The 102,414-nt window shown below is 37.3% G+C and overlaps 4 protein-coding genes across 6 annotated transcripts; 2 read left to right on the top strand and 2 right to left on the bottom strand.

Annotated features, from left to right (window-relative positions):
• Window positions 1-3,483: 3,483 nt before the first annotated feature.
• On the bottom strand, window positions 3,484-43,114 carry samd4a (sterile alpha motif domain containing 4A). Of its 2 annotated transcripts, none has more exons than XM_084096059.1 (13): window positions 42,502-43,114; window positions 40,059-40,649; window positions 20,356-20,880; window positions 17,354-17,608; window positions 17,029-17,138; window positions 16,149-16,235; window positions 15,237-15,468; window positions 14,840-14,925; window positions 13,351-13,463; window positions 10,492-10,690; window positions 9,504-9,630; window positions 7,421-7,504; window positions 3,484-4,243 (listed from the first exon to the last, which is right to left on the bottom strand). In XM_084096059.1, exons 2-13 carry the CDS (start codon window positions 40,252-40,254, stop codon window positions 4,215-4,217), a joined length of 2,043 nt encoding a protein of 680 aa, XP_083952185.1. In that variant the 5' UTR covers window positions 40,255-40,649; window positions 42,502-43,114; the 3' UTR covers window positions 3,484-4,214. The 2 variants fall into 2 exon arrangements, 1 of the variants encoding a protein (XP_083952185.1); XR_014603903.1 differs by having other exon boundaries at window positions 4,167-4,243; window positions 7,421-8,377; window positions 42,502-42,655.
• A 118-nt stretch (window positions 43,115-43,232) lies between these two features.
• On the top strand, window positions 43,233-53,229 carry ero1a (endoplasmic reticulum oxidoreductase 1 alpha). The gene is made up of 15 exons (XM_084096063.1): window positions 43,233-43,977; window positions 44,739-44,858; window positions 44,935-45,018; window positions 45,102-45,140; window positions 45,211-45,287; window positions 45,393-45,466; window positions 45,615-45,735; window positions 48,027-48,102; window positions 48,315-48,336; window positions 49,781-49,873; window positions 49,955-50,201; window positions 51,143-51,212; window positions 51,310-51,396; window positions 51,478-51,614; window positions 51,706-53,229. Exons 1-15 carry the CDS (start codon window positions 43,891-43,893, stop codon window positions 51,767-51,769), a joined length of 1,398 nt encoding a protein of 465 aa, XP_083952189.1. The 5' UTR covers window positions 43,233-43,890; the 3' UTR covers window positions 51,770-53,229.
• On the bottom strand, window positions 53,188-81,615 carry gpr137c (G protein-coupled receptor 137c). Of its 2 annotated transcripts, none has more exons than XM_084096061.1 (7): window positions 80,844-81,615; window positions 65,169-65,218; window positions 62,216-62,444; window positions 61,825-61,974; window positions 57,996-58,121; window positions 57,631-57,755; window positions 53,188-55,140 (listed from the first exon to the last, which is right to left on the bottom strand). In XM_084096061.1, exons 1-7 carry the CDS (start codon window positions 81,315-81,317, stop codon window positions 54,912-54,914), a joined length of 1,383 nt encoding a protein of 460 aa, XP_083952187.1. In that variant the 5' UTR covers window positions 81,318-81,615; the 3' UTR covers window positions 53,188-54,911. The 2 variants fall into 2 exon arrangements, with proteins under 2 accessions (XP_083952187.1, XP_083952186.1); XM_084096060.1 differs by having other exon boundaries at window positions 53,188-55,137; window positions 80,844-81,568.
• Window positions 81,616-82,448: 833 nt separating this feature from the next.
• Window positions 82,449-98,990, top strand: txndc16 (thioredoxin domain containing 16). Its single transcript, XM_084096876.1, has 19 exons — window positions 82,449-82,894; window positions 83,021-83,103; window positions 83,257-83,330; window positions 84,045-84,119; window positions 84,230-84,351; window positions 84,435-84,525; window positions 85,192-85,348; window positions 85,479-85,645; window positions 87,999-88,059; window positions 88,131-88,251; window positions 88,343-88,489; window positions 88,570-88,629; window positions 89,542-89,710; window positions 90,088-90,224; window positions 91,142-91,226; window positions 91,378-91,516; window positions 91,860-92,029; window positions 92,125-92,315; window positions 98,397-98,990. Exons 1-19 carry the CDS (start codon window positions 82,753-82,755, stop codon window positions 98,606-98,608), a joined length of 2,403 nt encoding a protein of 800 aa, XP_083953002.1. The 5' UTR covers window positions 82,449-82,752; the 3' UTR covers window positions 98,609-98,990.
• The last annotated feature ends 3,424 nt before the right edge of the window (window positions 98,991-102,414 follow it).

Raw genomic sequence — 102,414 nt, 5'->3', positions numbered from 1 at the left:
CTAAAACAGCCAATTTCACTTTCTAATCGATGTTTTGCATGACCACCTATGTGACACTTTCATTTGCATATCATAAAGCTGAGAGTGACTCAGTCTTTTTCACAGAAAGCCCCGCCTCTTGGCAATATAAATCCGTCTCGAGGTCTCTGATTGGTTGAGATCGAGGAGGCAGTAAATTCCTCACAGAGTAGACTCGTGGTTAGAGCTGCCCTTAATATGAGCAAACAAGCTCAAAGCATAACATAAAGCTTGTTTGAAATCAGAGAAACACGTGAAAGTCCTTTTCAAAAGTTACTCTTTAATACTTTTCGTCTGTGGTTATTACAAAAATGTCAAGCATTTAACACAGACCCAAATGATACACATTCAGTTGGCGGACAGAACATCACGGACACATACACACAGTATAGTCTCCCATTAACACACACAAGGCCACGAACCAAAGAGGGAAAGATATTACCGAAATCCCTCTTTTTTTCTTGACTGAAGTCGTTAATTTCAGTAAAGATGTTTAAAATCTGTGCAGCGCTGTGACGCCTCACAGGTAAGCGGTGGAGCAAACACCTTCCGATGATGTCATCCACGTAATGACACAACATTTTCTAAGAGGGTATGTACAAAAAAAATTACAAGACAATCCGGTTTCTCACCTGGATACACAGTGTCACACTCGCACAAGTACAGACAAAAATATATACACATCTGCGTGTTGTACAGACAGATATAATTCATAACTTCATAACAGCACTGAAGTACCTAAAGCATACAGATTCCCATGAACTTCCAGCACGCGCCTTCTGAGCCTCATGGAAACGAGAATCAGCTCGTATGGACTTTGTATGATTTGAAGTTTCCATCATCAATGCGTCTGGCTTATCTCTATATTTTAGAGCCATATAAAATCATTTACATTTGGGGGTAAATGTCTGAATACAAAAAAAAAAAAAAAAAAGGCACTGCCATTTGTTATTCTAGATATGACTTCCCAGCCTCTTGCATGCATCTCTAAAATATAAATTACATTTTTTTTGTTCGTTTTTTTGTTTGTTTTCGCACTTTTTTTTTAAATTTGGTTTTACCTTTTCATAAACATAACAATCTTTTAAAATATATATTTTTTATATATACGCATGTGTACGTCAGCCTGCAGTCAATACAGGACATCGGCTCTTGAAAATAACGAAAACAGAATAAACAACGGAAAAAAGAGCGTAGTAAAAGCAAAAAAAAAAAAAAAAAACTCTTGTTTCAGAATAAATGCAACAAAATAATAATAAAAAATAAAATAAAATCAGCATTAGATACGTTCTGATTTGCTAACGCGCCCAAAACAAACAATGAAGGCTTCGTCAACGTAATAAGGTAGCATGTAAATGTTTTAACACCGTTACAGCATCTGCAATTCTGCGGCATCATCGCACTGATGAAGAAACGAATTTTCTTCCAGCTCGTCGCGTGATTAACATTTCAACAAATCAAAGTAGAATTCGCGTCATACTCCGCTATCCAATCGCGAGCGAGCAGCGTTCTTCGTAAACAACTACGCAATGACGCTACGCATTTAAACACTGTAACAGCCGAGGTGAAAATCAGAAACAGAATAACGGTGAAAAATTGCAAAACAGCGAAAACCAAAAAACGATTCTTATATAAAAAAAAAAATATTTAACCACATTTTAAAGAAAGAAAAACTGGCTCTTTGTTTACGACGTGACAATAACACTTTCCTTAAAATACACCATCTGGGGAGGGTTAGCAAAATAGAAGCATTTAGAGATACTCACAAGAAAGGAAAAAGAAAAGAAACCAGCAATATTTAAAAAGATAAATCACGTAGCCTATGTTTTTTTAGATAAAGAATGCAAATTGGGAAAACAAAACGTCAAAAAAATAACTAGGTTGTTATTTGAGATGTACTTATGGTTACCAGCCATAGCAAAAGTTAATACACAAGGTATCTTAAATAATACATCTAATGAATACAATAACCTCTGCATCAATAATAGAAAAGAATAAATAATCATTTGAATCTGCTAATTGTTTTCAAATGGCAGTGATGAGTGGCTTAATACACACAAACAAATGCACCTCTATAAACAAGATGCACAAGACGCCACATGATGGTTTGCTAACATGCTTTGTAAAACACTGGCTACCATTTTGTTTAAGGCATTTCATGCACTTTAAAAGCTCTAGTTTGGAGGCACCAAGTCTCTTATGAAGCTGAAACACTGCATAGTCAACATTCTCTCTTTTAGGCAGCTTTATAACCGTGTCGGTCGCCACTCGATGGATGTGAAAGTGCCTCTTTACTGTCTGTTTACTGTCATGATCTGTTTCTTTGGATGAGCCGAAAAGCATAAAACACTTGAGGTGTGGGTAGGTGCATCAAGTTGCAGGCCGGCAACACGCGGACAACAGGGTACAACAGTCCTGTGGTGTGGGAATTGGGGGGGGGATTTGGCGGGAGGGCGATGCTAATCCAGTTCTTTCCCCCCCGCTGCCCTTGATTCACACCGTGTTGCTGATGAGAGTCTATTGCACATTTTTGCAAATTCACTTTTGACGGTTTCAGCAAGGATTCACAGCACCAACGGCACGAAGAGCAAAGTTATTATAGCAAAAACTCTAAATAATATACATTAACAATCACTGAACACCCTCATAAAGGGACTTTAATGTCCTGGATTACAACAGTTAAAGCAACAACAACAAAAAAGACCCTTCCCATGCAGAAAATCAGATCTTCACTTGTAAGAGTCCAAAACTAAAAGCTCATTTCTTATTGTAAACTTTCTACTTTTTATACCTGGCATGATTAACTAATAGCTGATATTAAGACAATGCTGAAAAAAAAAAAGAAAAAAAAAAAGACTAGCCTCATTTATTGGTAACTATTGCACAGTTTCACCACAAGGCGGCGCTCTGTACTAATAACTGGTGCATTAGTGTTATTTCCTTATACATATCTCTCCCTGTTGCTCCAACAGTCTTATGTCCTGCTGACCAAGTGTACCACGCATGTGATATCCCAAATACACAGACACAATATCAAAACGTCCATATGGCCCAAAAATCACTCCACGGCTGTGCGTTTACAGCAAAGAATTCAATGCGTAAAACTGATCTGTAAAAATTTGAATATATCTCTAGGCCCAGACAGAATCTGTAGAAATCTCTGCAGATTCCCACAGTATCTGAACAAACATCATTCATGAAGTACACATCTCCCAAGTCTAGTGTTTTAAACCACCAATAAAAGGTATATATATTTATATTATGTCAAATATTTCTGCATATTCTGCCCGGACCTGTGCACCTCTGACCTACATGTTCACCTGCTCCGCTTCAACCTTTCCATCTACTTGCATTTGCTGGCATTTCTCCCATATTCCCCTCCTCTGACCTCCTGATCTCCCTCGACCTCTGTTCCTCATGTCAGAATCACAGACCCTTCCACTCACATCACTTCCTGTTTCCTTTCCCATCGCACGTTCCCTCTCTTTCTTCCGAGTACCATCCGTGAGCTCTGACTGTCTTTGTAGTGCTGTAAATCAGCTTTCCTGCTGGCACAAAAGAAAACTAAAACAACAAAACAGTAAATACAAACACAATTGTAAACTATGAAGCCGTTTAGGAACCTAAAGCTGTACACCCGTCCTCGGATTTGAACAATTACTGTTTTGATATCCTTGACAGTATTATGTGTAAACATACTGTGACATAATATTTTTAGTCTAAGCTGTTAGTACGTCATCTGGTTTCATCTGCTGGTTGGTTTTGGATTTTGTGACGTCCCAGACAGCCACCTGAACGCTTCCAGTTGTCTCCGTTGCTTTACGGACCCCCTCTGATGGCCTGCCTTCACGTAGACCCTTTGCTGCGTTCTTCTATGGAAGTGTTGAAGATGTGATTTTCTCCCAGAATCGAATGTAAACACGCTGAAGTAGTCATGATGACAGGACTTGCTTGTGTTGAGCCTTTCAGTAAACGGTGAATGGCACTGCGTAGGCCACGCCCCACCTCTCCTATTGGCTATTGAGTTGGTAGGTGAGCAGGTGGTTTATAGACAGAGGGGCTCGTGACCTCTTGATGACCTTTCCCCTGCTGCCAGGCATGCCGTCTCCCCGCGCGCCCCCTTCTCTTCTCTTCTCTTCTCTTCTCTTCTCTTCTCTTCTCTTCTCTTCTCTTCTCTTCTCTTCTCTTCTCTTCTCTCAGATGGTTGAGGTTCGATCGACGCCATCTATGGAAATATGTGACATCACAGTTTTTGAATACTATCACAGTGCAACTGACAAACACTTCTGGAAACATTCAAACATTCATTTCAAAGTTTGGGATTTTTAATGCTTTAACAGAAGTCTTTTATGCTCACAAAGGCTGCATTTATTTAATGAAAAATACAGTGAAAACAGTGAAATGTTATTACAATTTCATAACGGTTTTCTATTTGAACATTTTAAAATGTTATTTATTTCTGTGATGTCAAAGCTGAATTTTCAGCATCATTACTCCAGTCTTCAGTGTCACATGATCCTTCAGAAATTATTCTAATATGCTGATTTGCTGCTCATGAAAAATGTCTTATTATTATCAATGTTGAAAACAGTTGTGCTGCTTCATATTTTTGAGGAAACTGTGATACATTTTTTGCGGGATTCTTTGATGAATGGAAAGTTCAAAAGAACAGCATTTATTTGAAATGGATATATTTTATGACATTTGATGCATCCTTGTTGAATAAAAGTAACAATTTCTGAACGGTAGTGTAAATGATATAACTAAGAAAATATGAAGCACAGGACTTCTGGCAATCCACTTTGAGTGACTCAAATGACTCAATGAATCAGTTTAATCTAAAATGAACTGGACTTCCCAACCGTAGAGTTCCACAGAGCAAGCAGTGTCATTCTGCGTAATGAGGGCACCAAATCTCCCAGGCAGGGTGCTGACCAGAGGAGCTGGAGGTCCTGAGTGGGGGGGGAGTCGAGGGGTACGTTGCCACATGAACACTACGGGCTCTGTTGGCAGCTGTGGAGCGAGCGGGGCATTCCTGAGCTCACCGCATGCGCTGCCCACTGCTTCTGCCCGTCTCCCTGATTCAGCCTGTCTGCCTCTCTCCTGTCTGTCTCCCTGCACTCCCCCAACACAAAGCTGTGCTTGTCCAGCGCCGAGCCCACTGCACTGAAAGCCTCTGTGTCAGCTCTGAGAGAAAAAAACTCTCTTTATGCAAAGAAAAACCTCCACTTCACACGGGAATGCTCACTGCATTGATCCCGCGACGTGTGGATACAAAGTAACGCTCCTTCCCCGTCTGGAACTGATAGTCACAATATTATACAAGATTGTTGTGTCTGATGCGTCTTCGCCCACAGAAACACCTCAAAAAGTTCAATTAAATGTCGCGGAGAAGAAAAAAACATTTCCCCTTGAAGGGAAAAAGAGCACTTCGGTTTACTTCAGAAGGGTTTTTGACCTTTTAAATGAGTGTCAGACGGGACGATCCCGACAGAAACGTTTTCCTGTGGGGTTTCGTGACACTGCTGTAGTCAGCATGGATCCAATCCGTTTCCTCAAATTCCATTCTCATGGATTAAATCAGAGACTTTTTGTCACACAGATTGGTAAACAAACAATATGAAGTATAAATAACATCCTTATTCATCAGCTTGCACCAAAAGACGAGTATTAGAATATAGATTCAGACATCAAGACGTGTAAAAATCTTCAAAAAACATACCGACAGACTGCTTAGCTACTACTAGACAAGTACTTCCTGTTTTCAGAGATGGACATGTCAACATCTTAACAAGTAGACAAGTAGTTTAAGGTTTTTTTAAAGGTGGATATGTCAATGTCATTTAAGAAAAAATGATAAACTATTGTTACATTTTCTAACTGCTAACTTTTCCTTATATCATTTATTCTGTTCATGTGGATTGCAAATGACAGAGGTTCAAATCCATTGTCATTTATTGAAGATATTAACAAATTAATCTCTGATAACATGTTTATTGTAGGATATCTGCGTGCCCAACTCTTAAAATGTTGAACTATACTCCGGGTAATATCTCTTAAGTCTCTTAAGCTCACAAAGGCTGCATTTATTTGACAAAATACACTAAAAACCTTAATATTGTGACAACTATTATTACAACTGAAAATAACTTTTTCTGTTTTAATATATATTAAAATATAATTTATTCTTGTCCTGGCAAAGCTGCTTTTATGGAAATCATGATACATTTTTTTCCAGGATTCTTTGATGAATAGAAAGTAAAAAAAAAAACAGCATTTATTTGAAATAGAAATCTTTTGTAACATTATAAATGTCTTTACTGTCACTTCAACTTTTTATCAAATTGTCCTTCCTGAATAATAAGTGTCATTTTATATATATATATATATATATATATATATATATATATATATATATATATATATATATATATATATACACACACACACACACACACACACATATACATATATATATATATATATATATACATATACAGTGCAATGCATAAGTTAATACACCCATGCTAAAGTTGACTAAAAAGAGGAATAAAAAATCATATTTTGGAAATTGAACTTAATGCCTTAATTTAAAAAATTAGGAAAAATCCAACCTTTTAGGACACCAATTTTCTTTGTGAATGAATAATGTATCGTAAATAAATAAATGTTCTTCCTTAAAATACATGGTGCATAAGTGTGTACACCCCTATGTTAAATTCCCATAGAGGCAGGCAGATTTTTATTTTTAAGTATTTTTTTTATATTAATTTTTAGGATACTATGCATCCTGATAAAGTTCCCTTGGCCTTTGGAATTAAAATAGCCCCACATCATCACATAGCATTCACCATACCTAGAGATTGGCATGGGGTACTTTCCATAAGATCATCTCTCAATGCAAATCAAACTAGCTTTTAGGCTAACTGAAATAAAACCATGCCAATCTCTAGGTATGGTGAATGCTATGTGATGATGTGGGGCTATTTTAATTCCAAAGGCCAAGGGAACTTTATCAGGATGCATAGTATCCTAAAAATTAATATAAAAAAAATACTTAAAAATAAAAATCTGCCTGCCTCTATGGGAATTTAACATAGGGGTGTACACACTTATGCACCATGTATTTTAAGGAAGAACATTTATTTATTTACGATACATTATTCATTCACAAAGAAAATTGGTGTCCTAAAAGGTTGGATTTTTCCAAATTTTTTAAATTAAGGCATTAAGTTCAATTTCCAAAATATGATTTTTTATTCCTCTTTTTAGTCAACTTTAGCATGGGTGTATTAACTTATGCATTGCACTGTATATATATATATATATATATATTTTTTTTTTTGATGAACTATTACTTTAAATGCAGTATTTGTAAACTGAACAAGAAGTGGACACGTACCTCCCAGAGCGTGTTCGGTCATGCTGAGACACAGAGACTCCAAACGATTATTGATGTCTGGCTCAGTCACAGGCACATGTAAATCTGCGAAACCATAAACAAACTCTGTAAACTTTAACAAATGACGACAATAAACAACACATAACAAGCCAAGTGAGGTCTGCATGACACAGACTGATGTCTTGACATACCATATCATTTAGAAAAAGTGGTTATTTGTGCTTTTTGCCACATGTTAAAGACAGGAAGATAAGGAACAGAACAGATAGAAAATCAGTAAATAGGTTCGGCACACAATGCAGGTCAGATTTGAAACTTCATCCATGCAAAAGCATCACAGATCATTTTTATCAGACACTTTCAACTTACAGTACATTTATTACATGAAGTGTCGCCCCTTTGCATCAATCAATGGTTATGTGTTTTGCTCAAAAGCACAATAGATTCAGGTCACCCCTTGTCAGATTCAAACCTTTAACCTTGAAGTTATTAGCCCAGACCTTAGACCATAAGTTTCAGATAAATCATAGATAAAAACAGTCTCTAATAATCTGACCAATATTTCATCCTTTCTTTTTTACCATTAACCCACTCAGACCTTTACCAGCTAGAGAAAAAAAGCCAAACAAAGGTCTATTTCAAACTTCTCAAAGTGTCCTATTCACATCCTAGTCATTATGCCTGCTACAACTGATCAATAGCTCCAAATTGCGACCTCAGTTTTCAAAATTCACAGCCATTATGCTTGCAAATTGCACTGAACTGATTTTGAACCGAATGTGTTCATAGTTCCCTCAGTAGTATACTGGACTACAGTGTGATCTCTGTTGTAAAAGAGTTGATTCAGTCTGGATGGGGCGGACTCTGGTTGCTCAGGACTCCTGCAGCGCTGCTTGGCCTGGCCTTTACAGTGCTCGTCTTTAGCTGAGTCAACAGCAAACAGGCCTTTGAAAATCCCTTGTGGGAAGGAAGAGCTGAGTTAGGCAACCACTGGCTGGACGGAACAGACAACCTGCTATTTTTAAGCATTAAATCCTGTAAGGCCCCTCAAGTCTCTCTCACAGTGCTCTCGTTTTGATGCCTTTGAATTAATCAAGACGTTAGTATGAACACATTGGGATGGGCAGCAATGAGAAAGGGAAGGGGAAGAGTCAGAGAGAGAAAGTGGCAGGCACAAAGAAATCATTGTTGCACGCAACCTAGCTCACAAAAAACACTGTACACACTCCCGTGCACAGCCCCGCTTTCTTCTTCGAGTATTTCTGCAAATCCACGAGAACGGAGCAAACTAAAGGAAGTGAGTTTCAGCTGCAGGCAGAGAGGAACATCTGTCTGCTCTGAATGTGTGTCAGTGGAGCACACACAGCACAACGCTTGAGTCGATGTGTGAAGAACATGGACAACTTTCCCTTTAAACATGTGACGCGGTTTCAGTCAGAAGAAAGAAACTGTCTCTGATCACTAGCAAATATTTGATAACATCTTTTTACTTGACAAGAGCCTTATTATAGCTCAGAAATACATTTAAAATAAGGGTATCTGCCTGTTTAAGGGAATTAAATTTAAGACATTTTAAATCTTTACAATGCAAAAAAATTATAATATATATATATATATATATATATATATAATATATATATACACACATTTAAGTAAAACAAATTTATATTAAAAAAAATAAAATTATATATATATATATATATTTTATTAAAACCTCTGATTGTAATATCTTAATTTCTTTTAGCTTTTTGATCATATTAATGTACAAATATGTAGTCTAGAAAAATGATGCTGCCTTCACACAGACTTTTAAAATACAGCACAGTTTAATGCACACTTGAAAGTTGAGTATTAATTTTCATGCACAGCAAAAAGAAAAAAGAAGAAGAAACAGCAGAATGACCAATGGCTCGGATGGCACTTCATTTACAAGCTTTTTTTAACCCCAGAGTTCATTAACTGGAGGGAAACGATTCCAAACTGTTTCCTCTCTTAAGTCATCTGGGTTTTTTTGTGTCGGAGATGAAGGAACTCCAGACTGCGAGTTACACATGATCAGTGTGTTTGAGTTCCTGTCTCTTACCTGTTTGCTGGAACATGGCCATGGTGTGTGGGTTGGTGTGGACGGGTAGTGATCGAGTCCTCTGAACTGAGCTGTGTGTGCGGCTGGGCATGCTGTTACTGCCCCCTGGGTTGGCAAACCACAAACCCTAACAAAAAACAACAACACACGTCAACCAAATTACATTCACATCATACTACAATCTGTGCTCATGTGAATGTTGGGACTGACAAAATAGACTTGGAAAATAATAACAAATGAACAGAATTTTATTGTTCTAAACATAAAATGTCTAGTTATAAAAGCACATCCTTTCTCATTCATTCAGTGTGAAACATGACTTTTTTTTTTAGCACAGGAACAAATTTAATGTCACACTGGATAAATATAGGATTTCTTCTGATTTTGGGGTGACATTTGTAACTGATTGTCTTGTAAGTTTCATCCATTCATGGAGTGATTTGATGCGAATAAGCCTTTCTAACCTGCCTATCCTACTTTCATTCACTCTCTCACTCCCTTCATTTGACTCCCTCTCCCCCCTTTCCTGGCCCTCCCGTTCAGAGGAGCAGGGAAAAACAGGAAATGCCTGTGCACTGTTCTCACTGCCTCTCACTAGCTCACTCTCTCTTTCTTTTCTCCTCTCCTCTTCTTTTCTCCCCTCCCTCCAGTCGCACTTCTTCCCCACACATGACTCATCGCTATTTCGCGCACCTAACCCCACCGTCCACAGACTCTGAACCGGGGAGGCAGTTGGAACTTCCTCCCATTGTAAGCGTGCCTAGAAAAATGTTTGAGCAGACACGCAAGAATGCCAGGTTATCGCTACGCTTCCAAAACCCAATCCTCAGTTGTTCCATTCAACAGTGATGTTGGAATTCTGGAATGCTGTAAATTGCCTCCAGCTCCATCCACTTCAAAAACTAGTGCTCCCTTCAGTTTGAAGTGGTAATAGAGTCATTTACGCTTTGGGTTCGGTGTTGTTGAAAGCCACTGTGAAATGACAAACCTGTCTGCCCTGTTTCAGGCCGGTAGGGGTGCTGCTGCTGCTCCGGGGGGTTGGTCCGAACAGCCCGGTGGTACCCAAAAGGCCAGGTCTTATACCAGGCAAACTCCGCATCTGATACTGGCGCAAGTTTCTCCGTGTGGGAACGCCGCTGCCTACACAGCCCGTGGTTGGAAGGGAGTTGGACTGACCGTAGCGGCTGCTGGAATGAAACAGGCAGACAGCGTCGTAAAATATATAGAAAAATTATATATTAAAAAACAGAAAATTATATATACAAATATTTAAAACAAATTTAAAATGTATATAATAATATTATTATTAAGATATTATACATTAATATGTGTGTATGTGTGTGTGTGTATATATATATATATATGTATGTATAAAATATATGAAGATGTATATCTTAATAATAATAATATTATATCCATTTTAAAAAGAAACGTCCTGTCACTTTCAGCTGCTTTTTTTCCTAGCAATTATTTTACCGTGTAAACATTTGTATGAACATAAAAAGATTTAACAACCGAGACATAAACGGACCAATTTTCACAGGCATCTGATGAACAGAAATGGAATAATGAGTCCCTGAACAGAGCTGAGGTCAGTATCAAAAGTAGCCGTCAGTATGTGGTGTGTCCACCGGCTGCTTTGAGTACGACTGTACATCTCATCCTCATGGACCGCAGCAGATTTGCTAGTTCTTGTTACTCCACCCTTCCACCAAGACACTTTTTAAAGCTCTCGAACACGTCTGAGGGGACACGTGGTCACCCGTGCTTTGACACTGTCTTAGGCGTCTTACATTACAGACATTGCAGTTTATTGCTCTGGCCACATCTGCAGTCCTCATGCCTCCTGCAGCAGGACTATGGCATGTTCAAATGAATGTTCAGATGAAACAAAAAAGCTTTTTTGGCAGCAAACACTTAATATGGGTTTGGTTCATACAGGGATAATAAAGTACCCCATGTGTAAAATGAAATACTCTGCTGTATCTTTAAATGCTGTGGGCCTAATTTTCTGCCAGAGGTCCTGGACATCTTGTTCAGATACATGGCATCATGGATTCGATCAAATACCGACGGATAAAAAATCAAAACCTGACAACCTCTGCTAGGAATCTTATAACGGGCCATGTTTGGATCTTCCAACAGGACAGTGATCCAAAAACAAACATCAAAATCAAAACAAAAAAGGGTCACTGAGCACAAAACCAAGCATCTGCAATGACCATCCCAGTCCCTGACCTGAACCCTATAGAAAATGAGTGGGCTGAACTAAAGAGAAGAAGCACCAACATGGATCTGGGAATCTGAAGGATCTGGAGAGATTCTGTGTGGAGGAATGCTCTCTGATCTCTTGTCAGGTGTTCTCCAAACTCATCAGGCATTATAGGAGAAGACTCAGAGCTGTTATCTTGGAAAAAGGAGGTTGCAAAAAGTATTTAATAAAAGGGGGGAATAATTGTTCCCAACGTGTTTTGGAGAAAAACATTTATTTCATAATGTGATTTCCCCCCCACTTTCAATTCTTTTACTTCAATGAAAGGTTAGATTTTAGCAATTTTTTTTTAAAATAAAATATCAAAAGGATTACCAATGCAGATTTATTTTTTACAGCCATCTTTGATCATTTTTACCAAGGGGGCAAATAATTCTGACCAAATATATATTTCATATATATACAATGATATGTTAATTTTAAGGCACTGTAAACAAATATAACAAATAAAAAAGAGTGTACAGTTTAATTGATTCATTACTTTAATGTATTTGACAGCCCTGTGATTTGTATTAAAAAAGACTGAAAACAAGCGAGTGCTTTTGGTATAATTTTGATTTTGGCAGAAGTACAAGACGAAAAACCAGAGTCTGTGTAGGAGGGCCTTCCAGTACTGACTTTGGCAATGGTGACCGTAAAGTTACAAAGGTTGTGAACCACTAATGCAGAAGTCTGTAATGCTTCACGCTGAGACATAAAATCGGAGATTCTAGCTGAGTATCATAGGCTCTATTTTCAGACCCTGATGCAATCCAGTAGGGAGTGACGGCATACTGTGACTCATAGTCCTAAACACTTCTGTGTGGTTTGTGGTATCCGATCATCATTAAAGTCTTAGTCCAATAAATAAAAACACAGATGACAATTCTGCCCTAAATCAATCAACATATCTGACAGGGTAAACCTCAAAAGTACTGTTCTTGCCTAAAGTCTGTTCTCAGACCACTGTATGATGTCATTTGGTAAAACTTGAGCAACAAAACAGGTTTTGTTAGGAAACACTGCCCTATTAAATCAGCTCAAAATCTTCCACTGAAATTTACTCAATCATTTACAAGTCACTGACAATGTACAGTTAACCTGTCAGTTTATTACAGTAATGATGGTGCAATAATGATCTGCTTAAAGGGAAAGTTAATATTCTTCAAAATATCTTCTTTAGGGTGAATAAATGATGACAGAATTTTCATTTTTGGGTGAACTATCCCTTTAAGACACAGCTACTTACCAAATTAAATTGGCAAAAAAATATTTTATGAAAACTGACAGACAATTACATGCTAAAACTATCTGGTAGATGCAGAAGTATCCGTTTATTTTATTTGGATTTGTTTTATTGTATTTTTCTACAGCATGTTTCGGCTTGGGTCAAACTAACCCCAAATAGGAAATCCTGGATAACAATGAATTTTTGAAGGGTAAATTTAAGGATAAACCAGAGGGTTAAAAATGTCGGAGGGACATGACGTTTTCCAGTATCAGAGTTTCTAGGACCCCAGACAGAAGAAAAGTAAATCTCAGCAGAAACAAAATGTTAAATTGCGTGCTAATCATGACCTCCGAAATTCACTCTACCTTCGTCTCTGTCCTGTTAAGTCCAGTAAAGTTTTCCGTGAAATTGACCGGAACTGCACCTGCACCTGCTGTTTCCATGACAACAACCTCTTCTTCTGCGTCTCTGTGAAGGCCTGCGAGGGGTGCGAGACGTCAGAGCAGTGAGGGCTGGGACAGAGAGACTCAACACTGCCCACCATTAACATCACACCTCATAAGTGAAGACTCCAAAACCGTGTCTAATGGGACTATGTCTGCTTATTCTTTAATTATGTGTGATTTGTTCAGCAGTTTCAATAATAAGAATAATACAAACCAATAAAAAGAACTGTATGCTTGCCATTTGCTGACCATGACAGTCACGAACGACTAAACTAAAGCAGTTTAGTATTTTGATTGGGATTAAAGCACCTAATCCGTAAATGCCTTAAACACCATGAAATCAAAATTGTTTAGTGACTTTAAGATCACGTTTATTAGCTTTGAAACATGAAATAAATTATATTTTTTTATCAGATGCACTCTTCTGCAGTCTTCCTGATAAGAAGACCATATTGATGACAATATACAAATACAAATTTTATCCAATCAAATGCTCTCTAGAATGATAACGTCCCCATCGGTCTAAATCAGAGAAGCAAATCATGATTAAATAATGATTTTAATTATCTAAAATTAGATTTTATTTTTGCCTTTTGACTTTTTTATTAGTTTTTAAAAATATTTCTATTTGGCTTTAATTTATTTTTTTATTTCTGTTTAAGTTATTTTAATGTTTCAACTTCAACTTATTTCAGTTAGTTGCCAAACATTTCTCATTTGTGACCCTGGACCACAAAACCAGTCACATGTCGCACGGGTATATTTGTGGAAATAGCCAACAATACATTGGGTCAAAATTAGCGATTTTTCTTTTATGCCAAACATCATTAGGATATTAAGTAAAGATCATGCTCATGAAGATATTTTGTAAATTTCCTACCGTAAATATATATAAAAAATATTTTTTTCTGAGTGGATGCAGCAAAATCGTGAACATAAATGGACAACTTTAAAGGCGATTTTCTCAATGTTTCGATTTTTTTGCACCCTCAGATTCCAGATTTTCAAATAGTTATATCCCAGCCAAACATTGTCATATCCCAACAAACCACACATCAATCTAATTTAATTATTTATTTTATTTTATTTTATTTAATATTTAAATTTTATTTTATATTTAATTTAATTTTACTTTATTTTATTTTTAGCTTAACTTTAATTACAGAAAAATTATTGTTAATATTTTCAGTACTGGTTACCTAACCATTTTACTAAATAATGTAACATAACTATAATATAACTATAATATTATAACGTATTTTTTCCTGAGTGAAACAGGATACTCAACAAGTTAGGACTTGATTGTCTCCAATGAGAATTTATTGAATAATAAAAAGCGGATCAATATTTCTTAAGACCCAGAACTTTCATATATTAGGAAATTAATTTTGCTTTCATGAATGCTTACCTCATGAATTAGGCACTTATCAATAAGCTGTAGGTAGGAACTAATGTTCTCCTCATCCGACCCGGAGACGAGGAGTTGTGTGCAAACTGTCACAAAGAAAGACAAAAAGAGTCACATATTTATTCAAAATAAAAATAAAAACATTTTCCATGATGCCAAAACTACTACTGCTGCTGCTATGTTTCAGTATGAGTTTAATGTGACTTTCAGTCTTTTTTGAAAGCTCAGCAAAAATTAAGGAAAGTAGATTACATAATCTCTGTCTGACAACCTCTGACCCATTTTTCTGTCTGTAAGATAAAGACGTGTGGAAATGGAAAGTAACGGATAGGATTTAAACAATCCTAAAAGCCTCAAATGATTCTCAGATTACGGGAAGGAAGAAGTACGCGTGAACCTTTGCCCATGACGCGAGTGAACTGAGCAGGGATGTCTCCCTCGGCTATGAGCGTGGAGTTTCCCTCCGTCTCTCCTCCGCCCAGGTGTGAGCTGGCGATGCTGCTCTTCCCCTCTGCGCTCAGCAGGTGGCGCTGTGATGAATCCTCTGTGCTGCAGGTTTTAATGGGCGTCTGGATGATCTGGTGGAGCTCCTGCAAAGGAGCACGTAGATTCCCTCCCTCCAAAATATCCTGAAAGAGAAAGCGAGAGAGCGAGAGAGAGAGAGCGAGAGAGTGAGAGAGAGAGAGATGACAAATGAATGGATGCAAGTTATTCAAGGTTGCGGTGCAGCATTATTTTGGACACTTCCATAAATTCAATACGGGCAACTGTCAGGTGTCGGGATATTTCAGACATGTAATGAGGCGGAAAATGACATGTGAGGACAAAATAAAGGTCTACCAAAAATACGTGCGTGTTTGTTTCCCCGTCGCACGGTGCGACTCTAACGGGGCCGACACATGCGGGGCATTAAAACTTTAAATGGATCCGGCTATCGGGAGGAGGTGTCTTATTTCTGAAGCTACAAATGTTCCGAGATGGAAAGCTTGATGAAAAGGTTGCTCTGAAATTAGACATCTGGCTCCTTCCTGTCTCTTGTTGTTTCAAATATTGTCCTTGAATTAAAAAGATGATAATTAACACGCATTAAAACTGCATGTGAAAATGATATTAGCGGAGGTTTGGGCTCCAGAGTTAGTGTGGCACTGCAGTTAAAGATCAAGATTGGAAACTGTAAGACTGAAGGTGAAAACTAAAAGTGAAAAAAGCATCTGCTGTACAAATCAATGCAAATGTGAAGTTTGTGATCAATAGGACTGTTCAGATTATGGGTTGAAATAAACTGAGATGGGAAAAGAGAGGCTCTGACCTTCTCCAGACAACGCAGCATGTTATGTCGGTCTTTCAGCTTCTGAATACTGATGATGATCTTGTGCCGTGCCCCTTTAGTGACTTGCTATAACAGAGGAAAACATTGTTTAAGACACAATCTGACATGCTACATGACATAAAAACAGATTGCTTTTATCTTACCTGATAATATGCAACAGTGCTACAACATATACAATTTACAAATCTATAAATGTAGGTACAAGATGGACAAATTATATAAGATTGACCTACAATAATAGCCAAATTTCACACGTAAAAACTTACAATTTTCCATTAAGGTCCCATATGTGTTATTCCACAAGCAATGTCTTCCTATGTTTTGTATACATTGTCACCACAGTAACTCTACAACTAGTTGTGGGCACAAGTATTTGGAGCTAAATGCACAACATAGCTAGCTAAATCAAGATACTATAATTGTGAGTCTCCCCTGTATCACATAAATGACAAGAAGTAATTAAGTCTTGTGTTTGGCTCAAACTCAGCATGTCTGCATCTTGTACATGCTAGAACTTCTCTGGCAATGTTACTTTGTAACTTTAAGCTATTAAAGCAGTTGGAGGTGATCTGCAGTTTTCTGACTTATTTTCCAATATGAATACCTAAATTTAGTTTAAATCAAGACACATTTAGTTGAGAAAGAAAACGTCACTATATGAAGTCTATTTTTAGATATGTCTAATAAAATTGAGTGAGATTTATGCTTAAATTAGAAGGAAAAAAAACTGCCAATGGGGTAAGAAATATAAATTGAAAGGCAACACAAATGTGTGGTATGCATTGGAAAAATTCAAACATTCTGAGTAAGAAAACAATTTTTTTGAAGCGTAACAATGAAGAGCAATGAAAGCACCAACCTGAGCTTCCAGCTGATGCTCTGACAGTGACATCATCTCATCATATGTCATGGTGGAGAAGAGCCCAGCGTACTTATGTAGACGTAGACTCTTCAGCCATGCCGGCACATCTGAGAGCGGCATCACATTATTTCAGATGAAAAGCAATGCAAGATAGGATTTCATGTGAGTGACCTAATTTTTAAAGGTCTGGGGGCTCATCTTAATGACTCATTAGACCAATTATGTATTTCCAAGATCTGTTTGCTTGCACTAAAAAATGGGTTTAACACAGTCAGTCACATCCCTGTTTCTTTAAATCTGCACGAACACATTTGTGGCTCACCCCTCATTCCGCTGCCGTCCTCATGGAATGTACTTCGGACAGCAGTGTGTTCCTCCAGGTGCTCGCTGCCTCCGCTGCCCGAGGACGCCACGCTGCTCTGGGGAGAGATGGGGGCGTGGTCGGGGGCCGGCCCGCGGGGACGCAGGTCCTCCTGAGAGAGCCACCCGTGCCCCAGAGGCTGGTTAGATCCGCCGCTCATCGGAGGGGTCAGAGACACAGAACGCCTCAGAGGACTGTGCTGCCCACCCGACAGGACTGCGAGAGAAAAGAAAAAAAAAACAGACATGCGCCGTGAGATCGGGCCATGGGGATCATCGTGAACACAAACAAGTCGGGACCGTTATATTTCCGGAAACTTCTATCAAAAGCTTAAAATTTACCACCTACGTTTAGTAGCTCTGCTGTTACCAAGCAGACATAAAGAGGAACTTTTTAAAACGCACTATTTTCTGTCTAGTCAGTGTGGACAATCTGAGGGTAGAATAGTACAGGGGCTTACAGTTGCTTTAAGTATGCAAAATTATTTTGGACTGCAATGAATATGAGCAACAGGATATTATTTCATACTCCAAGGGTATTCTGAATAAATAATTAATTAATAATAATAATGAATTCAAAATGTAACAATATACCATCTACTCTATATTCCTGTGACACTGCAAACCATGCAGATCTTATTTTAAACTGAAACTTTTTTGATGTGACCAAAACAAAATAAGAGTTTATTAGATGTTTAATTATTACATTAAATACAATTCATTAGAACTGGATTTTATTTTTATATATATATATATATATATATATATATATATATATATATATTCAGGTTTCATTTTAATTTTAAGTTTTTTTTTTGTTTGTTTTTTAAATTTTAGTTTTACTAATTTTAGTACCTGAAATTAAATGTTTTATTTTATTTTTTTTTATTTAAGTTAGTTGTCAAGGTAACATTTCTAATTTTCATTTCTTTTTCTTAAATTGAAGCTTTTCATCTAATTAAATTATATGTATAATTCAGCTTTATTTCAATAAATGATTTTTTGTTATATAGTTTTCGATTTAGTTATCAATAACACTGGTTTGCACAAACTTTTCAATGACTTTTCATAATCTTTGTTGAGACGCATAAATAAAACTAAATATTAAATCACAATACTAAGAACACAAATTGCTCATTTGTTTTATTCAGTTATTTTTTACTGAATAAGTACTACTGACAAACATCATATTATGTAACTTTAATGACATGTTATGAACATGCAGTTAGTAACTACACTGATTTAAGTCTCACAACATAACATAAGAAGTTATAAGCTGTTAGGGTTAGGTATGTATGTTTTTTGATTCACTGAAATCATTCATTTTGGGAATCAGATTACACTGTTTTTGATTCACTGAAAAGAACCGACTCATAAGAGTCTGAAAGATTTAGAACCCGTTCTAAATAAAAGTTTCCTTTCCCTAAAGACAGGCAAATGATATGTTATCAATAACGGGTAATCAACTCAAATTATAGTATGTACACATGAACCGTACCCCAGATCCCATTTTCAAGCAGACTTGTGTGTGGTTCCTTGGTGTGAACTTTCACTCCAACCAAACAAACCTAAATCTGATGTCAAAGAGATTGAGATTTACAGCACAAATCTGAGACAAGTCTGACTAACAGCTTCTGTAGCACTTATTGCTTTAGCCAGAACAACCAACACAAGTTTATTTGTTTCCTCAGAGGGGGGAAAACCTGGCAAACCAAACAAGCTGCGAGTCTTTCCATTGCACCTTCTAAACAGGTGAGCCTGTCTTCTTCTTCTGGAACATTCAACCCCGCCACGGGTGAGGGGAAAGAGGAAAGAGGAAACAAACAGAGAATGAGATGGAGAAGATACGTTATAGGCCGTGTGGAGCCCGTCTTCTCCTCCTATATGCGGCTGTAAATGTTTGGACTATGTATAGGTCTTCGCGGGCTAGTTTAAAATAGGTGCCCAGCTAACATTTCAAGTTCCAGTCCCTAAATATTAGCCATTTTCCCTAAATACAAACCTCCACAAAGGATACCTTACAAGGGAAGAGCTGGGATGGTATGTGGTGCTTAGTTGGGGAGGTGAGAGGGTGTTTGTGTGTGTAAAGAAGGACACAGGATGCTCTTCTAATTCAATTTACCAATGTTCCATGGTGATTATGAGGAGAAAATTGACAATGTTTAAAAAGGGTCTTATATATTGTTACATTTTATTCTTAGTCAAGGAGAGAGTGATGTTTTTTACTCTTACTCCACAATCATAAGTAAGGTAAATTAGCATCTGAAAAGTACATTTGCACCTATTTCACTTTGTTGACCTGATACCCTACATGACTGAAGCAGTCATTATAAAGTATTATATTTTATAATATTAAAAAAAGTATATAGATAAAGCAGTAATTTTGTGCCTGTGTCACTTTTTGTTGACCTGTTAATCTTACATGGACCAAAATCATAATGACTTCATGTTTTAAAAGCCTACATCCTGAGGTTGCTGGAGGAGAGTTGTGAAACCAGTCCTTTGTGCTGTTGAAACTCTAAGTAGTCAAAAAATAAAGAGGATCTGGTAGAGCAGTGCTTTAAATGTGCCCTTATTTATATCCTCAGCTGTCTCCTTCATCAGAAAAAAAAGACCCTTGCATTCTTAGCTGGAAATATCGTGCTCTGACCACAGATATGTTCAATCTGAATATCTTTGTTACGCCCACAGCACGGCTGTGTTCTGAATGCTCCTACATGCGAGATAAAATTGAAGTCTTAAGGACAGCATCTGAATTGTCCTGGAGGAAATGGGATTTGAGAGGGTCACTCACAATAATGTAATTTTTTAAAGAGTTGCTGAATCTGCAGCTGTTTTAATCTCACATGCCAAAGAAAATAAAGCAGATAGCTTAGATGAAACACCTGTGGTTATAGACAGACTAAGCAACAGGAGACAAAGAGTGTCCCGGGTTAAGCCAAAAGTGAAGAATAGCCCACTCACTTGTGTTGGTCCCACTGCCTGTTCCTACAGCATTGATAGTGGAGGGCACAGAGGATGCTGGGTACAGTGAGAGGTGGCCGTTTTCACAGCCCTGTTGCTGATGCTGCTGCCAACTTCCGAGCCCAGAGTCCCTCGAGCCCTGCCAGCCATTGAGGCGGTCATCCGACCCGTAGCGCTGGTGGTGGGGGTAGAGGTGCGGAGGCTGCCCGTGGTGAGATGAAGACACGCGCTCAAGGGAGTCTCCTGCGCCCCGGGCAGCCGCCCGCTCCTCCAGGTGGTTGAGCCAGAGGGCGAGGTTCGCCCGGTCCTCGAGGGAGGTTGCAGGGTGAATGAGGGCGTAGGACAGAAGCTGCCTGCTTTCCTCCAAGTGCCGGCCATGTTCGATAGTGTGGCTCAAGATCTTTGGCAGGAGACTCATGTACTCCACCTTGGCCTCGACGTTGCCCGGTTTAAGGAGAGGCAGGTGAGTCAGAACCAGAGAGATGACCCGTTCCTTCGTCTCGCTCTGCCACTGACTGATCAATACTGCAAAACAAAAAATAGACAGTAAATATCATTAAGTTAGGAAAAGGTTAGCATGAGTTAATAGAAAAGGCAGTTTAAAATAAAGAATGAAATAAAAGGAATTCAAAGTATAGCATAAGTTTACACCTTAATAAAATAAAAATTAAATAAAACAAATGCTAAGGGAGGTAGGGTAATGATCACATGTTCACAGAAAAGGGCACATTAAAAATAAGTAATAAAATAAAAGGAATTCAAGGTTAATAAAATAAAATATGAGATTAACTTGAGCAAAGTCATCCCTGTTTTTCATTCTTCCTTTAAAATAGCTGCCACATTTTAAATCTTTTTTTGAGAGCACTACTCATAACCAGGGTCACGCAGCCTATTTTAACATGCCTCAGAAACTATAGGAACTATAGATATTTTGAGGTCACGACAGAGGCTTTGTCCACCACCAATAATAGAGAACGTCGGCCACGGAGTGAACTTCTGGCCACTTCCAGATCAGGTCTATGACTCATTTATTCTCTTGGTCTGCCTTTTACGTATAACCACAAATGGGATCCAGGAATGTCTTGTATGATCACAATCTCATGAAAGCTAGAAAAAAAAATGTCTCACTCACATTTTTAGGATGACTAGGATTGTTTTTCATAACCATATTATGTAAAAATAATAATAATAATAATAATAACATGAGAAAATAATGATATTTATTATTTAAATTATTAAAAAATAATTAAACATCATTGTAGTATGTGCTACTACCTTTAATGCGGACTTAAAGAAATCATTATTTTAAATTGTGAGTCACAACTGAAAATAATGGGAATTACAAAAAGTAACTTTATAAGATGATGATCTACACTCAAATACTTTTACTTGCCTTTATTAAAAAGTTTCAGTGGGACATAAAAATGTAATTCTTCCTCAATGAACAAAATAATTGCAAAAATGATCACATCTGGATACATTATGGTACTAAGAATTTGCGCTTAGTCCCAAAAAAGTTCTAAAAATAAGTCATATTTGTTATGCAAAACTTTTCCCTGTTTGATTTTGGGACTAAATGAGACCCTGACACGTTTTGACCAGTATGCAAAACTAGAAAATAATCATTACCATAAGATCAATAGACATATTTTGCACTTCAAAAAGACAACAATGATTGTAGCGTTAATGAAACAGGATCATAAATGACTGTTTCATAAGTGTGTGCATGAGTAGAGATGATTCAGAGGTCTTCTGTCATGTTTAGCAGGGAGCTATGCTTGTTTAGACCACATCATACCAATGTCATGCTAAAGAGAGACACACAGACTTGAGGACAACTGGGGACCAATGATTAAGTGTCTCTCTGGGAGTCTTTTTCAGGCACTTCCATTTTTACTGATGGGCCAACGGGCTTCAAGAGTGGTCCTTTATCTGAGACTTTCAAGCAATATTCAGTATTCAAACCCGCAACTTATCAGTTACTAAGCCAGACTTTAAGGCAAAATCTATTTGTTATAAAACACAAAACAAAAAGTGTTTGATGGAAACATTTAATCAAGTTCATGTCTTCAGTACTAAATAAGACCATGTGTGTGCAACCACAGTCACAAACCACTAAAAACATGCCATGTTAAGGGGTGACTTTCGCAAGATGTGACAAACTATGGAAAAAAGAAAGTTTCTGAAATCAACATTAGACAAAAGCGCCAATTCAGAAACAAAGGAAAATCCAATATGTGGTGAGAGAAGGTTATTCATCCACCACAACGTGTCACCACTCAGCCCGGTTCAGTTTGTGCCTTGCCAAAGGTTGTGATGAGTTTATCTGGTAATAAAGTCCTCATGACCCTCAGTAACACTCCTCTACTAAAATTAGAGCCCAGCATTCAACTTGGCCAGCGTCCTGCTCTACCTCAGTGGTTGCCAGCTCCTCTATGGCTCCCACTCTCCTCCATCATTACACAGTTCTTCTTCCTTTGCTCCACCCATCCAGCTGGATATAGAGGGAGTGCTGCTGCTAAAACAATGCAACCTACTCATCTCAAGGATTCTGACTTCCTCTGCCACCATCCCCCCGTTCACTTCCTTCAGGATCCGATCACAGAGCTTCCAGAGAGACGGTAGCCCTCTTTCTCACACTCTCCCTTTTCCATGCGTCTCACTGCTGAATCCTACATTGGGAATTTTGCAAGAACAGACTCACCAGATATTGCAAAACCCATCTCATGTGTGAGCTAGACAAGTTCAATAAATAATCTGAGTTCAGTCAGTTTTTTGCATACTTGCATTACGTTCTGACACATTTCGGAACATAACACATACCGATAGGCCATTAATTAATAACCAATAAATTGCTGATATTAAAATTCTATATTATCAAGTTCTATTATTATAGTATTTTGAATTAGCTTTTATTTTTATGTTATTTAGTAATTTATGTGCTTTTGAAATTTTTAAGGCCGGTTGCATAAACCGCTAAGACTAGTTTTACAAGCAAGACAAACTTTTTTTTTTAAGACCGTTCATAACTTATTTAAATTAGTTGCATAAAAATCTAGATTGGCCTATTCTGGTACCGAAAAGTAAGACTGGCTGCCCCTTGACAGTTAGTGGGTCATACTAGATCTTAAGACACTGTCTTAATATAATGGCTATGTTTATGCAACTGGCCCAATGTTTATGTTTATGCAACTGAAAAATGTTGGCAAAATGGTCTAGTGACTTAGCCAGCTGTTAAATTCCCAAAAAAACCTTTAAAACCAGCTTGACCAGGCTAGGAGAGCACACACAGGACGAGCAAACCTGGATTAAGCTGTTTTTATCTGTAATCCAGTGTAAAACATACTAATTCATATCTCATAGCTAAGCAGTCGGTTCATAGACCCCGTTCTTGTGGAACGTAACCCTCACAGGAATGCGTTTCTCTCTGACTCTCCTTCTGTGCCCACAACTCTCTCCTTTTTTTAACTCTTCTTTTGACTTATCCATCAAATCGCCTTCCTTTTACAGTATTTAAAGTGTTTACAACTATTAACTAAAGTATTGGAACGAAAAAGTTGGATGTGACTTAAAGAAAGAGAGAGAAAGAGGCCGAAACGGAGTGAAAGCAACACTCTGCAGGGAGTCTGTGAATCACAGTTGATTCACAGCGGTCAGTCTGAGGAAAGCCCTTCTTCAAGGCTTCACTGAGTCATTTTTAGACAGTAAAACAATGTGTTCCAGTGAACTCCACGTGGCGCCCGCTCTCAGGGAACAGAGCTTTCAAACATCCCTGAGTTCGGCCGTAATTTGTTTTTTTCTCCACCCCTTGCACTTAACCTTCCGATTGGCTTAAATTAGAAGCTGCTCTTCAATGGCACAATGTTTGAGTGCACAAACTACTCTAGAGGAGCGAGGCCTGAGCAAAAACAATGACTGAAAATATTCCTTCTGAGTGAGCCTCACTAAACACATTACTGTCTTTATGAGCAGGTCAATGAATCATTCAACCAACTGATTTTGTTCAAGAACGAAACGACTGACTGGCTGAATTTGGAATATCATGCTATCATTCTACTCCTAATTTTAACATACAAAGGTCTGACCGAAATTGTAAGAGTAGCAATTCAAATTCAGCCACTGTGTTTATGAGTGAGACAATGAATCATGAATCGACTTCGGAACCAATCACAGACATATCCGATGAGCGCCTGAACACAATGGCAATTAAAAAATGTCAGTACCGACTTATACCGAAGTTGATACTTGGTACTTTTTGAATTTTGACAACTCTATTCAGGAATAAAACAAGACTGGCTGAATTTGGAATGTCATACAATCATCCTACTTCTAATTGTACATATAAAACATGAAATAGAAAGAAATAGTAGGCTAGTAGAAATATAGTAGCATGCTACTAGTACGCTATTTTGAATTCAGCCATTGTTTTTATGAGAGTCATTCATTTAACTGATTACTGATTAAATCTCATACACATAATAATACTAATAATCAATGTCAATATCGAAGTGTATCTCCTGGCATAGCAGGGTGTCAGAGTCGATATGTTGCATATGAAGCAAAGAAGCCAGTGTGATGAAGAGAATACAGCCAGCCTTGTACATCAACAGACCTTTAACAAACAAACAAACAGAATACAGACAGACATGCTGTTCACCAGATGGAGATGGGTGATTAAACCCAAGCAGTGCACATTAGAGACCATTCAGCCGACCGTACGCAGACAGACATTTTCCCCTTTTAATTAGATGAACTTTGAGTCACTTATAATGAGAGACTGAATTTAAACCCCCTGCAGGCCGGTCACAGCATCAGTGCCCCTCCTGAATATGGATACACGCCTGGATAACATGCAACCCCCCCATCCTATGTCATCAGATGCTCCATTAACACCAGGGACACAATTGGCGGCTGATAAAAACACATGCACAGTCATACAAACAGTCACGCACATGCCTACGTATGCATGGGAGGAGATGTGTTTGTCAGACACATGATTCTCTCGAGCTAAAAATAGGATGGCCACAACACCAAATCCAAACACCAGGGGACTGGTGATAACACCCTATTTATACGAGACCATCAGAGACGGCATCAACTGAAACCACACACACCCTGTGCTGACACACTGCACACAGTAAGAACGTCACTGAAATGTGGTTTTGTGACCTCATTTTCACCTTGGTCTCTTAAAAAAAAAAGTACTATGGTATCAGATTTCCATAGTGCATCCATAGTCTTACATTTTTTCTAATATAAATATACACTCTATTGTCCAATTTTGGTCAGCCCATGCCAACTGTAGCCTCAGTTTCCTGTTATTAGCTGATAGGAGTGGCACCCAGTGTGATCCTCTGCTGCTGTGGCCCATCTGCTTTAAGCTTTGACATGATGTGCATTCAGAGATGCTCTTCTGCAGACCTTGGTTGTAACTAGTGCTAATTTCAGTAACTGTTGCTTTTCTATCAGCTTGAACCAGTCTGGCCATTCTACTCTGACCTCTGGCATCAACAAGACATTTTTGCCCACAGAACTGCTACTCACTGGATATTTCCTCTTTTTCAGACAATTATCAGTAAACCCTAGAGATGTTGCGTGAAAATCCCAGTAGATCAGCAGTTTCTGAAATACTCAGACCAGCCCGTCTGGCACCAACAATCATGCCATGTTCAAAGTCACTTAAATCACCTTTCTTCCCCATTCTGATGCTCAGTTTGAACTTCAGCTGATCGTCCTGACCATGTCTGCATGCCTAAAAGCATTGAGTTGCTGCCATCCATTTGACTGGCTGATCTTTCTGACCCCAAACTTTTGTACATACTAAAAGGTACTTCAACAGCACCATCATAGTGTTTTTTTACAGTAATAAAATAAAACTTTAGGGTAATACAATTCATAATGTGGCTGCATCCACAGTGATCCTGGGCTCAACTATTGTCCAATATTTGTCTTGTTAGCACAACAAACACAGCAAGAGTTGGTTTAGAACAGGAGCATTCCTTTTTTATAGTTGTTGAGTCAACAAAGTAAGGACACAATGTGTTCCTGGGAGGATGATGCACCACTTTTTAATCTCTTCGGAGGGAGACAGTGGACACACAACGTCAGGTTCAGGAATAATGCCAATAAGCACCAGAAGCAGCTGTAAAAGAACCAAAACTGCTGTATAACACATCAGAAGGTCTAAAAATTAGGTCTGTCTGTACTCTTTTTTCCACTTATGAGGGAAAAAACAACAACACTGGAATTGGTCTGTGGACACAGTACGAACTTGCACCGAGAAGATTTTTCCAATAGGGAAAGAGGGGAAAGGAAAAATGGCCTATTTGGAAAAAGTGGCTAGAGAGTGAGAAGAGAAAGAACGAGAGAGAGAGAGAGAGAGAGAGAGAGAGAGAGAGAGAGAGAGAGAGAGAGAGAGAGAGAGAGAGAGAGAGAGAGAGAGAGAGAGAGAGAGAGAGAGAGAGAGAGAGAGAGAGGATGCCCCACCCATCCCTCTGGCTGCTTGCTCCAGCTCAGCAGTGCGGAATGTTCTGGCATACCACAGGTCTAACAGAAGAATGCACAGTTTCCGACTGGGGTGCGTTGCATCCGAAAGGACGCTGGTTAGACACATACCTTCTTTTTGAGATCATCCCCCTCAACGCTACTTTAGCAAACACTTCCTTAAACGGGCTCCCCAAGATCTAATGCATTCAGCAGAGTAGTGGGTGGAGAGAAATACGGAGCATCATTGATATAGAGAAAGGAAAGGGAGGGGAAGAGAAAAGAAAAAAGTAAGGAGAATTACCGTATGGCTAAACCAAACACCATTCCACCTAATGACCAGTGGAAACACTTCCATGTGAAGGACAGAGGCCCATTGAAAAGATTCCCAGGAGTCCGGAATAAGACACTCATGTGAGTGGGAAGCTGGGAGGAAAGCCTCAGATGACACTCCAAGAAGTAACAGAGGAAAGAATGAAAAAATGACAGAATCGATGTGTGGTATCCTGAAATGACACCCACGGGGAGTGTGCGTGAAGCTCTGGAGAGGCTGACGCTTTAGTTGGCAGAGAAAGAAAGAATGTAAAAGAGGCCCCTGTTGAACTTCAGTGGCCCCACCTTTCTTCAACAGCAGTTTTAACAGGCAATGGCTCGATCTCTACAGGTCTCCACAGGCCCGGACCCCACCGGCACCCTGTCTGGGCCTTATAGTGCACCTAAATTTCAGTATGTACAGTAGCTGAGCCAAGCCATACAGATAACAAATTGGCACTGCCCATTGGGACTGAAATAGGGTTCAGTGAATTTATTACAAGTTCTTGACGGCACAAAGTTATTGCATTCTCAAAACTGGGAATAAACTTGTATGCAAAGACCATGTTTGTTTGTGGGCATGTTATGTTGTAACAGTCAGTTACGCCATTATTCAGCTCTCAGGCCAGTTGAATTTGTGAAGGTTTGACAATCATATTTGATTGAAATGAGGCATGATCATCTTCCTCGGCCTGCCTCAAAGGTCCTGACCTTCTGACTCCTACACAGACAGAGCTGAATTAATTACCCAGAAGGTGTAAACATGCAACTTCAGGTCATCCGGCCCCTCAGTTCCTCTTCGCACACAAATCGCTAAATGTTACGTCTGCTGTAGAAATTAGAGAATGAGGCCGACAGTTCTAATTTTGGCTTGGCAGGCTCATTGTACTGAGAGTGTCTGTACTCACGCATACACTTTCTTCCTCTCTTCCTTTGAGCCAGTGATATTTATGGCCGCTAATCCTGTTCGATGTTGGAAATAGCAGCGCAGGCTAACTAACCATTGAGCTCAGCTGGACAGACAACAAAGTGGGAAACACCTGCCTCTGTCAGTAGACACAGCAGTCACAGTGGCTCCGAGTCATCTGTGCGTGTCTCTATTGTTCAGAACGGATGATGAGCTCCCGCTATCAAATGCAGGAAGCTCGTCACGTCCCACATGTGAACCTCATTCACTGACCCCAAAGCGTTTTTTCTATCTGATCTTTAAGATGTTAAATGAAAGCCCCGAGAAGCCCCGAGAAGCTTTCAATCTGTGAAAATGAGCAATGCTGTTTCCATCTTGACCCAAATGTGCTGCAGTGCAAAAACAGGTTTGGCCTGATCCTTAAAAAAAAAGAAACATTCCGATATTTTGATTATCTGTGATAATCGCTGAAACAACAAACCGCAAAAATATGTCGACTATGAACAATTCCTCCATAATCACAATAATGAATGGCCTAGTCATTGCATTTTTCTTTTGATATGAAGGATTATGATTGTTTTGCTAAAGACTGCTAATATTTCACCTCATCAGCAGTCAGTGAGGAAACTAAGGCCTCAGACATTGGCCCCAAAAACTTGCTCCATTCATAACCCCCAGATAGGACAACCTCGGGCAGGAAGTGCCATTGTAACCCGACGACCGTAACAGCCGTAAAAGATGTGCTGGAATCAAACGGAAGTTTAGTCTACCTGTGGAAGCCCAAGGGGATGTGTGTGTTTAGCCACTTTAGTTAACTTTTGTGACAAATGAATTACTCCATGTACAAATATTCCATGTAGTCTTTCAATTAATAAGACTAAAACAGTAATACAATGTAAAACAAACAAACAAGCATGTCTCATTGCAGGACATTTTAATTCATCAATAAATGGATGATGTTAAAATAGTATATTTAAGTAAATTTTTAAGGTAACACGCCGACTTTTTGGGACTTTAGCTTATTCACCGTATCCCCCAGAGTTAGTATCTCTAGTATCTCCCAACTCTGAGCGAGCTCTCTGCTCCTCACCACGGGGCTTCTCAGGTGCTGCGAGCAAATCACTTCACCTTCTGAGAATATAGTTCCCAGTATGTATACGGTTAGAAGATGGCTGGGTCTCATGTGACTTTGTTATTTGTACACGCTGTGACTATACAAATCACAACATGTAAATAGGAAAATGTTGGCATTATTTTGTCACTTATTGGGAGCAGTATGCTAGCTGGAGCCATTTACCTCCAGTCTTTGTGCTAAGCTAGGCTAGCGGTGGGTGCGTTAGACAGAGTTACGGCACTCACGGAGATGAAAAGGGTATGTATGGACTTATCTAACTCTGGGGGATACGGTGAATAAGCTAAAGTCCCAAAAAGTCAGCGTGTTCCTTTAAGTAAATTACAACAGTATCAAAAATGGATAATCATTTTCTAAAGATTAAACTGTTTTATCAAATTGCTGGTGTTTTTAAAGATTAGCATTAGATGACAACAAAGGTTTTGTACTTTTTTTTAAAAAAATAAAGAAAATGAGCATGCACAATACCATGCACAAATATCCCATACTGGTGATATTGATAATATCGAGCAGTATCTGACTGATACGGTGCCAATATATTCTGCAAAAATCTAAAATTATATCAAAACAATTATACCTTTAATGATCAAGTTAAAACTGATTTTTTTGTTAAAAAAAACACTATGAGGGGCAAATAATAATAAAAATACTACTTTTGAGCAAGTCCCAAGTCAAACCTGATGTGTTCCTATAAAAATTGAGCCTAAAAAAAAATAAAAAATCAGGCTTCATAGAATTTTTTTTTTTCTCAAGGAAACTTTGGAGACAAACTTTGGCACAATGTGTCACTGTAACCAGATGGATGTAACATCTATAAAAGCCTCGACTGATGGAACATCAATTTAGTCTACCTGTAGACGTTCCAGGGGTTTGTGTGTGTGTTCCTGTGGCGCAGAATGTCACAGCTGGAGCTATTCCTGGAATGTGAGCCTCAAGTCTGCGGATTTGAGCTCAGAGAGCTCTATTTAAGGAAATGTCTGGGCCCCTGTGCTACTTGAACCCCCTCCTCATTCAGCGATCATTATTTTCCTATTCGGAAGAAATCTTTATTTCCGTACCTGCAGGAGAGAGAACAGAGATTCTTTTGCGAGCTGATCTGTGAAAAAAGTCCCATTTAGGGCAACTGAAAAGAACACATCCTCAAACTCAAATGCAAACCCACTCCTGCTTCACGACTGTCTGGGAGCTGAACGGAGTGGTGGGAGGGGGAGAGTCTCAGCCTGACCTCTTAAAAGCGCAATCAGCACTTTTGAACAAAGTCTGCATTGTGGCACCGTGATGCAGCTGCCTGCACTATGTATTGCAGCTGCAGAATAACGCATACTAAACAGTAGCCACAAAGAGACATGACACCAGCCTCACCAAAGACACACTCGAGCGAAGCAAAGAGAACTGCTAGGTATGTGAAGAGCGAGTGTCTTGACGCATTGTTCTCTGCTGCAGTCAAGCGTGCACTGACAGCTCAACCAAAGTGTGGCACGAGCTACAGAACCGGTCTGATGGCGTGGGAGACAACCGAGAGGAGCATGAGGCAGGACACAGGAGGTGGAGAGGAGACCGTTGAAGAGGAGAGCCTCACCAGTAGATTTCACCATCTTTTAAGCAAAGACACATTCAATTCATCAAAAGTGACAGTAAAGACATTTAGGCTATAAAGTTGGAACAGATTTCTATTTCAAATAAATGCTGCTTTTTAACATTCTAATCATCAAGGAATCCTGAAAAGTGTATCAGTTTCTACAAAAATATTAAGCAGCACAATAGTTTTTAACATTGATGATAATAAGAAATGTTTCTTGAGCAGCAAATCAGCATATTAGAATGATTTCTGAAGGATCATGTGACACTGAAGACTGGAGTAATAATGCTGAAAATTCAGCTTTGCTTTTACAGAAAGACATTACTTAATTTTAAAATATATTAATAGAAAACAGTTATTTTAAATTACAATAATATTTCACATTACTGTTTTTTTTTTTACCAAAGCCTATATAAAAAAAACCTTAACCGCAAATTTTTGAACAGTAGTACATATGTATAGTATACAAATGTACAATTTACAATAAGATTTGTTAACATTAACTACATTAGTTAACATGAAATAACAATGAAAAATACTTGCAAAAAAAGCATTTAGTAATCTTAGTTAATATTAATTTCAACATTTATTAATACATTATTAAAATCAAAAGTTGTATTTGTTAATATTATTTAATAGACCTGAGCTAACATGAAATAACGAACAGTTAAATAACATTTCATCTCACGGAATGATGATAATATCAGAAACTCTCAGTAACGGTGTTCATTTCGAGTCGGACAATAATGCCTACAGAGTCAGAGTGCTGTATAGAGATGGAACAGGTATAGTTTAGTAGTTTAATTACGGTTATTATAACGTATTTGTCATCTGCTTGTATGTATCCATTATTTATTAATAGCCTACAAGTCTGCTGTTTCGGACCAGGTCCGAATGATGATCAAACATATACTGATGAGTTTAATAAAGTTTATTGTACATCACACAAAAGATAAAGCGTCAGTTTTACTTCAGAAAATCACCGTAAGAGCTGAGTAAACACAGTAAGTTATAAGAAGTGGCAAGTACATAAACGAATTTCGGTAGAGTTGAGGGAGCATTCCTGTGGGCGGAGGTTAGTCAAAAAACGGTTCTAGTGACGTCATTAAAGAAGGAAGTAGAGGGATGTAGTCCAAACGGGCCGTTCGATGTAGGCGACTTCTGTTAAATAAAATATCTCGCTTGGCATTGAACTTTGAGCTTTATAATTTTACAGATATTATTTATACTCTAACAACAACATCACACACTAACTAAAGTTTGAAACATGGGATCACGAAGAACGGGACCTTTAACATTACAAATGGAACCTTTTTGTAAGGTGTTAGCCATATTTTCATAGAAAATTTATTTAAAAAAATCTACTACTAAAAAATCATATATTCATCTTGTCTTATATCATCATCATCTTATTTATATTTTTTATCTACACAGCCATATTCATTAAAATTGCAATTTTATCCATAAATAAATTACTTAAAAATAATAAACCACTTGTTTCATCAGTACCAGCTCAACATTTTTTTTTTAAATGCAAGAAATGAGCCTCTTTAAATGACATATTTCTAATGGTATATCATATAAAACAGAAAAATGGTAAATCGTTCAACTCCATAGCCATGGTAAAAATGAATAATTGGATGTGTTATAGCCTAATCATCATCATGTCCAGGGATCAATCAAAAGCTGATTGATCTCAAGAAAGACTTATCTAGCAAACCTCAAGACAACATAAGACAAGAATCTCCCAAATGACAAAATGCCACATGCATGAAAACTGCATGTAACCAACATAAAAGAAGATTGCTATTGCTGTCTCAGCTAATCAAACCGACTTGCAGTTGAGCGCAATTGTATAGACAAGACCGCAAATTAAACACAGTCTCCTTCAACAGCAGCAGAGATGCCATAAGGAAAGCAACTGTTCTCAGTAAGGAGAAAGGGTGATATATCTTATGCCTTTCAAGTACCTGCATGTCATCCATTCCTTTTCGCTGAGATGAGCATATTTTGCCATTCATTAGGATGAGAAACAGGTGATGTGTAAGTTATCACCCAGACTGACTCAAGTGCTGATGTCATCCAAGCTCAGCATTTCTCTGAGGCACCTTAACAGAGTTAACATCGGCGCCACGGTTTCAACAACTTTACTTAAGTGAAAAACAAGAAGTGGTACCAAAGTAAAGCATGTCTGAGAGGGCAAAGTTAATGCTAATTACACTACATTGAGCTTCTCTTCAAAGATTTTCAGTTCAATTTTGACATAGCCAAATGTTCAAGGTCTTCTGTATACAACAACACATTAATATCTAGCTAATGTTTAATGCTAATACATAAATACATGTTTTTGCCATTAAATTGACATTGACAACTCATAGATGATCAAGGCCGGGTCAAAAGGATTTTTTAATATTATTAATGTCAGTTAATTGAGTCTGGTTGAGAGGAACTTTAATCGATATAGAAAATGTATTTCATTATATTGATTATAAATTAAAACTGATGATTGATTATGTTATGACCTGTAATGGTCCAATATTTTAGTGTATAAGACGACAAAAGGTTCAGATTGAGTATCATGATCAATATTGTTACCTAGCATTTGTTATTGTATTTTCATAAAACCATTTTATGGTTTAACCAAAAACTATGACTTTATAAAGACCAAAACATAAAATGTAATTGCTCTAAAATCGCAACTGTGCTACAGTGCTACAGTATTTTGTTTGTCTAGTAGTTTTTAATCGATGGTCTAAAATTGAAAAAAATGAGCATCAGCGTCATTTTAGAGCGTCAGAGGGATAGTTCACCCATCTTCATTAGTGTTTCAAAGAAGAACCAAAGTTGAATGCTTTGTAACGATGTGGGTAATCAACGCCAACATTTCATTTTTGGGTAAACTATCCCTTTAAGGACTTTGTGTTTTACTAGCAACAAGTCATAAAATCACTATAGAGCCAAAAAAGACCTGCTGAACAAGAAGAAGAGGGTCTTCAGGTCTGGAGATTGGGAGAGATAAAGCAAGTGCAGGTATTGCAAAAAAGACAACTCTATTGTATAAGGGGAAAACAGTCTAGCAGAATAATGTGAGAGAGGTGGTATATTGATGTTTTATCCAAAGCAACATACAGTACACTTAAATCAAAGAAAATTTGACATCTTACTCAAGAGCTCATTTGGACAACAGGTGGATGATGGTTTAATTTTACACACCAAGCCGACGTCAAAGAACTATAGCAACGACGAAAGCTGACTGTGTTGTTGCCTTCTCATCGGCTGCGTCTCGGCCAAAAAGCTGCGCTTGAACACACCAAAAGGACTAAAGGCGTGCGTTCTGCACCTTCGTATAAGTACCGATCTATATCAGCAGGTATCAATAGTCTATTTTTGTCATTCAAAAAGGGAAACCAAAACTAGGACTACGGATAAACAAACCATAAACAAAGCAGCGCATGCTTACCATTTTGAATATCAATCACGCTGATCACATTCTTCATTCCAGTCAGCTCATGTTATTATGAACATATTCGTGCATTCGAAAGCTCAAGTAAGATGATGTACAATTATTACAGTCTTCTGTCTATACCGTCTCGCTTTCATCACTCGTTTGCTAATCAGTTCTCTCTCTCACCAACGGCTCAAAATGCCAAATCGGCCTAAAAAACCCGGATGGCGTTGGACTAGAGACTTGGTGTGCCAGTCTTTACACCAGCGATATTGGTGATACAGGGACTATTAGTGACTCCAACAGGCCAGTAACCTGGTAGTGCTGGAGAAGTTCCTAGGAAATTGTCCTAGTATCCTTTCTGTTCTACATTCTACATGACAGACAACATCAGCTCACAAGAAGTGTAATGTATGTCCTACCTATCAACGTCACCACTGGCCAGACATAATACTCAAGTGCTGTTATTTTAAAATGGTCAAGCCAACACAGAAGACAAGGGATGGGCTTTCACACTGACTCAACTCATCTTATCCTTTCAAAAAGGGCTGACACTATGAAAAAGGAGAGTTTGATTCAGAGCAAAAAGGAATATTTTGGCAGGTTCTCCATGGCTCTCCCTAGGGTTGCGTATGAGTTCACGGAACACACCGAGGGCCAGAAATAAACTGTTTGCTCATGCGTGGGTGCGATGTAACAGTTCGACACCCAAACCAGAAACAAGCACTCTTTCTTTTCCAAGCAGCTCATTGACGTTCTCCAAAAGGCAGAAGAGGAAAAAAAACACAAAAAACAGGCCGGACAGGAGAAGGGTCTGGACACTGGTCACTAGGGGAGGTGCGTCTCAAGGTCAGTGGATGAAGGCAGGCAAGCACACAAACCTCATAATCATAGAGTAACATTATTCACAATTTTAACTGACTTCTCAATGTAGCCTTAATTATCTTCCTTCGCAAATGTAATACTTACTCGTAATGTGTTCAGTTCCTCTTTTAAGAAAATAATCAAAATCATATGTAAAAAGAAGCTGTAAAAAGCTTACACACAAAAGTAAAAAATATATTTAAATATATTAGTCATGTTAAAAAAGATAGCATTTATTGTTCTTTTTTTAAAATCTTTTTTAAAAAACATTTGAAGGTATAATTAGCAGTCCTAAATTAACTATTACATTTTCAAAACTGTATGGCATAAATAGAGTATATATATCGACGCACAGCAATAAAAAAAAAGCTACATTTTAAACATTGCAAATAAGTTTACATGTTCTGTTGTGTGCATGTTTCCAAATATTTGTTAAATAAAATTTTGCTTCTTTCCTTAAAGAGGTGATGACATGAGAAATCACATTAACCTTGATCTTTTGACATATAAGATGTCTTTGTATAATTAAATCATCCAGCAAGTTTCAGAACTTAAAACTTTCTCCAGATTATAAACAAAGCATTTATTTAATCAAGCTCCAAAAATGGCTCGCTTGGATGTAGGGGGACTTGTGACGTCACATGGGCAAATGCATTTGCATATGCCTGCCTCCAGAGCAAGACATCGACGAATAGTTTTACATCATCACACCATAGGCCCCACCTACTGCCGCTCAGTCACTTAACGGCTAACACTTGTCTACACCGCATGCGAGCGTCGCGTCAAAAGCAAATAGAACCCATTATAAACACTGACGCGGTCTACACTGGATACAGTATACAGACGCCTGTTCACTTTACTCCACACGCTTCAGTCTGCAGACAAGAGGACAACTGTAGAGGAAATAGAAGTGTAAAGGAACATTCGTTTTGACACGTCCTGTTAAAACAGCTCATTTGCGTCTCTGTACAGACTTGCAGGAACAAGTGTACAATTTATTTTTAATGGCGTCCTGGATCGCTTTGGAGGATTATACACCTTATGTAGCCCCACCCCTTTCCAGAGCTGCACTCATTTTGTTCTGTCTTCCGGTTTGTATTCCCACAGCATGAAGGTAAGATCTTACGATTAATGAATGAACCGCTCGTTTTAAAATCTTCCCGGACATGTGTGACGTAGGCGGAAGTGCCGACCCAGTGTTTACAAAGATAACATGCAAAGAGTAAGTCAAACGCCCTTCACAAAAGAAGGTGAAACAACGATGGCGGACGATTTTGATGTTGAAAGAGAAAATGAAATCGAGTTTTTTGCCCTACCCTACCTTCCGCCAACATCACGTGTGTTGTTTCCAACGTGAATACATAATGCGTGAAGCCGTGGACGCGCATCACAGTGCTAGTGCTGCAAGATGAGCATTTGTGGTTAAAAAGTATATAAATTTGTATTATTTTAAGAAAATGGCCGATCGTTTGGCTATATAAGACCCTTATTCCTCGGCTGGGATCGTGTAGAGCCCTTAGCTGCACTGAAAATTCAATTTGGACCCTCAACCCGTTGGTTCCCATTGAAGTCCACTATATGGAGAAAAATACTGGAATGTTTTCCACAAAAACCTTAATTTCTTTTCGACTGAAGGAAGAAAGAATAAAGAATAAAGCTTTATGCTTTGAATAAAGGTTTCTGCGAAATGCATAATTGTCAAATTAACCATATTATGCTATGATTATGAGTACTTGCCAAAGTCTATATCTATAGGGCCCTAACCATCAATGGTTAATCAATCATTCACAGACAAATCCCAAAGCAAAATCAAAAGACCAATACATAAACTGATTTATGGGAGATTGAAAACCCTTGAATTCTAAAGCCATAACATTTCAGCTCTAAATGTAGATTCGCTACATACAATAGTTCAACAGTGGGAATGGGGGACAACGATCAAACAAATGACTATTTAGAAATCTCAGTATGTCAACACAAATACTCTCCCGTCACATTACCCGTCACAATGGGGAATGTCAGTTCAGTCCAGCTGGTTCGGTTTAAATACAGTATGTGTGTTTGACATTTCCGAAGGTACATTGCAGCATCTCACAGAGAGGCCACCATGTTGGAAAAACAACTCAGAGAGCCTTCATCATCTCAAACACACACACACAGAGGTATGAAGTCAGTCATTCATAACAACAGTGCCCCTCCTGTCCGGGCTCTACTCTGCCTCTGGGCTGTGAGGTGGAGGGGTGGAAAAAGGGCCAAGGGTTAAACACCAGCTCAGACAGGAATAATATTCCGACAAACATGTACCCTCTCTTGTTTACGCACATAGACTTACACACACTCTCTGTTTTATCTGAAGTCCACACTGGATGGAACGGTCGGAAAATTCAAACAACAACAAAACCTAGGCCAGGGCTGTGTAGCTTTGTGTGTTTTGCCTTCACTTCTTTCATAGATACTTAATCGCACATATGCCAACTTAAACCACTGTACTGATGGTGTTTAAGACTAATATAACTAGATGAAGGTATCATCACCAAGTAAATGTAAACTCTACTGCACAAAAACAGCCTTTTTAGCATTTAAAGTGTAAGATATGAAACTGAATACAACATATGCAATTTTACCTCTGACTAACAAACAAAACACACATGCATTTTGTTAATGTGTACGATGCTGAGATGAGAGGCAAATAAGTTGCATCATTTGGGTCAGGGGAACAAGGCAGCTCCTTCACAGAGGGAAATAAGTAGGTCATTGTGGATTCCTCTTATTGGCGCAGTTCTTTCCAAATAGTTGCATCTTTCCACTCAACTTCCAGCTGCGAGTTAACTCTGAATACACTATTCTAATGAACAGGGATGTCTTAAAGTGGTCATTTACAGGTTTATAAAAAAAGAAAGAAAATTGGACTTTGATTTGAGGATAGAAGAGAATACTCATTAAAAAATAAAATTCAACATGACATGTCTAATCAAAATTACAATTGATATGTAATAGTAATATAATTATATGTAAGATGTATAATAGTAAAAAATGACAAAAATTGTGTGTGTATATATATATATATATATATATATATATATATATATATATATATATATATATATATATATATATATATGAAGACTTCAGATGCAAAAGCCTCTAAGTGCCATCTGAAATTTTCTTCTAAAATGAGCATTTTTTTCAAGCTCGTATGTTTAAGTTCAGTAATTTCACTTTAATGACAATTAATAGGTCATTTTCATTGCCATTAAAGTGAAATAACTGAACATAAACATACAAGCTTGATAAAAATGATCATTCTAGAAGAAAATTTCAGATGGCACTTAGAGGCTTTTGCATCTGAAGTCTTCATATATATAGTAGTGCTGTTGAATCCATTATTCGTAACATAAATGTCCTTGTTTATATAATATATGCGTGTATGTATATATGTATACATATATTATACAAACAAAAACGTATGTTATATGCGATTAATCGCGCACTAATATTTTGACAGCACTAATATATTGTTAACAGATTATTGATTAATGATCTAATTATATATGTAAAATATACAATAAAATTATTATTTTTAAAAATTATATATATATATATACATACATACACACACACACACACAAACACATACCTATATACATACACACATATATTTATATACATAACATATACGGTCAAATTTACTATAATTATTTTATATGCAGACTATATTATATAGAAATCGTATATATATTATATATTTCTGCATAGATAATAAATGAATGTAAAAAATGTATTAATGTTTATTAATCAATTTGATCAATGTCATTTCTAATTTGCCATCTTAAATACACTATATTTTCCACGCATAAAACCACACCCAAGTCAGAAAATTCAAAAACTGTAAAATATCAACGTAAGATTGGTTAAAATTGTGTTGATCTAAACAAGTCAAAACGTAACCTTCATACAGGAAAACAGACAACTAAAACGTCTGAAGTGAGATAGTTAATGAGGGCCCAGGCTAAACCAGACGTCTGCTTGAATGAAAGAAAATACGCTGATTAACCAAAGAATCCCTACCGTCTGGTGAGTAATAGGAAGCTGACATGAGCTTTGGGCTGGACTGCGTAATACTGCCCTTAGGTGAATCGCACAGGTAGGCATGCACAGACAGTCACATTTGGAGTGCATTAGAAAGGTCACCACCACATACAGTACAAGCATGCAAATCCACCATCTGCAATAACAAACCAGCATCATGGTCATACCATCATCAACGTATGATTCCAACAGCATACACCAGAAATACACCATCCAGAAGAGTTTCAGATGGGCTGCACCCCGTCAGCTGGTTTTAATGTCAGTGGACACACCAGGGTGAGAAGGACCACTTTAAAAAACTTCATGAGTTCTTCTTTGATGTCTTCATCTTGAAGTTTTAGAATAACAATGACAGAGCTGCACTAAAATCCCTCATATAAAATACAACACGCACCACTACAAGGAGGCTCTTTATGAGTCCCAGCCCACTATAAACTCTGATGGGAATCCCATGTTTGAGTTTTAGGGCATGTATGTGTGCAAGAAAGAAAAATACAATACTTCTTTCTTACGGTACATTTGTCTTTACGTATGAAATACCCTCAGGTCATGCCTTCAGCTCAGCATGTTGGTCTTGTAAATAAATGAATGTGCTCTTTCGTCATTAGGCAATTTTCCATGGTCACATGCACACTCCCTCAAATTTAGCCTAAAACTATGGATACAAAATCACATATTATGCTTTTTAAATACAGATTGGAGTCAAAGCAAATCTCTATTACACGAACCTGGAAGTTGTACCAATGTCTAATGGGTAGGTTAAAGACACCAAGAAACCTCTACATGAACCAAAAGACCTGGGTGCACCTGTTCTTAACAGGTACAGCTCAACACCACGCGCTCGCATACGGTTAGTAGTACTGGCAGAAAAGGTGGTAGCTTCTGTACTGACCTGGATTATTGGCTTCCCTTTCCAGAACATGCAGCTCAGTGCAGTCAGCCAAGGAATGCTCCAGACAGAGCTGAAGGAAGCGTGCTTGGGTCCGACTGACCCGCTTGAGGAGAGATAGTAACGCCACTGTCTGTTCACACTCGTTCCAACCCTTAAACCAGCCGGCGAGGACTCCCACCTGGTCACGAAACATCATGATCTGGTGGGCAGGCTCACAATACCAAGAATTGGAAATCAGGTTCGTCGAGAGGGGGAGCGAGAGATGGCCACGACCCAATGATGTTGCTTTGCAGCTTAATGGAGACTCACCACACAAAAACACACTTGCTTTTGCCCTCACTTGAGGTTTGACAGAGAATAGCCCTTTTATTTGCTAGTAGGTACCAACGTATTGCATCTTTGTTCTTGGGTTTTGGGAGTTAGGCTTGGTAGTAGGAAATCCCTGTTTGAAGCTTTTGATGTGGTGTTCGTCAGAGCTCTCCTGCCCTCTGGCCACTTTGGGCTTACAAAACGTTCCTCAGCTTTCCTCCAGCATACAGTGACTGTCCAGCTTTAGTCTTGATGGCATTTTCCACAGAGAACATCTCCTTTCTGTAAAAGTAAAGAGTAGAGATTATATAGTCTATACTTCAGAAGAAAAACATACACAAAAAGGCAAGCCCTGGTAAAAAATGTAATCTTAAATGTCATCTTAAAGCTGGGAATTGTGTTTTGGAAGCTGCTTTATAAACCATGCTGTTCTTTTAGCTGTTCAACCAGTTCCAAAAAAAGCATGACTACCTTATGCTGGTTTGGCCAGCTGATAGTCTACTTGCTATTAGTCTACCAGCTAGTAGACTATCAGCTGTATAGTCCATAAATTCTGAATCTCATTGTTGGTTTCCGAACCCTTTGGAATCTGTTGGTTGACTCTTTCAGACTGACAGTGACACATACATAAAATTTCTTCCAAGAAACACAAACAGGGTAACCATTTATACCAAGTTGGCAAATATCAATGGTTTCAGTCCATGAAACAACTCTACTTTCCTTTCCAGCGACAAAAACAAACCTGTTTCATCCATTTGTGTTTCATTCGTAAATGAATCAGTTTGAGTCGTTTAAGAGAATGAATAATGTGTTCATTTCAATGCACAGACTTCTAGTTTTCGCTCACAAGCTTACTATAGTACAAGAAATTAGCATTAGTTCATTAACTAAATGAAAAAAGAAAAGAAGAAGAACAACAACAACGAGGCATCTCGTTCACGAATGAAAGGAATAAACTAGCACATCTCATTCAGGAACAAAAGAATCATCTCAATAGTGACTCTCACATCTATCGAGTTGATAGTTAAATTCTGCACGTGTCACAATTACATAAAGGACAGAGAAGAGGAGAAAAATGTATGATCTTTCACAAATTAAGAATAATTCATAAATGTCATAGGCTACTACTTAGGCCTATTCTATGGGGTAAAATGTCCATTAAAAACACCTTTTTCTGTGGATTCATTTACACAGATTAATTGTTCACCAAAAGACTATCTATGTGCGCTAACTAAGTAAATATAGCCTATTCAATTTTTATTTAATACAGACTTAGACTATGTTAGCAAAAACCTGTTTTGGACTAAGCGACTCTGCGTTTAATGAATCTTTTGACGATTCAATGACTCAATCACACAAAATAGACTCGCTGATCGCCACCTACTGACATAACGACGGATCCTGCAAACAAAGAACAAATCCTTTTTAGTGATTCTAAAAATTCCGAGTCTGAAATGAATCAAAACATAAGTATTTCTGAGGGGCTAGTTGACACATTAGCGGGCGCGAGCGAGTTTATAAGAATGCTGTTATAGTGAGCATCTATTAAAAGCACGCGCTGACGTTACACACACACACACACACACACACACAGATGAACTGTAAAAGGGAACTCCGCAAGAATAATGCAGCCTCAATATCTTTTCTGAGTCCTGTATGGTAACCTAAATTACACACTTACCTCCAAAAGCCTCACATGTGGACAAATAAAAATAAACAGGCTTTCAGTTTCTATTCGCGTCCATGCGGTACTCAACGATCGATATCCGAACTGAATCGCAGACTGTCCAGAACATTCCCAAAAATTGTTGCTCGACTGTCCCTACTGTAAGTCTGTACAGCCCTCATTTTCACAACTCTTTACATCTGAAGCATTTCCCCACTCTTAAGTCAGCAGTGTGGTTGGTTACCCTGCCTAAATCCCTTTATTAAGTATAATTAATGAACAATCCAAAACTTTTAATAAAACTTTTAATAAAACAGATGCGTTGCGATTTCCATTTTTCATACTCAAAGATTTCCCATAGAAGGCTACCGTTGTAGCAAAAAAAGCTGGGACGAGAGATGTTGCAACCCAAGTTTATACTGTAAAAGGCTTAATATACTCTAGTAAAAACCCTCAGAAGTGACTTACCTAAAGGCGCAGTTGCATTGGTGCTGGTCGCAGGACAGGACTGGACTGGACGGGACGGGGAGCGGTGCCCCTTCACTCTGGGTCAGTGTGTTTGTCCATCTTGACGAGGTTTTTCTCCCCGCAGTCAGTCGCTCTTGTTTAAGCAGCAGAGGAGAGTCTCGGCATCGCTTCCCACATGCTAATAATTAACACGGAGCATTACGTCAGGGGCTTGGCAGCACAAGGAAGCACAAAAATAGAGAATGGAGTTAGGGAGCAGATCGTATTGCTTATCCTACAGGAGACGACTGACCGGGAATCAGGGATTTTTTTTATTTTATTATTATTATTATTTTTTTGGGGAGGAGAAAAGAGTCCGAGAGGTGTCCGCATCAAACTGGACGACGTTACGGCAGGAATGGAAGTTTTGTTTGAACTGTTTAGAGGGGAGGGGTAGCTAGATAAAAAGTTCTGTTCGTCGAAGTCTGAGGACGTTTTTTTTTTAGAATGGAATTTTGTAAAATTTGACCTACTGTGACGCGCAGAATGTGGGTTACAAAGTGTCGAAAAAGGAAACTTGGACACATTCGATTCCGCCCTTGAATTCTTCAACTACAGCGAGGCTCGTTGCAGTAGCGGATTCCGTCCATGAGATGGCGCTGCGCTACCACAGTTTGAAATCAGGAGGATAGATAGATAGATAGATAGATAGATAGATAGATAGATAGATAGATAGATAGATAGATAGATAGATTGATAAATATAATATTACAAGAAAAGAAATATAGCTGTTTAAATAAATAAATACATCTAAAACATGTTGCTGCATTACACTTGAAAAAAAAAAGTTAAATAAAAAGATGTAGGCCTACTGTATTTAAAAGTTCTGCCTGTTCAAGAGGAGAACATCACTAGAAACATTAAGGGAAACTGGATTTAAGCATACTTACATTTCACCATCAGAAAATATATTTTTCTGTACAGTTGACAGACTGTATCAGTATCACCGCCTAATACTGAACTTAGTATTTGGCGACATCATGTGGAGAACTGCATGTCGTGCAATTTTCATCCAAAGGAAGGCGTCCCTAGTTCATTCTAACGATATTAGAAAAGCTGATTTTACAGTTCAACCCGACATATTCACTGAGACAGTTATATGAGAATAAAATAACGCATATTTTGCGACACAATGCTTTGCGAATGCGCGTTAGCTCCAATCATTCATTGTATCGGATGTCGTGTCGCAGCAGTAGTCGTTAGGTCACGTACTTCACGTAGCGGCTGATTCAATCGGAAGTGAACGTGTCTTTACGTGTTATTTACTTGAACTACGCATTACACAAACACCGTAGCGAGTGAGCAGCAGTGTGAAGAAGACGCGTTTATACCGAACTCGGTTCAGTGATAATGAAATCTTTCGTTTTGTTGGCGGTTTTACTCACTAGCGTTCACGTGACGACAGCTGGATCCGCTGCTCACAGGTGCTTCTGTCAGGTGAGACGCACAATATACAACATCACTGATGTTGTTACATCGCTTTGGAAGCAGATTTTAATTAAGTATCAAATATGTGTCACTAGCCTAAAAATTACAATAGTAAGGGGTTTATTTGATCTGAAACTATGGTAATATCATATAAATATGGTAATCACTCAAATATACCGTGCATGTATACGTTCCCACAGTCATGGGGAATTTACAATTATAGATATTATTAATATTTACATGCTGTTTTATATTTTCCGTTTTGATTTTAATTTGAGTCAAAGTGTTAGTACCGTAATTTTGTTGTGTGTTTTGTTTTTTATTTCGTAAGTAGGCTAAGTTAGTTCTGAACATTTTTTATGGTTTTAGTTTTAGTTAACTTTAATAATTCTGTTTTGAAATTGTGATTTAGTGTCCTAAAAAGTATTTTCTATAATTTTTTTTCTAGTTATGATCAGCTCAGATATTTCATCAAATATTAATAGTGTGTGATTAGCCTAAACAATATTATTTTGAACTTTCCATGTCCAGTTATCCACAAACAACTTATAAAGCGATATATGGCGATAAAGCGATAAATGTGGCGATATAAAGTAGGCTACTATAGTATTACAATTTGCAACCATCACCACACCATGGTACCATTACAGTACTTTTATTTATAAAGTGTCTTCTGAGACTTAATATTGTTTTGCGAATAAACCTGATTAACCAATTGATGTCGAAATGTGTCACTTTTGATTGATTAATTGGTTACATTTTGGTTGTAGGTCACCGGGACTCTTGATGATTGTGCTTGTGATGTTGAGACCATCGACAGTTTCAACAACAAAGAAATCTTTCCCAAACTACAGAAACTACTATCATCTGATTATTTCCGCTTTTACCAGGTGATTTTATTGTTGACAATACAGTGAAAATATCTATTCATTGTTCATCTCTAATATTCAATAGTCTGCTCCTCAGGTCAATCTGAACAACCCCTGTCCGTTCTGGACAGACCACAGCCAGTGTGGACTCAAATACTGTGCTGTGAAACCGTGCACACCGGTGAGCTTTGCAAAGTTCATTCAGATGATTTTGTCTCAAGGGATTTTGTGAAATGAAAATACTCCTTGTGTCTTTCTGAGCAGGGTGAAGTACCAGAGGGCCTTAAATCCAGCAGTTATAAGGTATTAGAAAGTCATATAGTGTATATCATGCATATTGGTGTTGTTGGATGTTAATAATTTTTCCCCATAGTATTCAGAAGAAGCTAGTCAGGATTTAGAGAAATGTGAGAAGGTAGAGAAACTTGGAGCTGTCAACAGTTCTCTAAGGTTTGTTTAAAAGGTGTTGCACCTTCTGAGAGTCAAGAATACCCAATATTTCTTAACTTTTTGACCTTGTTTGTGTGAGTTCTCACTCAGTGTTTCTCTATGTAGTGATGAGACACTTCAGGCTCTTCAAGAGTGGAAGAAACACGATGATGAATCAGATCGTTTCTGCATGTTGGATGGTAGTTTGTTAGTTTGATCAAATAATCTGCTTTTTATTTGAGGTGCCTGATAATTGGCAAGCTCACATTGGGCTACAAGTACAGTATGCTTTACAGCTTTAGTCATCCTCCACAGGCTGCATAATTGTTTTTTATTTTATTTTCTCAGATGAGGACTCGCCTGAATCAAAGTATGTCGATCTCCTGCTAAACCCTGAGCGTTTCACCGGATATAAAGGACCAGAGGCCTGGCGGATCTGGAACAGCATATATGAGGAGAACTGCTTCAAGTAAAGAGTCACCTTTATTCTGATCAGTGTGTAAATTATTCATTTGACCTTCAGGTGGTCAACTTTATAAAGGAATTTCTAAAGGAAGTTTGTGTCACGTTTCCAAATGGACCTTTTATAAGAATCTTAAGGCCAAAGTATACTTCAGCCGTCCGTGTCCCATGGCGGTCCACAGACTGACGTAATTTTCGTCATCAGGAGGGTCCGCGCACTCTTGTGCAGCCCAATATTTGTGTTTGTGTGGACAGTGTGCGTACAACTGTGTGAGTGCTTGAAAGTCCACTAGATAGAGTGCTTGCACCGAACGTGTCTTTCCGCACTCATGGCCAAAGGAGTATACTTTGAAAGGCTCGCACGAGACAGAGCGTAACGTGGAAATTGAAGTATAGGACCTTAAAGGACAAATCCAGTGAAAAATGAACCTGGGGTTAATTAACACATGGTTACCGAGTCGATCGTTCCCTGCGATGCGTTTTCATGAAAATCGAATGTATAGAGTTTTATCTTTAAAAACAGATTAGCTCATAACACTAGTATATGGGGCACAGAGTAAGTAAAAGTAAATCGCTAGTTAATACCACTAACAATGCTCAAAATAGCCTCACACTAACACGGTAGCATAATGAGGGTCCCTACATGCAAACCGAAGCATTGAGAACTTTGTAAGTGTACAGACAGTTTAATAATAAGATACTTTATAAAGACAGTACATTACGCATTTACATGCAGGAGCCATCTTGGAAAACAGTCTCGACTAATCGAGCCACGAACGCCGCGCTACGTTAGATTTCACAAACGTAGCACGGCGTTCGTGGCTCGATTAGTCGAGACTGTTTTGTTAGTGGTATTAACTAGCGATTTACTTTTACTTACTCTGTGCCCCATATACTAGTGTTATGAGCTAATCTGTTTTTAAAGATAAAACTCTATACATTCGATTTTCATGAAAACGCATCGCAGGGAACGATCGACTCGGTAACCATGTGTTAATTAACCCCAGGTTCATTTTTCACTGGATTTGTCCTTTAAGAATAGTTAGCCAACTATCTTAGCCAGCTAACGTCATGGTCTTTTGATATTATCTTGTGATATGTCAATAATAGCTTAATAAACGACCACAACTTCTATGCGTGAGTGTTAAGTGCACTCTGATTTATACACTCAGACCTTTTCTGATTATTTGTAAAATAGATTATTGACATATCGTACATAACATGAAAGACTGTGAACCTTTAACATTTGTGATTACAGAAATGTTTGAAAATGCTGTTTTAAATTAATTACACTACCTTTCAAAAGTTTGGGGTCAGTAGGATTTATTTTTTTAAGGAAGTTAATATTATTCAGCAAAAATGCGTTAAATTGATCAAAAGTGACAGTAAAGACATTTATATTGATACAAAATATTTATTTTTCAAATAAATGCTGTTTAACTTTCCTTTAATCAAAGAAAAATCCTAAAAAATTATCACAGTTTCCACAAAAATATGAAGCAGTTTATATTTCAACATTGATAATAATAAGAAATGTTTCTTGAGCAGTGATTTCTGAAGGATCATGTGACACTGTAGACTGTAGTTATAATGCTGAAAAATCAGCTTTGCCATGACAGGAATAAATTACATTTTAAAACATAATAAAATAGAATTTTAAATTGTAATCATATTTTACAATATTACTGTATCAAATAAATGAAACCTTGGTGAACATAAGACTTCTTTTTGAAAACGTCACACATTTATTTTATTTTTTTACCGACCTTTACTGTACACATACCTTTTGTATGATAGTCGATACTTAAAGTAATAAAAATAATACATACTTTTAAGACCCCCTTTCAAAAGGTTCAGGCCTTAATAAGTTGGTTCATACCTGCAAACCCACCCATAATGTTCACCCTAAATCAGATTTTAAATAACGAAGTATCCAGGTATAGGAACCCGCCCCAGACTGTAGAGTATCACCATTCCTAATCCAATCAGCGAATGGGAATGGGTCAGGGTTCTCCAAGAGCCATTAAACACAAATGGTGAGGTTCTCAGTAATCTGGCTCATTTGATTTACAATAAAGAGAAAAGGAACTGGCAGAAACCTCTTGCTGGAAACTTTGCTTAACAGAATAATTCATCTGGTATCATCATCTTAACCTTAAATGCTAAATACAATGCACTTCACTTTAGTTTTTCATTTGATGTTATGTTAAGACGTAGACGTAACAGATTCTTAAATTTGTAATCCCACAGTACTCATAATGTTGTAACAACTTCCATCCTTTTTTGTTACTTTTTCAGACCGTATTCAGTTAAGCGACCGCTGAATCCTTTGGTGTCTAACAGTGGTGAGCATTTATTGCTAATGCATTGTTTTGTGTTTTCAAGTCTAAAATGTGTCAGTTTTAAAGCACATAGATTTTTCAGTACACACAGTAGATCAAATAGTGATGCTCATGACCTATAATCTTCTCTCTCTCTCTCTTTCTGTCCACTTTAGGAGATGATGGTAAGGTCATGTTCTTCAGATACATTTAACCCAATTTGATTATCTAGATAATGACATGTCTATTTCTTATTAAAGGTCAGGGGTTCTATCGCTGGCTGGAGGGTAAGTGGCTCTTAAAGGGAAAGTTCAGCCAAAACTGAAAATTCTGTTACTCATCCTCAAGTTGTTTCAAACCTGTATGAATTTCTTTCTTCTGCTGAACACAAAAGAAGATATTTTGAAGAATGTCGGTAACCAAACGGTTGATGGACCCCATTGACTTCCATAGTATTTTTTCCCCTCCATACTATGGAAGTCAATGGGGCCCATCAACTGTTTGGTTACAACTTAAAGCTACACTGTGTAATTTTTTAAGTTGATTCTTAGCAAAAAACACTTTGTTCTTTCAAAATGATATGTGCTCATTAATGTGTAATTACTTCTACCAACTAATCAAGTATTCTCGTAAGCGTAGAATCTGCCATTTAGAATACATACGAGCGAGTTGCTTGAATGGCGGCAGCCATGTTGTGCCTCCATCTTGAAAATACATTAGCCAAAGAGGAACATACCTGGAAATTCAAGCTCCGCCTTTCGCGTTTTTACACTCAGTGGCACCGTGACGAATGCGAAGGGGAGATTACTCGCGACTGCCGGCAGATTTGAAATAATACGGCCACCGTAGGAGTTAAAACGCCCTCGGAATAGGAGGGGCTAGAAAGTAATATTCAGTTGGTAGTCATAAACAATTTCACCGCTGGATGGGAGAAAATCCTACACAGTGTAGCTTTAAGGCTGATTAAAGGAGTCATGACCTGTAATTTTCACTTTTCCACGAGAAAAAATGTATGTTATGATTGCCTAACGATTATACACTGGCCGGGAAGCCGATATTTAAAAGTGAAGCGTTTGTTTACCCCTGGGTTCGTCAACCAGCCCACGTGCACGCGCACTCAAATACGTGATGTTAATTTCTGCGCCGACTTGACGTCAAGTCGGCGCAGGATATACCATATATGGACACCGCAGACCTATGCTGCAGGAAGCCCGCCCTGCCCCTCTCCCCCTCATATTCAGTCAAGCGCCACCATTACTGAATTCCGATTCGAAGTACGCACTCGACTGTGAAAGATGCAGAAACGTTCACAACTTGCGCCATGATGTCATTTTGGAATGATATGCTGAAGCGTTACCTGCGGTGTCAACCCCCCTCCTTCCTGCCACCAATCAACGCACCCCTCATTTGCATTATTACAATGACCGTCCACGACAGCCAAAATATCGCATCAGATCTCGCGAGACAATAATGCCTTCAGAAATAAGGGTCAGAGGAGCTCTGTGTTTATTTTTTTTCCACTTTTTTTCAACTTTTCTTTTTTAGAAGGGCCTGAAAGACTATAATAGAGCGTGGGTATCCAAGGTAATACTAGGTTATGACTCCTTTAAGTGATGACAGAATTTAATTTTTTTTGGGTGAACTATCCCTTTAAAAGTGCTCTATCTTATATGTACTACTGTCTATTTAAATTGACATATTCCTTACATGTTCCTCTTGTTGTTTCCCTAGGCTTGTGTGTGGAGAAACGAGCTTTCTTTAGGCTGATCTCAGGACTGCATTGCAGTATAAACATACACCTGAGTGCCAGGTACCTCCTCAATGGTGAGTACTACCTATTTGTTTCTTTATAATTATTACAATAAATTCTGGCACTCTTTAAACTTGTCTGATTTGATTGGTCAGAAAACTGGTTCGAAATGAAGTGGGGTCACAATGTGTCCGAGTTCCAGCTGAGGTTTGACGAGGAGCTGACAGAAGGGGAGGGGCCAAAGAGGCTACGCAACCTCTACTTCCTGTACCTCATTGAGCTGCGTGCTCTGGCCAAAATTCTACCGTATTTTGAACGCTCCACCTTCCATTTGTACACCGGCCAGCCGACACAAGACAACGAGAACAAGAAACTGCTTTTAGAGCTCCTCCATGTGGCTAAGTAAGAGCATTGCAATGGTTGCGTCAAAAATGTAACCAACCCATTTAGAGTGGTTAAAATATTGGGTTATTAATATTTTTATTTAGGTAATATGTTTAATTTTTTTTATTTAACTAAAGGCTAGAATAAACGATGCGATTTTTGCCCAGAATTGCCCTGATTTGCAGAAGAAGAGTAGGCAATAGTTGCCAAAAGTCATAGCAAGCCTGCAGATTTTAGGCAGTCAGGTGACTTGAAATTGCGTAGTGTATGATGGTCACTTAATAGTTTTTTTTTAGCTTCAGACTATGATTCCATACAATCGAATGATACAAACATGTTTCAAATTTTGAACCGATGGACCCTTTTCACATTCTCAGAAGCGGAAGTCGTCATAGTTGGGTTAACTTCTATAGCTCTGAATGGGAGACGACAGCAATATATTTTTTGTATTTAGTATACCATTATAAATGTGTATTAAATTATTTTTAAAAATGAAAATATGAATAACTACTAGATTTGCAATGTTAACTGGAAATGCGTCATCAGTCTGTGAGAAGGGTCCATTTAAGAACACATTATTTTGTCATTTGTCAGAAATGTTATTATAATAAAAAAAATAGTTAATTTATTATCTATAAATAAACAAATGAGTACATTTAACAGTACATTTTTATAGTGAGTACAGTATATATATATATATATATATATATATATATATATATATATATATATATATATATATATATATATATACTGTAATAATGTAACTTACAGTAATGGAAAATAGTTTTAGATTTATAATATTAATTTTTCAGTGTATAAATTAGGTGTTTATAAAAGATAGATGCCTACGTTTTAAGATGGTGTCCCTCACACAAGGATGATGATATTTGGGGGACCGTGGGAAACTTCTGGTGTAGTGTATTCCAGCTGTAATATAACTAGTTCTTTATTTGCAGATCCTTTCCATTGCATTTTGATGAGACTGCTCTGTTTGCTGGAAATAAGAAGGAAGCCATGAAACTAAAGGCCAGTGGCTCTTTTCCAAGTTTGCTAAAACAACAGTGTTACAGAAATGTAAGTTTTTAGAGAAATAATAAATAAATTGGTTCTTCCCTGACTATAGGAAGACTTCAAGCTCACCTTTAAGAACATCTCACGTATCATGGATTGTGTCGAATGCTTTAAATGCAGACTTTGGGGCAAATTGCAGGTAAGACAACAAAGATCATGATGGGTAATCAGATGATGTTATTTGTGTTGAAATGTGAAATTCAATAAATGTCTCTCATAGACCCAGGGCCTGGGAACCGCACTGAAAATCCTGTTCTCAGAAAGGCAAATAGAGGCCATGCCCAACACAAGCAACACCAATCCATCATTTCAGCTCAGCCGGCAGGAAATTGTGTCTTTGTTCAATGCTTTTGGAAGGTAAGTCATTTAAAAGAAATGCCTATGTCTATTTATGTTCAAATATCTTTAGTTGAAATGGGTCTTAATTATGTTTTTTTTTATTTTTCAGGATCTCAACAAGTGTTAGAGAGTTGAAGAACTTCCGGTCGCTGTTGTCAAAGCTCAAACAGTGACAAAGTCCATCCTTTGGCAACAGTCAAGAACTTGATGTCTATAATCACATGAAATGACCGAATTCTATCCTTTTGGGTTGATAAATTACCGGTTTCAGAATGATGTTTTATACCAGCTGTTGATAAATACAGTTAACAGCTCTGCACTGTTTTAATCCATAAAAACTAGTCTCAAAACTGTAATGTTAGGGCCAAGTTTGCACTATTACGTGAAAAATACATTTTTGTAAGTGACAATGTCTCTTGGAAACTCAATGGAATTACATAAATATACTTTAAATGGTATACAAGAGGGACATATTTTGCATAATAAGTCAAGGTGGCATTTCTTTATAGGTGTAATCATTTTTTGACCATTTTGAAAAAATGCCATTCAAATTTGTGGTTACTGTTGTGTTGTGTTTTTTGAATATATGCCTTAGCACAGATTTTGTGAGTATATTGACTGCATTTAAAAAAGTTCAATGGTTTATTTTGGACATTGTTCTTTTTTTTTCCATTTTGAGTTAAGCAAGCACATGTGCTTTCCTTTTATTTTGTGATGAATGTTAATGTGTCTTGGGGAGGTTTATATGCATCTTCTTTTATACATTGTTTTATACATTTGCATTGATTCATTTGACACTTCAGTGCATTCAATGTGTACACTTGATCAATATATGTGTTCCTTGGCAATCAAACCCTTGACATTGTTAGTTCCATGATCTTCCAGTTGAGCTGCAAGATGTAATGCAACTGACAAAGGTTTGACATTACATGCTATAACTGCTGAATATGCAAAGTGCTGAAACAAACATTGAATACACACCTTGCCATCTTAGAGGTGGACACAAGATTCATAGGCTCCTAATTTAAGATGTTCCATGGGACTACATGTTCAATTGTGGCCTGCAGTTCAGCCAAGAAACTACAACGCAAATATGTTAGACATTTATCAAGAGAAATGAATGCTAGTATTTTGAATGGAAAACTCTGAGTGTAAGAAAGAAAGAAACACTTTAGATCTGGAGTTGAAAAACATGTATGCATATACACACTCCTGGGCGAAAAAGAAAAAGGGCCAAGCCAAAATGGCTGAACACCAAGTTTTTAATTGCATGAATTACAAATTATTAGTCAGGGAAATAGCAAAATGTTAGCAAATTCACTACTTGAAAAAGGTATTGCTGCCTCAGAAAAACATCAAAGACAATAATTTTTATGGCAGAATATGAGAAATTGGCCAGTGTTTTGTGATTAAAATGGTTAAAACCATAAAAAGACCACTAAATATTTAGCCATTTTTTGGCTTTGTCCTTTTTTCCTCTCTTTTATTTTTTTTACTTATTTATTTTTTGCCCAGGATTGTGCAATAGACACAAAACATTAATTTTCTGTAATCTTCTTTACATCAAATGACCCAGACATCACACCAAACCTGCTTTTAAAACAGTGCAATAAAACTTTATTTTTTTATGGTAGTGCTTGTGTACATCTTTAATGAACTATGAACATGGGTAAACAAGTTACATTCATTGGCCTCAAAAAATAAAAGGCTTTACTTGCTCTTTTGCTAGATTCAAGAGTTGATAAGACAGATTTCACAGTAACATTTTACAGACCAGACTCACATTTATAAATTAATAAAAAATAAAAACAAACCTACAACTCATACACGTCCCCATCCTTTCTGTGGTTTGTCAGGAAATTAACCCAATCAGCATTCAATTTAACACACAACCTTTCCATCAATTAACGCTCATGTTCGCTAATATGTGAAAAGCTTTGCTACACATCAGCTGTCAGAAAGCAAGGAAGCAGGCCAACTTAAAATGTCCAAATCAATGAAAATCATCCACTTGTTTAGTACAGCATACACAAAATCCTGCAAGACGCAATTTAAAATAACGCATTTTAAAAAATAAATCCAATAGAGCAGGTGCGAATGGCGTTTCAACCATACAGCTGCGCATTCATCATATTTACACCACATCTGATGATTGCTTCAGCCAAATGATTGTTGATATCTTATACACAGCTCATAACATACGGAGCAGCAAATTAGGTGATTAAAAAAAAATAAGCTTCATTTTTTTTTGCTAAAACACAAAACAATTACATTTCAGGGAAATGGAAAGGGCCGCTTCATTTAAGCTGGAAATGGGGCGCTGATTGCTGGCCAATCACGCTCCTGAAATACAATTATACAGGAATGATGATATAAAGCTTATGAAACATGTTCAATATAAACATTAAATTTGTGCAACAAGTTTTCGTCTAGGAAAACCATAAGACGGCACCATTTCTGGCTTCCCTGGAAAATGATGTACTAGATTTCGACTACTGATATACGTGGGTAAATTCACCCACAAGCCCTCAGAGTGTCCTTCAGAAGCCAAGTACCAAAATATTAGAGGATGTAAGTAGAGTTAGTCACACTTGGTACATTTGAATACACTAGAGCTCAGTCGTCATTCCAGGGATTGTGGGAATCGGGTGTCTTTTTGTCTTTGGGAAGCATGGAAATCTACTACCATAGAGGCTCAGGGATCAAGCCTGGATTTAAGCACGGGCTCTTTGGCAACAGAATAAAAACGTTAAAGGAAATCAAGAAAGAGACACGTGGATTTCATGAATGACAGTGCACGTTTGGTCCTAGTACCAACGGACCCAGAATCCTCTTTCACTTGCATGTCTCGGATGGACTCGGGGGTCATGCTGTTTCTCAAAGACGAAGACATATAAAAAGTATTCTCCCCAAAAATTTGACAATCCTCACCACCATCACATTCTGGCCTACACCTATTCCAACTGATCCAAATATGAAATGTAGGCCCAAAGTAAGTGCAAAAAGTACATCCCAACTCACAGAGGGGAGTCCATGTGCTGAAGTCTCCTAAGAGTCAATTGCGACAACATTCTAAACCCAAGGAAAGGTGATGGGATGAATGGTTTTCGGAAATGAGAACATCGAAGAAAGAGGAAAATCTGGTCCATTTGGTCCAAATAAAGCTTCCCCCCCGCCCATCACCTTTGAATTGTCCCTTTAAATTTTCTGCCACATGGATGTGAGCAGAAACCTCGACTGAGGGGGAAGACAACAATAAAACACTGCTCAGTGATGTCCTGGCTGAGCCAAACCTCACACACGATCGATCCCACATTAGTTCTGAGGGGTGGTGTAGTGTGTCTGAGAGGTTGAGTAGTAGTTTTGAGGGGTGGAATAGTAATTGTGGTGTTGGTTGGTCTGATTGTTGCCATAGGCAAAGAGAAGAGGTGCGGTTGATGTTTGGGGGCCGTTCAGCAGGTGAGGGATCGGCGTAAGGCTCCCATTCCTCTGGATAGAGCCGTACCAATTTGGGCCCGTCTGTGGCGTGGACGACTGGATACTGCTGGAAAACAGAACCTTAAGACGTAAGGCCCGTTCGCACTAAGGATGATAACTATAACAATAGAGATATCGTTCTAAATAGAAAAGAATAGCAGATACCACACACCACAACTATAATAAAGACATCACAGAGAAACAATATTGTTAAAATCACTTGCAGAACGATTTTTTTCCAGCTTATGAACGATAAAAACATTGACAGCCAATCAGAATCCACCCTTTTTTAAAGAGCTCAAACTGCAGCGCGCGCTCAGAATAAACAGAACAATATCGTCTGCTGGTGTGGACGCTAATATAGTTATCGTTATAGTTATCTTTATAGTTGTCATTCTTGGTGTCAACGGGCAGTTAGACGCTAGGCGGCGCTATTACACATCTTCTGAAAGAATAAAGAATCTCCTGATCAAAATGCGTGTGAGGAAGATGCAGATACAAGCGATATCATATGTAATCATATGCATATGTAAAATAACACGATCATCAACATTAAAAAGCATACAAATCATAACTGCCGAATGCTATTGAATGAAATGTCGACCCAGGACGAGCTATAACTGTACAAGCTTTGGAGGTGTTGATAAGACTCGATCTACTCCATCTATGTTTTGATCATCGTTCTGAATTCGTTCAAAAAACGTGATTTTCTCAGCTTTTTTGCTCAAAATGTTGCTTTTTTAAATTAAACTTACCAACATACAAGTGTTAAAGGAACCGTATGTAAGAAATGTATTTCAATTTATCATAAAATGGCCCTGATATGTCACTAGACATTAAGAAATCATGTTCATTTCAAATACTTATATCACTGACAACAGTAGTACGGCCAGGATATTGTCATTTAAAAGTGATAGTTGCAGCCCTCAACTGATGTTGATGTTGTCATCTTGTGTTTTGGCCTGATGCCCCACCCTCCACCTATCTACCAATCACAAAGTCAGTAGTGTTTCGGCATCCAGGTTGCCAGCTCTGCTCTAGCTACCACAGCTGCAGCTACAAACGTTCCTGCTGGATTCTGCAGCATATCTGGCAACCTCGAGTCAGGGGGGAGGGGGAGGGGATACACCGCTCTACAGTAATTTGAAAGTGATTGCAGTACCAGTTTTGGCCACAATCTTACATACGGTTCCTTTAATAAAAAAATAAAGCATTAAGCTAAAATAAAACTTTTTTGTTGACATTTAAAAGCAGAGAGGGTCTGTTTCTTTTGATTTCTTTTGAGTTCTTGCATGGTCAGATATTCATACAATAAAACATTCTGGGGGCCATGACATTTTTGTGAAAATGATCAAAAACGCTGGCGGTGCCTGACATCTTTTTTCAAAAACGCTGGCGGGAAAGAGTTAAAGTAATAGTTCATTAAAAACAGGAAGTCACACAGGTTTGGAAAGACGTGAAGGTGCGTCGGGGCCCCAAGACTAACTAAAATGGTCGCAAATGCAACAAAAAAATAAACATTTGCAAGTCATCATTGCTGTTAGCAAACAAATGACTTATGAACTGGTTCGGTTAAACTTTATTTTAAGGTGTCCTTGTTACAGTGTAATTATTAACTTAAGTACTGAGTAATATTAACTAACTACATGTACTTACTATAGGGTTATGGTTAGGATTAGGGTTAGTTGCATGTAACTATTATTACTAGTAGTTACTAATAGTAACAACATGCAACACATTTAACAAGAACACTAAAACAAAGTGTTACCACTGGTTCCTTTTAATGAGTTATTCATGAAACAGCCTTGAACTTGCTCATGAGTAAGAGGTTCAAAAGTTTGGGGTCAGTAAAAATTATTAGTATTCATTTTTTAGAAATGAACACTTTTATTTAGCAATGAGGCATTAAATTGATCAAAAGTGACAGTAAAGTTATATTAAATAAATACTGTTCTTTCTATTAAATCAAATAATTCTGGAAAACAATGCATCATGGTTTCCACAAATAATATTAAGCAGCACAACTGTTTTCAACTGATAATAATAATAAATATTTCTTGAGCACCAAATTGGCATATTTGACACTGTAATTGTTGCTAACCAAGCTTTGCCATCACAGGAATAAATTACATTTTAAAATATATTAACATACTGTAATATTTCACAATATAACTATTTTACTGCATTTATGATCAAATAAATGCAGCCTTGGTGTATAAAAAATATATATTTTTTAAAACCAACCCCAAACTTTAAACGGCAGTGTATGTCAGATTCAAAAATGCTTTAGGTCTGTGAGACTTGCATTAATCTATTTTACTGCCCATTTGTTATATACAAGACACTTACAATGCACTTAGTGAAGCACTTCTGAACAACAATGTTTATTGAGAAATAAACTTTAGTGTTTAGTGAGTAAAAAAAAAAGGGGCCGATGGCTCCTGTACTGTGTAAATAATTTTTAGATGAACCTTCCTTTAATAACGTCTTAATTTTTAACTGCAAGTAACTATAACACCTCCTATCTTCTTAAAAGATAAAATTTGACTAAACACACCTGCATCTCTCTCCTCGGGAAGTTGTGTTTCTAGACAGATCATCGTCACTATCATAGCGCCGTGGGTTGTCAAAGAAATAAGCCCTGGAACTAAAGCTGTGACTGTTGATCATGCCGCCCGGTGTCTGCGGAAACAATGTATACAAAATATAAATAAAACCATATGATTGGCCCAACACAGCAGCAATGCAGCATGTGATGTTGTTTTCAGTGGGGCAGACGTATGAGTAATTAATTCTATCTGACAGGGAAAACAGCTCTCCATTGGGGCTTAAAAAGCCGATCTCAGGCTCTCGTCATTGAGTAAGTGTCCAGCTGTGATATTGACAGACGAATTTAGAAGTGAGACAGGATTAGACTTTCACCAGGTTCTGATTGGGCCGCTGCACTCTGAAGAACAACACCATCAGACTGGTGGGCAGCAACTCCCAGAAGAACAGGATGATCCCAAAGACCACATAGGCTTCCCCATTGATCTTCTCTGCATCCGCCTGGAGACACAAACACAAAGCAAGACAAATTTAAACACTGAGAACCATATTGATGTATTGATGCACTTGAAAGGCCAATAGACCTTAGTCAGAGTGGACACTGGGGTTGTTATTGCTAGCTAAAATTAAAAGTTTTCCTACACTGGAATTAAGAAATAAAATAAAATATAAGATGGAAAAATGTCTAAATAAATGGCTTGGCAACTAACTTAAATAAAATAAGTTTAAGTTGAAATTCAAAAATTACTAAAACTAAAATAAATATTAAATTAAAATAACAAAATTGCTAAAACTTCAGTTAAAATGAATTACAGAAATATATGTGCTATTGTGTTTCTAAGCAATCTGACTTTTTTTTTAATGTATTTTTATTTTTACAAAAACAACATTTTCAAGATGTGTTGCCTTGTTCTAGCTAACCAGTTATGAATCAGAACTGATCAAATGATAATGTAATGTGGGAACGCAACATGCACCAACCATCTTCCCAAACTAGTAATGACAAGCGTCAACAAAAAAGAAGCTTTAGTTTAGAGGCTTCCTGTGGTTTTGCGTCAAAATAAAAGCTCAATGTTTTACTGTTTGAAAACATAGAAATTAAGAAAGCCATACATTTTAGCACTGTAATTTTACATTTGTACTTAAAATAAATTATTATATTTTTCTTAAATACTTGAGTTTTATTTTACAGTGAAATATAATGACAGTAATATTTCCTGTTTTGTTTAATATTTTTATTTAGTAATACTACCAATCATAATTATGCAGCTTTATGATTATAAAATATATAATCGGCCCTATTGTGCAGCCCGTCAAACAAGCACAGCATTTTAAATCTGAATCGTAATTTTTATCAGAAAAATCGGCAACCTAGAAGAGAGTGTCCATGCACATACTCCACAACCATTAAAAACGACAACAACACGGCACAGCTAGTTGCCTACATAACAAAAACAAAAGCACAAACATCATGGACACACATATCTGCAAAAAGACAACACAGGACAAAGCAGGATGTATTCAATCCCAGAATTAGATGACAAACAGCGAAAAACAAATCCTGACAACAGCTTTGCATGGGACAGACAAAGTGGCTTTATGAAGAATAAGCAAGCAGACAGCCACCCAAACATATGCAGCTGAGTCAGAGAAGGGGAACCTCGGCCTCCTGTCGGCCCGTCTCAGAGGTGAACCCAAACTAGGTCACCACCAGGCAGCGGTCCTTTCTGCACAGTAGCCTTGCCCGGGCTATTTATAGCAAAACAAAGACCTTTCCCCCACAGAGCCCATATCCGTCTAAATCCCCTCAAATGGATTGTTTCTGCAGTGCGCAAAGAAGCATAATCCATGTCGAATTACTTTATTTTGAATGAATGAAGACAACATCTCTTTTTATAAAACACCAAAACTGCATTTGTAAATATGCAACAAAAAGCATTATCTCCAATTCATTACACAGCATGTATTATACTCCAAAATACTTCAAATCTACCACACACACAACAGAATGACTCGAACCCTTGAAGGATACCAGTACTAAATCAGGGCACACAAGAATTAGCAACTATGACAGACATAAATGCATTATAACTTCATAAATCTCATATTAAGGTGAAAAGAACATTGATTATTAACTCAAACAGCTGTGCCACACTAGCAGCAGTGAGCTCTCTGAGACTTGTTTATCTGGGACAGTTAAAGTTCAGTGAGGGTTTATCAGTGTTATGCTTTCTTCATACACTTCCGTTCAAAAGTTTGGGTCGGTAAGGATTTTTTAATGTTTTTGAAAGAATCTTTTATGCTCACCAACTTGAGTGGATTTATTAGTAAAAACAGTAATTTTGTGAAATATTATTACAATTTAAAAGAGATGTTTTCAATTTTAATGCATTTTAAAATTTAATTTATTCCTGTGATGGCAGTCTTCAGTCTTCAGTGTCACATGATCCTTCAGAAATCATTCTAATATGATGATTTGCTGATCAAGAAACATTTCTTATTATTGCAAGTGTTAATAATAATAATAATAATAATAATAATAATAATAATAAGTGTGGTAAACAGTTGTGCTGCTTAAAGGGGTCATATAATGGTACATGCACTTTTACAAGTTGATTGTACTGAAATGTGTGTTGGTGCCTGTACACAACCATCATAAAATGATAAAATCCATCCAGTGTTTTTTTTTTAAAATCTTCTTATACGTTTTCCCCTCTCTCAAATCAAGCCGTTCGATTTTGTGACGTCACAAAATCGACGCCCCTCCCACGATTGTTGATTGACAGCAGCGTTTCAACACAGACCCGCCTTCGCTCGTGAGCGAGCTGTCAATCATAGTCCGCGCGGACCGGCGCGTTCATTGTTGATACGCTGGAGCACTGTCTATGAGCAGAATGGCGTCTAAGCGATTGTGGTGTTCTGTTCTTGGGTGTAATAAGGAACACAGCAGTCATTTTGATGTTCCTAAAGCCAAACCGCTGAAGACGCAGTGGCTGAGTTTGTTTTCGAAGGGAATATTCCCCACGATCGACGTCAATGCTTTCATGTTTGCGCGAATCATTTCACACACCAGACTGCTTTACAAACGAGGGTCAGTAATGTTATAAAGCTGGTTTTGCTAAGAAGCTGCTCCTGAAAAATGGATCGGTACCAACTATTCGTGTTCCTGCTGCACCTCCAGAAGAAGAAGTGAGTGTAACGTTTTATTAACCTTTATATTAATATTTATATTAATCTTTGCAAATCGCTTGCTGCACGCTTCACGATGAATGCGGCTGTTTACACTCAGGGTACATTACAGCATGTTTTCTATATACGACGTTCTCAATATAATTCATAATCCCATGTTTATAATGAACAACGCGTTATGGTTATTGTGTTAACAAACGGTGTACGCACAGAATAGAGGGGCGGGGTGAGCAAAGCTCATTATCATTTAAAGACACATGCACTGAAACGGCGTGCTGAAAACAGAGCTGTTTTTGACCAGGTAAAATGAGTGTTTTCTTACAATACTAATGAGAATTTTTAATTAAAGTATATTACAAACTTTTAATTTAGACCCTAAAGAATCATATTAGCTTGTACAAAAATGGCATTATATGACCCCTTTAATATTTTTGTGGAAACATTATTTTTTTTTGATTCTTAGATGATTAGAAAGTTAAAAAATAACAGAATTTTTTTTTAATAGAAATCTTTTCTAACAATATAAATGTCTTTACTGTCACTTTTGATCAATTTAATGCATCCTTGCTGAATAGAAGTATTCATTTCCTAAAAAATAAAAAATAAAAATTACTGAACCCAGTACAAACTTTGGAACAGTGGTGTATAAGTGTAGAGGCACAATTTGCATTCTTTAGTTTATAACTGTTAAAGGGTTCATATCATACATCGTTTTTATTCTTTTTTTTTTCTTTTCAAGAAAGATACACTAAAGATATGTTGGCCTCTGTATCACCATCTGTTTATAACATAAAATTGCATGTCACTTGCAGAGTAGTTATTATCTATCTATCTATCTATCTATCTATCTATCTATCTATCTATCTATCTGTCTATCTGTCTATCTGTCTGTCTGTCTGTCTGTAATGGAATTTTTAATTTTTAAGCTTTAACAGTCATAATTGAGTTTATTTTCCCCCCTCATTCTGACCCTTGGAATTAACAATAATAATATATAGAGTTATGTTGAATGTACCTGGTCAGATACATTGTACCAGCCATAATTGAATGGGCTGGGCCGATCTTCAGGAGAAAGAGCCACCACAACCAGGTTATAACAGGCTCTGGAAGTGTAGAGGAGTATAACTGCTGCCCCGATGGCTGTGGCCTGGCATACTGATGTCCCCTAAATCGCAAATCACAAAGATCACCGCATTTAGACAGAACAGTAATTACTTTTTCAACACCGTTCGTAAGCAATCAGCTGTTATTGTCATACTGAAAACACTGCACTGTTGTTCTGAACCCCAATCGCATACTTCTAAGTATAAGTACGTACTAACAACATGTTTTAAGTATGAAGCAAGCCATTATCCAAATACAAAAACATACTTGATATAAATCTCAATCTCAAAATGTTCACTTACCTTTGATTCCAGGTAGACATTTGCAGAAGACATTTTAGCGATCTTGAAGATGCATATGGCGAGTGAGATCGCACAGAGAACGAAGAGGCTGTCGTTAACCAGCACTCGTGCCAGAACGGCATCCTTCACCTGACTCTCAGCCGCATCACCCTGAACCAGCATGGCACACGTCATGTTCACCACCAAGAAAAAAACACCGGCCAGCAGAAACCCTAGACACAGGGGCACCCTATTGAGAGTGGAGAGAAAAATTATTTTACAGAAAGAAACATGTCTTGAACAACCTTAATATCTACATTTTATTATTAGATTTAAATTATTTCATTTTAACCCGACTAAACATCCCTACACGCATTGGACGAGATTCATCAGTGCACTTTATTCTAAAGAATGTATTTTTTCATTTTTGATAATCTAATCAAAATGTAATGTATTTCTTTCATTTTTTTTTTTTTTTGGTTACATGGAAAAATGATATTATTAATAATTCAATTCACCCTCTTATGTGGAATCAAATCAAGCCCCGTCCTATCATTCTTCATGCTCAATATTTTGATTCACTCAAAAATACAGCATATTGAAAAAAATCAATACAAGGTGAAAGCTCAAAGGCGTTAAAGAGACGAGCGCAGTCAAGCCGTTGCTTAGCTCAGTCTGGGTCATGTGTCAATCCTCTCCTCCACCACATGCCTCTGGGACGGGACAAGGTGGGAGGATTTGATCTCCAAGCTTTTCACTCAGCATCAGACTCGAATCACCTGATCAAAGCCCCATTTGTACAGATCAGATTAATGCTCCAAAAGAAAAAAAGAAAAAAACGAAAGTCTGTTTAAAGTTGGCTCAAACTTCTTTAAAGTCTTTTGATATTTTCAACCAAAGAAAAAAGGCTTCTAAATCCTTCTAATTTCACCCCAAAAGAATACATTTTCACTACAAAGCTGTGTGATTTCTTTTCTTGTGTGGAAGATGAGTAAATAAGTAGTGGGGCTGTCAGACAAAACAAAAAGGCTACATAAAAGTCCAAAACATGAAAAAAAAGTCCTTTATTCCAAAACATCTGAAGCCATATGATTAGAATCAGTGTAAATAAAAGAAAACCTTCACCATTAACCTGTTTGTTGAAATTAAAAGTGACAGTAAAAACATTTAGGCAACACTTTACAAATGTCTCATTTGTTAACATTAACAGATGTTAATATATATTTTTACATCTATTACTAACCTTTGTTAATGTTCATGTTAATTCACAGTGCATTAACTAATGTAAACCGATACAACTTGATCTTAAAAATGTATTAGTAAATGCTGAGATTAACATTAACTAAGATTAAGTATTGCTCACTGTTAATTCATGTTACGTTACCGACATTTATACAAAAAAAAATAGAAAAAAATAGTTTTTTTAAATTTCTGTGTTTTGTGATCAGTGACTCAAATTTCGGCTATAACTTTCATGGTGCTTTGGTATTTGAAGCTTGACAGGCTCAGTATTCCTTCATTGTATGGAAATATGAACATTCTGCTAATGTTCCACAGAAGAAATCATACAGGTTTGAAATGGCTGAGTAAATTATTATTATTATTATTATTTACTATCTCTTTAAATTAATGTAGTGTATAGACAACAGTATGCCAATAGAGTGGTGCAGGGATGACATATTTTTGTAGGCCAAAACCCGGAAATGAGTTATGATTTTAGCAAGTTTTTTGAATGGGTTTTTGGCTAAATGCCTAAAAAAAAGGTCTCTGGTTATCACAAGTTCAAGATGTTTTATTCTACGACATAAAATGCATCAGTAATACATACTTGTGTTTTTTTTTTAAAGCTTTCACTTGTCTTGTAAAAGGCAGTTGCTAACATTGTGGCTAAATGGGACTACGGAGGTTGTCAGGGACATTAAACATCGTCAGCCGAACAGGTAAATTCATCTACTTTGAATTTTATAAGGTTTATAATCACACTCCTGCAAACAATTCTAATTTAAAGACTAAAAGAGTTGTCAAAGGCTTAATGATCGTTATGACGCTTAAGTTGAGCGACCGCGGTGTAGTTCGTTTATAGCCTACCTTTAGCTTTTGACTTTGGCAGATTGTATTTAGGGTTCAAAATTCATAAAAGTGGTGTTAATTTGTGAAGATTATCATGATGAATAAAATGAATAAGAATCATAGGGCCAGATTTACTAAACAGGGCAAATTAGCGTGGGAGCGCATTTCCAAAATAGCGCCGATGGGAGTGGAAAGTTCTGCGCGTGATCTACTGACGACGTGCAAATTAAAGAACACAGACTCAGTCAGATAATTTCCATAATGACCAACACAATCAACCAAGAGCAGCGTGAATTAGAGTCTGGTTTAAGAATCTGGATTTTTTTTAGCGTTAAATAATGGCGTAAATACCAGTAAACTGACTAGCGCAAACCTTAGTAACCCACCTTGTGTAATTCATTTAAATACTCTCCTCCCATAAATTGTGTGTCTGAAAGGGAAACTCTTACAAATGCATATGCATTAAGGTCAGCCGCAAAAATAACCCTGTTAACGCCTTTTCAGCGCTAATTTTTCACTCCGCGTCTTTAGTAAATCCTGGCGGTACTTTTTTAACGCCAAAAGAGGGTTTGCGCTGGAGCAAGCTGTGAGTAAATCTGGCCCGTCAACTTTTGTTAGTCACAAAGCTTATTTTTGCAATAATCCAAAAGCCAATGGAAAAATCCTATTGGGTTTTTGTCGAGGCAACCAGAGTGATTCTAACTTCCGGATTGGCCTAGAAATATACGTAATTCCTAAACCGCTCTATACTAAACAGCACTGAAAGTTGTGCAAGATTTCAGGGGTGACAACAGTTTAAAGCACTTGAAAAAGTAAAGAAAGAGCATATTGTTCATACGGGTGCTTTCTCACTAAGCAACCAATTCATTCACAGCACTTACAGCTAAGAAAGAAAGTCTCTTACTTGTACTTGTTGAGTTCTGGGGAATACTTCGCTTTGGCTTTGAAAATCACCTGTGGAAGAGGACATAGTAAGATTTTATTACTTACAAACTTGACCAGGACAAACTCTAGCTTAGATCTTTGGTTATTTGAGGAGAGGTTTTATCAGTACAAAACTTGCTTTCACCAAGAAACTTCTGCTATCTGTACTTCAAGCCTGCTCACAGGCCAAGTGATGACTAGCTTGTGCTAAAGCAAATATAAGGGTGACCAAGGTGTATCTCATTCTATGAGTTTATTTCAACAGAAACATCTCCTGGTTAAGCAAACATCCTCATAGCGCAATAACCACTGAAAGTTATTGGTTTTATCAAAGGTCTTTGCAACTCTAACCCTAATGTCAACCCAAGGCAAGCACAACTAGGCTTGCACAACCTTCATTGATAAGTGTTCACGGACAGTTTTCACTCTGACTTGGCCTTCATGTATTTCACACAAAGTGTGATCCACATGAAGGCCATTAGCAAGTAATGTTTTAGCAAGTGATCCCTTAGCAAGTGATGTACTGTAGCACCATATACACTACAGTTCAAAAGATAGGGGTCAGTAAGTAAAAAAAAAAAAAGGGAAATTAATACTTTTTTTCAGCAAAGATGCATTAAATTGATCGAAAGTGACAGTGAACACATTTACAATGTTATAAAATATTTCTATTGCAACGACTGCCTGTTCTTTTAAAATGTCTATTCATCAGAGAATCCTGAAACAATTAAATCACAGTTTTCATGCGACACTGAAGACTGAAGAAATGGCTGCTGAAAATTCAGCTTTGCATCACAGGAATAAATTGTAATAGTATTTCACAATACTACTGTTTTACTTTTGATCAAATAAATGCAGCCTTGTTGAGTAAGGGTCTTCATTCAAAAACATTTAAATAATTACCGACCCCAAACTTTGACCGATAGTGTATGAAGTTGAGCATACGCATGTCTGCATACTTCAAAGTAATGATTGGCCATTGAAGGCTTTCTTTAAGCTTTGTCATATTAAATTCTGTACATTATAAACCACAACAGTAGACGGCAGCTGGAACAGGAAAAGGAAATGACCTCACCAGTTGCTTTCTGCACCTGCACATTGAAAAGGTCTGGGTTTCATGTGAAAGTTAGATTTCAAATGAGATGAAAAAGGATCCATTTCCCTTTATTGATTATAATCAACTCTAAAGAACATTTAAAAAGTGAAAAAGCAATCTGCACATCATTCTGCAAAATCTAGCCCTTCTGTTTTTTCCCTGTTATGACAACTCATGACACTATCCAAAAACAACCATGGCACCCTATGTAGTCGACTAGTTGACTAAACTACTGCTGCTTGTCGGCACTCCAAAGATTTAAATATAGAGCTGTTCGATTCTGGATGAATTGAGAAATCACGATTTTTTTTGTTTAAATAGATCACAATTCTCCCACAATTCTGAACAGACAACTTAAAATAAATATATATATTTTTATGAGAGGTTCTGACAAAATGTTAATTGCTGCAGTCTATTTAAAAATATTTAATTAATTTGAACTTTTTTTTTTTTATAAATCCATTTGAATGAATGATTCAATGACTCGTTCATAAAGACTTCACTTGTTTAATCTGGATGAATCAATGGTTTTGAATTAATCTCTTGAATGATTCAACGACAAATACATTTTTAAGTCACTTGTTGCCACCTACTGGTGTAAGAATGTAACTATAGCCTACATCAGTGTTTATATCCAAACCATACGCTTTTATCCCGGTACGTCTGTGGGATGAGTTGAATTATTAATAAAGAAATAGTGATACTGTGTGGTTGAAAAGACTGTTTGGGAAGCCTTTCCATTCCTATACATGACAACTGCTCTCTCTGGATCAGCAGCAGCGTCCAACACAGATCTGAATGTTCGCTGTGATCGTACATGTCAAAGGTTTAGTCGAATCGTTGCTATTTAGAAATAAGATCGCGTGGGTGTTTGAATCGAGATTGCGATCTTTTAACGATTTATCGTGCAGCTCTAGTTAAATATAATTTCCCATTAAAGTCGAAATGAAAAGGAAGTTGCGATAATCTTTTCATTGGATCATTGTGGTTTGCTATTGCCGTTATCTCAAGAGATGTCACTGCGTGATGGAGGGGAAGTTATTTTGATTAAAAATTACACACATGAATTAAAAAAGAATAATGGTGTGCACAGATAAATCATTTATAATAAATACTGCAATATTCCATAAATAGCTAGCATTGTCTGTTTTGATTTCATGGTGACTCTAAACTTTTCAACATACTTAAATCATTACAAAGACACTTTTGTGATTTACAATCTATGGCACTTTCACAAAACATTTCAATGGAAATGCTTCCAATTGAATGTCAAAAAATTGAATATTTGTGACACAAAACATAAGTACCGATGCATGGAATGATCTTGGACAGGACACAGTGACAATAAGGCAAGGGATAATGGGAATTTACTAGGTTCCTTCATTTAAGAAACAACAGTGAAAACTCACACGTCATGTCTACATTCCTGATCACACATATGTAGGATCCTAGTCCTGACTCCACTCTTCTCAGACATGACTGATGAAATGCAACAAAGGACTCTCAGATTGTAGACCAAAATGAGAAGGACAAGTGCCAAATGATCTCTGTAAAATCCCAGAAGTCTTACGGCAAACCAGCAAGGCTTACAGCAAATTTATTTATTTTTTTAAAGGACGTCTGTGTAACCAAAGCAGCATTGCTCATGACTATCAAGAGAACTCAGGTGTAAAACAGCTGAACACACCAGGAAATTGCAGACGCCCTCCATTCACTGGACTACGACACCCGTCCGACAGGCTGCATTTGACAGCCATCAGCGGCGGCACATGAGCAAATGGAGAACAGATGCTGTGTTGTTTGTATATGCACAAGGGCAGTGGGCATCTGCAATGACTTAGAATTAATTCATGAAGAAATAATAAACTTACTTTAAAATTAATCATATATTCAATCATTACCACTGAATTAAAATGTACAAATATCCTATTAAGTGGAAGTAAAATTAAAAGGGGCAACAATAAACAAGATTTCCCTACTCTTTCAAAATAAAAGTACTATTCAGACATGCTAATGTTCATATCGCAAAGCTCCCTCTCTCTCCCTTCCACCTATAGACCCTTTTACTGTTTGTACACAACGATGACGTATGCGCGCGCATATTGGCAACGGAAGTATGGCGAGAATCAGCAGCGTGTCAAGCTACGCGAGCGGATTAAACAACAGACGCGTATGGCAAGCCATTTTAACATTTAAAAGCTAGACTGGATATGTGTTGCAGATATCTGTAATTCAGTTTTGCCTAGTCAAAAAGAACATTTCAGATTTCCACAAAGACATTCTTCCTAGGACAAATGACGTCACTTTTGCCATTCATTTGTATGGGGTTTATCATTACAGATATCTACAATTCAGTTGCAGATATCCACTATGTGAATTACGGATATCTGCAACTGAATTGTAGATATCTGTAATTCTAGTTTGAGATATCTTCAATTTGATTCTGACTAGTCATAACTCCAGTTCAAGATATCTTTAATTCACCTCAATTCAAGATATCTACATGTTCCTTTTCAGATATCTTAAATTAAGTTTTGACTAGGCGAAATGACGTTGTAGATATCTGTAACTGGAGTTATGACTAGTCAAAATGACGTTGTAGATATCTTAAACTGGAGTTAGGGATAGTCATAATTTAATTGTAGATATCTATTATCAAGTTATAGATATCTTGAAATTAATTTTGATTAGAGATATCTGAAATTTGAGATATCTGTAACTTTCATTCTGCCTAGTCAAAATGTAATTACAGATATCTTGAATTAGAGTTTTGACTAGGCCAAATGACGTTGCAGATATCTGTATGCATCACACTTTAGGCGGGAGCAGAGCGTGTTGTTCAAATCATCAAATCACATAGCACCTGTTGCCTGTTAACTTTAATTAGCACTGATTAGCACCATGCCGGAGCAACCAGAGTTTTTAATCGTCTTTTTAATGCTGTTAGATACTGTTTCAAACTGAAAAAATAAAATAAAAAATAAGAACTAATCTGAACTAAGAACTTTTTTTCTCATCTAAGGAAGTTAATGTTATTGTACTTCCATGGCATTGGCAAGAATAGCATGCATGTCAGCATCTTTATTAAAGTGAATTAGTGTGAATCTCTTTCACGCATAAATCTTACGGCAACAATAACCTTTTAAGCATGATCATAAACATAGTATTGCAACATTTTTTTATATTTTATTTTTTTATATAAAAATCATTTTCTGGTGTTTTTTTCGATTACAGCCAATGCCATGACTGCTTCTTTCTTCTTCCATTCATAGAAATAAGGAAATGAACCCACTTCTTCTTTGAATATGGCGGGGAGGGGAAATGGATATCTAAAATAGAGCAACGTCATGCACAATAATTTGCACTAGTCATAATGACGTTTGAGATATCTTTAACTTTCATTCTGCCTAGTCAAAACTGAATTACAGATATCTGCAATTGTCATTTAAGATGTGTGACGAGTTGAATGTCATTTTCAATGATGTCATTGCATTTATCTGTAATTCAGTTTTGCCTAGTTAAAAGGCAAAATCTGTCTAATCTGTCGATTCGACTAGTCACAATTACGTTACAGATATCTTGAATGACAATTCCAACTATCCAAAATGTAATTACGACTAGTCAGAAAGACATTGTTGATATCTACAATGTTAATTCCGGATAGTCAAAATTAGCTTTTAAATGTTAAAATGGCTTGCCATAGACGCAAGCATTTTTTATTATGTCCTCGCTCCAATCAACACGTTTACTCGCCTGCAGCCACTATTCTGAAACGGCCGTGATCCTGTCGGAATCCTATAAAACTTAAGCCCCTTGGTGGAATATCGATTAGTGCAACCGTAAACGCATTTTGATGCTGGGAAACCGTTTTGATAAACTTTCGGAGGTGCCAACACGTTAGAGCCAGTGGGGAAAAACACCACTTCCGTTGCCAAAATGCGCACGCAACTATTTGATCACGTGGGCTGTAAAAGGGTCTATATAATTTAGCTACAAAAACGGGTCATTCAGAAATCATGGTTATGTCATCACAACCATAAAGCACATTAACATAGGGCCATTCACTTTTAGATATCTACATCTTTTTACAGTATTCAGCCACTATCCTGTGTGAAACATGCTGGTGCAGAAGTTTAAAAGTTTGGGGTCGGTAAATTTTGATTTGATCAAAAATACAGTGAAAATAATATATCCAAATTAAATAACTATTAATTAATTAATATATTAATTCATTTTAATATATTTTAAAATGTAATTTATTCCTGTGATCAAAGCTGAAATTTCAGCATCATTACTCGTCTTCAGTGTCACATGATCCTTCAGAAATCATAATAATATGACGTTTTTCTGCTCAAGTATTTCTTATTATCAATGTTGAAAACAGTTGTGCTGCTTAATATTTTTGTGGAAACCATTATTAATTTTTTTCAGGATTCTTTAATGAATATAAAATGTATTTATTTTAAATTTTAAATGTCTTTAGTCACTTTTTATCAATTTAATGCATCCTTGCTGTTTAAATTTGAACGCTAGTGTAAATCTTAAACGTACAGTATCAAAAACAGCCAAAGAGGGTGGAAAGTGTCACAATTTAGGGTGAATTTGAATTTTTTTACTGACCTTCAAATAAACAAAAAATAAAAATCAAATGCTCAAAATGCAAAATATGACTAATTTAACAAGGAAATCAGAAGAGATAAAAGGTGCAGTGGTCGATACTTGTGTTGCGTATGAATTGTGCATGTTGATGCGTGTCATCCTCATGTGTCTCCCTGACAGCAGACGCACCGCAGTCTGCACTGAGACACCACAGCACAGCATGATTCGGAGTTATAGAAGAAAGACTTGCAAAAATAAACACACAAACTGCACCTCATGTTTCGTCATCTCACGAGAGAGCGATAGGCTCAAGGGACCCGTGTTGCCCCGAGCGCAGTGCTTTCACAGAGAAAAGGCAGCATTAAAAGCTCCTATCTTTCTGCTCTCAGCTCCCCACCCCAAAGCAGTCTTGCATGCAAAAACAAGGTCAGCACACTCCGCACTGCCTCCAAACAGATTTGATACTGCAATTTGTTTGTCACAAGGTGGAGAAAGGTACAAGTCATAGGAAAAAAGAATAACTAAAAAAGTAGATTTTTTTTACATTCTCAGAAAGAAAGTCCAGTGTAAAAGTAATAAATCACAATGCCCCAGTATTGCAATGCAGTTGCTAGGGTGATCTAAGTGGTTGTTAGTGCGCTGCTATGGGGTTGCTGGATGGTTGCCAGTTAATTGCTTAATTATGGGGTTAGAATTGTTTCATTATTCCAAATAATTAAAATTAAGATTCACAAATATAATGTAAAGAGATTCACAGAAATTAATCAAATTCACAAATAAATAGATTAAATAAAATGTTAAAATACAAATGTGTTTTCTGTCAAAAACACAACTCTCCCTGGCATTCATTTGTGAAACGCTTTCTGTGCATTTGTGGATCCTGAAACACTTCAAAGTCGTGCAGACAAATCCATGAATAAGTGGACTCTACCCACTGTTTACTCAAGCCAATCAGATAACGGCCACATTGTGCTGACCAATCATAGCAAGTTCTCGCAACAACCAATCACGATTCGCTTTACAATCAGATTCACAGGAACAGATTCATTTTGCACCCCTGAAAGGAACTATATTCTATGGTCTATAAAACACCCCGTTTCCTGAAGATTATTGGAGTTTAAGGCTTCTTTATATTTCCATCATTGGTGAATTGGATAAACTCAGGATTATATACAAAACATAATATAGGACATATCCTATATAATACCAAATATGAGGCCAAATGACCATCAGTGATATAACAGTATAAGAGTATACATCTTTGCATTTATTTTGGATGCTGTCAGTAAATTATTAAGTCTGATTCATATGTAATATTATTTGTGCAGATCAAGTGTTTGAATCAAAAATGATGCATATCGCTGGTCTGCTGGGTATTTCACTTTTAAATGCATGATCTCTTTGGAATGCAACAACACCCAGTCACACGTTTAATAAGAACCCACCAATATCTTCTCTACAAACAAAGGGAATCGTAATGCATGTACAGTATTTAATGTTTAAATATAAATCGTTAGATCCATGGAGCAGGTCATGTGCTCATATGCGTCATTAAAACTGTTTAAATGAAGAAGTGGGAAGTGCTGCTGGCTGTTGTATAGGACAGTAATTTCACCTATTACACAAACTCGCATGTTTATCACGAGGTTGAATCCAGTTATTCATTAGTCAGCTACTTATTGATGCTTCTCTGTTCCATCTTGAATAATGTGACTCTTCCATAACGCGCTGTTGCCATAACAGAGATGTAAAGCACTCAAAGGCTCATAAAATATAATGCTTGGCTTGATACACAGTCTAATGGTCTAACGAAATCCAAATTTGAAACATCTTTACTGTACTAATTTTATGGGCCTTATGAATGCCAGGCAGAGTTGTGTTTGTGACATTAAACACATTTGTAGAAAAAAAAATGTATTCGCAAATCTAATTTTATTTATTTGTCTGTTAGAGAAACTCTTTACATTTATTGTTAATCTATTTATTTGTGAATTTGATACATTTTTGTGAATCTCTACACTTATTTGTAAATGTACCCCATACTTAATGGTCCAAGTCAAAAGAGATCTTTGATATTCTGGTAACATTTAGGGCCAGTATTCACTCTTAGTATCTTTTTTTTTTTTTACAAAAACGGTCACTGGGGCAGTACCCTTTCAAAAGGAACACCTTTGTACCTTATTTAACCCTTAAGGGTGAATATTAGTAGGCTACCTAAAATTACATGTGTACTTAAAGCATACATTTACTTTTTGAAAGAGTACCGCCCCGGCGATAGCTTTTGTACTTTTTTTTCCTGAGAGTGTTCAACATAAAATATTTTTGTAATGATATTATTTATTTATTTAAATAAAATTAAAATAGTTGAACAAAAAAGTGAAAAAGAAAAGGGAGCAAACAAATAAGGATAGGCCTGTATTCTGAGCTAAGACAGACATGTTTTGTTTGGTATAAAATGTGACTCATGACTTCTATAAGCACACGCACACGCACACGCACACACGGCAGCAACTTTCGGCCAGTCACATAAAAAGGACAAGGAAAAAAGGGAAGCAGGCAGCAGTCTTCTTAGAGGACTGATATTTAAGCCCTTTCTGTGACCCGCATGCAGACATTTGTCTCAGTTCCTTGAATGTATTTTTACCATAATAAGACTTCCACATCACACTGAGTCATGCTTTTGAAAATGCATAATGCTGCGGTTCGGTGTCATGAGACTTTGTGACTTCTTCCTCTTTTACTGATGGTGTGGAATGATATCGCTACGCATGATGCTTGACAGCTAAAATCAAAAAAAGATTTATTCCACAATTAAGCAAACTTTTCTTGACATGAATACAGTACACTTTGTATAATGTATTATCCAACATAAAATTAACCTAGCAAGAAAAATAGCTTGTTTTATGAATAATATTAATGTCCTTTTTTAATTTTGTACATTTTTATATTTAATTTGATGTTTATTTGAGTCCATTGCTCCAAAAATTGCACACAAATACAGGTTTGGATTTCAAAGATAGATATATAGGCTACACACACACATACAGTATAAATGTATATATATAATTTAATGTAAATTGGCCCTACAAAACAGTGCATATGTCTGATTTACCAAACCAAAAGTGAGTGAAAGCTTTTATCTGAATGGACACTGAGGACTTCTGACATGTTAACATGTTTGAACACATTTCCTGTTTTCCTCCTCGGTAATCAGAACACAACCCTGCAAACACACACGTTCCCCTTCAGTGCCTCATGTCAAGAGGGCCCCAAGGAAGTTTAAAACCAGTGATTAATCTACCTACACTGGGAATCAAATCTGGAACGCTCCCCTCTGATCTGTTTAATACTTGTTTTTGTACAAGATTGCTACGTAGAGCCCTCACTGAACAGATGTGAGTGATGGAGGTTCTGTATCCTGTGTGAAGTCAAAGCAGGTCAAAATAAATACATAGGCCTACACACTCAGTAAGACTCATTGGGATGGTTAATAGTCAACCAAACTAATCCATTCAGTATCAACAATTTCCGAGCCAAGCTGGATAAGTTCAGGATCGTGCCAGGAAAAAGTAGGTTTTTAGTCAAGGACTGCTTCCGAAAAATAACTATCATTATCATATTATATTATCAAAATGTAAAGATATTCAAAAGCCTTATTTGAGACATTTAGCAACGCAACAAGTAAATGTTCTGCTCTCAGAGTTATGTGTCCAATTTCTATGGGAACAAATTATGCTGTGGTACACCATTATCATCACATAAAAGGTCAAAAGTGTCAAAATTATAAGTCATGGAGAGATAAAAAGTTGAAATGAGATACTACGTCATGCTTATGAGATAATTATGATTATGACAAAATTATGACATAAAAAGATTAAATTATAAGATACTAAGTCATAACTATGGCATAAAAACCTAACATTTCTGTGTAATTACTTTTTGTGATAAATTCAACTTTTTATGTCAATCAATCATGATTTAACAATGCATTTTTTCTTCTTCAGATTAACCCATCCTGTAAAGGCAAACTGTATAGCTGGTCAATTTAAATGTCAGATAGCCTTTAACTTGGACCAGACTACGCTGAGAGGCAAACTTCAGGCTACCCAGGACAACAGGAGTGCAAACAGCTTTCAGGTTAAGGCACGCCAACTTCATTTCCAGACTGCACATGCATGCTTTACCAATACACACCCAATTCCACAATAAAAGCAGCACAAAACCACTGGACTTATTGAACAGTATGACCACTACACTTAAGCCCAAATAATAAAACAAAAACACTCTTTAGACTCTATTAGTCTTACAGAATCCTGTTTGGCAACCCTTGGGACAATCATTCCCCCTATCTATTTGATTCTGATTAGCTTGCGACCGTTCAAGCAGGAAAGTGCGTGTTTGGGGAGCAGAAATTATGCGAGTTTGAAGCCCATGCCAAGTGAGTCATACTTTACATGTCCATAACACAAACCCTTGTATAACATCTGTAGCCAGCAAACACACACTTTCACAGAAAAAGCATTGACAAAAAGTGTGAATAAACATGCTGTGGTAACTGAAATCATATGGGTTAGGGTTACGCACACAAAAAAATCTGTAAAACATTCAGGATAACCTGATAATAGCCATTTATAACACCACAAGGAGTTTTGTGCCTTGGAATAGCTTTAAGGCCATTTAATATACTAATGTAGTCCTAAAATGTACATTTTATTCATTTAGCCATGTTGCCCAAAATGACATACAAATGTGAGATTGCACTACCGTTCAAAAGTTTGGGGTGAGCATGTTTTTAATAGTTTTTTCAGTTAGGATGCATTAAATTGATCAAACTGATCAAATTGTAAACACTAAGTTATATTAAAACTTTCTATTAGAATTTTTTTTAAAAATGGATCACAGTTTTCACAAAAATATTAACTGTTTTTAACATAATAAGAAATGTTTCTTGAGCATCAAATCAGCATATTAGAATGATTTCTGAAGGATCATGTGACACCTTTTTAAAAAAATTAAAAAGATAGATTAAAATAGAAAACGTTTTGTCTAAATCCTCAAACTTTCACAATATTTCTGTATTTTTTGATCAACTAAATGCAGCACTGGTGGGCATAAGAGACTTCTCTTAAAAAAACTTACCAACCCAAAACTTTTGAACGGTAGTGTACATGAATATTTATGCAAAAAGAAGTTAACTTGTTACAAGATACCTTGACTAACTAGTGGGTGTCAGGGAAAAACACTGCAAAACGTACGACATGGCCCCTTTAAGATACTGACATAATATGAGAGTCAAATTCAGCCCACTTATGTAGAGAAACAACAACTGTATTTTCCAGGAACAAACAAGCAGCTAATTTAGGGAGCAGGAGGATTAAATGACTGTTTTCCTTCAACGCTCTTGTGGACTGTCCTCGCTATCCACATCTTCCCTTTACCAGACAAGCAGGTCTACAGAACCTAGATATCCCTGCCAAAGAATCTGTGGCCTAGTTACAGATTAACAACAGCCATCCTAAACCTCTCCTGACACAACAGCACAACTGCTAAAACCATTAGGGGAAAACAAATTCCAGCATAAACCTCTCCAAGTCAGCTGTCAAAGGGCAAAATGTGATCCATTCTAATAAGGACCAGCCAATGAACAACTCTAACAGGTGCCTAAGTTTGTTGAACAAATAATGCGGCACGGTTCGGTTACCAATCCCGATCACGTGACTTAGTCCCAAAATATGAGTAAAGAAGCACTGGAGGAGTGTAAACAGCAGTCCGCCTAATATCATAATGATCTACACCAAACTTGCATATCTAGGGATGGTTTACAAGGACCAAAACGCTGAGAGGGTGTGTGGGGAATAAGAAAACAACATTCCAATAAGCTGTAATGGAGCTGAGCGGGGGCGATGCCAACATTTGGCTGACCATTATAAAGATTCCTTAGCAAACTGAATTAATAAGACTCTCCGGGATGATACGGCTGCAGAAACAGGCAGTCAATGAGTGGTTCGACATGATAAATGTGAAGAAATGTCATGCTTTAACAAACTTTTATGGTCAAGAGAGATGACAGACAGATATTGAGTAAGGTCTGACATTAGCAACATCAAGGATATGTCATTCTTTCAAAACTGTATTGAATAATAGAGAAAATTGGATTAAATAAGCTAATGTATGCAACTGTACAGTAAAACTTCACATTGCACTGTTTTATAACACTTTTCTGTTTTAGTTGTGACTGAAATATACTGTATATACCCTTGTGTGTGTGTGTGTGTGTGTGTGTGTGTGTGTGTGTGTGTGTGTGTGTGTGTGTGTTCGTGTGTGTGTTCCCAACACTGTACTGTATATACACATATTGTATCTAATAAAAGCAGCCTTGGTGAGCATACACAATTTCTTTCAAAAGCCAAAAGCTTTCAAAAGATTAAAAAAATCTTACATAGACAATTTTTTTTTGACTGACTGCATATAGAAAAATCAGCGTTCAGAAGTGTTAATGCCAGAAGTGCTATTACTAAATAGAAAAACTAAGATACGTGCTTAAACAAAACTACAAGCTGCACATTTCTGTTTTTAAACCCTCCAGGACGCCTTGGCCCTTATACTTTTATTGTCTCTCAAGGGCATTACCCTCAACAGGACTTGTGGTCATTTTTATAAAACGAGGGACAAGTCAAAATTATTTGAAAGCATGTCACAGATGTCAATTTTCTTTTTTCTTTACTTGGAACATTCTTGTGAAATAATGTTTAAAATAACGCCCGGGCAGCACCAAAAACTGCCGACAGTGTGTCACCAACTGCATCAACAGCAAAAAACATACAAGGGTGAAAAATGGGCCCATCTCTTCTCTTTTGCAGAGCTTTGCTGATGAGGTCTCATGTGATACATTACTCTCACACACCTACATGCAGAAATCACACATGCTTTTCACAAGGGAGTTTCTGCTTCAAGTAAACAGTTAGCAACGGTACACACGCCTTTAATGTGTTTCCTCCACGCACGAGAGTTGCTGAAAGTGTAATTTGAAAAAAATAATTGGTCATCACTTTGGTACCACCTCAGGGAACAGGATGACAGAGGAAGAACAGAAGTGAAAACTGTGAAATATGACAATACTTGCAAAGGATTTCATGCATTATTTACAGTGTTGCAATTTTTAAGTCCCCTAAAGAGCGAGCATATTCTCTGCATTCTGGCTGTGAAAAACAACTACCGACATTTTGAGTTCCAGCACACATTTTGGAAAAACCGTGTACATGTTTGCAAATACGTGTATCAAATGAGTCAATGTGATTTCACCAAGTAAAACATGTTCCTGGAACAACATCCTTGTTGATCCAGGAACAACATTCTAATCAACCAATCAGATTTGAGGGATAGGTTTACAGTTTCTGTCAAGTTTAGGCTTACAGCCATGGTTAGGGGCTTCTACACCATTCTTATTCGCCTTTCATTTCCATCTGATTTTAGGGATAAGTTATGAGTAGGGTTAGCTTTACACTCAGGAAAAAAAGGTACAAAAGCTGTCACTGGGGCAGTACCTTTTTAAAATGTACACTTTTGTTCCTTTTAGGTACCAATGTGTACCCTTATAGGTATACCTATGAGGTGTAGAGGCAGGGATAAGGTTAGGACTATGTTTTTACACAGGAATGTCATTCCAGGATTAACAAAACATGTCTTACTTGGCAAAATCATGGTGACCGTATGAAATGACTTTGTTTTTTTAACAGCACAGATAATATACTGTATATAATGCTGCATTTCCCTTCCAAATCAGTTATTGAATGAGGTAACCTTCCAATAGTATATACAGCTAACCCGTTTTTGCAGCAACTAACATCAATCGCACTATAGTGACCACTAATAGTGGTCATTAAGTCATTACCGTGTGTGTCGTGCACAGCATGCACAAACAACCCACTCGGATACGTACCCCGTGCGGGGTACAGTACCCCGCCGATGGGAATTTTGTTTTTGGCTGACATTTGGAAGTCAGGGTGCTTGCCGTCTTTGTCTGTGCGTTTGCTGTTCTTAGAGCAGAATGCTGCACACCCCTTTTGTTGTGCCTGGAATAGCACTGAGCAGGGTGATGTAATGCTTTTGCAGCAGGTGCTTCTGATTGGCTCGCACCTTCAAATGCCAACTCGCAGTGTTCAGGCAGTGTCTGTACGATGCCCACATCTCAAATAGCTCCCGAGTAATACGCACAAAGGCCAGCTCTCTCAAGCAACCCTCTGCTACTTAATGTGGGTGTAAGGGGAAAGGCTGCAGACATGCATAAATGGTGGTTGCATAAAACAAAGCTGTCAATAAATCTAACAGGACTGCAACGCTCGTCAGTCAGGTTTGATTGTGCCACAGCTCTTTGTGCTGACTAGGGGGGAAATAAAATGCAATATAAGCAAGGTTAGATTAATATCAGCCGGGGTCATGTCGGACAGAACGGAAAGGGCAAAGCACACATTTGTTGAGTTTGGGACATGAATAATAATGAGAATCTCATATACACTTGCAAATTAGAGTAAAAAAATAGTTCACCATAACTGGGTTGTTTCTGTGTCTCTTGACTTGCACAGACAAAAAAATTAAATAAATTAGAGGGTGATTTGATGCCTTCAAAGGGCGTATTAATAACATGCTCAAACATATTAAGGATCTTTTCAGCCTTGATCTTTTAAGAGAAAACAAGACCTCCAGAGCAACAGTACTTTATAAAAACTTTCCTCTGCTTCATGAGATATTTAAAGGGATAGTTCATGAGTTTATTTCTTCTGTTGGTTTCCAACATTCTTCAAAATATCTTCTTTTGTTTTTGAGAAAAAAAGAAGTTTAGCAGAATGACACTTCTCTTTTTCATAAAAAGAAAATGAAAGAAAAACATTTTGAAAACATATCCATATTCAAATCACAAATGAGATTTTAGAGCTACATCGGAGGAATTTATTTTAAGCATAAAACGACTTAAATTTTGTATTTATATTATGCATTTTTTGTACAACTTACATTGGGAGACTGGGAATCAAACCCACGACGTTGCAAATGGCATGTTGTACTGTTTGAGCAACAGGAACTCAACCATTTTGGTCTGTTTCTATCATAAATCCATCATGTGGCATCAGAAGGCTTGGGATATATAGCACGCTGTACTCATATTGACTGACTACTATTATGTTCATTTTATGGTGTGTTTTTTTTTTTTTTTTTGGAGCTTGACAGCCCTAAGTCACCATTCACTTTCTCTGTATGGAAAAGAGCAGTGTGGGCACACTTCTAAACCTCTATTTTTGTGGTGTACAGAATAAATTAAATACAACAGCTTTGGTGCTGAATAGTGTTAGTGTAATTTTTGTGTGAACTAAGTAGTTGTTATTTTTCCAGCATAGAATAAGGACCTGTAATGTTCTGTCCTTCAGTGCACAAAGCTTCGGAGAGGAGATGAACAATATTTCATCCCCTGCATGATAAGGTTATGCATTCACAGACGGCCAAGACTTCACAAAGGGTGGAAGGATGGACCAAAAGTGGCAATAATAGACTTCATTCAGAGCGTCCTGTGAACTGCTCTGTTGTGGCCAAGCAGAGGAACTTGAACAGAAACTGATGACCTCCAGCTGCGCTCTTGTCCCAGTATCATGAACATGATGATGAATGTCTCTGAGTTTTTTAAAAAAAAACACAATATGCCTGTATGACAGTATGATAATGCTTTCAATTGCAACAGCATGAAGTCAGTCAGATGAAGTAAACACATTTGGTGGGAGGGACCCACTTAGATGTGAGTTGCATGGAAATTGCATTCAACATGAATGCAAAAGGATTCATTTTATCTCTGTATAACAGATTACATTGATGTATATGCTAATTAGATAATCAGCCCACATTTAGATGTTGTGTAATACATTGCAAAACAAAAAACAAATTCAATTCAATGGGAAACAGCAAAGTAGGACTTACCTGAGCAAAATAAAGGTTGAGCAGACACAATGTGAAGAACTGCAGGCAGACTGGAAAACAATACAGGAGCCAGAACGGCAAAGGCTGAAGCTGGTTTGCTTGAACAACATTTTTAAAGTAGAAAGAGAAGAGTGTCGTCCTCAAAGCCGACCAGAGCAAACAGAGAAAGAGAAAAACACTCTGGTAGCTGAAGCGCTTGTATCCGTAGCGCAGAATCAACCAGAGCTGCAGGTAAACAAACACGAACAGGAGCGAATACAAAACTGTGTAAAGAACCGTGAGACCGAGCTCCACGGACGGGGGAACCGCAGCCTGGATCAGCTCGGCGGAGGAGGATGATGAAGAAGGGGAGGAGGAGGAGGAGTCCGTCCAAACACTGACACTGACCTGGTTTTCTAGTAAAAACAACATATCGCCTGGATGCTCGCTATCACGCCGACTTATCCAAAACGTTCTACCGTTTTCCTTTTCCATGAAACTTTTCGTGCAGACGTTTAGAAATCATAAGAAATTTAAAAACGTCAAACTTAATTACAAATGACATATGAGCTGAAAATGAAAAACTACAGGCTGCCCTGAGTTCTTATCCTACGGAATAAACTTTAACGTAAATTCTTGGATGTTCAAAAGCAAGATGTGGAAAACAAATTATTTAAAAAAACGACAGAGTCCCCCAATCTCTGCAAAGCAGCTCCCTCCGAGCTAAGAAAAGCAAACTCTAGAGCGAGAAAAAAGCGATCAGCTGGCTAGCGTTGCAGCTCGGGCCCCGCCTACTGACCAATGGGAGAGAGCTAGAATCTGACGCACTTGTGTCGCCATGTTGGCTCTCAGTTGAATAGAGCTGAATGGAAAATTTCTGTCGCATTCGAGCCAAAATGACTTGACTTTTCTAGTACGTTGGCCAAAGAGCGATTAGCGCTCCGCCTATTTTTTTTTTTGAGAAACCAATCATTTGTCTTTTTAGGTGTCCTGCCTCTCCTTTTCTAAGTATTGACGTTATTATTTCAGTACCATCAATTTGCTTGGACGTTTGCGCATGTTGCTTTTAATGTCTACAGTAGTTAATTTGTAAGACTGGATTGAATTTGTAATCGGTAACGTAAAATGTAAAATAATTGCATTCTTTATTTTTTAAAAATTGATGGATGTACAATCAGTTAAGCTGTGGCTTGTGCATGCAATAGATTCTTGGACGTTTTGTAAGCATGGTATGGAAAAATAAGTATAATAATTAAAATAAAATAAAAATCTCTGCAAGGCAGCTCCCTCCTCCAAGCAAAGAAAAACAACTCTATAAAAAAACGATTATCAAATGTAGGGAGCGATCACGCTCGGGCCCCACCTTCCGGCCAATAGGGAGAAGCTGGAAACTGACGCGCTTAGTCGCCATCTTGGATCCCATTAGAAATAGTGGGTGTATTGAAAATACTGTTCGTTCGAGCCAAAATGACAGGCTTTTCAAATGACATTCACCGATGATCCATGATATATCCGCCTACTTCATTCTCATTGGTTTTCTCGTTGGTATTATGAGCCTTCTGATTGGTGTTCAACACACCGTTAAACCCTCCCCAAACATTTGATTGGACAACATTTGCGCATGTTGTTGTAGACAGTAATGTTTGAGGATGTACGCTTGCCTTGCAGTGGTTAAGTTTTGTAACAATGGCCCGGAATCATTAACCTAAAAGGATTTGCAAAAGGGTCATATCGTTTTTTTTTTAATAGGTTGACCTTAAAAGTGCAATATGCTAAGCTATGAATTATGCATTCAGTTGCACAGCACAGGCGAGTTGTTTTGATTGGATATGGATTATTTGAGTACCAGTTGTTATTGATGGGTTCTTCCCTAATATGAACTAATGTAAATATATGTAAGTTAGAGGTCCATAAAGTGGAAAAGGGCACCATGTGCATCTTCTATTTGGTTGCGTTTCTGTTTGGCCTGACAGCAGAACAATGTTCCTCCGAACTGATAGAAGATTCCAGCCAGAGCTTCATGGAGAGGATGCACACGGGGAAGACATCCTTTATATACTTTGGAAACCATGGTGAGACTTTGTTTAATGTTTTGAAAATGATTGAAGAACAGTTGTCATAGCACTTCAGCGTATTTCAATGGATTTGAGGTGTCAAAACAATGTTAAATTATTAATTATTATTATTTTTACTTGCAGTCAATCCAACCATCAAATTGTTCATGGAGCAGCTCGAGATGTCAGCAGATGCCCTAGAGGACTATGGGATATCTGTTGTAAAGGTAAGAAAAATCTCATTTGATCTCTCACCAGAGAGATGCATCGGAATGTAAGCACAAGGAGCTTTGGTTTGTAGTTATGTTAGTATAACTTGGTACATGAAATTGACTATGCTGCAATAAAGCGAAACAGCTTGAATATAACTGTTTTTACAGGTGAACTGTTCAAAAGATGCTATAGAAATTTACTGCACTGGAGAAAAGCTCATGACCAAGGCGCACTTGTTCAGGTACAGGTTTATATAATTTACCCTCATCTAATTATAGAAACATCTTTGTTTAAAAGTTTGGGGTAAGTAAAATTTAAGGATTTTTCAAAGAAAGCAAGGGTATATTCAATTGACAAGTGACAATAAAGACAATTATAATGTTAAAAACTATATATATTTAAAATAAATGCCGTTCTAATGAACTTAAAAAATTCCTGTATCACAGGAAGTCCTCAAAAATATTAAGGAGCACAACTGTTGTCAATATTGACAATAAGAATTGTTCCTTGAGCAGCAAATTAGCATATTAGAATGATTTCTGAAGGATCATGTGACACTGAAGACTGGAGTAATGATGCTGAAAATTCAGCTTTGATCACAGGAACAAATTGCATTTTAAAATATTATAATACAAAACTGTTATTTTAATTTGTTAATGTATGTTACGATATTACTGTTTTTACTGTATTTTTGATCAAATGTAGCCTTGGTGAGCATAAGAGACTTCTTTCAGAAAAAATCTTACTGACCCCAAACCTTTGAACGGCAGTGTATACACCCATATGATTTTCTTTTATCCATGGAACACAGAAGGATATGTTTGCCATACTGTGAAGGTGAATGACTTCAGCATCAAAAATGATAAGAAAGTGCTGTAAAAATGGTCAATATGACTTCAGTCATGCAGGTCTGGAATGACATGAATCCCATTTTTTTTGTCTTTTATCATTCCAGAGGCTCGGAGGTCCTTAGGAGTTTTGACATCGATACCGTATTTGACGTCAACGCGATTGTTTCTCATGTCCTTTTGTGAGTTCTTATTTAAAATGTACAATAGCAACAGCGTTTAAAGATTTCATATTTTGCCTGATGGAACTACAGTGACGACCTTTGAATGTGTCCTTTTATCCTCCATTCAGCTCGGTCCTCTTCAATGAAGTCCATTACGTACACACACCTGCTGAGCTGCTGCGCGTGGAGAGAGTGGCCAAACAAAACAGTGACATTGTGGTCGGCCACATACCGGTGCTTGGCCTTCCAGGTACGATCTCTATTCTCTGTATGTATTTTGCTGTTAGAGTCCGTTTTCTTGATTGGAATAACATCTCTTGTTTGTCCGAACAGAGCACCGAGCTTTGATGGAGGCAGCATTTGTGTATGGAACCAAGTACCAGTTTGTCCAGACAACTGGCTCTCTAGTCCTGAAACACATGGGGTGAGCTTAACATTACTCTAAAGATTGATATATTTTATTTATTTATTTATCTCAGACACGTGAATAATGGTCCATATTACAAAAAAATAAAAATAATAATCCTTTCAAGCCCTTCTTAATGTATTTCAAAAATGGCCACAAGGTGTTCCCAGTGTCGTTCTAAAGCTCTCATTAGATGTTTGCATATCCAACAACCACAATATAGTCAGCTAACATTTTATTAAAGTGCCCCAATTATGCTTTTTTGTATATTACCCGTCATGAAGTGTGTAATATAGCTGTATGTTAATGGAAAAGGTCTGCAAAGTTTCAAAGATCAAAGAGTTACTGTGTCCGGTAGACCAATCACAACAGACTGGGCCATCTGACCAATCAGAGCCGAGTAGCTCTCAGAGAGGAGCGATTTAGAGAGACTGAATCCTTAATCGAATTTTTTCGGAGACTGTGAGAAATGAAGAGATGCTGCAAAGTGTATTATGAGAAAATCAAAGGGTTTGTGACCTTGGATGCATGTAAACCTATTGTAGGAGACCGGAAAAAAAATAGGAACCTTTAAAATAGCATAATAGGGGCACTTTAATAATAGATATTGTTCAGTTTTGTCTTAAATTATAACAAATTCTTCTGCTTCTTTAGTATCCCTCAAATGTATCTTGTTCTGTACAGGGTCGCCGATTCCTCTTCCTCACAAGCACGACTGTGGTTTTTGCACTGTAAAGGTGTGTCCAGCCAGTCTGATCCATGCCCCAGCGTTCCCATGAGGAAACCACTCAAAACCATCAACATACACACCTTCCTCCAGCTGATGGAGGCACCTCTAGTGGTGAGTAAGCTTCTTCTACTTCCTGACATTTATTCCATTTATGATGAAAAGGAGTTTTTCTGATTCTCAAGTCTCTTGCATAAGTTCATTATCCATTCTGTTTTGATCCAATTCTGGACTTTTCTGGCAGACAGAGGCTGAGGTGGACCCCTCTGAGGTAGATGTGGTTCATATCCACCTCAGTGTGCCCGTGCTGTTTCTGTTCTCTCAGCCCCAAACCCAGCACCTGGACCGGGCCACCGCTCAAACTCTCGCCCTGCAGCTCCGCGGGGAGGTTGGCGTAGTGCTCATTTCCAGGTACTGATGATGACAATAAAAACAATAGCGCAATTCGTACAACTTCAATATTTATATAACAAGATTCTATGGGAAATAAGATTTTTGTAATAAAATATCCAAAAATCACTTGCACAGTGTGATTTCCTGCAGTTGTGTACTTACAATATCCCAAAAGTTCCCAAAGATTTTTAATTTCAGAGAAATTCCAATTTTAAACTAGATGTACCGCATGGCGGTACAAAATATGACCGCCGCTCAGGCCTGCACTGGCTTTCCACAAAAATAAATGACGTGGAGTAATTTGGCTGTATTGCGTGTTTATGTATATACCTAAAAAAAGTAGTAGTATGTGCATGTCTGTCTGTGTGTGTGTGTGTGTGTGTATGTGTGTGTGTTTGTGTATGTGTGTGTCTGTGCGTGTATGTATGCGTGCGTACATGTGTGTGCGCGTGTGTGTGTCTGTGCATGTGGATTTGTATGTGTGTGTATGGGTGTGTGTCTGTGCGTGTGGATGTCAGTGTGTGTGCATGCTTGCGTTTGTTTGTATTCCTGCATGTGTGTGTGTGACAGTAAGTATCATCCTAAACCAGCAACCCTTCGCTCAACACCACCATCTACAGGCCGATGAGTGTACAGTCACTAAATGTGCACATAAATGAATTTATTTTATACCCCCCCATGGATGAAATTCTACGAAACTTAGCATACCCCCAGAGGATGTCAAGTTAATCATACACATGAAATATGGTGCAGTTCTGAACATCTCAACTGAAGATAGGGGTGATTAAAGCAGAATAATATTGCATTTTCATTTTTTATGGGAGGGGCGCAAATCACAAATGAGTGATTATGGGCTAGGTTGATGTGGGCCCTTAAGACCAACATACCATAAAAATTTCTTCATCCTCGGTGCCACGGTTCAGGTAGTTATTTAGGAAAAACTGCATTTTTTGGGTTTGGGGGGGCCCAGCGCGGGGGGGGACCAAACTAAATTTTTCCGTAAAAGTCTAGTGGGGCTACATGCCCACCAAATTTCATGTTCCCCGGTGTTTCGGTGTCCCTGGTATCGTTGACGGAAAATTCAGTAGATTGACGAAAAAAAAAAAAAAAAAAACTTTGACAATCCCTATATGACCGCTTTCGCTAGCTACGCTAGCGGCGGTCATAATAATGGCTCGTCCCTGTCGCCCTGTCCCACTTGTCGCCTGTCAATGACGTAATATACCTGGTTTCCGCTTGTACTGCCATAGTAACCATGGCGACAGACGTGGACAACTGCATTAAGTCTACCGGCACCCTCACGCTGTTGTTGTTTCGTTCAAACATTATGGACCATGGCAGAAGGAGAACTAAAACGAGGATCAATATCAGCGTGGCGTTTTCGTAAGAGGTTTTTGTTATTGTAAGAGGTTAACGACCCCTAGCGGCGAAAAAAAATTACATATTGTAGCTTTAAAAATCATAAACTAACAATTTTTTTAGAGTGTTTTAATATTGTCTTGGTTAATGTTTATATATTTTTTTATTTTATATATTATTTTATATTTTAAAATGTTATTTATTCCTGTGATGGCAAAGCTGAAGCATTATTACTCCAGTCTTCAGTGTCACATGATCCTTCATAAATCATTCTAATATGCTGATTTCATAATAATAATAAGTGTTTCTTGAGCAGCAATGTTGTGCTGCTTAATATTTTTGATATCTTGTTTTATAGGTTCAAAACCATTCTACATTTTTTAAGGACTCTTTGCTGAATAGAAAGTTCAAAAGATCAGCATTTATTTGAAATGTAAATGTCTTTACTATCACTTGATTAATTTAATGCATATTTGCTGAATAAAAGCATTCATTTCTGTCCAGAAAAAAATCTTACTAATTATAAAATAATCGCTAAATAATTGATGTATTAGGGCATTGTACAATGTTTTAATATTTACTAATTTTTATGTTAACAATGCATCAGTGTTCACAAAAATAAGCATTATCCAAGATTAATAATAATAAAAGTATTATTTATTGTTAGACATGTTAACTATCACATTAACTACACTAATGTTGTATACACCTCACAAGGTTGGTTGGTTTAATCTCTCTGGATTTGAGGAATATGATATCATTGGTAATATTTCTTTTCCCATCAGCTAAAAACAAAAGTTGGAAGCATAGAAAGTTCTTAGATTTTGGTGAATATTACGAAAAACTTTTCTTGGCATAGGATGTACTAATGAATCATGCACAATAAGAGTAAAAGGAAATGGTTTTGGGTTTCCAGTTTTGCTATATCCATACAGCATCCAAATACACATCTCCAAATCGCCTTCCAAAGATCTTATTTTTTTGGTCAACACTGTATCTTTTCATTTTTCAGGGAAAGTCCAAACGTGAAAACTCCACTGAAATATAACGCTGCATACAGACTCCCACAAGAGGTCAGTTTAACCTTTGAATGTGGCTGTGATTATCTGAAAAATCTGTTTCTAACAAGAACTTTTGTCAACAGGATGTGAAATATTTGACCCTAAATAGTGCAGAGGAGGTTTTGAAACTCTTCAAAGAAGAAGTTTTGCAAGAACACAAGATTGAAGATGAAGAGGGAGATGAGGAACAGTGGTCAGATCTTGGTAGGATGCCACCTGTGTGATCATTGCTAACTAGTTCCAGGTCTTAGAATGGTTTTAAACTGGTTCTAAAGATCTTGTTGACTTCATCCAGATATCCTTGATGATGAGGTGTCAGAGGCTGTGTACAGAGACCGTGATCATATGCCGGATTTGGAGTCTGTTACTGAACTCACATCAGACACTTTTCAAACTACAGTCACGCAGAATGATATCACGGTGGTGCTGTTCTATTTTAAATGTAAGTTTTAATATTTGTCTAACTATATTTGCTGTATTAGAGGAATCTATGAACCTGATGTATCCACTTTTATCCTCTAGGGGACGCTGTCTGTATGGCTTTTATTCAGTCATATATAGAGGTGGCGGATGCACTTGAAGGTAAAAGCATTTTTAAATGAATCTTTAAAAAACAAAAACAAAGACATAACTCAATTTACAGCATTTCTACATTCTGCTACTCAATTGAACACAATGGCCAGAGTAGCAGAATGTAGAAATGCTGTAAATTGAGTTATGTCTTTGTTTTTGTTTTTTAAAGATTCATTTGATGGAATCCATTTTCAGCCAATGTTAAAGAAAAATCATTCTCTGATCTCCACATAATAAATAGTTTTGCTTTTACAGTGGTCTCAAAAATTATTTGCATTAGATAATAAAATAACAACTAAAGTGGAATCTGCAAACAAATAATGTTGAACTTTTTCCTCAGAACCAACATCCCTTTTCTGAGCATTTTTGTAACGATTTTTAACCGACTGGTCTGTGATTTTTAGTTGATCTATGCCGTTATTTCCTTTATCTTTTATTTCATCATCTTTCTTGAAATAGTTTAATACAACTAAATCAAATCCTGTCATAATTTACTCTCGTCATTTAATACCTGTATGACTTTCTCTCTTTTGTGGAATGAAAAAATAATACATTTTGTAGCATTTTGGGGTCCAAACAATATTAGAATCTCATTGATTCTAATTGTATCGTATTATTGTATAGACAAAAACAGACATTTTTCAAAATATCATCTGTGTTCCACATTAAGTCATACAGGTTTGGATCAACATACACATATATATGTACCCCATTTACACATATATATGGGGCAAATACTTTTTCACACCTGAAGATTGCATAATTAAAACGTCAAGGGATTTAAAGATGCACCATTTTTGTGTCCATTTTATCAAATGACACCACATGCTTAAAAAATGTCCACTAATGTTAGTTAGGGTGGCGAAGACTTTGTAATTAATATCAGCATTCACTAAATGCACTTTTCTTTATCATGTTCAGGTGTGAGTGGGGTGGAGTTGGCAGCTGTAGACTGTGGAGAATTGAGTGATATTTGCAGTGATCAGAACATCACTTCCTTCCCCACCGTTATGATCTACCGCCCCATGGCTGCTGCTCAGCCGTACAGAGGCATGCTGGGAACCAAGAGCCTACACACGTTCATACTACTGTGAGTTTCACGTCATCTTTCTCACACAAATTCCGATCCTCTGGGTCTGCGTCACTCAGGATTAACCTGAAAGCGTCTTTTTTTAATTAGTGGCCTGATGATTGTGCGCAAGAGTCGAGTGCTACAGTGTGCATTTGCAGTTTGCCTTCTATTATATGTTCTTATATGGTTTGAGCTGATAATGGCAATTGTGGTGTCTTATCTGTAGAGCACAATCAAAAATCAATTAATAGTTAGTCCCAAGACAACAGTGCAGTGATGGTAAATGCACTGCCTACATTCCCACCCGAAAAAACAATAGTCTTTAATAAAGACATCGCAATTGAACATTCCACACCTCAGTAATGTTTATTAATGAGTTAATTTTGTTCTTGCAGGAGTCTGGTCGTCAGTCCTTCCCATCTATCCTCCTCTGCTGAGGTGACGTCATTCTTAGAGGGAGATTTGTACAGTAAACATGTAGATTTGTCCGCTGTCAGAGTGCTGGGCCTGTTCAGTTCATTGCAAGATACTGGTAAGCTCCTTTTTCCCAGGACCAACATCCCTTTTCTGGGCATTTTTATAATGTTTTTTTAACCGACTGGACTGTGATTTTAGTTGATGTATCCAGTCATTACCTCTATCCTTTATTTCCTCATCTTTCCTTGTATAATTTGATGTAGCACAATGAAAGTGACTTTTTTTTTTTTTTTTTTTTTCAAAAATGAAATGAAAAAAGTTGTTTGTTGTCAGTAAGATTATTTTAGTAAAGGTAGTTTAGGCAATTTCAGAGAGGCTAGCAATAGCAAGCTAGCTTTGAAAGCATTAGATCCCACCCTCCCTACAGAGCGAACCAAATGCAATGATTGGACGAACATTTCTTGGTAACTTCCACAGAAGAGATATATCTTTTTTTATATATATATATATATATATATATATTTAGACCACTTCTATTATTGATCAGGATGTGAAGAGTGTTTCAAAAGTGTTTCATTACCTTACCTTTAAGCAAGGATGTTTTTGTATTTGCTGTGTAACAGAAGATATTTTGAAAAATGTCTCTCTCTTTTTTTCATTGTTTTTTTCATATGGAAGTCAATGCTTACCAAAACTGTTTTGTTACCAGCAATTTTCTAATTATATTCGTTTATGTTACGGTTTGGAATGACATGAGGGTGAGTAAATGATTTTTGGTGAACTATTCCATAGCGGACTGTTTAATTGTAATGGTCAGAGAGATGGTGGCAAATGGACATAATTGAAAACAAAATTACTACTGGTTTTTGCTTACTACTGTATATGACCAACCTCTTAAAATGTTACTCTACTTGTACGTTGCATTCTTCATTTTATATTATGGCAACCAAAATGTATTTTATTGGGTGTAGCATGTATTGCATAACTTGATATGCCCATGAATCTGTCAGTCAGGTGCTCTTTATGTTTTAGGTGTAACCTTATTTGAAGAAGCTGCAAGAATCCTCAGAGGGGAGACAATTCTTGGGCTATTTGCCAACAAAGAGGCGGAGCAATGGTACCTGACAGTTTAACCATAACTATTTTGATGATGTATTCAACTTTAGATTATATCTTGCATTTCAAGCTCCTTAACAAGATAAAACATGTGTGGACTTTTCAGTGAAGTGTAAGAAAGCGTTCTGGCTGACTGCTCTGTATTTGATCAGGGTAGAGGGACTGTCAGTGAACCTGCCTGCTTTACTGGTATCCCACGGCCCTGGAGTTCCTTATGAAGTCTATTCTATCCCATCATCCTCACCAACAGACCAGGTCTCACTCATAAAACGAGTGGAACTGGATCATTTTGTAAGTTGTTTTGGTAGCATAGTTGCAAGTTCACTCTAGTCTCTAAACACTATCCTTCACAGTTGCTCAATGGTACGTTATATTGAAATCACATGTGTTTTAGTGGAATTTAAGTCATTTGAATTGACTGTCTCTCCCCATTGACGTAGTTAAAAGTGCTTTTATACTAAACAATAACTATTAAATTGTTTTTATTTCAAATAAAGCTAAAAATAATCAATGAAGACTTGAATAAAAAAATAATAATAATTAAAATTTGAAATTTTGCCTTAACATTTTGGTTTGCCTTTTGGTAAACAACCAAAAACTCACTAACAAGATCAAAATATGTTTTGCATTAAAGCCAGAACTGACAGTGGATAATCTTCCCTGGTATTTGGAGCTTGAGAAACCTTTGCTACTGCTTTTTATCGGAAAGGAGGACAGCACAGAGAGTACGAAGTCTTTAGCAGAGATAAAGCGTCCACTGAGCTCTGGAAAGCTGGATTCCTTCCTGCCATGTTGGATCCATCTGTGAGGAACATGATCTGTTAGACTCATTAATCAAAATGCATTCACTTTAAGCAAACCCTTTGTTAGTTGTCATCAATGTGGTTTCATTGTTCTAGGGGTCGGACACCTGTTGGGAGGTCTGTCCTGGAGAAGTATCTTGGCTTTGTACCTCCACTTCCTGCTTTGGTGATTTCAAAGTTAAGAACTGGAGGAGAGGTGTTCCTTTTCCCCCCAGAGCGCCCCCTTATGGCTAAGAACATCCTGCAGTGGATTCATGATGTGGAAAACGGACAGGAACAACCAGCAGGCGAGTCCTTGTATCTTTTAATTAGAGATTTTTAATCCAAAAAAAACCTACAAAATATGATTGAGCAGTTCTAACACACAGTGGAAGGCTATTCCACATTTTTGGGGCAATAAATCTCATTTTTATCTTATTTAATGGCATCTGTATGTACGCTGTCTGTGACTTTGTCAGTAGCTCACTTTCATTCATGATAGAAAAACTACTCGTAATTGGCTTTGCCTTTTTGGCAAAATTGAGGAGATTTTGCACTAATTTCACAAGAATATTAGTGTGAAAACAGTGGAAACATGAAGGATATGAATGCCTTCACACCTCCTCTTTAGCTGCTGTTCACATTACTTCGTATTTGATGTCTTCAAACGTGTGTCCTTGTATAGTTATCGATGTCCGTTACATACCCACAGTTCCAGGAATCGGTCATTGCACGGCCCTGAAAAGGCTGGCACAAGGTAAAGATGTTTTATGAGATCACACCCTGTCCATTCAGGACTTCATCAACACTTTTCCCCGAATACAATCTCTATTGTTGTCTGTGGTAAAAAACAAACCCAATCACTCAGATCCAGCACTCAGCTCTGTTGATGCCCTTCCAAAATGCGCTCTCACTCGTGTGTCCCCAAAGACACGCCGCTCCATTCCTGCTGATGGCCTCAGAGCGGGTCTTGCTTTTGTCAGCGTCAAAACCTGGACTGGTTTTATACCCACATCTCAGCATCTCCCATCTGCTTCCTACGAAGCTGAGAGGAAACTGTATCCCTTAATTGTGTCTGATTGTTACAAGTTATTTCCCTGAAACCTTCTGCCGGACTCCTGGGGCCTGGGGACTTTTTTGGCAGCTTTTTGCACTTGGCTTCATCCGTCTGTCGGTTAAAATGTGTTTTATGAGGATGGATGAAGCACTTTATCCATCGGAAGATATTTATTAAATTTCATATTCCAGTCAGATGCAGAGCAAATACAATTGTCTACACATCATCTGAATTTTATCCTTGAAGCATTAGTGTAATTATAATGAAATGTCCTTTGTATTGCTGTTAAAAGAACCACCGTATACGCGCCTGTTTTGTGACTCTTGGTAGTTGGAAAAACAATAGTTGTTTCCTTTCTGCTTTATGACCCCATAGATTTTATTAGGCTCTTTGTATATTGTCTCACTGCCGTATGACTGTGATGTAAGTGTTGTAGCTTCTTATACTGCAAGTGTGACTGGGTGGTAGTGTAATCTTTCCCATTACACATTCATGGGTTTGTCCTTCTTTTTTCTCTGTGACCAGAGAAAGGATTCAGTCTGAGCACAAGCAAGATTCTTTTTTTAATTTCACATTTCACATAGAAACTTCCTCAATAAGTGTCATTGTCCTTCTGTATCATCAACACATTCGAGTTACACTAGTTTAGATGAGCCAAGACTCACCGCCTTTGCGCTCATGGGGTGCGAGAAGAGTTTGAATTCTGGTCTATAGATATGGCTTGTGTCCCTCTTCAGTCAATGACTAACAGTCTAACAGTCTATGACTGTTTTATAGTCCACATGTCGAATCATAAGTCGGATTCTAAGGATAAGTAATATGATGCCTTTTCTCAACAAACTGTGTTATTTGAGGTATGGGAAAAACCTCTAACTGTAAGTATGAGCAATTATAATAATGATGCTTGTCAACAAAAATGTGTTTGGATTCAATATCATTCTCCTTTTCCAAAATAATTCCAAGGACCCAGATGTCCGCTTTTCCTGTAATTTGAGCAACCAAAAAACATTTTGTTTGGTCAGTTACTATGCATATCGCGGCAGAGACAAAACATTTGCGCAGGCTGATTAATCCCACCGCACCACAGACATTAGTGATGGCTCATGAGCTCATGAGCAGAGGAGTCATCCTGATAGTCCGTCAGTCTCCTGATATGTAGAAGCATGGCAGTCCAGCATTTGACGGTAGAAACCACCACATCTGTTGATCCACGTCCACAGAGTGTGATTAGTGCTGATGTTCTGGCTCAAAAATCCTGCAGTTCTAGTTCTTATCCAAGTTAAATATACTCCACCGTTCTAAAGAAATCACATTTTCCTTGATCTTTTGACATATATGATGTAATTGTACTATAAAAATATCCTGTAAGTCAAAACCTCCTCATTAGTCCAAAAACAGCTTTTAAAGGGGTCATATAATGCCATTTTTGTACAAGCTAATATGATTCTTTAGGGTCTAAATTAAAAGTTTGTAATATACTTTAATTAAAAATTCTCATTAGTATTGTAAGAAAACACTCATTTTACCTGGTCAAAAACAGCTCTGTTTTCAGCACGCCGTTTAAGTGCATGTGTCTTTAAATGATAATGAGCTTTGCTCACCCTGCCCCTCTGTTCTGTGCGTACACCGTTTAACACAATAACCATAACGCGTTGTTCATTATAAACATGGGATTATGAATTATATTGAGAACGTCGTATATAGAAAACATGCTGTAATGTACCCTGAGTGTAAACAGCCGCGATTTGCAAAGATTAATATAAATATTAATATAAAGGTTAATAAAACGTTACACTCACTTCTTCTTCTGGAGGTGCAGCAGGAACACGAATAGTTGGTACCGATCCATTTTTCAGGAGCAGCTTCTTAGCAAAACCAGCTTTATAACATTACTGACCCTCGTTTGTAAAGCAGTCTGGTGTGTGAAATGATTCGCGCAAACATGAAAGCATTGACGTCGATCGTGGGGAATATTCCCTTCGAAAACAAACTCAGCCACTGCGTCTTCAGCGGTTTGGCTTTAGGAACATCAAAATGACTGCTGTGTTCCTTATTACACCCAAGAACAGAACACCACAATCGCTTAGACGCCATTCTGCTCATAGACAGTGCTCCAGCGTATCAACAATGAACGCGCCGGTCCGCGCGGACTATGATTGACAGCTCGCTCACGAGCGAGGGCGGGTCTGTGTTGAAACGCTGCTGTCAATCAACAATCGTGGGAGGGGCGTCACAAAATCGAACGGCTTGATTTGAGAGAGGGGAAAACATATAAGAAGATTAAAAAAAAAAACACTGGATGGATTTTTATCATTTTATGATGGTTGTGTACAGGCACTACCAACACACATTTCAGTACAATCAACTTGTAAAAGTGCATGTACCATTATATGACCCCTTTAATGAAACCAAGCTCAGAAAACGACTAATTTCGGATTGTGTCACATTATTACGTCATAGTGTGACAAAAGACTGTTACTGCAGAAGAAGATCAACACCTACTTCTACATTACAACATTGCTTCTTTAGTAGTAAATAGTGGTGTAAGAAAATATCCATACAGTGAATATCACAATATTATGTTTGGCGATACTGTATTGATTCTCAAAAACACTGTATCTTGAATGCGGCACGCCCATCAAAACAGTGTGTTTGAAAGGAGGGTCAAAAACAGGACAGAAAATAGCTTATTATTCTTTTTTTTTTTAATTGAAGTCTTTATTTATTTTTAACATTTTTTAACAAAATAAAACCAAAACACCCATAACAAAAAAAAAAAAAAAAAAAAAAACAGCTTCCAAACACATGATTAATTCACATTTACATTTACATTTTGGGCCTGTTATCAATAATCACTACAGACATACACACATGTAAAAATAAGAAGGTACAATAAAATCAAATTATAAAGTGCCTATACATGTAACACCACAAAAATAATAGACTTAACAAAAGAGAAGCGCACTAAACAATAAAAAATCCATCAATCTCAGTCAAAAACCCGTCCCCAAGATTTGTCAAAACCCTCCAAATCATCATTAATCCTGGCCAAGAATTTTTCATATGACACAATTTTCAGCATATTTTCCTTCCACCTGTTAAACTCTGGAGGAGATGGATCCTTCCACACACTGAGAATCACTCGAGCAGCTGTAATCACTCCCACCTTTATAACCACAAAATCATATTTCAAAACTCCCGGTAACACAGACTGATCCCCTAATAAGCACAATCTTGGTGACATGGGTATTGTCAATCCGATCCACCTTCCTATACTGTCCAGTACTCTTTGCCAAAAGGGGTAAACTGTCCCACATTCCCAAATAGCATGCAGAAATGTCCCTGGATCTGAGCTGCATTTCCAGCAATTATTAGGCATAATTCCCATTCTGTGAAGTTTAGAAGGAGTGAAGTACCATCTATGTATTAATTTGTACTGAGTAAATTTACCCCTGGCCTCTCTTATATATTTATTGGAATGTGACAGAACTTTGCACCAATCTTCTTTACTAATGACACAACTCAGATCTCTCTGCCAGATGGTCCTCAAATTTTCACATATCTCTTTTTTTAAATTGTTAAATAATTTGTAGAAAACAGCTGCTCTATGTGCTGTACCAGACAATTTTAAAAACTCCACCACTGCATTTGTGCTTTGAGTAAAGTTCCCTTTGGTAATACAATCCCTTATTTGTAAATATTTCCAAAAATTATTTTCCCTAGTCAGACCATATTTTTGGGTTATTTCAACAAAGGACATAAACACTCCCTCTGAATAAAGATCGCTTATCCTGTGTATAGAAAATAGCTTATTATTCTTAATGTTTTTTGATGTAGAAATCTTGATAACATTATAAGTGGAACTCACCCCATAGAACATTATTTTAAAAAATGCGTGTCAGTAAAGACATTTATAATTTTACAAAAGATTCCTATTTAAGATAAATTTTGTTCTTTTGTACTTTCCGTTCATCAAAGAATCCTGCAAATTAGACAACTCTTATTTTAAATTGTAATAATATTTCACAATATTACTGTATTTTTGATCAAATAAATGAAGCCTTGATGAGCTTAGAGTCTTCTTTCAAAAACATTTTAAAAACCTTACTAACCCCAAACATTTAAACACAGGTGTACACATTTATTTATTCAGCAGTTGTTTTTCAATCCAGAAACTGCTGGACTCTTCCAGTTATGCTTGTTCTAGGTGTCAGGGGTGCACAGGTTTTTAATCAGTGTGCTGCAAAAATGTTTTGCAAAGTAATATCCATGAGCCAGCAATTATTTCTTTTGGATGGAAGAGATACTAAGGTCTGCACATATTTTCCACGTCTTCAGTGTTGTCTATGCGCCCATTTCAGTGGAGACAGCAGAAGCAATGTTTGGTCTTCCAGTTTGCTGTGTGTCAGATTGTTTTATCATCTCCATGAAGCTGTAAAACTATTTTGAATTTGAATTATCTGTGAACGCATGACTTATTATAATTCAAGGAACCCTTTTCTGTAGAAATTAACAGTAACTTTCAAAAGTTTAGGGTCTATGAGATTTTTTTTTTAATATTATTTTTTTAAATATTCAACAAGGCTGCATTTATTTGATCGAAAATACAGTAAAAACTATAATATTGTGATATATTATAATTTCTAAGTGTTTTCTATTTTAATATATGTTAAGCTGAATTTTCACATGATCCTTCAGAAATCAATCTAATATGATGATTTGCTGCTCATGAAAAATTTCAAAAAACAACTGTGCTGCTTAATGTTTTTGTGGAAATACTGTTTATCAATTTAATCCATCATTGCTGAATGAAAGTTTTTTTTAATTTTTTATTTTACTGACTCCAAACACTTAAAACAGTACTACATTTTCAACCAATATAAAGTTTAGAGAAAATTTTGATCTAAACTTTTGGTCAATTTAATTGGCTCTTTTTGGATTGTGTAAATTCAGATGAGTTAATTTCACAAATACTAAGAATAAAATGCCTAACCCCCAGTGTTTAGTGATTTGCATTCATTTATAAATAGTTTTATTTCAGTCTGTTATAGCATGCAGGCAGCTATGTTTTCACAGTAGATCAGTTTACATTTACATAGTTTCCACACCAAGACATCTGGAAGCAGTTGTCACTCTCCATTAGTAAACTCCTCTACTTCAGATTTCCAGGTATCAAGCATCATTTACTCCCTAAGTGCTGTTTTGTTGTCACAAGTAGCATTTGCGCAGAGTAGCTTGTGTTAAGTTATGCTAGCTGTTCTTCATCAACATTAATGAGTTTGACAGACGTCACGAACAACAATCTCTGTTTTTTTCTCCGTTGTACTTTTAGGCTTGATCCCAGATGGGAAACGGGGCCCTCCTGTGCCGTTCTTTGACTTTTTGGCAATAATGGACCAAGAGGCACCAACTTACGCAGCCCAGAAGGGTCCTAAAATGAAGAATGGGGGCAGGGAAGGCAACAGACAGCAGAGGCCTAACCAAAAACAAACTCCACATCCATCACCAAACCCCCAAGCGCCCCGTCAGCACTCTGAACTATAAAGTCGAGTCCTCTCATGGCACAGAGGGTTATGTAAACATTTCACATGACTGCTTGACATCTGCCAGATTTCACGTTACATGTGCCGTTAATGTCTTCTGTGCTATTCGCAGAAATGTTTATCAGAATGTCGAGGTTGCACATTATCCAACTTCTTTTTTCAAAATCAAATGGACTTTTCCAGAAATTAAATCAAGCACTCACAAGATAGTTTACATTTTAGTGCTGTATCTTTATCTATACAGAATGAGGTATTTAAAGTCTACGACACTGTATTTATCAAAAGAATTTATGTAAACATTTTTGGGAAAATATATTATTCTTATTCTTACAGTATGTGCCTGTTTGATAATGCTTTTATACAAATACAGAGGTTCACATGTGGATGACATTTGCGATTTGTACACTGCACATTGTTTCAGTCACGGAAGAACAGCAACTGTTTTTTTTTCCTGTTCTTTTTCTTAACCATACCGTGCTTCTTCCATGATGGAAAGTCTAACGTCAAACCGGAAAGTGGGTGCGTCTTTGGTTGACTGCATTGTTAAAGTAAATTAGCATCACATTTAACAAGGGAAGAACTACTTTTTAATTCAAACCAAAGTTACCAAACAAGCCCTCCATCTCCAGTCCAGTATTTAAACCCTAATGCAGATGTTTTTCGGGAACATCTTAAATACCATTTTTTGGCAATGCAATGTGATCCAATGTGTGATTGCATGCACATGTGATGTTCATATATACTGTATACATAGCCATGTGAAGGTCGTTATACAGTGTAAGTCTGCATGGAAACTCTATAAGCACAGTCATTTAGACCTCTGTTTATCTGTACTACTTCTCATGACCTCTCTGACTTCTCTAGTGGACATTGTTTCAACAGTTAAGCAAAATTGCTTTATTAAAAGTAGAGTCTTAATTGTTTACCTTTGTTCCGAAACCTATAGATCCATCTTGCTGTCTAACAAATGATAGGCAAAAACAAATACATAGGCTACTATACACAAATATTGACTTATTGGATGAAATATATTTTAAAGGTAGGCCTACATAACAATATGTAACTTTTTTTTGTTCAAAATGTAAAAAATAAGTCAATGCATTATTAATCCTTCTTCCAAAATATGTTTTTTTTCTTACCCCGAGACACTATGGTTAAGCCTATTATAAGTGTTTATTTAGACCTGTCGGGATGGTTTTTGCGGGAAATTGCGAACATATGTCACTCGTGTGTGTCTCGTCATATCCGTTATTAGAGAAAAGTTGCTCCGCTCCAGCTACTTTGCCATGTGGGAGCTTTTTTTTAACAGTCTGTGTGGGAGTAGCATACGATTTGAAACCTAAAAGCAACGCGGAGATGGTGTTTTATCACTCAACAGGTGAGCAAGGTACTATTTTGAATAGATAAATTACCATGTAGCTCAGCTCTGTAATGTTTGTAAAGCATCTAGGCTATTCTATTGTGAAGGGTCATTTCATTATCGCTGTTGCGCTGTGCTGGAATGTATTTTCAAGGAAGTAATTATTGTGTCTATAAATGGGTTTAGCTACATTGACGTCTTCAGCTAGTCAGCTTGAGATCCTTTCCATCTAAACTGGTTATATCTCCTAAACCTAATAGTGAATGTTTTATGAGTAGTAGGATAATCTCTCACTCTTTTGCCAGAATATCAGTTATTTAAAAAAAATTGCAACATTTGACTATATAAGACTGGCAATTGTCATGATAACAACGTTTGTAACGTCATTATTTAAAAATATCAGTGTTTCAAATAAGTCAAAACAACAGCATAAAGTATTGCACTTACAGATACTCGGATGAAATCTGTTTTTTGGATTTCCATGTGTTCACAGGACATGTGCTGCGAACCATATTCATGACAGTCAAGTAGAACCGAAGCACAACCAAAACAATGTTATTGCGCAAAATGCATGTAGTTTGTTTTTTAACCGCTAGATGTCCAAACATTGTATGGTCTTCCCTGTAAATAACATTTTCCTTGAATTCATAAACCATCTTTATGGTTGCTTGAATTTTTGCTCTAAACTTGTCATTATGTGATTGTTTTCACAGGAAATCATGTCTTCATAAGCAGCGTTTTTGTATGAAATTAGTCTTTGTCTTTCAAGGTACCATAATGTCTTCTGTAATGATCTAGGACAAATTCACATGAGCATTAGAGGCCATGTGGATATTTAACATTGCATGTGGATCATTTAACGCTAAACTGTCTAAGCCACTCATATGTTTATCCGCAGTTTAATGAACTAACATCGATGCCCTCTGTTCTACCCCTATAGTGAGAGCGGTGACTGCAGACTTTAAATGGCAAAATCTTGGTGTTAAATATTACTATTTAAAGAAACCCTTCAAAATTGTGTAGGTTAAACCTATAATGAACCACTGCTGTTTGTGTATGCAATACCATTCAAAAGTCTGGGGTCAGTAAGTTTGAAAGAAGTCTCTTACACACTCACCAAGCCTGCATTTATTTGATCAGAAATATGGTAAAAACAGCAATATTGTGAAATATTATTACAATTTAAGATAATTATTTTATTTTATTTTAATAGTATTTATATAAAATTACAGTTTTCTATTTCAGTATAATTAATTTATTCTTGTGTTGTCAAACTCAAAGCTGAATATTCAGCATCATTACTCCAGGCTTCAGTGTCACATGGTCCTTCACAAATCATTCTAATATGCTGATTTTGTGCTCAAGAAACATTTCTGACCCTAAACTTTTGAACAGTAGTGTGCATTCTTGAAATCATTGGTTTTGGTTGTGCCCGTTTCTAGCAGTCCAATTATGATAAAATCTTAAAAGTTGATCTGTACTCATTATGACATCATGATAGCCATTAGTGGAATTGTCTTGCAGTGTCTGGAAAGAAATGACTGCAGACGTTAGCTGGCAGTGCAGTTACTAACGAAATGCACTAGGGACCAATCATATCATTTTATTGATTTTGTCTTGAAGCTCTTATTGTCCTATCGATCTTCAGACAAATTCTTGGGAACTTAGATGAAATCCACACTAAGCAACTTATTATTAGATTTCCAGATAGGGCCAGAAAGTCAGTCACATGGTCTTAGCGTAATTTTGATTTTAAAAATCAATGTGAAGCTTTTATGGAGTTCATGGAGGTTTGTGAGGTAAAGCTGGGTGTTGGTTAGGACATGGAGGGTTTATGTTTTATTCATTTACTCTGGTCTAGAAGAACGCGTGTACATTTTAAAGAGTCCGGAGGATGTGATGCATCTCTTATTTAACCCTCTGACCTCATGAGAGACAATGTGTACAAAAAGCATGTTTTTAAGATCAATAAATATTAAAGGGTTTACCGAATTTCCTGAAAATATAGAGTAGTGGCTCTGTAATGGTTCTTCTGTGGTCTGTACTGTAAATTATGAAACAGATGGTAAGTTTTGAGGAGTACATTGCTGATAGACGCATTTTTGGTTTGGAATTCTGACTTGAGATGCCTGGAGATATAGTATTGGTAAGATTTTATGCCTATAGTATTTGCATGTTTACATCTGGGGATTTTTGCTGAAATACAGATCTGTTGACACAAAGATTTGCTGTGCCTGAAATCCCAAAGGCCCCGATATACTTCAAGAGAAATCGAAGAACGAACTTGTGTGATGTCATTTCAAACAAAATCAGGCCAAAACAAAGTTGGAGTTTGTTTCAGGTGTTCAAAAAAACTTGTCAAATCAAACTTTCCAGAGTCATACGTCACAGCAGTCTCAGGACAGCAACGCCAGACCAGTAGTCTCAGACCGGAAGTTAGAGTGGAG

This window comes from Abramis brama (assembly GCF_963993115.1).
Source record: "Abramis brama genome assembly, chromosome: 21".
NCBI classification, from domain to species: domain Eukaryota; kingdom Metazoa; phylum Chordata; class Actinopteri; order Cypriniformes; family Leuciscidae; genus Abramis; species Abramis brama.
The sequence above is the reverse complement of the archived record's forward strand: the minus strand, read 5'-3'. Positions and strand labels throughout refer to the sequence as shown.

Coding starts and splice junctions, on each gene's coding strand:
- samd4a (XM_084096059.1), bottom strand. CDS start 40,254: ATGATGTTTCGTGACCAGGTGGGAGTCCTCGCCGGCTGGTTTAAGGGT. Junction 16,236..17,028: donor AGCATCAGCTGGAAGCTCAG/GTTGGTGCTTTC, acceptor CCTCTGTTATAG/CAAGTCACTAAAGGGGCACG. Junction 7,505..9,503: donor GGCCATGTTCCAGCAAACAG/GTAAGAGACAGG, acceptor ATGGTTTCGCAG/ATTTACATGTGCCTGTGACT.
- ero1a (XM_084096063.1), top strand. CDS start 43,891: ATGAAATCTTTCGTTTTGTTGGCGGTTTTACTCACTAGCGTTCACGTG. Junction 48,103..48,314: donor TATTGCTAATGCATTGTTTT/GTGTTTTCAAGT, acceptor ATTAAAGGTCAG/GGGTTCTATCGCTGGCTGGA. Junction 49,874..49,954: donor TGCCAGGTACCTCCTCAATG/GTGAGTACTACC, acceptor TTGATTGGTCAG/AAAACTGGTTCGAAATGAAG.
- gpr137c (XM_084096061.1), bottom strand. CDS start 81,317: ATGGAAAAGGAAAACGGTAGAACGTTTTGGATAAGTCGGCGTGATAGC. Junction 61,975..62,215: donor ATGTCTACCTGGAATCAAAG/GTAAGTGAACAT, acceptor TTTGCGATTTAG/GGGACATCAGTATGCCAGGC. Junction 55,141..57,630: donor TCCCGAGGAGAGAGATGCAG/GTGTGTTTAGTC, acceptor TCTGTTTTCCAG/CAGTATCCAGTCGTCCACGC.
- txndc16 (XM_084096876.1), top strand. CDS start 82,753: ATGTGCATCTTCTATTTGGTTGCGTTTCTGTTTGGCCTGACAGCAGAA. Junction 85,646..87,998: donor GGCGTAGTGCTCATTTCCAG/GTACTGATGATG, acceptor TTCATTTTTCAG/GGAAAGTCCAAACGTGAAAA. Junction 88,490..88,569: donor GGTGCTGTTCTATTTTAAAT/GTAAGTTTTAAT, acceptor TTTATCCTCTAG/GGGACGCTGTCTGTATGGCT.